The 139,044-nt window shown below is 48.2% G+C and overlaps 6 protein-coding genes and 1 long non-coding RNA gene across 9 annotated transcripts in view; 4 read left to right on the forward strand and 3 right to left on the reverse strand.

Moving 5' to 3' along the window:
- The window catches only part of LOC119708923 (ficolin-1-like), a 12,544-nt gene extending 6,101 nt beyond the window's left edge, over window positions 1-6,443 (forward strand). Inside the window, exons 5-9 of the mRNA XM_038155922.1 lie at window positions 369-404; window positions 2,192-2,319; window positions 2,719-2,848; window positions 3,411-3,545; window positions 4,408-6,443. Coding sequence (XP_038011850.1) covers window positions 369-404; window positions 2,192-2,319; window positions 2,719-2,848; window positions 3,411-3,545; window positions 4,408-4,655 — 677 coding nt within the window. The 3' untranslated portion in view covers window positions 4,656-6,443. The remainder of the gene's footprint in view (window positions 1-368; window positions 405-2,191; window positions 2,320-2,718; window positions 2,849-3,410; window positions 3,546-4,407) is intronic.
- A 3,049-nt stretch (window positions 6,444-9,492) lies between these two features.
- Window positions 9,493-41,480, forward strand: DPP7 (dipeptidyl peptidase 7). 2 transcript variants are annotated; one of them, XM_038155920.1, is made up of 13 exons: window positions 9,493-9,651; window positions 9,956-10,069; window positions 14,095-14,234; window positions 14,930-15,093; window positions 27,679-27,814; window positions 31,148-31,229; window positions 34,738-34,904; window positions 36,037-36,097; window positions 37,911-38,029; window positions 38,113-38,269; window positions 38,586-38,650; window positions 39,465-39,535; window positions 40,666-41,480. In XM_038155920.1, the coding sequence occupies exons 1-13, from the start codon at window positions 9,570-9,572 to the stop codon at window positions 40,805-40,807; spliced, it is 1,500 nt and encodes a 499-aa protein (XP_038011848.1). In that variant the 5' UTR covers window positions 9,493-9,569; the 3' UTR covers window positions 40,808-41,480. The 2 variants fall into 2 exon arrangements, with proteins under 2 accessions (XP_038011848.1, XP_038011849.1); XM_038155921.1 differs by having other exon boundaries at window positions 38,522-38,650; window positions 40,666-40,803.
- Window positions 41,481-44,207: 2,727 nt separating this feature from the next.
- On the reverse strand, window positions 44,208-64,819 carry MAN1B1 (mannosidase alpha class 1B member 1). Of its 2 annotated transcripts, XM_038155917.1 has the most exons (13): window positions 63,862-64,817; window positions 61,581-61,689; window positions 60,329-60,468; window positions 59,196-59,356; window positions 57,100-57,209; window positions 55,632-55,817; window positions 53,481-53,629; window positions 52,677-52,865; window positions 51,643-51,833; window positions 49,922-50,042; window positions 48,066-48,263; window positions 47,631-47,762; window positions 44,208-46,812 (listed from the first exon to the last, which is right to left on the reverse strand). In XM_038155917.1, the coding sequence occupies exons 1-13, from the start codon at window positions 63,997-63,999 to the stop codon at window positions 46,609-46,611; spliced, it is 2,028 nt and encodes a 675-aa protein (XP_038011845.1). In that variant the 5' UTR covers window positions 64,000-64,817; the 3' UTR covers window positions 44,208-46,608. The 2 variants fall into 2 exon arrangements, with proteins under 2 accessions (XP_038011845.1, XP_038011846.1); XM_038155918.1 differs by lacking the exon at window positions 55,632-55,817 and having other exon boundaries at window positions 63,862-64,819.
- A 1,301-nt stretch (window positions 64,820-66,120) lies between these two features.
- UAP1L1 (UDP-N-acetylglucosamine pyrophosphorylase 1 like 1) lies at window positions 66,121-84,555 on the reverse strand. The gene is made up of 9 exons (XM_038155919.1): window positions 84,198-84,555; window positions 77,157-77,361; window positions 75,335-75,510; window positions 74,120-74,292; window positions 73,105-73,298; window positions 72,133-72,273; window positions 70,401-70,586; window positions 69,128-69,194; window positions 66,121-68,239 (listed from the first exon to the last, which is right to left on the reverse strand). Exons 1-9 carry the CDS (start codon window positions 84,472-84,474, stop codon window positions 68,153-68,155), a joined length of 1,506 nt encoding a protein of 501 aa, XP_038011847.1. The 5' UTR covers window positions 84,475-84,555; the 3' UTR covers window positions 66,121-68,152.
- A 10,461-nt stretch (window positions 84,556-95,016) lies between these two features.
- Window positions 95,017-107,135, forward strand: SAPCD2 (suppressor APC domain containing 2). Its single transcript, XM_038156015.1, has 6 exons — window positions 95,017-95,555; window positions 100,028-100,161; window positions 103,453-103,599; window positions 103,717-103,815; window positions 104,324-104,437; window positions 105,328-107,135. The coding sequence occupies exons 1-6, from the start codon at window positions 95,150-95,152 to the stop codon at window positions 105,454-105,456; spliced, it is 1,029 nt and encodes a 342-aa protein (XP_038011943.1). The 5' UTR covers window positions 95,017-95,149; the 3' UTR covers window positions 105,457-107,135.
- Window positions 107,136-107,280: 145 nt separating this feature from the next.
- LOC119708956 lies at window positions 107,281-126,489 on the reverse strand. Its single transcript, XR_005259252.1, has 3 exons — window positions 124,340-126,489; window positions 117,027-117,252; window positions 107,281-114,122 (listed from the first exon to the last, which is right to left on the reverse strand). It is a non-coding gene; the product is annotated as an uncharacterized LOC119708956 (long non-coding RNA).
- Window positions 126,490-127,168: 679 nt separating this feature from the next.
- On the forward strand, window positions 127,169-138,654 carry ENTPD2 (ectonucleoside triphosphate diphosphohydrolase 2). The gene is made up of 9 exons (XM_038156010.1): window positions 127,169-127,726; window positions 133,433-133,550; window positions 134,042-134,192; window positions 134,816-134,975; window positions 135,068-135,295; window positions 135,612-135,878; window positions 136,068-136,187; window positions 136,465-136,599; window positions 137,603-138,654. The coding sequence occupies exons 1-9, from the start codon at window positions 127,616-127,618 to the stop codon at window positions 137,801-137,803; spliced, it is 1,491 nt and encodes a 496-aa protein (XP_038011938.1). The 5' UTR covers window positions 127,169-127,615; the 3' UTR covers window positions 137,804-138,654.
- Window positions 138,655-139,044: the final 390 nt, after the last annotated feature.

Genomic DNA, 139,044 nt, shown 5'->3' on the forward strand with positions numbered 1-139,044 from the left:
ATGTACCTCCTGGTCAACCTGGAGAGCTCTTCCCAGTGTCTGAAGCAGCTGGGTGTCATTGCTGTAGTTACAGGGGTTTGTGACCTGGCTTCCCACCTGCCTCTCTGTGCTTTCCTAGGTCTGTGCAATAGGCTGGTAGGTCTCCTCTGGTGGGCCTGGTAGTAGCCAGGACAGCTTATATTGAGCAACTCTTCCCGCCTGGTTTCTCTATGCCTTTCATCTGCTTGGTGCGGATGAGCCAAGCACTTCCTCTAACATAATAGCTCTCCAGTGCAGCAGGATTTGTCTTGGCAAATCTTAAGTACTGGGGAAGGGGAGTGCTGGGTGTGGAAGGTGGAGAGCAATTAATGGTGTTGTTTGTCCAACAGGAACAAAAGGGGAGCCTGGATTTCCAGAAATATGGGGTAAGTTTCATGTCCTCACAACACTGGTCAGCTTTGCAGAGTGGATGGTGGTGGACTAGCTGCAGCAGAAGTCAGGACAGGAGAGGAATAGAAACAAGTTCAGAGTGACACTGAAGAATGGAATAAAGAAGTATCACTGTTGTCTTTGCTTCTCACAGACACATGCAGCTTCTGTGGGTCTACTCTGTACTCCCGCCATGCTGGGAAAGTCAAGTCCTCTGAGCACTACTTAAATGTCCTGTCCTCTTGTGTGTCCTGGAGGAGGTTGACCTGAATTTTTTAGAGACTTGGTGTCCTGCTTTCTAAGATGAAACCACTACAAATACCTGTATGGACATGTGGCTACTTCAAAGGCAGTTATACTCCTTCACTTGCAGTGACACCTTTAGTACTTGCAGAGTTCATGTGTGTGATAGTGCTCAGACTAACTTATTCACTGGAAGAAGAGAAGTAAAATAAAATAAACAAATTTCAGTTGCCCCATCTGTCTCTATGAGCTAAAGTTTGAGGAGAGCTACAACCTGCTCTGGCTACAACTGGGTGCTGTAGGGCCACAGTAAAGGCTCAGACAGATCAAAGCAGCTGTAACACCTGACAGATTGGGATGCCATTGAACTGGTTCCTTGCTGCCCCAGACACTTCTCTGGGCATGTAAAAGATTTGACTAATAGGAAGGAAAAGGAAAAGGCCAAGTCCATGACCATCTCCCTGCTAGGGAGGTCACAAGACAGCCTGGCACAACTGTGTTTCACACACAGCACACTGGGACACATGCACCACTAGCACCACCATCTCTGATCATCCCCCCAGGCCTTCCCTAAAACAGCTACTGATGCAGCTGCAGGTTGGGATGTCTGATAGGGACAATTCAGTCTCCTGTGAATCTGAACTTCTGTCAGCAGGTATGCTTTTGGAGAGGGAAAAAAGTATACACAAGATGCATACATATGTATACATATGTGTATATATAAAGATGCATATTCAAAAGCATTTTGTTTCTTGGGGAGACCTCAGTGTGGCCTTCCAGTACTTACGGGGTGCTTATAAAAAAGCTGGAGAGTGATTTTTTTGCATGAGCAGTGACAGGACAGTGTCACTGTGTGATTAACAAAATGATTTACAGCTAAAAGAGGAGAAATTTAGATTAGCTATTAGGAGATGATTCATTACTCAGAAGGTGGTAAGACCCTGACACAGGTTGGCCAGAGAAGCTGCGGCTGCCCATCCCTGGAAGTGTCCAAGGCCAGGTTTGGATGAGACTTGGTGCAACGTGGTTTAGTGGAAGGTGTCCCTGCCCATGCCAGGGGGTGCAATGAGATGAGCTTTAACATTCCTTCCAACCCAAACTGTGGGTGATTCTATGATTCAATCCATAAAGGATGAGCTGAACACTGTTCCTGCATCACAGGGAGCTGTCCTGTGTCACTAACTCCCTTGCTGTCAACTACCCACCCACTCTCTGTGCCCTGCATACATTCTGGAGCTGGGACAAATTTCTGGATCACGAGTTTGTCATCTTTTTCAGAGCAGCTCCATCATCCAGATCCCCAAAAGTCATTGCAGATGAGAGGAGTCTCAGCACCTTAGACCATCTTTCTTAGAAGGTGCCTGCAACATATGGGCCTAGAAGCCATGGCAGAGTTTGGCTCCCAGCAGCTCTACATTAGGATCCCGCAGTACAAAGAGCCAGTTGGGTGCTGAAGGGCTCAAAGGCTCAAGGCTGATGTGCTCCCGTGATCAGTAAACACATTATAACTCTTTCCACTTGATCTCTTTGATTTGCACAGAACCAGGGAACTGCCAAGAACTGTTGGCCAAAGGGAAGATTTTGAGTGGCTGGTACACAATCTACCCCCAAGACTGCAATGCCACCACCGTCTTCTGTGACATGGACACGGATGGTGGGGGATGGATTGTGAGTAGGATGAGGAGAGGGAGGTTTACATGTTCCTACAGAGATTCTTGTTAAGGCTGAAAAGGATGGCTTAAAAATAGAAACACACAGCTGAAGTTCACGTCTGCAAGCCAGAGTGAATCCCTCTGGACACAAGGGATTCCTCCTAGACTTGTCTCTGGAAGCAGGCTGAGTGCCACAGACTCACTCCCTGCTTAAATCAGCAAATCACTTCCTCTTCATTTCCAAGGGCATATGGAAGAGATCATTGAACAAGGGATTCTAGTGGGGTTTGCTTCCCAGACACCCACAAGAGTGTCCTGATGCAGGGAAAGCATTTACCATGGTGGGTGTGTCCCCCAGGCGCTGTGGATGCTTTTGAGTGAGGGATGGGCTAGTGGGGCTGAGGGTCTCTTTCAGGTTTTTCAGAGGCGCTGGGATGGATCAGTGAACTTCTTGCGAGATTGGGATTCATACAAACGAGGCTTTGGCAACCAGCTGACGGAGTTCTGGATGGGGAATGACAACATCCACTTCCTCACCTCTCTGGGTAAGGTCTGCCTCTGTCCTGGGTTGGGGCCATGAGAATCCAACCCCTATACCACATTGGGTCATTGCAGACCTCTGAGTTTTTCATATTCATCTGAGGCCCCCACTATTAATCCCAAACAGGATGCAGGCTCTTGTAGCCTACTGCATACTGGAATCTGCACTCTAAAAAAAAAAGCAAAACTAGAAGTCAGGGAAGAGGATGAGCTAGCTGCATTATCTACCCTGGAGACAGGCCAACACATCTTCCTACTTGGACTGTTTGTGATGGCATTATCTGATCCACACACAGCCTTGGAGTTACAGCTGTGTGCAGGACTCCTGACCATGACCACCCAATATCACATCTGAAAAGGTGCTTTCCTAGAAAACCATCAAAGGTATAGGAGGCTCTGCAGGAATTTTAAGGAAATCAAAATCTCTTAAGTAGTAGCAGCTCCTCTCAAGTTAGCTCACAGCACCTTAAACCCTCCACTCTGAAATCCAGTGGCATACCCACCATCTGCCCTGCCCCTGCTGTACCTGCCCTGCCCTGCACCATTGCTGTCCATCTTCTCTTCTAGGACCCTGTGAACTCCGCATTGACCTGAGAGACTTTGAGAACAACTACTATTTTGCCAAGTATGCTTCATTCAGAGTTTTAGGAGAGTCAGAGAAATACAGACTGGTTCTAGGAGACTTCCTTGGTGGAAACGCTGGTAAGTTTGAGGCAGCTCACTGGGAAAGTCTGTTTCTTAGAGCATTTCAGAAGTGTTCAGCTTCTATGCAGAGATGTATCATGCAAACTCCTTGTATCAGCTACATTTTGGGTCAATTTTTTAAAACTGACCATGGTACCTCAGGTACTGAGTGACCTCTGGGTACAGGGATGAAGGGGGACCATGCATCACCCGAAGAAATGTGACTCAGAACATTACCTTCAAGCCCAGCCATATGGTTTAACAGCAAATGAGCCTGATCCTGAGCAGCACCCAATCCAATTGACCTTCCCAACAGCTCTGCATCAGCCAGGTCAAGGTCTGCTTTTGGCTACGTTGGCTGGAGACATTTGCCCAGGAGGTCTGGCATTTCCAGGGCTAGGGTGCTGTTCAATGCCTGCAGCACCAGCACTCCATCATCTTAATACCTGATTTTTTTTTTTTTTTTTAAGTAAACAATCTTCTTCAAAATTCAGTATCCATCATTCAGGAATGAGTGAAACCAACACCTGAGACAGCAGTGCTTTATGTGGCTTTGCACACCACAACCCTGTCTGCTAATTCAGACCTCAGTGTATCTGCAGAGAACCTGAGCATTGCAAGAGAAGTGACACCTGTGTACCTGTGAAAAGAATCTGGCCCACTTGATTCACAGGCATAGATAAATTCTCCATGTGTTTCAGGAGAGCTCAGGATACTTTTGTCCAAGACAAGGAGGAAACCTGGGCATGAGAGCAGCAGGATTGATACAACCTGCCTTGCACCTGGCAAGGGCCACTGGTGCCCAGTAGAGGTGCACAGACACAGCACTGTCCTGTTTGTGATCCCTACTGCAGTAACTGTGAATGTGTGCTCTCTGCAGGGGACTCTTTATCGTACCACAAGGACATGCCATTTTCAACAACAGATCACGACAATGACATGAGTTCCTTTAACTGTGCCACAGAATATAAGGGAGCGTGGTGGTACAATGACTGCCATTACTCCAACCTGAATGGGATGTACTGGATGGGTGCACATGGGAGCTACGCTGATGGCATCAACTGGAAGACAGGCAAAGAATACCACTACTCCTATAAGCAAACGGAAATGAAGTTCAGGCCAGTTTAACATAGTGTCAGGGTGCCTGACTAGATCCAAGAGGTGCCACTCACGCACCAACAGAAGACACAAAACAATGTTGCTTGGGACAAAAATGGACCAGAAAGGATATTACAGATTGTGCCTTCTGCCTAGAGCAGGATTTTTGAAGCCAGAAGATATCGGTACTGGTTTGAGCTCCTGTAAGCACCAGACCCTGACCCTCTCTTACCCTGACTACCTTCAGCAGCCCCACTGATGCAGACTGAGCCCAAGCACCTTCTGAAAAGTGTGTTACCTTGATTTAAAGACCAGGTGATGATTTGGGCCAGTGCACCTCAGTAAAGCTCTCTGACATTACTACCCTAAATGGTAATTACTGCTAATCTCCAGTATAATCCATGTATATGAAGACTCCAATATGCATGCAGCCTCTTTCGAATGGACCCAAGAGCCATCTGAAAGGCACTGAATTCCTGACCTGTCCCACTCTCCCTGTAGGCTGTGATAGAGCCACAACATAGAACATCATGGAAAAGACTGAGCATCCAGCACAGCGCTGTCAGCACTACCAGTTTCCCCTTTCTTTCCCCACACGTTCCAGGACCCCAGGTGGGACCCTAGCTCCTGGAACCACAGCAGAGTTGCTCAGCACTTCCCACCAGGACACAGCTGCAGCTGGGCCCAGAGCCAGCTTTAGCCATTCTTCCAGGGCATGTTTCTAGATCTCATTAGCTGCTGTGGACCAAGAGCTGTATGCAAAACAGTCTGTTCAGCAGCAAGTGTGGTACCAAGACACTACAGCAGCTCCAAGTCAAGCCTTGCACATGTGGTCATCATGTACAGTGCCAGTACCTTGCACTTATCTTGTTTCCAGTAGTGTTTGAGGGTGGCCTATCTGCTGGTGGGTGGACGCAGTTCACCTGGTTCTTGTATTGTATTTGACTGTTAGCAGAACTGGGTCTCTTCTTCCTGCGCTCGTGCTGCTGGACTCCTCGCCACAGCTGACAGAGGAGAGCCAAGTGCTAACTCTTCACTGCAGAGATAAGACAGACACAGTGGAAATAAAGTGTTTCTTTGTGTTATGTTTGTAATGGTCCTAGGTTTATTTCACTGTATATTGCACAGATATGTAGGAAGGACGGCTCCAGCCCTGCAAGACAGAATCTAAATCTTGTGGGTGAGAAAAGTGAGGAGGTCACTCAGCCCACCACAGCAGGTCAACAGTGAGCTAAGAAATAAACCTGAGGGTTTCCATCTCCCCACTCACTAGGTCCTGTCTCAGTTTGCTTCTTTTCAGTTACAAAAGAAAGAGTGTGTCTGAGCAGAGAAGTGCACACTGAAAGCCCCATAGTTACTTTTCCCTCTCCCGGAGCTCAGTCTTGTTTTTCTGCTACTCCCAATAAGATTCACATGCCCTCATCAGTACCAAGGTCCCAGAGCATTCCACTGAATTTCGCCCATCTGCTGCTGATGCTGTCTTCCAGGAGTAGCTTCTAAGAGGTCCAAGGTACTACCAGAGACTTCTCTGAAGTGATGTATAAGCAAGTGCTGATATACTCTGCTATAAACTAGCTAAAAGTGCTAAATCCCCTTTCTCTGCTCACCTCTAGCTTCTCCTCTTACTACACAGAAACCTTCAATGTTTAAATTTTGCTTGTAAAGGACACTGATGAGACTTTAAACAGACTACTTACTACACAGAAATAAAAGAATACTAGTAGATAAAATACCACAATAGTGCACGATAAATGTACCTATATTACATCTAGTGAAGAAATAGTATAGATTAAGATTCAATGTCATTTACCACTAAATGGATGATGGAGTGTTGAGGGTTTCTTGCAGGACAAAGGACATATATGCACAATCCAGTCTTCACAGAAACTGAGTAAGGTCACAATGCCCTTGAAGAACATGAAAAAAGAAGAACACGCTCAGCAGCAGATGGTTCAGGATGAGACAGGCAGACAAGAAAACTGCAGCGAGATGCATGAAGAGGAAAAACTAACTAAAAGTAACTGAAAGCTTAAAATGCATGCACAGAAGGATTTAACCAATCGTGTATTAGCTTGAGGCGTGAACAGTAGAACACAGTAAAAATATAGCTTGCTTTTTGCAATAAATCCGCTTCACTTGATCACATTGATCATGGCGTGATGTCTCGTTCCTGATCCTCCACAATAATGGAGTGCACATCAAATTCTTCCTCTCAATTCCCAGCAAAGTAACCATGGAATTTGTGTCCAAACTCCAGAGAGAAGTCCCTGCACATTTCCAGGGAGCATGTAGGAGGTTTCTACCTCCACAAAAAATTGTGTAGCTTTTATAGTTGTAAAAGTAGTGTCTTTCAGTCAGGAATTTCTAGCTTATCTCCCCACATCTGTTCTCATGCCCAGTTGTTTATTGGGAGTTCTACTCTTGGTGCCAGAGAGAGAACTAACTCACTAGCTTGTGAGCTGGCCTGGGTTATCTCATCACGTAATGTGGAGGAAAGAGTATCCAGAGCTGACACACTAGCTACAGATAAGATCTTCTGTGGTTAGGGGGGATGTCCTGCCACACTCTTGTAGGGGTAGCATGTGCAGGAAGATTCTGGCCTTACTTCCGCCTGCATAATATGGTGCTTACTGGCTGCTCTGCCCAAAGAGCCACTCCTGGCAGGCACCGCCCCTCTGTCAACACCAGCCCACTCACTCCTGCCCACAGGCAAGTTCCCATTTTCCCATTAGAAAAATTACTCCTAGCTTTTGGTATCTCAGAATCTTACTCAGAGATGGATCTGCCATTCTCCTGCAAAACACAACAGCAAAGTTGAACTGAATCTCTCATGTATGGCCCAACCATATCCTACTCCCAAACAACACGACGAGGCATTATTTTCAGAGTAAATTCGAAGCAATGGACACTTGCCAAAAGTGCATTAAGATAAGCCAACAGTGAAAGTTTAATTTTGGAGGGGCAGAGCCCCTCACCAGCACTCACTGACACCCTCCTCAGGCTACACAGCTGCCAGGTGGTCCCTTTAATGTGTGCCTACTCCTGCCTAAAGCATAGTGCTGCAGGTCCTGGCAACAGTCTGCAACCAAGTGCCACTGTCAGATTTGGTGCACCACGGAGCACAGACCATGGCACTTCTGAGGATGCAGGGTCCACAGTCCACTACCTCTGAACAGTGTTGGTCCAGAGAGCAGGGGTGGCAAACAGAGCAAGTCTCATGCTGGACAGGCTCTGTGCAGCATAGGCCCAGCTTCCTGCAGCAGCTTGCCCTACTGAGCAGTGCAGTCACATCACTCCTTAGTGAACTGCCATGTCATTGTTACAATGCCTTCAAACCTGACCTCCTGAAGAATCTTTTCGGGAGGCTGGTGCTGTAACACCACTTTGTGCAGTTTTTGACAAGCCTGTGCATGGATTTATGTTACCGCTTGGTCACCTGGCTGGCACAAACCTGCATGATGCCTCCCAAACACAAGGCTCAGCGCTATGCCACTCCCAGCTCCCAGCACTCCACAGGAACATGGCTTCTCTGTCCCTCCAGTGCCATCAGTCTGAGCTCTGGCTCAAGGCAGCAGCTAGCACAGCCCTGGAAACATTCACCCAGCACTTTACAGGGACAGCAACAGCAAAAGACAAGGTCAAACCTTTCTCCTGATGACCACCATGCCAAACCAAAGTTTCTCTCAGTCAGATATTGCAGCCTTTCTCATCATAATCTCACTCAAAGTGAAAGAAGTTGATCAATAGTTAACTCATGTAAGCATGAGTTAACTATTAAGAGTCAGCAAATATTAATCACAAGCCTAAGAAGCAGGTTGCACCTTAGCATTGTCAAGATAAGAGACACAGAATGCACTTTGTCAAGGTAAGAGGAACAAAACCTATTATCAGCAGAAAATGCTGAACCAGCCAGCAGAGGACTGCACGTGCTTCAGAAAGAAAGCTTTAAAGTGCAAAGTGAGGAAGACTACCAGCCTTCATTAGAACAACCACTGAGGAAGACTCAGAGCCCTCCTCAGTGAGACCACCAGAGTACACTGTGCTTGCGCATCACATATGCTAATGATATTAATGATTTCTAAGAAGAAATTTGTACCACCACTCCAATCCCAAGGAATGTAATGAATGTGCATTAAATTTAGCCATATATTGTGCTGTATAAAAGTGCTGAGTGTGTTAGGAGGAGCACTTCCCCACGTACCCGGCACCAAATAAAGCAAATACCCACCTCAACGAGTCCGTCTCTGAGGGGGCTCTTAGCTCAGCGTTAGAGTGAATCAAAACAAGAGACCTGTCCCATAGTGTTCTCTTGGGCTACACAAATTCCACAACCCTGAAGAAATCCAGCTGTTGCTTGAAGGCACGGCCTCACCTTCCGCTGCTTCAGCTGCCCCTGCCTTCCCTCTTGGGCTGGCACGGGGCTCTGGACGGACTCTTGTGAGCCAGACCCGAAGACCAATCCCTCAGAAAATTAATTCAACAGAAGAAAAGCATATCTCCTTCTCAGCTGGCTCAGCTCCCTGGTCTTGCTTTTTATGCAACGGCACGAACCTGTGCTTGGGAGAGACCACAACAAACACCTGATCGGGGAGGAGATGTTCTCTTCTCCTAGCTCTGACCTGAGTGTACACAGGATGGAGTAGCCAGGTAACCTTTACCAGAGGTGCAAATTACAGAAGTAGCTTCCCACATCTCCTGCCTTTTTAGCCTCCGCAGTACACGGCGGCGCGGCCCCCTCCACCCCCAGGGGAGTAAGGAGGCGAGGCGCGGCGCGGCCCGGCCCGGCCCGTTGAGTAGTGAAGCCGCCGGGTCGAGCCGCCGGCTGTGGCGCTCGCGTGGTCATGTGAAGGGACGCTGGGTCACCACATGATCCCGGAGCAGTGGGTCACGTGACCGGTGCCTGCGCGGCAGCGCTCGCTGCGCGGTGCAGGCGGAGCGGCTGCTATGGAGTCGGTGCTGCTGCTCTCAGCACTGCTGCTGCTGCTCCTCCCGCCGCCGCCGTTGCCGTCCGCCCGCGCCGCTCCCGGTGGGTGTTTCGGGCTGGACCCTTCTGCCTGTGCCCCCTGCTCCTCGGGCCGGACTCCTCTGCCTGACCTCCTCCTTCCTCGGCCAGAGCCCCGGCCCTCCTATGGACGGGATCCTCTACTAGCTTTTCCAGGCCCTGGGCAGGACTCCGAACTAGCCTTGCTGGACCGGAGCCCTCAGCCAGCCTGGGGAGCACCGGGAGGACGCTCCGAGCTCCCCGGGTCCCAGTTCCCAGGCTGGGTTGTGCTGTACCGGGTGACAGCGCCTGTTGTCGGTTTCCCCTGTGCTGATGATGCCCCCTCCAGCTGCCCGGGTCGTGTGGCCCGGCCTGGAGGAGCGGTTCTTTCCGCAGGTGCGGGACCACTTCAGCTTCGAGACCTGCGGCAACGAGACCTTCCCGCAGCGGTACCTGGTGTCGGGTAGGTCCCGTGGGTGCTGTGGCTTCGGGCTGGATTCCTTTCTGCTTAAGCTTTAACTGCCTCTGTTCCGATGTAAAGTAGGAGCTAGAGCTCTCGGCAGCCACGAATCAGTGTTAGCCACGGGCCAACCCTGTATTAGCCAAGCATTCCCCAGCTTTGTCTATATCCTCCTCTCCTTTTCCTTTTCATCCACTTTTTACAAAGGCATGTACCTATACAACAAGGGGGCCTGGCTTTAAATTGAGAATAGGTTTAGACTGCATATTAGGAAGAAATTCTTCCCTGTGAGGGTGGGGAGGCCCTGGCACAGGTTATGCAGAGGAGCTGTGGCTACCCCATCCCTAGAAGTGTCCAAGGCCAGGTTGGGCAGGGTTTGGAGCGCCCTGGGGTAGTGGAAGGTGTCCCTGCCCGTGGCAGAGGGGTGGAAGTGGACGAGCTTTAAGGTCCTTTCCAGAACAAACCAGTCTGGAATTCACTCCTTGCCTTCTGTTCTGGCTGTGTGGTGCAGAGGTGATTGTGGGGACTGACCTCTCTGGAGCAAGAGTAGACTAGAAGCAGGAGCTGTGTTAGGCTTGCACTAGAGCTGGCTCTGTGTGTATGTCTTCAGTTGATGCCAGCATCTCTTACAAGTGTATTTAGTTGAGTGTTCTGAATGCATCAGGAAAAACAAATAGTGACTGAAATGTTGCACTCTGTACCGATCATTTTTAGGAGTAAAGGTAATTCCTCTTGGGTCAGAGGTTTGCATTATTTAAAATCCTGCAACTGTAGATAGCTTAATCCATGTGAAACAATGAGCATTGCCAGCAAGAAGCCAGCTGTGTCTTACTTTTGGGTCACTGACAGTAAAAGAGAAAAGGCCTTTTTAAACAACAGGTGACTAAAAATACAGCAGTTTCCGTAACCAGTGTCAGATGTTTTTCAGCCCTGCCTATGCAGAGGAATTGGGGAGCAAATTGCAGGAAGAGAGGAAAGGTAGCCTTGGGAATAGCAACAGACGTGAGCACTGCCCAGCTTCATGCCCACCTGCTGCTGTCTCCCAGCTGCATTGGGGTCTTCAGATGCTCCAGCTCATCTTCACATCGCCTGTTGCTCTGCAGCTTGTTCAGCACCTGTGCCAAATTGTGTATTTCACCAGACATAAATTCATGTGTCACTTCAACCCAAATAGAAGGACACAGCAGTGAATTTTGAGAGCATACCGAAGGCTGCGATTTCACTAATTAGGTGGCCCTTTTTGAGCAGTATGTTGGAATTACATGGTTTAAAGCATTGTGCAACTTCTATTTGTTTTCTTTTAAAGCGTTATGTTTTATCTGTGAGTCCTGGGCAGAGCTGAATAAGATTTGTGAGGAGTAAAATATTATCAGTGCAGTTCTGCTGGTTTATAGAGAGTTTCTTACTCAAAATTCCTGTAATTCCATTTCCCTCTACTGTTTGTTTTTGGTTGTTTTTGTACAATGTGAGACTTTTCAGATTATCAGCAAGAAAACAAAAACTAATTTCACAACACAGAATCTGATACTCTGGAGTTTAGCTAGCAATTCCCCAGGATTTCAATCAAAAAATAGATACCTTTCTAAGGAGCCCATCTGGTTTGGTTTTTTACCAAACCTGTGATGGTTGTTTACTCCAGGGGCCATGAAGTACATGAGGAGAAGAGCCAGAGGAAAGCACTGAGCACTCCAGTTACCTACCCAATATCCAAAGCAAATGCATCATAGTCAAGTGGCCTCTTTGGTAATGAAGAGGAACAGTTTCTCTAATAAAAGGTTTCAAATCCCATTTCAAGCTAAATCTGGCTTTGTCAATTCTATGCTGAGAATGCCAAGAATTAAACTTGGGCCTCTCTGTTCATGGAAACAGCCTCATGTGACAGCAACATCCATGGGACAACTGCTGTGCAGAGTCTCTTTGGATGATGTGTTGAAATCAACACTTAACTGACGGTCTGAGGTTTGTCATTGAAGAAAACTATTTATTATCCCTCTTAATTCCTGTGCAGTTTATCACTAAGCTAAAATCAAATGTTTGTTAAAGTTGGCAAGCATTAGAGTGACTGTTTGTGAGATAAGCCAGTGTTAGCATCACAGCTCAGCTTGTCCTGCCAGACTCGATTTGCCTTCAGTTATAAAGTGATCTGAGGATGAAGCACATCATCTTCATATATCATCATATATATACACACACACACATATGCATGTGTGTTACATATATAACATATATCAGCATATCCTGGGCTCCTCCCCACAGTGTGGGGGGATTCTGTCCCTCTGCTCAGGTAGAGGGAGGCAATTCTACCGGGACTCCACCAGTAGAACTGCCTCCAGGCCCAGGGACCTCAACACAAGAAGGGTGTGGAGCTGCTGGAGTGAGTCCAGAGGAAGCCCCAGCGATGATCTGAGAGCTGGTGTAGCAGAGCATCTCGCCCTCTCCCAAGAGCTTATCTGTTGTTTGTTAGCCAGTCAGGTAACTCAAACAGGACAAGTTGTGTTATTGTGAGTTTTTTGGGCCCATAGGTTAACACTGGTCTGGTATTTCCCAACTGCCAATTGATACCTTACTGTTGACATGAGATCTGACCAGATAAGCTGGATTTTGACTGACTGATAGCCATTCACTTTGTAACTATAAAAGCCACCCCAAACTTTCACAAAAGCAGAATCTTCTATAGATTCTGCTTCACAAAGCAGAAATCTGCTAATATATATATATTTTCTGGAAATGTGTAGAGTTTCTCCTGTGAGCAGGGACATCTGCTTCACGGTTACTCCCCAGGGGTTGAGTGAAGTTATTGCCATTTTGGTGGTAAATTACATTTCACTCCTAATCAATACTATTTCTTTTGCCAGTTTTAATACAGATACCTTCTATGGTTTACTGTTATTGACTAGTAGTTCTTTAGTTTTATACTGTGTAGTGAGTAGTTCTGGTTAATATCTTTTGTCTGTTATCTCTTGTCTATTTAATAAGTAATTCATTTTTATTAGTAGATCTGATTTGCTGTCATTAGAACTGTGAGCCAGAGTGATTCCTTAAATTTAAAATGTTGCCAAAATTTGAGGCTAAGGCAGGGCTTGTCTGAAGCTTTCCCTTGTCTCGTGACAGCTGGAGCCCCTCTGCTCTGGAGACAGGTTGGGAAAGTGGGTTTGTTCAGCCTGGAGAAGAAAAGGCTCTGGGCAAACCTTATTGTGGCCTTCCAGTACTTAAAGAACATTTGTGAATAAACAGGGGGCATAGCTTTTTACCAAAGCCAGTAGTGATAGGACATGGGGCAATGGTTTGCAGTTGACAAATGGTGAATTTGGATTGGACATAAGGAAGACATTCTGTGGGAGTGGTGAGGCCCTGGCCCAGACTGCCGAGAGAAGCTGTGGCTGCCCCATCCCTGGAAGTGTTCAAGGCCAGGTTGCACAGGGCTTGGAGCAGCCTGGTCTAGTTGGAGGTGTCTCAGCCCCTGGCAGGGGGTTTGAACTGGATGGTCTTTGAGGGTCCCCCCCAACTCAAACCATCCTATGATATGTAATTTACAACTTTATACCTCACAGCAGGAGTATCAGAAAGATGCAGGCAATTCCCTAATGTCAGTTTTGTGTGAAAATTTAGCTGTGCAAATGTTTTGGAGTGATTTGGGCTAAAAAGGGTATATAAATGGGAAATCACTCTTTTGGGGGGCAACTGTCTGCAAAGGACTTGCAGAACTTGAGATTTTAGGTATTTTCAGGCAGAAGTGAAATTTTCAGGCCATGTAGTGATCTTATGGAAGCTCTTATTTACCCCCACCCAAATGAGAGATTTCTGGAGCCTGGCCTTTCTAACACTTTGTGTCCCAGATCAGGTCTCAGGAATCAGCCTGCTCACAGAGTTCTTCCTTGTTAACCTCCTGCCCAAAACCAAAAATTGACTCATTTCATGCACATATTCTTTGTTGTGTTTTGGGGAGTATTAAGTGGTTTTTTGTGGGTTTTGTTGTTTTTTTTTTTTTTTAATTTTAATTTTTAATTTATTTCTTTCAATTGCCTCAGCAAAGTTCTGGAAGAAAGGATTTGGACCCATCTTTTTCTATACTGGCAATGAAGGTGACATCTGGACTTTTGCTCAGAACTCTGACTTCATATTTGAATTAGCAGAGGAACAGCAAGCACTTGTCATTTTTGCTGAACATGTGAGTATTTTAGTCATTATGCATCCTTTAGAGTCCTGTTCTCTTCAGTGTTACCAAATTCAGCTTTCTGCAGGTCTGGAATAGTGGTACCAGTTATTCCTGTGGAGCTGAGTCAGACCTGTTATAAGCTTTCTCCCCATAACAGCAGATCTTCTTTTTGTAATCATGGCTTTTGAGTAATTTTTTACTATGCCTCCCAGCACTCCAGGATACAGATTGCTGTTTCAGTACAGCCTATGCCATGAATGATTTGCTTTTGTAAGCAGTTTCTACAAGCCTTAAACTCCGTATTGGAGTAAAGAGATACTTTGTTTGGATAATATTTAATCTCTCTACCTTGCAAAGTCCCAAGCCAACCTTTCCTACACTATTAAATCTACTATCTGTCATTTTAGGCATGAAGAGATTATCCTGTTCCCTTTTGTAGCTGGAACTTCGGGAGAGATACACACGCTGAGAACTCACTTGGCACCCACTGAAGCAGCTGTAATGTCCTGGCCATCCACTCCGTGATCTGTCCTGAAAGTGTCTGTGTATCAGGTGCAGGAGACAAAGCACTTCCTCAGTTATGGACAAGTTAGAGGACGTCTCATACTCTGTTATCTCTTCAAATTAGTGCACACTTAGCCCAGCTCTGTGGTGAAAGTAGAGAAGACCCATAGGAGCATTGCCATAGTGTATCTCTTTCGTTTCAGAGGTACTATGGGAAGTCTCTTCCCTTTGGACTTGAGTCGACACAGTTGAAGAAGACTGCTCTGCTCACCGTGGAACAAGCCCTTGCTGACTATGCCGTGCTCATTACTGAGCTTAAGCAGCAGTTTGGTGCTGCAGACTGCCCTGTCATCGCTTTTGGAGGCAGGTAAGTGTTGTGTGGACTCCTTCCCTTCTCTGCATCCTTTTCCAGCAAAAGTTATGCTGCTGTAGATCTCTTTTGCTCTCAAGAAAGTTCTCAATGCAGAGCTTTAAGCTATCCTATTGAGAGCAGATGTGCCTGTGCCTCAGCTCCCATGAGCTCATCACCAGGTCCCACTCTTCTTTCCCATCAGGAATTAGTCTCCATTTGTGGTTGCTTTGGAGAAGCACCCCTGACTGGATGTTTCTAAGCTTCTTCAATGTCTGAATCATCCAAAGCTGCAGAAAAAAAATAGCTTGGAAAGGGTAAAGGGAAAAGAGCAGCATTGCCAGTCATAAGCAATGGGATGGTGTGCCAAAACCTGAGGAAACAAGCACTAATGGGGTCCCTCAATCTGCTTTCACGAGGTGTTGGCTACAATGAACCTCACCTGAAATGTTTCTACACTAATGCGTACAGCATAAGGAACAAACAAGAGGAGCTCAAAGCTTAGGCCCAAGCCCAGAAATTTGGCACCAATAGCAAAAGTGAAGTCTGGTAGGACAAGTCCTGTGACTAGAGTGCCCTGTTGAATGGTTACAGGCTCTTCAGGAGGGATAGGGCAGAAGAGGTGAGGCAATGGCATTGTATGTAGTGGAAGGGATAGAATGTCTGGAGCTCCCAGTTGGCAATGGCACAGTTGAAAGCCCCTGGGTAAGAATCAAAGGACAAATAAATAATGCAGATGTCACTGTGGGAATCTACTTTGGATCTCCCAGACAGGATGATGGCGCAAACAAATTATTCTTTAAGGAACTAAGGATGCTATCAAGTCAACTTCCCTTGTCCTTATGGGGGACTTTGGCTTGCCAGAAATCAACTGGGAGAATCACGCAGTACAATCTAGGCCAGAAGATTCCCTGAAAAACCCAGATGACAACTTTATGGCACTGTTTTAAAAAGAGCAGAATTGGAAAGATACCCTTCTTGATCTACTGCTTGTCAACAGAGAGTATTTTGTGAGCAAAGTGGGGGTTGGTGGCTGTTCTGGCCACTGCAACCATGAAGCCATCGAGTTTAAAATGTCTTTTGACAGGAGGAAAAGTTCCAGCAAAATCTCAACTCTGGCCGTGAAGAGAGACTTCAGCAGGCTTCAGGCTGCTCAGGGAATTATTGAGTAAAATCCCCTGGGAAAATGTTTTTGTAGGTGATGGGGTCCATCTGTGTTGGTTACTTTTTAAATATCACCTGTTAAGGGCAAAGGAGTAGCAATTCCCAAATGTTGAAAGTCAGGCAGGTAAGGCAGAAGGCTAGGTTGGCTGAACAGGGATCTTCTCTTGGAAAAGATGAAAAAGGAGGTTGTATGCCCAGTGGAAGCAAGGTCAAGTGACATGAGAAGAATACAGAGACACTGCTCCCCACTATAGGGAGAAAATTCATGTGATTAAAGCTTAATTGGAGTTGAAACTGCCAAAACTGGAGAATGATAGAAAGAGTTTTTTTAAGTACATTAATTATTAAAGGCAATGTAGGAATAACATTGGCCTGTTGCAGGATGAGGATGGTCACCTCACAAACAGGCACATTCCTTCGAAGTCTTCGCAGCCGTGTCCGTGGGCCAGCAGCAGGAAGTCAATCGCTGCTCGATTTTGGAGTGATGCATGTCTTGTGGCTTCTTCTTCCTTTAAGAGATTGCTCAGGGCTGCAGATGTAGCATTGGCCTGCTTACTGAGCCAGCACCCGAGGTGATTTATTTCACCGAGGGCCTTGGCTGCAGCTACCCATGGTAGGAATAGGGAGACAGCAATCTTTTTTGGTTTGTTCCAGTTGTATAATCTGGGATCGCAATTTTCATCAAATTCTGTGTAGGACCTTTTGTGGCATTTTGATTCACTTTCTTTTTTCCAATTGTGTAACAAGGTGATATTTGGAGCGAGAGTAGAAAGTCTCCCGAGGGTACAGGGACCTCCCTGGAGTCAAGAGGGAATCCCAGCCCACACTCTTGTCACCACAGATGAGAAACGTTCCCCTGGGCAATACTTTGGGATTGAGAGAGGACACAGAGATCACACGAGCAGTGTAATTACACCAATCGGGAGGGTTATAAGCTTTGTTAATGGATGATATGTCTTTTTGATATGTGTTTTTGGTCTGATCAATTTCTGGCCAATTATTTTTCGGGCGTCCAAAGTAAAATTTGACGCAGTATGTTGCCTTGGAGGACCCCAGCAGGTCCAATTCTTAGGGTTCCTCTAGAGCATTGGGCAGCATTTTTGTCCACTTGTCCCAAGTATCTACCAGGTTGGGTCTCTTACCTGTGGTGCGGAGGAGCTCTGTGTTATAGACGGGCCAGTCATCGGCTGCGAAGCGAATTCCTACTGTGTCGCTATACAGGGCGACACGGCGCAAGTACCACGACTCCATCAGAAGGGTTCATAAAGGGCGTTTATTAGAGTAACCGGTTACTTTTATAGTTCTCCAAGATATTTACATTTACTTAACACATACATACATTGCCCATTGGTAGTAGAAAAGAAACGAAGTTCTTAATAGGCGGACAAGGAGCAACGTCATTCTGTGAGCTAGCTAGAGTCTGTATCTCTTAACTTTCTCTCCTTCATCATGTTCCCATGGTGACAACCTTGGTGCCTTCTTCAGGAGAGATATGGGGCTTTCCTTATCTTTAGGAAGCCTTCACTGGCTCACAAGAACAGCACAGATTGTCTTTCCTACACTACTAGACTTGTGGAAAGTGAGTTATCAACTCTTCCCATGGATAAGCACATGTTATCCTGTTTTAATGTTTTTGCTAAGGTTACCCAAACATTATGGCTAGGCTGTGGGCTAATCCAACCGATGGCATACGGTACGGTGAAGAGCATCCAAGCAGCAGTAAGGACAGCACGAACGGAGATATTTTTCATCTTTGGACAGGAATGGGGCTTCTGATAGGGAATATAAGCAAAATTTGTTTTGTTATATTTGTTATGGTGAGAGGGTTAGGGTTTTCTCCCTTGTTCCTTCCCCCCCCCCTTTTTTCTTTTTTCTTTTTTCTTTTTTCCTCTAATAAGCTAAGGATGGGGTAGTGGGTATAGGTTTTTTGATAAGGGATGAGAAAAGGGAATAATAGGGTTTTTAGGGTATAGAGGGGTAGAAACATAAAATTCAGAGAACAATTTTGTGTTCAGGCTATATCTAACTTCTGGCTAAATGCAGCAGAATGTTATTCAGCTCTCTATTCTGTCTGCTATCGCGTGGTGGGACGGTCGTCCCCTATGCATGTGGAGATTCGGAGACGTCTTCGTCTCCAGGCAGAACTTGTTTGATTTTGAGGAGGACTTGTGTTTGACTCAGGAGGATTCTTGTCCGTGTTTGTAGAGGTAGTGTTCGCAGTGCCTAGGTATGGTTTGATGTTTTTTCCTGGGTACCATCTCAGACCTGATGGTAGTAGAACACACACATACCCTCTTCCCCAAGTAATCAGTTGGAAAGGGCCTGTGATTTGATGTGTTTCTGGGTCCTTCACCAGCACAGGTGGTTTCTCAGTGAGCTTTGCTTGGGTGGTATTTGCAAAGTGCCAAAGTATTGGTGGGTCAGGCTCTGATGTTGTACAGTTTAGGAAGTTGATGACATAGAGAGCTTTGCAAAGTCCTTCATCTGGAGATACGGCTCTTGTTTCTCCTTGCTACTGATTGAGGACTCTTTTGAGGGTTTGATGTGTCCTTTCTACGATGGATTGTCCTGTGGGGTTTGCAGGTATGCCTGTCTTGTGTTCTATTCCCCACTCACTGAAGAACTGTTTTAGCTTACGAGAGGTATAGGCAGGTCCGTTGTCTGTTTTGATCTCCTTTGGTACTCCCAGGGTAGCGAAGGCAAGGAGGAAGTGCTTTATGGTGTGCTGTGCAGTTTCTCCTGTATGTGATGATGCAAACACTGCTCCTGAAAATGTGTCGACCGATACATGCACGTATTTTGACCTTCCAAAGGGTGTGAAGTGAGTTACATCTGTCTGCCACAGCTGGCAGCTGTTCAGACCTCGGGGATTGACTCCCGTCCCCATGGATGGTATCTGGTAGTTTTGACAGCTCGGGCATGTGGCAACAATAGCTTTTGCCTGCTCTTTTGAAAGCTTGAACATTCTGATAGGGGCAGGTACGTTCTGATGAAAAAATGCATGTGACAACTTTGCCTGGGCAAAGATGTTAGGGACATTAGCAGTCTCTACTGCCATGGCTAATGCATCCGCTTTCCTGTTCCCTTCTGTGATGATACCTGGGAGGTCGGTATGTGACCTCACATGCATTATATGATAGGGTTGCTTTCTGTTGGAAATTAGGCGTGTTAATGCAGAAATCAATTGGTGTAACTTTGGATTGGAAAGGTCTTTGAGAAGAGCATGTTCTGCTCTCATAGCTATACCAGCAACATGAGCTGAATCTGTGACCAAATTAAAGGGTTTATCTTTGAATTTCTCAAAGGCTCTGACAACAGCTGCTAACTCTGCAATCTGTGGAGAACCCTCCACTATTTCAATATCAGATTCCCATTTTTGGGTGTTAGGGTCTTTCCATGTCATTACCGACTTGTGGGATGACCCTGAGCCATCTGTAAAGATGGTTAGAGTTTTGAGAGGAGTCCTGCTTTGGACTAATTTTGGGGTCAGATGAAAGGTCACATCCCAATTAAAAAGTTTGTGTTTTGGGATATGAACTGAAATTTGGCCTGTATAGCCATCTAAGGCAAACTGGAGACTTTCATTGGTCTGAAGCAAATGCTCCAGGTCCCCAGTGGTCAGTGCCAAGTATATGCATGTGAACTCACACCCTGCAAGAGAGTGGAGGCGAGATCTAGCCTTTTTTATTAGATGTGCCATGATTTCTTGGAAGGTGATAATTGTCTTTTTAGGTTGGTTATTTGTAAAGATCCACTCCAGGATCAGCAAAGGGTCTCGAAGTTGAGTGTCCCACTGGAAAATCAGTCCATAGAACCAAGGTGCTTTTCCCAAAATGACGAACTGGAAGGGCAGGCTGGGCTCAAAGCGATGGGCTTTGCGTGAAGACAGGGCTTCTTGGACCTTGGTGATGGCATCTCGGGCCTCTGTTGTGAGAGCGCATGGAGAGTCCAGATCCTCGTGGCCACGGAGAAGGTTGAACAGGGGAGCGAGGTCCTCTGTTGTGATTCCTAGCAGGGGACGCACCCAGTTAATGGATCCACACAGGCTGTGTAAGTCCCTCAGGGTTTTTAGGTTGTCTCGGATGGTGAGCTGCTGGGGTACGATGGTCCTTTCCCGGATCTGGAAGCCAAGGTAAGTCCATGGGTTGGTGTACTGTATTTTGTCCTCACGGATCTCGAATCCTGCCTTTTCTATGGTTTCTATAGTCTTTTTAACTGTTTTGTCCAGGTAAGCTTTTTCTGATGCACAAACCAGGATGTCATCCATATGGTGGTGGATGATTGCATCTGGGAATTGGTTACAAACAGGAGACACGATATGAGCAACATATCACTGGCATATAGTAGGACTGTTCTTAAATCCTTGAGGTAGGAAACGCCAATGATTATCTTTTAAGTGGAGCCTCTCTGTTAAGAGAGGGCATGGAGAAGGCAAACCGTGGAGCGTCCAGAGGATGCAGAGGTATGCTGAAGAAACGGTCTTTAATGTCTGTGATAGCAAGTGTCCAGTCTCTAGGCAGCATCAATGGGGAGGGCAGGCCAGGCTGTAAGGGACCCATGTCCTCAATGACTTCGTTGATTTTGCGAAGGTCGTGGAGGAGCCTCCACCTGTCCATTCCAGGCTTTTTCAGTACGAAGACTAGAGAGTTCCAAGGGCTAGTGGTCTCAACGATGTGGCCTTTGGTTAGCTGTTCTTCCACGAGAGCTTGTAGTGCACGCAGCTTTTCTTCAGAAAGGGGCCACTGCTTGATCCAGATCAGGTCATGGCATTTCCAGGTGAGCCGAGGAGTATCCGGCAGTGTACGCTCCTCAGTGGCCCCAGTTAGAAATCCTGACTGGGAATACATAGGGAAGCCCCCCATTGGGATAGAACGTCTCTTCCCCAGAGGGTGATGGGGGCCTTTACCACGAATGGGCGGATGGTTGCCAGCTTGCCTTCAGGCCCTTCGACGAGGACGTTGTTCTTGCTCCGCATGGACACTGTGGCTCCACCGATCCCTGAAATCATGCCTGGCACTGGCTGTAGATCCCAGGGTGCTGGCCACTCTGAGCGAGCAATGATGGGTCACGTCAGCACCGGTGTCCAGCATCCCTGGCAGGTGGAACTTTTCTCCTCTGCAGGTGAGACCACACTCGATGGTAGGCTTACTTGTTCCCACAACTTGTGCCCACATTGCTGTAGGGTTGAGAGGAAGCTGCTCCCTGTGATTCTTTGGGAGTAGAAAAGCCTGTGCAATTAGAGTTCCCTTTGAAAGAAAATATGGTAAGTCCGTGCAGTACACCTGGACAAAGATTTCTTGTCCTGAGTGCACTGTTTGCACCTCTGGAACAACAAAGATCTTCTTTGGGCTATGGAGAGTGTCACCTATAATTAAGATGTTAGAAGGACCGCCTTTTGGCCCACGTTTGCCTGTGGGAACACGATAAACATCTTTATTTTTAAAGTCAGTGGACAGAGCGGTTACCAGCTGGCGCCTTGTTCCCATTGGTATCGCTTCGTGTGTTGGACCCTCTTCAGGTGTTCTGGAATCTCCCAGGGTGGTGCGTGGATGGGTCTGGATGGCCTTTGATTTGTTGTCATAGCCCGGGGCTCCACTGGGCTCCGAGACCCGTTTCCCGAATACGGCTGGTAGCGTGGCTGGTTCTGGGGCCTTCGGTAGGTGTTGCCGGGGTATCGGGCAGGCGGCCTGTCTGGACAGTCCCTCATAAAATTTGTCAAATCTCCACAGTACAGGCAGCGAGCCTGGTCTTTAGAGGCCTTAACTGCATATGCACCAGAAACTCCTTCAGCAGTACCCTTAGTAACTTCTTCGGCCACTGTATTTTCACTGGACAACTGACGTGTGCAGCTTTCCAGCATTTGCTCTATGGTAGGTTCTGTGTCCAAGGGTAGAGCCCTCAGAATTGTTTTACATTTTTCATTAGCATTACTCATGACAAGTTTACACAACAGTTCTTTTCTTGCCTCTGTGCTCTCTATTTGTTTTTCTAGAGCATCTTTTACTCTATCCACAAATTTGATAAAGCTTTCATCAACTCCTTGTTTAATATTAGAAAAATGTTGGGAAGGAATGGAATCATCTGGGGTAAGAAGTAAGGAGGTTTTTGCTGCCATAGCCAAGTTTTGCAATGCTTCCTCAGGTAAGGTGTCAGCCTGATCATTAGGTTTCTGTAAACCCCCTTCCCCAGCTAGCTGTTGGACTGTAAAATCTGGCCTATCAGCATTTTTAGCATATGAATCTGATAATGTTTTCAATTGTTTTTTCCAATGCCTTTCCCATAACATATATTCTGCTGGGGAAAGGAGGCAGTGGGCTATATTCTTAATATTGTGGGGTACGAAGATATGTGCTGAGAACGTGGCTTCTAGGAAATTTCTAAATATATGTGAGCTTCAGCCATGTTCTTTAGCTATGTTTCTTAGCTGTATGAATTCCTTATTTGAGATAGGTTCCCAGGTCTTTCGAGTAGTAGCCTCTTTTTCCCTTTTTATAATCTACTGGGAAGGCAGGAATTCTCTGTGCAATTTCCCAATCCCCTGCCTTTGCAGCTTCCAGTTTAATCAGAGCCCATGCATCAATGTACTGTGTATCAGAATCAGAGTCACTGTCACTGCTGTCCGAGGAGGAGGAGGAGGAATGAGAGGGAGAGCGACCATGCTTTTTATGTCGTGTTGGAGCAGGCTTTGTCAGAGCTTTTTGGCACTGGGGGGGATTTGAAGAAGCACACGGTTGTGCTGGGATGGCAGCAACTCGGGTAGCACAGCACACACAGGATTGAGGCACATGGGGGAGTGGGGTGGTACTGTGGGGGGTTTCGGAGGTTCCGTGCAAGGGGCACTGAGGGTGGGTGGGCGGTTGGAAAACTGGGGTATGGGGGCAAGGGAGGTGCGGGGGGGCGTTGTGGTTGGGGGGGCTGCTGCGGATACAGCGTGGTTCGCTGAACTGCGGCGGCGGGCAGACAGGGAGACCTCCTGCTGCGGCACAGCTCGGGGCAGAGATAGCTGGGACTAAGGGACCGGGATCGGTAGGGGGAAGGATGCTGGCAGGGCTGGGGGCAGGGATGCAGGCAGGGGTTGGGGGGGGGGGGGGGGGGGGGGGGGTGGCAGCAGGGGTGGGAGCTGTGTTTGAGGGACCGGCAAGGAGGGCAGGGACAGCGGCAGGGGAGGAGGGAGCGATCGCAGAGGTAGAGGGGGCCACGGGGGGGGGGGGGGGGGGGGGGGTGCACACAAGATGCCGCGGGTTGCACAATCGACAGAACGGGATTCATGCCTGCCGCGTCCGGAGGGGAAGGTGGGGGGAGGGTGGACCGTGCGGACCCCGCAGGCGCGGTGGGAAGGGTAGGGGAAAGCGGCTCAAGGTTTGTATTTGCAGTTTCTGACAGAGGGGTTGGTTATGAGTTGGGAGCAGAAACAGCATTAGGACCCAGGGAAGGAGAGGCTGTAAGTGAGAGCTTATCAGCACAATTTGCATTTGAAGGGTCTGGTGAGGGAGATAAGGTTGTCTCTCTGTCTTTCCCTGAGGTGTTAGTAAGAGAGGGGTTTTTGTTAACTTTCTCTACGGCTTTTGTTATAATATGAAATATAGGTATGAAATGGGCTACAGATAAATTCTGTTTGGACTGTGAGAGAAAGAGTCTAAACCCAACCTGATCCCAAAAAGAGTCTAGAGTTATGGTGTCTTCAGTAACATCATGGAACTGGAGGATTATCCATGTTATAAACTTTTTCAGATTAGATTTTGAAAGATAACCTTTAGAAAAAGAAAAGTTGTTAGCGGATAGGATTTCTAGGATTAGTAAATATATTTCTCTCTTTTTATCCTGGGATCTTGTACTAAGTTTTGATCCCATTTTTCCCATTCCCTACCAGCAGAAAAAAGAGAAAAAAAAGAAAAAAAAACTAAAAAGGGACCCAAGAAAAATTTTTTGTGCACAAGAAAGGCTGTTTTTTAAAACTTACATTTTTTCAGCCAGATGTGGGTCTAGGGTCTGCTGGTAGGTGGTCTTGCCGTCTCAGTCTCCTCGGGCACTCGTCCAGCTGTCAAAGTGAGGGTCGACTGAGAGCCCCTCTGAAGCAGTCCTTCTAAAACGGAGGCCTTATGTCTTCAGGGGTTTTCGTCCCGGTTCGGTGTGCCAAATTTTAATGCTGCTGACTGGGCTACAGGGTGTACCCAGGAGCTGCATCAAAGCCGGATAGCTCAGCTTGGAGGAGAGCAGGCCCGCCCAAGCTCTAGCAGCGCCTCCAGCCTGCGCCTTAGCAAGCCTTTAGTGATATTCAGCTTTAGTGATTTTTAGCTCATCAGTGATTTCAGCTCTTGGGCTTGCTAGGCTCGGCTGGGGCATGCAGCAGGCATTCGGAAGACCAGGAAAAGACGACAGGAGAGAGGCTGTGTGAAATATTCTGCAGCGATATCCTTTATTTTCTTTCTGCAAAGGGGTTCAGTGACAGCTCTTCTCTAATGAGCCGGGCAGAAACAGGGGTTTATATAGGGCAAAGGAGGATCGAGAATTGTCCAGTGGTAAGGGTTAAAGGAAAGTGACCTACAGCCTTACAGAGAGATAAGCAAGGGTCTGAGAGCAGGAGAGAGGGGCTCCTATGGTCCAGTCATCATGACTCAGCATTTTGCCTGTCCTAGGCCTCTGAACGCCAAGGCAGGTTTGCAGGGCCTCCGCCTGCTACAATTTTGGACTTGATCAAACCTTTTGATGCTACCTGTTCCAAAGATATTTCTGGGCAAAATGTCCAGCATATGATGGGTGAGCAACTGGCTCACTGGTTGGCACAAAGAGTTAATGTCTGGGGTAACACCAGGCTGGTGTCCAGTCACTAGTGGGATTCTGTAGGGCTCCATCCTCAGCCCTCTTCTCTTCTACATCTTTATTAACGACCTAGATGCAGGACTTGAAGGAATACTAAGTCAGTTTGCCAACAACACTAAACTGGGAAGAGCCGTTGACTCCCTTGAAGGCAGGGAGGCTCTGCAGAGAGACCTCAGTAAGTCAGAGAGATGGACAGTCACCAACTGTATGAAGTTTCCCAACCGCAAGTGCTTGGTTTTTCACCTAGGATGGTGCAACAATGGCTGTGTGTATGGAGTGGGGAATGAGAGGCTGGAAAGCAGCTGTGGGAAGGGACCTGGGGGTCCAGTGGTGTATTGGATGTGAGTCAGTAGTGCCCTGGCAGCCAGGAGGGCCAACCATGTCCTAGGGGCCATGAGGCCCAGCATTGCTGGCTGAGTCAGGGTGGCAGTTATCCCACAGTGCTCTGCACTGAGGTGGCGTCACCATGTTTAGGGCACCACAATGTAAATGTGTAAATACATTAGGCTATTAGAGAGTGTCCAAAGGAAGGCCATGAAGATGGGGAAGGGTCTGAAGGGGAGGCCTTATGAGGAGTGACTAAAATCACTTGGTTTGTTCAGCCTGGATGAAACTGAGGAAAACCCTCACTGCCCTCTTCAATATCCTGTGGAGGGATAGCACTGATCTCTTCACTAGTGACCAGTGACAGGAGTCAGGAAAACAGCATGAATCTATGTCAAGGAAAGTTTAGATTGCATATCAAGAAAGTGTTTTTCACCCAGAGAGTGTTTGAACACTGAAACAGGCTCCCCAGGGAAGTGGTCATACACCAAGCCTGTTTGAGTTCGAGAAGAGTGTGGTCAACACTTCCAGGCACAGGGTGGGATACTTGGAGTGTCCTGCATAGGGCCAGGAGTTAGGCTTAGTGATCATGTTGGGTCTCTTTTAGCTCAGCATGTTCTATAACTCCATGAAAATGAGAAATTCCTCCTGCAAGATCAGAACATTTTACATTGGAAACACAGGAAACTAATAATTGATAAAATATTCTTTCAAGGGGCCACACAGCTTTTTATTTAACACAGCCTCTTTAGCAGCATCCAGCCATTTTCATTGTAGGCCTTTTCATAATTCTGCTCTGCTGCTCTTTGGTTCCTTGCAGCAGTCCTTTCTCAGAGTGCTCTCTGTGCTGCAGCTGGGTGGATGTGATGTCCTTGTTTCTTGATGGATCCCCTCTCTTGCAGTAGAGGGGTGCTTCCTTCGAAAAGTCTTCCAGAAGTGCAGGGCTTTGAATTCAATTGCAGTGAGCTAATAAGCATTTGGTATGATAGTTATCATTAAGCCTTCAGCTGGTTGCAGTGTGGTGACTGAACTGTTGATCTCGCGGAGGTTTATATTGTGATTATCAGGACAGTAGCTAGAGTAGGAAGGCCCAGAAGCTGTCCTGGGATAGGAAGATGGGAGAGGGATTCAGCAAAACCTCCTAGCTGGCTGCATGTTAGACCACAGCTCTCTGTGTGTAATTGAGTGCTCAGCCTGCAGCAGCCCTGAACACACTAAACCCAAATGAAGAACACTGAAATGTGGCAGTGCTGGAGAAGCACAGCATTTCCTGGGAGAGAAAAAACAGACCACTTCTGGTGCTTATAACTTTGCCAGATCAACCTGAAATTACTTGCAGCCGGTTTCAGGTAGTGCCTGTCTCCAGGGCTAGAGAAATGCAAATTGCTTTAAACATGGGTGTTGTGGGAACGGTATTTACTGAACCACTTGAGGTGGTGCAGAGGGAGATTGAATGCTTTTAAGCTTGGAGTTAGACCAGGTTTAATCTGTGCTTTGGGGATGTCATTTGCCACCCCAATGGCTTCAGAGGAACTCTGCAACCATCAGCAAATTAATGACTTCTGTAATCCTGGGTCTATCCAGCAGCTTTTGATCCATGTGTAGACTGTCACCCTGTCACTGAAGCTACCAAGGTAGTTTTGACTTTTCTTGTTGCATTTGTTAACTTTTCCCCTTCCCTGTATCTGTGCTGATCAACTATGCAGCTGTTATTTGGGGTGCCTAGGGAGGACAGCCTCCACTTTCCAGGAGTCGAGAGGGCTGCCTGTTCTGCCATGTTCATGGACACCCTTTGCCAAAACCCTGGCAAAGTTCTGACTAGTTCTAACTAGTTCTTGTCATTCTGCATGCAAAATGTACAGTGTGTCTTCTCTCTTTGAACAGTGAGTGCTTCACTCAAACCCTGCTTTGCTCTGCTGTGAAGCTATCGGGACATGCTCAGGATGGTGCAAAGTTAAATACTGAGGCAGGATTTACATTTGTCTACAGAAGCAAACTGAGCTGCTGTGTTCCCACCAGAGCTGGTGTGAGCATTTGGAGAAAGGCCAGTAAGAGCACTCTATGCTGCTCATTGGCCATAACTGGATCAACATGAGAATGAGGCACAAAGCATCATAGGTACCCATGAACATCATGCATACCACAGAGCATGTGTGAAAACATGAGGCATCACAGATATCCATGAGTTTATTGTTACCTTGGTTTAGGTGAGCCTGTAAATGTTGGCCTGAACTTCTGAGTTATTACAGTATAAGTTGTCTGTTAAAGGAAATAACTCTTGTCTCTCTTTGGTAGCTATGGTGGAATGCTGAGCGCCTACCTGAGGATGAAATACCCAAATGTCGTGGCGGGAGCATTAGCTGCCAGTGCTCCTCTGCTGTCTGTGGCTGGGCTTGGAGACCCCACCCAGTTCTTCAGGGATGTCACAGCAGTAAGTAGCATCTCTTTTCAGGAGCAGTATTTTCTTCCTTTAGGAATGCTGTTTCTTTTTTCTTTTCTAGATGTTTAAATAGATATCTGTCTTCATGACATCACTGCTAAGCAGGGAGTGCAATTAAATGGCAACCTGAAAGGAAAAGCAGTAGCTGCAGGAAGGCTGAGCACTGCCTCTGCTTGGGCAGCTCAGGGTTCAAAGGTGCTGCTCCAAGAAGCACAACTCCGTGCCAGTACCTTTAGTACCACTAAGAATTGACTTTCCCTTTTCTAGTGGCTTGACTATATTACAGCCTGAAATTTTTCCCTTGTGCCTGGCTGAACCCCTTTTGGATAATTTATTTTTCAAATCATCTCCCAAAATGCTGTATTGGTACCAACGATTCACAGCATCTCCTTAGCCCAAGGTGATTGCATTTCAGTGAAGAACTTGGAAATCTTCATAACTAAAAATGTGCAAGGTGTCTTGGGATCACTTTTAAACTAAAATTTAAATGTGGCTTTTGCAATTTAAGGCCATGAAAAGTTGGTGTTAGAACTGACTTTGATTTGTCTTATAAGGAAAAAAATGTACTAGCTGGTTGTACTGAAATCTTGTGATGGTGTCTGTTATGCCTCTTTTTTGACATTAATTTCTAGATCTGGATGACACAGATGGCTTAGTATGAACTCCATTTGTTGTCCCTCAGTTGGGACTGAGGTCTGTGCCTGGTGCAGGAGCCAATGAGCACACAGAGCTGAGGCCTTTCATGCTTTTCTGCCCAGAATTATTGCTAGGCTATAGTTCATTAAGCTGCCACCTCTTTTTGGGGTGTTTGCAGGCTTTTATACAAGTTACAACAAAGAAGTTGCACAGAACTTGTTCACTGGTCAACTTAACCAGTGCTTTTCTGCACATGCTCCAGTCAGTGTCAGTTCACTATACCAGGGTAGTCTGACATTAGCATGTGAGATGTCTCAGGGTGATTTTTACCTTGCTGCTTAGTCTTAGGTTACCTTTGGGCCACCTTAGCATTCTTCTTCCCATCCCTCTGGTCTGGAGGTAATTCATCTTTGTTGACACATTCTTGTCATTCTTGTGTTACTCTGCTGTTATTCTCCACTTCAAGGACCACACCTGCGTATGTAACTTGTGGTCTTTTTGTTCTTATTTATATACATAAACAAGTTGTTTCTGTGCAGAGATTTACACAACAGATAGCTTTACCAGTAAGTATAAAGAAGAGACTATTATATGAAAATAAACACATTTGAAACTCCTAAGTTTATAAAAGAATAATAGACATCTTGTCTTAGAGTTATACATTTTCAAACAAAAAATGTAATACCATTTTGTGTGGAAAAATTCATAGCACCAGAGGTTTATGTCCAAAAAGGAGACAGAGGAGTCCTGTAATTTTATTCGAATAAAGGGAGAGGCCATGAGGCATTTCCCATGGGCTCTTTCAAGTGGTTGGGGGACGCAGCCCCCTTTCTATCCTCATTTCCTGGACACATCACCCTCTTCCTTTCCCCATTGGCTGAGATACTTGGAAGGTTCAGTCTTCCCAAATCACCTACTCTATGTCCCCCTTTTCTGTGCACCCCTCCTTTTTTTTTTTTCTTTTATATAGCAAAACACTATTCATAATTCTATTAAGCCTTTGTTCTTTTTATCCAAGTTCAGGAATTTAACATGGCCTTGGCTGAGCAATGGTCCATGTCAATTAGTAACATTTTCTACAACTGGTAGTTTCTTCTGTTACTTCCCTATTTATAAGTCCTTGGCCCTATCTACAAGCAGATTCAGAGTCTGTTTGTAGGGACACATTCATCTTATTCCTTTCAATTTAGTCAGTTAACAGGCCGTGCAGTGAGAATTCTTCCCTGGTTGAAACTAATTTCTTTTCTGCATCCTCATCTTGCTTCAGCTGTGAATATGCTGGGAGTCATTACACACCCTCAAACTTAGGATGTGAAAAAAATCTTCCCAACTAATTTAAAAATCTATTTTTTCTGCAGTAGTAAACTAAGCTCTGGGCTGAGCTCTTAAGCAAGCACTATGTGGTTTCAAAGTACTCCCTTCCATCTTCAGTGTGGAGGTTGCTCTGATTTGCAATTTATGCATCTGAAATCTGATTGTTCTTCTTGCTAAGAACACACGTGAGAGCTGTTAATCCCAGTGAAGGCACATGGAATGGCTGCAATTCCTCCTGCCTCTGCTAAGCTGAACTGTTTCTGGTCTGTAAGGGTCCTTATGCCCGGCAGTGCTTGGCAGCAGCCCAGCAGTGCCTAGAGGAGAGCTCAGCCATCACAGCAGCCAGAGCAGACCTGCTCCTCTGTCCCAGGCCAAACCATCCACACACTCCAGTTAGAGCCATTAGCAGGTGAAGATCAATAAGCACATCCAGAAGGAAGGATTTTTGGAACTCCTAAAGGGATGCCCAGATAAACTGTGGAAAACTCCAATATTATTTATTTAAACATAAATCAGACAAAGGCAGAATTAAGAAGAAAAGAAAGGTGCCAAATCTATTTTTTAATTGAGGGTGGGTCTTTATAAGAAAAATGCCTAGCTAGTGATTTGTGGTTACTTACCTTGCTCTAGCAGGGTAAAGAAACCTGAGAAGAACCCTAAAAATTCTTCTTGTTACAAAACACTGGTTGCCAGCAGATCTAATCTGCCTTACAAATTGAGAGAGGAGAATGAGTTTTAGTTCCTAGGGCCTTCAATCACAGAAACAACTTGATCCACCATAACCAGCCACAGCTCTTCAAACCTAGCTTAAAGTGCTTTTTCAGGATCAGTAATGGTTTTCCCAAGAAAAAGAACATGGTCATTTGGCAGGCCACTAGCAGGCTTAAGAAGAAAAGCAGATCTTGGTCTTGTACTCCCAATGCATAACTGACTTCTCCCATGACTCCTTCTCACGGGCAAAGTGGAGTTTCAAGGACTCTGCTCTTTGTTTAAAAAAACCAAAACCCTTATGAACTTTGCAGCCTGCCCCTCTCTCTGAGGCATGCTTCATATTCTCTTGCTGCTTTACGTTCAGCCTGATGCTTCATGAAGGGCAGAGTGTTCTGTCTGACAGGTCATCCCAGCCAGACCTGGTGACACAGCTGCTGCTTGGCCTGAGCTGTCCAGTATGTTGGCTTCTGCAGAGACATGCTGACTCTCTGAAGGACAAGGCAAAAGCACCTGTGTCACTGCTCATGGAAATGCAAATGAGGTGCTGAGCAGCAGGCCAGTAACCCCTGTCATCTTCTGGCCTTTCTGGCAGTTCTTTCTGTTGCAGCCTCTTAAATATCTCCTGTCGGAAACTGTCATCTCATATCTTTTCTGTCCCTTCAGGATTTTCAGAAGTCCAGCCTAGGCTGTGTCAAAGCTGTCCGTAAAGCCTTCCAACAGATCAAGGACCTATGCCTGAGTGGAGGTAAGAAGAGAGCCCTGCAGATGGCTCCCAAGGGCTGCCAGCATTCCCAGCCATGGGGGGGAAAAAGTTGAAACAGCTTTACCTCAGCTAGTTGTTCAGATAAATCAGTGCAGATGCCCACATGGCTTCCTCTTTCTGCTTGTACAATTGATTTTTTTCTTTTATTAACAGTTTCAGTTAGCATTAAATTGGTAACCAATACTCAAACATAAGTGTGGTGTTACATTTTATTTAAATGGTATGCTCTGTCTCACCCCTCAAAAATGTACGGTTTATTCCAAGCCTGTGATCCTCCCCTGAAGTATCATGTATCTATAGTCCCATTGGCCAAAGTCTTATTCCACGCCCACCTTGAATCTCCCTGTTAAGCTATGCGAGGGAGACCAGGCTCTCTTTTGGCCCCTTTCTCCCTAGGCTCTCCCTTCCCTTTCCCTTCCTTCCCTTCCCTTCCCTTCCCTTCCCTTCCCTTCCCTTCCCTTCCCTTCCCTTCCCTTCCCTTCCCTTCCCTTCCCCCTTCCCTTCCCTTCCCTTCCCTTCCCTTCCCTTCCCTTCCCTTCCCGGAACCTTCCCGGAACCTTCCCTTCCCGGAACCTTCCCTTCCCGGAACCTTCCCTTCCCAGAACCTTCCCTTCCCTTCCCGGAACCTTCCCTTCCCGGAACCTTCCCTTCCCGGAACCTTCCCTTCCCTTCCCGGAACCTTCCCTTCCCGGAACCTTCCCTTCCCTTCCCGGAACCTTCCCTTCCCGGAACCTTCCCTTCCCGGAACCTTCCCTTCCCTTCCCGGAACCTTCCCTTCCCGGAACCTTCCCTTCCCGGAACCTTCCCTTCCCGGAACCTTCCCGGAACCTTCCCTTCCCGGAACCTTCCCTTCCCGGAACCTTCCCGGAACCTTTCCTTCCCAGAACCTTCCCTTCCCAGAACCTTCCCTTCCCGGAACCTTCCCTTCCCGGAACCTTTCCAGAACCTTCCTTTCCCGGAACCTTCCCTTCCCTTCCGGGAACATTCTCTTCCCTTCCCCTTCCCGGAACCTTCCCTTCCTGGAACCTTCCCGGAACCTTCCCAGAACCTTCCCTTCCTGGAACTTGCTTTCCCTATGCATGTGGTGCCCGTACCCTGAGCGTCCACTGGGCCTTCTTCCCCTGCCCCCCATCCCTCCCACCACCCCACTGCCCTCTGTCTCCCCTTGCAGTAGACCAGCTAACGCTCGCGCTGTTGTCCTTGTCCCTAGAGTGGATGTAGGTTGCTAAACATCACCCAGTACAACAGCAGCAGGGGGCAAGAGATCTTAAATCACTAAAAAATATATACTTGAAGTGCTTAGTCTCCCTGTAGTTAAAGTCCTGCCTTGATGTGTGTTGGAGTCAGTGTAGGAGGTTCCTGCTTGCTGTTGGAAGTCTCTTTCCTGGTGACTGTCCTCAGAGTGTGAAATGTCCCTTTCCTTGGCCCTGGTGTGGGGTTTTGGGGAAGGGGAAAGGCAATGTGTGGTGAATGGTTCTGCTGGACCCCTCCTTGCTCAAGGCAAGCTGCTACTCCCCCCTCCTGTAATGGTTACACGCCTCTCCAGACCCAATTGAAAGCAGATCCAGTCTTTCTCAGCTGGCTGTTTTGGGAATGGAGGCAGGAGAAGGGTGTTGGCCCCATGCACAGAGCTTCCCGTGCTCCCCTTGCAGCGTTGTCTCCTGTGTTAGTCATGTCCCCCCACCACCCCAGAGCCCCACCCTCACCCAACACTCTGATGGGCCCTGGGGTGGGAGAGCACAACTGTCCATCAATAAAGAGAAGCTGAAGCATTAAAAAAAAAAAAGAATAAATAAAAAGCCTAGGGAGAAAAGGGCCAAAAGAGAGCCTGGTTTCCCTCGCACAGCTTAACAGGGAGATTCAAGGTGGGCGTGGAATAAGACCTTGGCCAATGGGATTACAGATACATGATACTTCAGGGGAGGATTACAGGCTTGGAATAAACCGTACATTTTTGAGGGGTGAGACAGAGCACACCATTAAAATAAAATGTAACACCACACATAAGTAGCTCTGTGGAGCTTTGCACAGTGTTAATGGAACCATTTTTTCTGCACTGAAGTGCAAAACCCACTTGCAGGTGAAAACCACTTACATAGTATTTACAGTTAGTAAAGCCATATGTTTCACCAGATACTTGTCCTCAATATCTACACCATGAAGAGCTGTTCTGGTGGGTATGACAGCTGTGTGACTCAGCTCACTGGACAGATCTGAGAAATATGTGGAGGGCAGTCTAGGTCCTGAAGCAATCATCCAAGTCCCTTCCATCTCCAGTCTTGGACAGTTAAGACAGACTGGTGGAGACCTCTGCAATGGCTCCTAAGTAGGCTGGACCAGGTGCCATGGGCTGATGCAGCATCTCCTGGAAGCTGTGCGTGGTGTTGGGACAGATGTAGTGGCTTCTGGGTCTGTCTTGAGCCTTGGTCTGTCATGCTGTGTGTCAGGAGCTGTATGCCTCCCAGCTGCTGCTAGTCCTGGAACTGCCAGAAGAGCCCAAGGATCAAAACTCCATTTTAGCTTTGGGTCACAGCAGGAAGAATGTTACTGTTAACTAGTCAAGCTCTTCCAGCTTTGCCTGGGGCCATGCTTCCTGCAGCTGTGGGTAATGTGGTCATATTTAAGGCTTCAGCCCTCAAGTGTGTATCCCAAGTCAGGTCCCAGGCCGTGGGTTTACAAGCAAAAGCAGCCATGCTGTAGTGGTCAGCTGTAGAACAGGTTGGGGACAGGATCGGTGACTCCAAAATGTGGAGGATAAAAATGAAGGGAGCAGCTTTCCGCAGCAGAAAAGCAAAGCTGTGTGGGTACATCTTGAAGGAATGCCTTTAAAGATGTATTTCGTGACTCCAGCTGATCTCTGCATCCCACTGATGTTTGAAGGCATGTCTTGAGATCTTGAGAATCCTTTGTTAGGACTGTTCTCATCTGGCAGTTCTTACTGCAGATGCAACCTCCTCCCAGGAAGCTGCACTTTTTTTTCTTTTTTTTTTTTCCCCCGGGGGTGGTGGTGTTTGGTTTATTGGGGTTGGGTTTTTTGTTTTCTTTTTAAAACAAATTTTTTAGGTTTTTTTTTTCTTCCCTCTGCCAGTTTTTCCAGCTTTTGAAACTCATTGGCTCCTCTGTGTTGTACCTTGCTCTCCTGCACAAGACCTTGCCTGGGGAGCCGGCCTTGTGGGACACAGCAGCCCTGCCAGGGAAAGGGCCTGCAGGCATGAGCAGGAGCAGCCATCAAGGCATGATTCCTCCAGGCTCCCCAGGGTGCGCCATGAGGGGCAGAGCATGCGCTCTGGGCCACACAAGGTTGTGACGCTGCTCAGGGAAGCTATGCCTGAACGTTCTGTGTGTAAATTTAGATGCAATGTGTCCTTTCCACTAAAAACCTCATCTTATGTTACAGCATTCTTTTACTCCTGAGTGAAACAAGATGCTGAAGCTTGGTATTACTTTCCTCTGTTAAAATTTGTGTCTTCTATTTTCCTTTCTTTTGCAGCCTATGATGAGATCAGCAGCAAAATGGCCACATGCAATAAGATCTCTAACAAGGAGGATGTTTACCAGCTGTTTGGTTTTGCTAGAAATGCCTTCACCATGATGGCCATGATGGACTACCCATACAAAACCGACTTCATGGGTGACCTCCCTGCCAATCCAGTGAAGGTGAGGACATCAGTGTGAGTGGGTGACTGGAACTTAGGACACTGTCAGGCAGACACCATTGATATTGGTCACAGGGTGACCAGTAGTGGTGGATGTTGCAGCCCTTCCAGTCTAACAGTAAATAAACACAATTGAAACTTCTCTGTGATGGTGACTGCTGTGAGGTTTGCTGGAGTCACTCCTATTCTGCTCTGCCTTTACCTTAGACACAAACACCTGTGCAAAGCTGTTGACTTCAGCTTTTAAATACTAAAAACTTGTAGCTTTAAAAAAAGAAAAAAGTAGTTCTGTTGTAGCCCGTCGCCCGTCTCAACATGCTTTCAGAGATGTATTTTTCTTGCTGGTTAAGGATGGAGATGTGAAAATCAGGCTTTTTTCAAAGTATTGCTCAGGAAGCTGACATACCTCAGGTATAATGCAGAAAAAAAATTGCTGCTGTGGGGGCTGGGAAACAGGTGAACTTTCAAGAGAATCACAGATGGCAAAATGTGGGAAAAGGGCCAAGTTCTCAGGGGTTTACAAAGACCTCTAAGACACCAGCTGCTTTTGAAAGGTACCAGCTTTGATCCCAGATCACCAGAGGCTGTTGCAATTCTTGGTATCTTCTGGTGCATTGTCAAGCCCATGGGACTTGATTTGCCTCTGGCCTTGTGGCATTTAGGGTTCTTGTCCTACCTGGAGCACACTGTGCAAGAGGTCACACAGGCTCTGCTGCACTGGAACTCTGGACATGCTGCCTCTGGCTCCACCGGCCATCCAGTTTCCTTCTAGGGTCTGTTTAATGACCTCTAAAATGGAAATAATTATTCTGCACATTCCCCCCAATCCCTGAAAAGGGCATTAAAATATTCTGATTGTAGAAGGAACTGTTGTGTATCACTGTGGCTCCTCCACATCTCCCTAACTTGGTGAAGGAACTGTCTGCCTTTGTCCTGTCTCCTTGCTTCTATGTATTTTGTTGCTACAGGGGAGGAAGCTAAAAACTTCAAGACCTATTGCATTAGGCCTTTGGAAAGCTACCGAACCATAAAATATGTAAATAATAACTTTAATGAATCTTCCAGCTTAGCCCTTCCACAAAGCAACTGGTAACTGTTCTGTCTGCCATTTGCCTGTAATGTGTCTTACCCAGGTTGGCTGTGAACAAATTGTCGCCTATAAAGACCCAATTAAAGGCTTGGCTGCTCTTGTTGGTAAGTTACTATCAGCTGCATCTTTTATGTACCACCATGTGTTCTAGAAGCACCTATCAGTAGACCTGTCACATTGCTGTGTAAGGGGAGCTGGTACGACTCTGATCTCCCTCAGGGACATTTTGCCCCCCGTTAATTTTGTCTGTTGGGACATCTCACAGTGGCCCATAGGCTCATTCTCTCACCTTTCCCAACTTAATTCTTGTCATGTTTCTCAGGCGTTGAAGCCCCATAGCCTGTTGTCTATCCATGAGATGTGGACTTCTGAGATACTTAGTTCTTTTCTAGAAGTTTACCAGTACTCTGGCTCCAGCAGTCATGGGCTCAGTGCACATTCACTGAAGGAAGTTTTCTGGTCTCCTTGTTGAGAACAAGTCCTGTGGTCTTAATCCAGGGGCAAGGTAATCTTAAATACATCTTGTATACACACATATACATTTATCTGTGTGAGCACTTATTTTGTCAGCCAGCAGTGTTTGTAAGGAAATTATTAATAGAGATAGAATTCAAAGAACTTCTGAAGAGTTCTTCATAAAATCTCTCAAGTTGCTTATTAAAAACAAGTTCTACCTTGGTCATTACTCAGAAAAACAGGTTCTGAGTGGCACATAAAAAAAAAAAAAAAAAAAAAGGAATTCTTACAGATTTAATGCAATTTTAGTATGACTGGGAGCTAATTTTTTTTTCCAAATGATCTTTGTGCCCCAAGTCAGAAATGTACCAATCCTTAATCACTGCTAAAGATATTAGGCTGGCAGCTAGAAGCTTTCTTAAAACACTAATGTCTTGACAAACACTGTCAGATCTACTGGATGTATTCACATGCTACTTCTTCTGTGAGGAAGAGTGGGAGTCTTGTTTCTTTGAGATGAATAGGCCAAGGGTGGATTTCTTTCTCCCAGTTCTAGGAGAGCACTTCTTGCCTTCCCTGTGTCTCCCCAGCTGCATTCACTTGGTGGAGTTTAATCATACAAGAGGAATGATCTGCCAGAACTTTAGGCGGGGGAGTGGCTTTCCTCCATACCTGACCCTCTGTGTCATACAGGAAAACACTTTTTTCTACATGTGCTTCATCAGCCCACCTACCGGCCAGGTAGAGTGTAGTGCCCTGGGCTGTGATGCTGAATGGGCAACAGGTGAATGGGGACAATGTGAATGGAGATACTGATTGCTTCCAGGGCAATAATACTCCGTCTCCTTAATGTGAATCCATTCCTCTACCTGCAGAGAACCAAACTAGCACTTACCCATCATATCATGTCTCAAGTGGTATTGCTGTCACATCAGGTTTGCTTGGTTCATGATAAAGGAAACTAGTGTCCCAACATCTGTTTGAACATCGTAGGGCTCAGGGTGCCAGAGTTTTGATTCACATTTAGCAACCAGAGCCTCAAAAGAAATTGAATAAAATACCAGAATGGCATGGCTTGGAAGGAGTTTTCTTCTTGGGAAATCAGAGGAGTAAGCTGAGCAAGATGCCACAGGGACCTGCTCTACCAGGCATAGCTGAAGCCCTGCCTGCTATCCAGACTTTTAACCCATTACAAAGAAAATTGTCTAAACAGGACAATATTGCATTGAACTGGGGGCAATAACCAAGTTTGTGTCGTCTGAAGGAATTTGTCAGCCCCATGTAAAAGCTTTGCCATAAAGCTGGATTGTAACCTTGCACATTTCCAGGCTCTGTGAGTTCTGTCCCATCCTTGCACACTCACGCAACCCTTGGCTTAGTTTTGGCCATGAAGTTCATGTGGGAGATGGTGGGTGAGACAGCAGTTACTGACTGGTTTTGTGCTGTGTTCCCACCTGGCAGGGGTGTTCTACAACTCCTCTGGCTTGACACAGTGTTATAACATATACCAGCTGTACCAGTCCTGTGCTGACCCCACGGGCTGTGGCATTGGCTCAGATGCAGAGGCTTGGGACTACCAGGTAAGAGGTTAGAGACCCCAGCAGGTTTGAGCTGCTGTCCTGTCTATGCCCCTGGCCCATGACAGCTCTTGTGCTTCTCTTAGGTTTGCACCGAGATCAACTTAACATTTAACAGTAACAACGTGACGGACATGTTCCCTGAGATGCCCTTCACAGAGGCTATGCGTGAGCAGTACTGTTGGAAGAAGTGGCATGTGAGGCCGCGAGCACACTGGCTGCGGACAAACTTTTGGGGGGAAGGTGAGTTGTGCTGATTGCTTGTCCCTTTGTTTTACCCTGTAGCTGTCTCCCTGTTACCCTCTGTCCAGCTGAGCCCCATGAGGACAGGCACAGCACACTAATGAGTCCTGGCAGAAAGTCACAGCCTTGTGCTGACTTGAACCAAACAGACCTTCCTGTTTCTCTTTGGAAGAGAAGAGGAAAACATAAAAACTACCAGTAATTTGTTCAATTATTTGATGTTTTCTCTTCTGGGCATGTTTGCTGCGGTAGCCAAACACATTTGGATAACTGGGCAGGAAGCAGACCTCTTAATGATGAACTCTCTGAATTTCAGACCTGAAAAGTGCAAGCAACATCATTTTTTCAAACGGAGACTTGGACCCATGGGCTGGAGGTGGGGTAAGCATGTGCACTCCTGTACCCTGAGCACAGAGCAGCCTTTGCAGGTGACATACTGCCCTCCCTCCCTTCCAGAGCAGCACTGGCAATTCAGTTTTAACCTGAATTCCTGTGAGCAGCTGTTTCATGGTGAACCACTGAGGACTCTCGGGACACTAATGATGGACACATTGAGTAGTGTCCATCAGCCAGGAATACCGATGGAACAAATGTGGCTTCACTAGTGCAGACACGGCAGGACCTTCCTTACCCCACACCCAGGGTCTGAACCACAACCTGGTGTGTTTCAGTGTTCATACGTGGTTTCAGTGCTGCCAGCCATGAGCCAGTGCTCCTGGCTCTCTCTAGTCCTAGCACACTTGGTGAGACCAGGCGGATGCTATGAGCAGTGACACAAACTAGGAGATGTTTTGTCTTAGATTCAACAAAACTTCAGAGTGCTGTCAGTGTCCAGTCTAAAATTTAAAAACCCAGGACTGGATTTTGTGTTAGTTGAGCTCCTGATTTGAAGCTCAGTGTTTTAGACGGGCTTGGAATCCCAGGAAGAACAGGCTGCTTAGGGTGCATGAATCCAAAGGAGACCTAACTTCCAACTACCTATACTGGAATCAGCTGAAAGTTCCCACTTTGTGGAAAACATTCCCTTCATTTGGGACAGGTGATCTAGTTCATACAGACTGTTAGCTGCAGATACCAGTCGTACTAAGGATGTCTTCCCATGCTTTTCCTCAGTCTTGCCCAGATCATGTTCCAGTTTTCAGAACTCATGTCCAGTAACTTTGTGATAATTGATCTTTGCTCCTTCTCCTCCCAGATAAACAGAAGTCTCAGCCCTTCACTGATTGCACTTACCATTAAAGGAGGTGCCCATCACCTTGATCTCCGGTAAGTACCAAACTTTGCTTCAGCTGGCAAAATCCTGATTCCCTGGGTATTTGATCTCAGCAAGTCACAACCCAACCAACCAGGAGATATTTTATATATCTAAAAGATATATAAAATGGATATCTATATATCTATATATCTATATATCTATTTTATATATCTTATTTAGATATTTTAGAATCACAGAATCATAGAGTTGTTGAGGTTGGAAAAGATCTCTAAGATGAACCCAACATCACCACCATGTTCACCACTAAACCATGTCCTCAAGTGTCACATCTGCAAGTTTTTTGAATGCTTCCAGGGTTGGTGAATTCAACACTTCCCTGGGCAGTCTGTTCCATTACTTTACAACCCTTTCCATGAAAAAATTCTCCCTCTTCTTCAGTCTAAAGATCTCCTGGTTCAACTTGAGGCTGCTTCCTCTCATCCTGTCCCTTGTTACCTGGGAGCAGAGCTTGACCCCCCACTGGGCTACAATCTCTTGTCAGGGAGTTGTAGAGAGTGAGATGGTCTCCCCTGAGCCTCCTTTTCTCCAGGCTGAGACCCCCAGCTCCCTCAGCTATTCCTAGTGCTCCAGACCTTTTCCCAGCTCCATTCCCTTCCCAGGACACACTCCATCCCTTCCATGTCTTATATGTCAAGAGGGACCTAAAACTGACCTCAGGATTTGAAGTGTGGCCTCACCAGCGCCTAGCACAGGGCAAGTACCTAAAGAGGATGGGTACAAGGCTATTGCAGCCCAATGTGGAAGAGTGATCATCTTCCCCAGCACAGGGCTCTTTCAGCCTGCAGGGATGCTGAGCTGTGCAGAACGTGGCACTCATCTCACCTACTGTCATTAGATCATGTTCTTGTGCAAGTGTGAGACATCCTGCAGCAATCAGTCACATGAAGTAGTCCAGTGCATCTGCCTTTAGGCCTGGAGCAGAGGGGGCGGCAGCCAGCAAGGGCAAGCTTGGGCCTGCTGCCCCTCTGTACTGGAGATCGGACACTGCAACTTGGTTTCCAGGGCATACATGTGAAACACAAACCAGTCTCTGTACTTAAAATTGCAGACTCTGCCTGTGCAGGAGGCAAATACCAACTGTCCAGTAACTGACACTGCTCTGCTTTCCTCTGCTTTTTAGGGGACACAACCCAGCTGACCCCCCATCTGTCACCGAGGTGCGCAAGCTTGAAGCCAGGATCATCAGCAGCTGGGTGAAATCTGGAGGCATGGAGCAGGTGCAGGAGCAGCGCACAGGAGCTGCAGCAGGCAGTCAGCCCTGAGCCCTTCCATCCCCGCAGCCCCTGTGTGCAGCTACCACAAGACACAGCAGCCGGCTGCACTGGTTCTACTTTGCTGGCTGGGACACTATTCTCTCCTCTGCCGTGATGGTGGGAACTCCCTTTTCCCAAGTGTCCCACTTACACGTCATTAAGCATGAAAAGAAATACAAAAGGCCAAATCACTGACAGAAGCCAAAACCACATTTTCTGGGCTCCATGCTTGCCTGTTCAGAATGAGCTGTTACAAAGAGCAGGAAAAAGCTTGCCTGGAAGGTCCAAGAACCATCACAGCCCTGAACAGGGTGGTTCAGGGTGCATGAGGCACCTTAAGGTTGAAAAGAAACTATTTTTAGAGAAAAAGGAAATACTAGAGGGTTAGTAGAAAAGCAGAGGTATAATTATGATTGACACAGGGTCATGGTGAGCTCCACTGGTGACCAGTTATCTAAAACAGACTATCAGTCTTAGCCAGAGCTGTGGGTTAGGACTGTTTTAGCTTGTCGAAGAGATTCCAGTTGCTGAGATGAAGATTTACACAAAGGAATCCTGGCATGCACTGCTGTCACTCAAGGGCTGTGTATTGGTGACCAGTAAAGCACACTTCCACTGAGACATCTTCAGAGCTTTTTAAAATCAATTACAAGTATATTAAAGTCTGTGATAGAAAAGTTTATTAAAGGGTATGATATAATTTCATGGCTTGGTAGTATAACCAAAGAAGATAAAAAAGGTTCCTTCTCATCTTCCCACCCAGGCGAGTCTTTGCCCATGAACAGGTGCTACTAGACTGACTAAGCACCAATAATTACTAGCATAACTGCCAAAATATTAATTCCTGGTAACTGGCTGCCCTCAGTTGATTTTACGAGTTAGTGGAGAGGTTTCCTGAGTCCCCACAGGTTTTCACTCTGCAGCAGTCACAGCAGTGCTTGGTGTCATTGTCTGCACTGCTGGGCCCTCCCTGGTCACAGCAGGACTGGTTCCCAGAGCCATTGCTGGTGTTTCACAGTATTTGGGTGCTGAGATCTGTTTCATCCACCTCTGCCCTGTTCTTAACGAAAGACCAAAGCTTCTGGTCCTTCTAGCCAGGGATGCTGAGGAGAGCAGGAACAGATGGATCCACTGATCAGCTATTTCAGATACGTGTAAATGAAGGACAACTTGGAAGACTGAATTAGTCAAACTCCATTCCCTACAAAAGCCACTCTAAGACTGCTACATCCTCAGCTCAACCTGAATTCTCTCTGTTCATGCTGATGAAAACCTCCATGGGTCCTGCTTAGAGCTGCCACTGTTCTTTTTGTTCCTGCTCAAGTCAGGCTTTGGCTTTGTTGCTGCTATATCAAGTATGCCTTACTGAAGTGATCATCCTCTTTTGGGCTCAGAGCCTGCAACTTTTCTGAATTCAAATTTGCTATACCCCAGCCATTATTCAGGATTAACACATGAGGGAAAAAAAGGAGAGAGCAAGGATTGCATCCTGCTTTTATTTTCCTTCAAACAGCACCCTTCACACCCTTAAGCAGGTACCCAGTGATCATCAGCCCAGCAATGTACGAACACAGCCAGGTTCAGGGTCAAGTGTTTCAGTAAGTCACTGCAAGTCATCCCAGTCACTAGGGCTGGGTTTGTGCTTTGAAGAGAAAGGAGGCCTGGCTGTCTGCTGACCTTCCAGAAGGACAAGTTTTTTAATCCTCTTCTCTTGAACTATACTGAGCTCTTATTTTCCTCTTACAAACAGTTCTTATTCCAAAGGAATACACATAGTTTGACTGATATGGAAAAATAAACTAAAGGCTTTCAGATACTATGGCAAAGAGATAATATACATGGACATTCAGGACAGATGAGCAGCGCCATAAAAGAAATCATGGCAGAAGTCTGAAGTCAGTGCCACCAACATCCATAATGTTTTGAATCCTTTGGCATGCAAGCATGGGAGGTAAAAAGAAAACCCTGTTGTGTGGTGCTGTCTGAGCTGAAGGGAAGAGCCCCAAAGCACCACTTTTCAGAATCATGGGAATGCTGCTCCTGGTTGAACTTCAGGGCCACGTAAGGAAAATGTCATATAAGCAGTGCGTGACCCAGACCAGACGATAGGTGCAGACCCTGTGCTTAAGAGCTGCACCAGTGATGCTGTTGAACAAAGGCCCAATTTCTTCTATCATCATTTTCTGAGACAGTGAGTGCAGCCAAGGTGGGAACATTGTACAGAACAGGAACTCAGGGTTGGGCTCCGGTGGACGCAGAGGCTTCCTGCTTTGGACAGCAATCTCCAACAGTATTTCAGAGAACAAAAAAACCCAAGTCTTTCTTCCCAAATCCAAAGTCAGAAAAATCTTAACCCCTTTTCTTGAAGCAACAAGCTTCATGGAGCTACCCCATCACGTCAGTTTTACTGATGCTGTTAAAATACTGAGTGTGACACTGGCACTCAGGAGCTGAACTCCCTTGCAGGGCTATTTCTAAGAGGCAAGAACTGAAGTGCAGGAAAAATTCACAAAACCGTAAATGTGTTATTACAAAAACCTTTCCTGTCTTCATCCGCCATTGTTGCCAACATCATGCTGGCATGGTACAGGAAACAAGGTGTATTTGGAGGAGTAAACAGAGCTGTACCTGAGCTTGGCATGGAATGCTGAAAATCCTGTTAAATGGAAGTCCTGAAAAACTGCCAGCTTCTAAAGACCTGTAATGAGAATTCAGCTTTCAAAAGTTCAGGGATTAGATGGTAACTGTGCCCTATCCATCTGCTGAATTTTTTGGAGCATACAGGTCAGTATTTCCTGAATCGTGGCTCAAAGCCCCAAGTGTGAGACTCCCAAGTCCACCGTCCTGCAGTTCTCTGTGGCTCTGCCCAAGCCCGGCTCTGTTTCTCAGTGAAAGCCCAAGGCATTCCATTGTGAAGGACAGAATCACTGGCTCAGTGGTGGCCTTCCCACAACACTGCGCTTAAGCCAAAAGTGTCCCAGCATGTAGAAACACCAAAGTGGATTACAGACCCAGCAGTTCAAGCTTTGGAACAAGGAACCACAAACTGAGCTTGAGTTGCGCTGGAGGAGCACACTATGAAACAGAAATGGGCATTTGGAGCTCAGAGACTGATCTGATCCAACAGTTCATTAAGGAAGTAAAAATAAACAAGCAATTAAAATTACCTCTGCAGAAGAACAGGAAGAATAGATGAGCTTTGTTGAGATTATTTCGTTTGTGCCATTTCACATGTTACATAGGGGTCTGAAACAAGCCTTTGTTCTCAAAGGGAGTGAGAGCTAACAACCTGAACCTCAGGTTTAAAGGCTGAGGACAGCAAAGCCACATTTTGAGGAGACTGCATGTCCCAAGAGGAACTAGATAGAAATCAGCTGGACCAACACGCTCAGCTAAAAGACAAGACATGTTTGGGGAAGTGACAGTTTATTCTTCTCTCCTTCAAATCATTAGGAAATTAATTACTACTCTCAAGCCAATCATAAGGCAAAAAAAGTATCACATAGACTCCCACAGTCCCATTTGTAGAATCGATTACATTAAGACTTGTGTACAACTTCAAAACCAGAAGATTTTTGGTAAGCATTTATATATATTCCATTTTCTAAGAAATCTCTCTTGCCTCAGTCAGGCAGCTCTCCAGTGAAACACCAAACCCTGAAAGTTTTACAATCCGTAACACACTCATAATTAAAGGTTCAAAATTCACTTTGTTCAAAGGCACAAGGCCAAAGCAACACAGGTCAGCAGGACCTGGGTAGTGTCACTGAACTTTTTTTTCTTTAGTCTCCAATTTTAAGCCTTTAGCTTTTAGCCCAAACTCAGCTCCTCAGCAGCACAAGCCTGCTTCATGAACAAAAAAACTGAAGGTGCTTCCTTCCACATTTCCACTGCACTATCCTTATTTATTGTTGTGCCAAAGAAAACAGAAGCCTTGGCAGCAAATCGGTTGTGTAGCCAAAGGCCATAGTGACTGGATTTCACTGCACTTGTAAGTGAGAAGCTTGTTCTCAGAGTTACTGCTGGCATGAGAACAGGAGGAACATTAACATTCTGCACTGACTAGTTATGTCCTGTCAATCCCAGGAGAGGGTCCCTCTGATGACAGAAGAATGTGCATTTAAATAATTCCTAAAATTTGTCCAGTTCCATTAGTACATAGAATGATCAATATTATATAAAAGACTTAAATAGTGGTCCCAAGAGTAACTTGTAACTCCACCAAACAGAATGGATCAGCATAAAACAAATAAAGATGCATCTTACTTTACAAATCAAAGGTTACAATTACTATAAAATACCTCCCTTAGCCACTGGAAAATGAACAATTAGAGTCAAATTCAGTCAGCTCCATTAACAGCGAGTGACCCCTGGATTTAGTGGGGACTGCAGCTCCTGGCCCTGCCCATGACACCCACTCCCATGGGGGAAAGAGACTTTCAGTGAGACCAACCTCTTCTGGAAATATGAACAATCATATTTCTGAGATCTTATCCATGAATACAGGACTGTCCAAGTCCAAATCCAAAAGGAAAAGCACTCTAAAAAGCTCATTTCCAAATTCATGGCTTAAAATCTGTACGTGTGCACATATTAAAATGAAAGATCCCAGGGCTCCTATAAGATTCTTAAAAAACCTGGTCTACTTTGTCTTCAAGTAACTGAAATTAATTTCTCCAATTCTACTGGGACCTAGAACTGCTGTAGACTGTCTGCTTTTAACACTACTGCTGAAAATACCCACTGTACTCCTAAGGAAAAAAATAACTGACAATTTCTCCATGGTCCAAGAAATTATGAATAACAAGAACTTTGCTGTACAGCTGTAAGCTTGTTTTGAGTCAACAAAAACCGTGATGTGATATCTGAACAGGAAGGGACAGAAGGAAGCTGATACCTAATATGCTTACAAGCTTTCCCAGTGTCCAATCTCTGAAAAGCTGAAAGCAGCTTTCAGTCAGAATACCTGAGTCTAACTGATGCAAATAAGATATAAAATACACGTGTAGTTTTACTTGCCTTTCACATTATCTCCTGCTTTCCTGCAGGGAAGTTAAAAAAGTTCAATACTTCTACAAAATTATATACCACTTTGAGCTAAACCAGCAGCAAATTCTCTTTCACCACTCCTTTCAGCCACAACTTGAATACTGTTCCAAGTGCTCTACAAAACTAAGACATTATACAACAGCTGCTCTGCTGCCTCTTTCTTCTCCTAACATGATGCAGCATATCTCGGGAGTTTGGAATGAGATCAGAGTACCAGCAGCAATACTGACAGCTTCTCCCTGGGACAGCACTACAGCTTTTTGTTTATTCCACTTTGCACCTGAACCACTGTCACAGTCTGACAAAGGAATGGCTCTGTAATCCAGTGTTTCAGTGAATCCAGAATAAACCAGAAAACTGGAGGCTTATTCCTGCTCTCTAGGAACAACACTGTGCCCTAAGCCAATTCGCTGCATTCTCAGTATTTAATGAGCATTTAGTAACACTGACATAAGTGAGTCATCAGTTAAGTGGGCCATCAGAGCCCCGAAAATGTCATGGTCCACACTACAATTACCTTCTGAACCTCATCACCAGCACCAGGGAAACCAGCTTCATGGGGCACATCTTTGCCCATCCCAGAACCAGAGATAAGATTTAAGACTGATGTGACTTCTTCAAACCAGAGATGCTTTTCCCAAGCTTTTGTCTGTTGTTTGAAGTCAAAAAAAGGTGCATTATAGCATCTCTCCTCAAACCCTGAAAAGTAAAGTGACTTGAAGATAAAGATGCCACCACTGGAAGATCCATTGTTGTAGAGTCTATGCTGGTACCCAGATAGGGAGTGGATGAGCCTCTGTGTTAAAGATGTATTTGTCAAGGTTGATTAAGTCTATGTCATCTGAGAATAGCAGAAACATGTATTTGAGTGTTTCCCCAAGGAAGAAGCTCTCCATTTTATCCCGTGGCTCTGGATTACTGGGATTCTGAACATTGTTAATAGAAGTATAACCACCTGTAGGAACCTGTGCAAAAAAAAAAAAAAAAAAAAAATTGTATCTCTGAATGACCTAAAATAATTTTTTACTTTCTAACATCCAGATGCACTTGGAGAAGATAAATGCTACGAAGAGATCATGTTTTCATGCTTTTCATTTCATACTTGGTTTTCATTTACATATAAAGCTTCAGTAATGAAAAAAAAAAAATTCTCATTGCATTTTAAAAGAAACCACCACAATAAATGAAGCAAAATACCCATTTGTGCTCAGGGTAGAGAGATATCATAAAGAACATCCCTTTGAAGTTTCTGGACAAATATACAGAAAGGAACCAGTGATTTCTACATTAGAGCTGACCCAAGACTTGTATTCATTTCTCTTAAGAACAGACCATTGATATTTGGTGCCACACTTTCACCGCATATCAGTGACATCTCCACAAGCACTGTAGTCAGAACAAACAGAAAAGCTTCTATTAAACCATTAATGCCATTTTGTGCTATTTCTTTTTTCTTTGGCAACTTTAACTGAAGAGTTCTTTCAAACCAGCCTTGCCCTCCTCAGCTTCCAAAGTCTAAAAACTACAGATTCTAACACTTTGGTAGTCTTGCCTACAGCTTCTGCACTTCACTTTTTCATCAATGTAATAACAACTTCTTTCACTATATAGACTAAGCAGGGTATCTCCACCTGTAAGAAAACAATTTTTCTGTATATACTTACAAATTCCCTCACAGTTATCTGATGAATCTTAAAACACAGTATGTTTTCAAAGTTGTTGTTAGAAAGCAAGTGAGCAAATACAGTCCTGACAGAACAAGGTTATTATAAACTGGCCTTACCCTGGTGTATCTGTTGAAATTCTGCAAGATTTCCCAGCCCCAGTCTTGGTATTTCTTATCACCAGTGAATCTGTACATATAAAAAAGGCTTTCCACAGTTTCTGGTCGCAATAAATTGTGCCTGTCTGCAGGCTGTGAGAGAAAAAATGGCAAGAGTATTTCAGACAGGGAATTTCCTCGAGGATGCATGCAGGGAGAAAAATAATGATTCACATCTCCATCTGCTCCCAAGAGTTTGCTATGCATAAGTCAGCTTCTAAATATACTGCTGGGGTAACTAAAACCAAAGCCTAGGGTACAGCTAGAAGGCAAGGCAGAGAAAGAATTAGCTGCTCCACAACAAACCCCATCACTAGTATCTGGCCAGGAGTCCAACAGCAGAATAGAGCTACAGAAAAATCATGGAATTGGAGTTCAGGCCAGCTATCTGCTCACCTTGATTTCTACATCCTTGTGGCCCTTCTGTGCATGGAGGTTGAAGTGTACAATCTCTGGACTCAGGCCTGTCTCTACTTGAGCATACATCTGGTAGCAGGTTTCTATAAGAGTTTCAGCCAATTTCATATGGTCAGCAGCCAGTCCATTGTGAGCTCCCAGTGCTAAAGTACCCGGCAAGAAGCAAACCAAGTGATCCTGCAAGACAAGACAACTCTTACTGAGAAGTTACACATCAAACAGCAAGGGAAAGTAAGGGGGCACCATCTTTTTAATTTTTTATTCTTTCTCTTCTTCAAAACACATTTCCGGTACCAACAACTTCAGGATAACCTTTTAACAATCTCATGTACTGTAACATGAGGCAGGCAGCATTATTACAGAAGTCGTTAATTTCAAAAATATAAAAAAATGTGTTTTTATGACAAGTTTCTGAAAAACAGGTCTCAGGTCATGTTGAGGGGAAGGAGAGTGTCTTTTGGTTTACCAGAAGCATACATTTCATATCAGCTCATGCAGGGTATCAACAAAACCACCTAAAGGCTTGGTGTCCTCATTCTAACCTAATGGTACGTTAGGGGCTAACCTACCATTGATGTAAGAAAGTAAGCACTGCAGATTAATGTCACATATGGGATCTCAAATGATTTTCAACATTCAGAATCAAAGCTTAGCTCTCATCATACAAAAACGTAGTAAAACCACTCTGGTGTCCCTGTATGGACCTTTAAAAGCTTTGTCCAGTCCTTAAAGAAAGTGGAGGGTTGTAAAGGTCAGCATAGACACAGGAGCCAAACACCCCCCACTATTCCAGCTATTCCACTATTCCAGCTGGACAGGGAAAGAGATGTGTCCAGCCTTTCACCCAATAATAATGGATTAAAATGAAAATTCTGACTCCCTGAAACAGAAGGAAGTGTTCTGACATGTACAGACACCAAAGCCAAATCTGTCTCAATTCAACTCTGTCCTATCTTGGAATGGGGCAGCTCCCTCTACCCAAAACCCAGACTCTGGTCTTACTCACAGGTTTTTTGGAGAGCTTTTGGGAAATTCAGATCCAAGAAGCACATGCTGAAAACTAGAACTGAATATCTTAAAAATACTACATCAGGAAAGGCTATACATACATTAATAATACATCAGTCATCTTTCAGACAAGCCACGCACATATACAATACCTGCACTACATGGGATTTTTAACTGGAAGATCTAAAAATGCACAAATTGGGAACAGAGGGTTAAAATCAATCAATTTTCCCTACAGCAAACAGCATACTGTTATACCCAAGAATCTTCCAGGTAGGAAAAGAAAGATGTCATGAATGAACAGAAATCTCCAAAATTATTAGTTTCTCTTTTAACCCCATAATACAGTATTAGATGATGTGCTTCTTTTGAAGGCAAATCTGAAAACACAGGTGTGCAAGTGTCTACGTGTATTTTTGAATTATTGAAAACTAGTAATACATTATCTCAACAATTTAGGACACTGGAATTTTATGACTAAAACAGGAAAAAAAAAGAAAAAAGAAAGAAAATTTAATTCCAGCACCAAAATGTTCAGTCTTGAAGGAACAAAATAGGTTTACTAGAGTAACTCACAGAGAAGGCCCTCAGCTTACACTTGTGGTTAGTATCTACAAGGCAGTTACTCATTACTGTCATCACACTGGACAGATGTGTATGTATATATCATCTTGTGTTTTGGGTTTTTGTTGGGGTTCGTTTGTTTGTTTTTGTTGGAGTTTGGTTTTGTTTTTTGAGAGGGAAAAGCTTTGCATTTGCCTCTGTGTTGGGTTTTATTTAAATTTTGTAATGGTTTTTCTGTTCTCTTTTGCAATTATATTTCTTACCATCTTGGCACTGAAATGGCCATGAGCAAGCTCTCCTACAAAAGTAAGCTTCTTGGGTTCTGATCTCTGAAGAAGATGCTTTTTCACTCCTTCTATGGCTCTCACATAGTCTTCCAACAGCCTGTGAAAAAAATCATCCCCAGATGGCTCACATGCACACAATTAGAACATATTTGATCATAGCTGATGTTCAGCACAATCTTTTGGACGACTGTTACTTCAGTCTACAGAGTAATATTTAACTAAACGCGAAAATTTAAAAAACCTCCTCAGTAACCATCAACACAACATTAATCACTTGTCTCTACCATGTAGCAATACTGGGTTTACTTGAAAAGTAAATAATAATACTTTAATACTTATTCAAATATTAAAGAAAACACCTGCAACTGTTTCTAGGCAATAACCAGATTTTATTTCAAAAATCCTTGGAAGCAGAGTTATTGAAATCACAGAAAATCTAGGCTGGGAAGGACCTCTTGGAGGTCTCTATTTCAACCCTGTGCTCCAAGGCAGATTCAATTTCATGAGGTTGTCTGAGTGGTTATCCAAGTAATTTTTCAGTACCCCCATCCAAAAATGGAGATTCAAAGAGTTTAAGCAATCTTTTCCAATTGACCTTTCTCACTGTGAAACACTGTTTCCCAGTATTTAATTTCATTTTTCCTTGCTTTCGTGTACTTTCAATATGGAAAACAACCTGTTGATTGTGAGGATCACAAAATGCCATTGTGGTCCCAAAGACACCAGTTCTCCATTTACAGTAAGGTAAGCCTCGCAAAGAGCAGTGATGAAAGCTTTGTTTGCAGAAGGGCATCTGCTCTGACACACAGAAATGCCTCCAAGAGGCACATTTTTGCTCTGTCTGCATTAAACTCCTTGAAATTAACAAGGAGTCTAACAGTCTAACAGAATTAGCTTATATGCAGACTTGTCTTGAAGGAAATCTTCTTTTCCATCTTTAACATCTTTAACTCCTCCTTTGTAAACACTTTTCCACTAATGCAGTACAGATAAAAAAAACATTTGAGACTTGAAGAGGGACTTTTTACAAGGGCATACAGTGATAGAGCAAGGGTCTTTAAACTGAAAGTAAGTAGACTGATACTGGATATTAGGAAGAAATTCTTCTCTGTGAGAGTGGGGAGGCCCTGGCACAGGTGCCCAGAGAAGCTGTGGCTGCCCCATCCCTGGAAGTGTCCCAGGCCAGGCTGGATGGGGCTTGGAGCAACCTGGTCTAGTGGAAGGTGTCCCTCCCTGCCCATAGCACAGGATGAGCTTTAAGATCCCTTCCAACCCCAACCAGTCTGGGATTCTGGAATTAAAGAGAAGATAACACAAACATCAAATTTCTGTCTCCCTTCACCTTTCACTAACAAAACCAGAGCAAACACAGACATCACTGTCAAAAGGAAATGCCCACAGTATTTCAGAAGTGTAATTACTGTTCTCATCTCCGTTCTGTGACACTCCTCCTCACATCTGACGACCTGAGGAAGGTTTTTGTGGAGAGGGAGTTTTAAGACTAAGGCTACCTCTCCTCGTGTTCTTTCATCACATTACCACATGTCTCTCTTTCTTCCTAGCTTACTTTTAAAAACAGAACTAAGTTCAGCTGACTCTTGAGCACATGCATTTTTTTCTTTAAGCAGCAAACTACAACAGAGGGTTTTACAGCTCACCTGATCATCACACCAATATGAGAAGTGTAAAGAACTTACTCATTTTCTTTCTTTCCACCCTGAATCCACTGCTTGAGCAGATACTCATAGTAGCTGTCAGCTCTGGCTCCCAGAGTGTAGACCCCCAGGTGGGTGAACTGCCCGCTGTTGGTATTGATGAACATAGGCACGAGGCCATCGTTTTTCCCTGAGAGGATGTGAACATGCTTCATCACCTCATCTACAGCCTTCTACAAGAAAGAAAATGGAAAACATAAATTATAGGTATAAATGAGGTACAGAACTGTGTCTAGTCACTACAGGCCAGTAACAAACCTGTAACTATGCTGCCCCAAATTAGCATCAGGGACATCAAGTTCAGCTAGAGCAATATATTAAATTCAAGATTTCAGATTTTTGGACTCTCAAAATATGATGTTCTGGTAATGTTCAAGTATTCTGAAGCAATTATAACTGCCTCCTTTCCTTGAAGGCAAGCCCACTCAAAAGCCGGTGAGCTTTTACTCAGATTTACTCAGACTTGCAAAGTAGAAGTCCAGCAAAATAATCAACAACATGAATCTATTTAGTAATAGCTAAAGTTCTTTAAATGACTGCATTCTTCAACACTGAGCTGCGGATACAGTTCAAAATAATAACATAAGCAAACAAAAAGAAAAATGGAAAATATTATTTTCTCTGAAATTCTTTTTATTTCAACTAACTTTTCCCTATATGGTGACCTGCTCTCAGACTCTTAACTACCGAATGACATTTTAGTTCCTTGGATGGTAACATTTCAGTTTTGTTCTCTGCACATAGAAAACAGTATCAAGAAACCACACTCAGAAATTTTTCTTTTTCTAGTTAAAAGCTGTTTCTGAGGAAGAAAAACAATTTCTCATCTCCACTACTACTTTTGGTATTCAATAAAATAACAGAATATTTTGTTTCTTTTTCTTCCCTTGTCTAGAGTTTCACAACTTATTTATCATAACTTATAGATTCCTGAGACTGTGAGTACTGATGGAGAGTCAGTGGTAGAGCTGCAGAGAAATGGAAAAAGAGAGCGATAACAACTGATTCTTCCATACCCGGAATTTCTCATCTCCAGTCAGACGAGAGAGCTCCCTGAACTCCAACTGAATGCTGGTCACCTCTGCCACAGTGCTGTCAGATGTCCAGCGAGGGGGATGTGCAGTGCCCCGACCAATGTTGACATCAGAATAAGGTATCTTGGAGGGTGTCTTGAATGCTGGCATAAGCCTGTTTCCAATGTCTTTCTAAAGAAAACCCAGGAGCACAGGTCAAAACAACAGTCAAACCAAAAATACATATACATAAATGGACATCCCATTAGATTTTCTTCACAAAGCAGACGGAAAAATATAAGAACAGCAACTTAGTTTTAGATGATGCAAGCAATTAAAGAAATTTAAAAAGTCATTAACTTATTCATAGTAATGAGCAGAGTTTCCAACTTGTCCTTAGCACTGCAGGCCTCATGGGAGGCTGCAATCCCTATCATGCAGTCACGGGCTGATCTAGTTAATCTGCTGAAGTGGCTGATGCTGCTAAGACACACAGAAAGGGCAACAAAAAACAAAGATTACCCTTTGCCAATCATTTATTTCTTCTTTTGTTTCATGAATTTTATGATGGTCAGCCATTCATCAGCAGAAGACCAGACACCCAAGAAAAGGTGACAAACACAGCAAGGCTTTGAGGTTGTACAGAGAGCAGAAGTGCAGGCTTCAAAGCTTAATGGTAAATGCCTTTCCCACCACTTTATGAAACTGTTAAAAACCAGCAACATTTAACTTTCTGAGGAATCTTCCATCAATTTTGTCCAATATGGAATACATAACCCAGTTTCTTTTGTAAGGCCAGACACTCACAGCTTTTTCCAGGAAAAGGCTATCTCCAGAGAGGTGGTAGGTGCTCAGCAAGCCACCCAGGATACGGATAGTGCTCTCAAATAGGTTCACATCCACATTTTTATCAAATACTAAATCATTTGCTACCCATTTTCTTGCTTCTTCAAACTCTGCAAAGCATAAAAGGTAGTTCAGTTATGAACTTCTGGCATGTTCCAATAACTAAAGACATGAGTACTCCATATATCCATGACAGTTACTTGTATTTGTCTACAGAGATAAAAATTTTAGGTGGAAACTTAAAATTAAGAGCACATGCTGGAGGAAGTTTCATTACCATTGGCTTAATTCTTATTCAGCACACACCACAGAAGAATACAGACAGAAACATCCACAAAAACAGAAAATCCTTAATAGTTTAAGAAGAAATAGAAGAATTTTTTATTAAATAGTCCCAAAATGAAAATCTTTCAAATCTCTCCATTTGACTTGTCATATAATTAGTTACACTTCCACAAAGCCTTCTAGTTTTAATTAAATCTTTTTCAACCAAAGCCATTATCCAGCGAGATAACAGGTAGCATTTTCAGTTAATAGCTTTAGCCTAGCAATGTCCTCAGGAGCCTGCTTCCTGAAAGACAGTGCAATCTTTTTCTCTAGAAACAAAAATGGTTGTTTATCACACTACTAATTCAAAAGAAAGGCTAAAATAAAAGCCATATTAGGTTCATCAATCAGCTTAGCAGCAGCATCACTCAATGACTGCTTTGGCACAGGGTCTCTATGGTGCATGTGAGTCAACTTAGCCCTCACAATTGGAGGCTGAGCTATTTCAGTGATCTCAAAGCTTCTGGAAACTCCTGCTTGTGAGAAGCAGAACAACCAGTTTGCCAGAAATGGAAGATCAGCTCTGGAGCAAATGGATGCCTCTGTGCCCTCCAGTCCTGGATGCTGGGCAAACACAGGATGTTGGGCACATTGAGAAGAATTACTAAAATTCTTCAGTCAGTGTTGTCAGCAGTACAACAGCAAAAGCAGAGTTCTCTGCCACAGAAGCTTTTGCATTCATCAGCTGATAAGAAAGACTAGCAGCCTCAAACAGAACCTGCATTTACATAGCATTTGTTATGCAGAAGAAACCCCAGGAGCTCTCTAAGGCAGCTAGCAGAACTGATAAAAAATAGAAACAAGTCCTCACCAAGAACCCATTTTCAACACATTTCTAATACTAATAATTTATTTTAAAAACTCTACTCAGTTCAAAATTAATTTTTAGGAAAAAAAAAGAGCAACATACTGACAACTTGATTAAAGGTCAAGATAGCTTGCGTAGGCCTAGAGCTGCACACACACGACATATTATTTTACAAAAACTTCAAAGGTAGAAGAAACAGAACCATGAAACACTTTGAGTATTTATTGTACCCTCACTGGCAGCTCTGTTCTTCCTATCGTGACAGAAAAATCTGTAAGTTTAATAAAAGTTTACAAAGGTGGCTATTGACCATGGTTAAATAGAAAAGTTCCAGAAATTTTTAAATACCATTAAAAAAACCTCTGCACCACAAAAAAAAAAAAAAGTCCCAACCAACCCAAACAACCAACAACAAAAAAATGGTCATAAATACTAATTAAGCATTTAAGTTTTTTTGCAACAGAATTGCAAAATTTTGGCTTAGTTTTTAAAATCTGTTTGAGAGTTTTCTAGCATAGTCATTTCCAGAATAACTCTCAAAAATACGGACAACAAAACAATTCAGGAAAACGGTACTGAGCACTCCCTTTCTCCACCCATGGATTCCTTACAGAAACAGCTTTCTTAAATCCATATATGAAATATTGGTATTAGGCGTGGTAAAACACAAGCAAGGAACGTAGAGACAAACTACTCAAGAGTGATGGGCAGAAAGCCTCCAGTGGCTGTATAATGGCACAGAAGTTTTAGTACAGAAACAAAGACCAGGAAGTTTATTAAAACATCCCTCAAATTCTACCAGATACATACATTGTGTATACATACATATGTATGTATGTATTTACCCTCACAGGGAAGCTAAATTTATAGGCCATGTGTAATAAATATTCCCCTCAAAGAACTCTGAACAGGCAGTGCCTGAAGAGAAATTAAGGAATTATTTTAGGGGAAAAAAATGGAAGAGGAAAAAAAACTACCTTCTTTTAAGCCTAAAATCCACATGGTATCCAAGGCGTCAATTAAGGTAAGCCCAAGTCCAAACCACTCGCTGTAGGACTTGGACAAAGGCTTCAGCTCATCATGGCCCCAGGCAAAATCCTTGTACCCTTTCCAGGCATGGCGGAAGGCTTCAATCACAGCCAGCTGGCGCTCATTGATGGGCACTGCATAGGAGAAACAGCACCTTACTCAGGACTTCTACAGGGCACTGATGGAACTCTACTACGCACCACTTTACTGCATTCCACAGAAAATAAAATTTCTTCCAAACTAACTGATCAGTGCAATGGAAAAACCACCCTCACATTATTAGTTTCAGAACAGCCTTTCCTCTGCAGAATAACCAGTCACTGTTTCCAGTCAGCAATTCAGCCAAATTCTCTGAAAGAGAGAAATCTCTCTGGAAGCAGAGGCTTCTCCCTGGCAATAAAACTGTCACTTCTGCAAATAAAACATTAAAATAATCACATGCACAGCTGTAGATGACTATCACTAAAGCTCAAAGAGGTGAAAGTCAGGAAATAGCAGATTAAGATCCATGTTAATCCAGGTGCTGAATACGTATGCTTAACAATAAAATCCTCAGCTAATTCAACACATAACATCTTTTCTTCATCTTCCCTCTCTTACTAACTGCTTTCTGTTAAATTTAAAATCACTTCTTCAAAATTATTTCTATTGAACTTTCTATTTAATATCAAAATAGAAAGAAAATTTACATTTTCTATCTTGGCAAAATGATGTCTTTTTCCATAGCTGTACAGATGTTTTTGCTTGCAATCTGCCATGAGCTTATGTTACACATTGAACATGAAAAATTTCAAGCCATTAGCTGAAATTTTGAAAAATTATGAACAAAGACTTCTAGAGTGGGAAACACCAAGCAGCACAACTAACCCCAGAAATATTAAGCTTGCAGAAGTGCAAATACATCACACTGAAATATGCCACGTTTATCACACCAGAACTTCCCAGTTTCTTTTCTGAGCCCAGGAAAAGGAAGAACAGATTCTTAGCTCCACAAGTGCAGCAACTTGAAAAACAACTTCTGCAGCTTTCTGGTGAGCCTTAAAAATAGTTCCACTTAGTTCAGGGAGGAAGTCACTTTCTCTGTATTTGCAGAACAAAAGGAAAGGCACAGCTGAAAAGAAAGCTGTCTCTTTCATGCCCTCCTTCTATAGGTTATCCTGCCTCTTCCCAGAGGCTGTATTTCAAAGATTTGTCTCTAAAATTTATTTTCAAATTCTGAAGGCTAACAAGCATGAAGGCTGGCATAGTGAAATAAGAACACTGAAAAACTAGGATGTTCTAGGTAAGCAATCTCTCCTATACTTTTTGTTTCCTTTAATCTACATAAACAAATAAAATAATGTGTATGGGGAGAAATTGCACAACTGAAACCATAAAAGCAAACAAAAGAAAGGAATCATTAGCTGTCCTATTTACCTGGTTCTTTCTGGTCTTCAGCTGCCACAGATGAAGGTTTTTCTAGTTCCGTTATTTTACTGGATGGAGGTTCAGTGCTTTGGTCAGGTTCTATCACTGCTCCTCTCCAGCTGCAAATACAAGGGATTTATTTTGGTCACAGAAAATCATGCAAACGAATATGACTTATCTCTGTGTTTCCTTTATCACACAATACTTTGATAAAACAGAAGTTAGATTTTGTATCAAGGATCAAAATTATTATGTGGCCCACTAAGTAAGTTTTCTGTTCAAAGAAATTTTCTTTGCAGAGAAATTTTATTTGATTAAGAAATGTGTGTCACAAGCTCTTGGAATTTCATTAAATATCTTGGCAATGGAATTTAATAAAAAACTTCTTAAAATAAACACCTGAAAATGCTGTATTACAAGCAATTTATTATCTACCAGTTCTGAAATGACCACAGTAGCTACTAATGCTAAATAGTATCACGTTGAATCCTCTCACTCCTTCCACCTGAGGGAAATCCCCAGGGCCTTGTCTTGGAAGAATATATCATAGAGTTTCCCCACCTAGGCTGATAGAGAGGACTCAGCCCATGGTGCTCTGCAGCACTATTGCCAATCTACATTAGACTGCTCCCCCCATTGGCTAGTTGACACTGCCCACCCCAACTATTCATCCCTCACTGCCCCTACAGGTTGCTGCGCTTTGTCCTGTTCTCGTAGTCTTACTCTGAGCGGCTTCTGAAAGAGACACTTTGAAGAAGGTTGCAGCATTTCTACCACCCCGCCATGCTGCAACAGTAACACATAAGCGATGATCACCAAAACTCATTATTAATAAGTACAAAGGATGCAATGCTCAAAGTACTAACTCTGCTATCAAGGGATCACAAGCCTTCTCTTTTACCACAGATGCGTAAATCAGTTTTTACAGGTTTTCATGAAGAATCTCCTGAGGGAGAAGTCTTTTAGAGCGGACTTCAAGTCAGGCCAAGTTCATATCAAGGTCAAACAATCTCAACCATACCATTTAATATATATATAGGTATGGTGCCCTTGAGCCCATTATATGCTTCCTAAGGGAACCAGGCTTACAGCACCTTTAAAGTCTATATTGTTTAACAGTCTATAGTACTTTTACAGTCTGACTGTTTCCAGTCAGCATATCTTCTGACTTAGATAAATACCATATTTCATTTCTTACTTTCATTCTTTAAATTTGTAGCTAGTCTTCACTATGTTTTCATTGCTCTTGTAAGTTCACTTGTTACCACCTGTTTAAGTCTGTGAGTTACAGCACAAGCAAAAGCAAAACAATAAAACATTTTCAGACAATACTGACAGCCAAAATCCTGAGCCAGGCACAGTTGTGACAGTATGATCAGCTCATCTGAGCCAGTGCTAAAGAGAACATAAAACACATAAAACCCCCAAGCCTTGTGTTCCAAGTCTGAAGAACCTCTGCTGAACTTTTGGTAGTCTTTTCTATATCCACGTTACTTTCCTTCACTTATTCCCAAATCAAAACACTTCCATAACCATAGAAGCACAGACCTTCTGTTAAAGATACCACTAGATCTGTACAAGGGATGAAATATCTTGTAAGAAAGAAGTAAGCACATCGTGTTACACTCACACAACTACGTACACATCCACTGGTTCTGCCTGGTTGCCCTGGGCCCAATGTCTTTAGTGGCACCAACCCACAAGAAGCACTGACACTGCTATCACTTTCCAAACCTGCCCCAGGACAAAAACACTTGTAGCAGCACTATTACATTGATAGTGTTAGATTAACATTTATTACAACAAACAGCAGAAACCTCTGGACACCGAGAATCTTGCTGAACATTAAGAGTGTCTAGGTGCATTAAAATACAGCCAGCCTCACAAGGCTTCAAACCCTCTGCAGCTGTGTGATGCAAACAGTAAAATCAGAGAAACTGCACAGTCACCAAAATTAAATCTATCGGCCTAGTAATATCAGCAGCTATCAGGCCAGGCCTGAGAACAAACCCATGCAAAGAAAATAACCTCGGACACATACAACAAAAAGCTCTTAAAATTTTCACTCCAACACTCAATGGATCTTGGCAGAGGCACGTTTCTACCTGATAATGGATTTCTCTGTTTTCTCTATTTTATCTGCTTTGACCAGCTCTTCTACAGCCCTCATGGTATCGTGTCGGGTCTTCAGCCTCGTGTCTCTCCGTGGTGCCTTGATCTGAAGATTGGAAGGACCACGATGAACATGAGGTGGTTTTGGTGGCTTCTGGGAATAGGAAAAAAATGTGCTTGGTAAGTTGCAGAGATGGTAAAATTTCAAACCATAAATGAATATCATTCCCATATTAAACATAAATTCAGATAAATCTTATTTTGTCTGTTTTGCAGCAGGCAAATTCTGACCTGAATGGAATGTATGCCAAAGATCTTGTGGGTTTGTTTGCTTTAAACTTTTGGTAAAATCATCCCGTTCTTAAGTTTACACTGATAAATTACTTCTAAACTACCTCTACTGCTCCCAAGTATTCATTTAACACAAGGCAGTGACAAAGGACTGTAAAGATATTTCATTCCATTTTACTAGGCACAGTAAATTTATGAGAATTAGCAAAAAGAATGCAAAAACAAGTTTTCACAATGCCAGTGTAAAAATCAAGAATTACTATAAAGTAACACATGTACATTTTTGCATGATGAAGAAAAGATTTCATACAAAATCTTATACTCATTAACTGAAAATCCCTGAATTCATGAGACAAATTCATGACAAACAACACAGTAACAAGTATTCCTTTGCTCCACTAATTCACACAGTCAGTTGATGTTCCTTTCCCACTGCATTCCCCACAAACATAACCCTTCAAAACCTCCTATCATCTGCTCTTTCTGACACTATTTCTCAAGCTCCCAGATAAAGCATGACTCCAGGCTCCTCACAAGAGTGGAGACTGATTCACACAGCACGAGTGAAGCCTCAAGTAAGAAGTCAGTGTGACATAAAGTCCTGGCACTACTGGACAGAGCAGTGAGTAAAAAACAGCATACAGAACATGTAAATAAAAAAGATAAAGCCAAGAAATACTACATCAAAACCCTCCCTGAGAGGACAGCATTCCACCAAGAGCACATGTTTATTGCAAGTTCTAACTCCTTCCTCCACAACAACTGTTGGAACAAAGCACTATTTGCCTTCACAATCTCTTTGTGGCATAAGAAAATTAATTTCTTCTCACATTACCTGCAGTGAAAGTTCAGGGTAGTCTCCATGGTTGGCATCTGCTTTCTGGGGTGCTGGTAGAACAGCTGGATTTGCCAGCTTCAATCTAGGCATTTCTTGTTCTGTTGTTCTCTGATCATCCAATGATTTGTTTGTCATACCTAGACACACAAAACTACTCAGCACAAGGAATCAACATTTAAGGCTGCAATTAGAAATTTATAACAGTTTGCTGTATACAAGTAATAGATGCACCTCCAAAAACTGTTTGCATTCACAAAGCATTGATAAACACACACTAATTATTACATACAAAGCATATTTTGGTATTAATTATCTCCCTAATATAAAAGGAAGCTGCTAAATGGCACATGGGGATTTTTAAAATTGCTACTATTTCAGTTTTTCAATACAATTAATAAGATAATAGCAGAGGTAAATGTGCATTAGTATTACCCAAATGCTTAGAATTTCTAAACTGATTAGGTTTGAGCTACCCGTATCTACATACAAACACAATTTAAAAAAACCCACATTCAAAACCTTCAGATCTTAATCAACTGTCATAGTTTAGGAATCGTAGTTCCCCATTCAGCGCTCCTTGAAACCACAAAAACCACACTGCCATTCTCTTTCCCTTTTCTGTTTTGCCCTTCCCCTTCCCTCTGGGGTGGATGAGTTGAAAATCAGAGGCACAGAAGGCAAAGATCACAGGTTGAGATAAGAACAATTTAGGGGAAACAGCAATGAAATAAGAAAACAAAAAGTAAGGACAACAGTATTAATAACAAAAGGTATAGGAAAAAGAAACAATTTACACGAAGGCATGAATAAAGACAGCTATCCTTTCTATGTTTTCTCTACCAGGAGGAGCCCCTTCACCCCAGCACAGAGACTCCCTTTCTCCCCTCTCCCATGGCCAGCATTGACTGAGGGGGTACAGAATAACATCCAGACCTTAGCCATACCCCCTCCCAGCTACTTCAACAAACTAACTATCCTAGCTGAAACCAGGACATCAACTAAAACAAAACGTTGCTCTAGTCAACATAAAGAAAGAAATGGAATACAAAAAATATTTTTTGAGCAAGCATTACACCATTCAAACACCACATAAAATCATCTCGGAACTGCATTTTAATGAATGCACCCAGACATTACCAATGGAAATTAAAACTGGTTATAAGACCCACAATCACCTCCTAATCTCTCATTGCCAGAATGAGGTGTTAACACTTCATTCTGGCAATTGAGAGCTGTACAGAACACATACTTTTCCATGTTTCCCCCATGCTTGTGTACGAAATTACTCCACACACTGCCAAGAATGCAAACAGGAAGAGAATGACACTCCGCTGGAGTCGGGACAGCTGCTTCCATTTCTTTAGGAGAGAAAAGAAGTGAAAGAAAGAATATTTAGCATGACATTAAGAACCTACTTGGTTAAAAATAAACTCTTATTGATTCATTCAGATTAAACCGCACAGAACTGACTAGGTTTAATTTTACCCTGTTTCCAACTTCATATATCCATTGCTTATTTTCTTTGATGACAGAGAAAACAAAAATCCAACCAGCTGGCACAAGAAGCTCACAAAAACATAAGAGCCACTTGCTGCAAGAACCGCAGAACCTGCCAAATGCCAAGACTCCCAGAAAGCTTCAACTACTGCTGACTTCAATCACAACCTCCATTGGTTGACCTGAGCACCTGCTAAGCTATCAACCGGGAAATCAGGCAAAAGCCTCTTTCCTCCTGACTGCAGAGTGCACATGCAAAATTAGAAACAGAAGAAAATAGCGAGGAAACTAAAAATGTTACTGCAGCAAAGAAGAAAAGCTCAAAATAAGCTGAGCACCAGTCACTGGCAGGTTGTGGGTTCAATCCTTTTACGAGCCGTTTGGTTAAAGAGTGGGTCCTTTCCAACTCAGAATATTCTGTCAATCTGTGAAAGAGCAGTCAGGTATCCTGGCTCTGTCAAGCATGGGAACTGTCACACAGAACAAATTCTGCACCACAAAAAAAGAGGCACCAACCTGCAGCAATGTGAAAATTAAGTAAAACACCACAACAACAAACAAGAAAAACCCACAATCTTTTCAAGTTTAGTCCTGGGCAAAAATGTATTGTTAACACTAGATTATATGCAATAATCACTGAAAAACTGACAGCAAGTTACATTAACCTGAAAGAGGCCAAGGTACATTAGCCTCCATTTACAGAGAGAGAAGCTGGAGTTAAATATCAAGGGCTAAACTGCCACCATTACTTTTTCCAACAGTCCTCCTGAAATTTCACTAATTCTGGTTTGGACATACAGAGGAAATTTCATCGCCAATGCTACACTTGGAAATGACCTTTGCCACAAACCACACAGTACCTCCCACAGTCCTCATCCTCTCAGCAACAGCCGGGAGGCCAGGAATGTCTCAGTACAGAACTGTCAATGTGCTCACACTGTGAGTCCCACAGCATAGTTTCCTGCCTTCCACCTGCACTGCTGACTGTACAAAATGCTGGTCCCACTGTGTCATCTTCAGTTCCACCTGCTTAGCAAACTCTATGACCCTCTCCCCATTTTAAAAAGATGCTTGAAATCCAGCAGCCCCGTGGCTCATCAGGGTAGGATGGGAAAAGGAGCTTTAATTGTGGTGTCTTGCAACAGGTAGGAGTAAGGCACAAGAACATGTGAGGGCATTCACCACCATCTTACTGGTTTTTTGCTCACGAAGAGTAAGTGTAAAATGAAGGGTGATGACTCGGGCCCATATCTCTCTAGCTGGTATTAAAAAGAGAACTGTGGGACTGTGTGCCTAAACAAGCTCTTCACACACTTTATCTGATGACCTATAAAGTCTCTATAGGTGACTTTACATCATCTCCTACCTGTAACAAGGGTTATCTTGGCCCTCTGACTCAGTCTCTCCCACACAAGGCTCTCCAGCCCAAGATTCCCATCCCACATGAAGCTGTCTGCCAATTCTACCGACAAGCAGACATGATCACTTCCCAGAGCTCTGCCAGAGGACCCCTCTTCTCACACTCAGCTTTCACACTATTCCCTTTACTCTCCATGGGCAGAAGACAGGACCTCGCCTCAAGCCTTAACACAGGGAACAAAGGCACAGAGACCAAATCTCACTCGCCTCATTCCTGTCTAGAGAGCACAGCGTGCCCCTCAAATGCCCACGAGCAGAGGGCAGGATTTTACCGTATACCCCCGGTCCCAGCTTTATTCATAAAAATTAAGACATGACGTGGAGACACCTCAGCCAGCCCGCGCCTTACACACCCCTACCCCGCGGAGGGCAGCCCTGCGCGCACTCCGAAAGCAGAGCCCCAGAGCGGGGCCGCCCCAGCGCCCAGGGCCCACAGCCGTGGCCTCTGCCCGACTTGGAACTGGGGGACGACGCCAGGTCCCCCATGACACTCCAGCTGCACCTAAGCCTAGGGACATTCCTGACCGCCCAACAGCCCTCCCCCATCACCAGGTGCCCCTCGCACCCAGCCCGGGGATACCCCGGTACCGCACAGCTCCCCGCGTGGCCCTCACCCGCCAGCAGGAGCGCCGCCGCCAAGCCTTGCTGTTGTTGTAGCCACCGACCCCGACCACCTCCTCTGGGCCGAGAGTGACGAAGATGAAGTCCCGGCGCGGCGATCCCGCGGCGGCGGCGGCGGCACCCGAGTACATGGCGGCGCCTCAGGGGCCGCCTGCCGCCATGGCCCCGCGGGACGGAGAGGCCGCTTCCGGCAGCCGCTTCCGGTGCCGCTGTGGCGCCAGCGCGTCCGCGCTCGATGGCACCGGGGCGAGGCGGGACCCAGCGCGTCCGGCGGCGGCGCGGAGACACCGGCCCTGAGAAAGCTCAGTCGGGACAGGTCCTCTCCGCGGGTGGGCAGGAGGCGGTCTCAGCCCGCGCTGCCCACCCGCCGAGCCGCCCCGAGGCCGCAGCCCTCGGCGTGGGTACGGCCCGAGCCCCGCACCTACTTCACGGGTTCGGGCTTCAGGCCTGGGCAGGGGTGCTCGGGACTGCTTTGATTTTGCCCTTGCCTCTCGCTGTCCCGGCGCACCTCACCGAACCGCGCCCTGCCCACCGAGGACAGCCGCTGCCAGGGTGGGCAGTGAGGCAAAGGAGAGGCTGGGAATCCTCGATGTTCTTCAGTGTCGTGAGACTACAACATAGAAACCGGTCACGGAGTCATTGGCATGGAAGAACTGTAAATGAAGACGTGCATGTGGCAGATAATAAGGAAAATCAACTCCGTAAATGACCTGCAAGTCCCCGTGGAACTGGGAGTAGGCCGCTGTGGTGAGGTGCAGCCCCGGCACACAGCACCCTGCCCGGACCCGTGGAGGGGGTACGGCCACTGTAGCTCCTCCCGCCCACCTGCAGAGTGAGCATGGCCGGGGAAAACTCCGAACTGCTGCTGCCTCCGAGAGGACAGGGAAATGCTGTCTGATGGTATTATGACCTGCCACCTAAACACCGAGAAACAACAGTTCTCCAGCAGGCAGTGGTGGGAACACGGGCCTGAGAGCAGACAACTGGAATCTGTGAGAGGATGTGAGCAACTTAAGTAGTTATGTAAATAGACCCTTCCATAAGACCTGGCACTCAATTTTGATATGCAGCAGGAAGCACTCATCCCACACAATTCCGTCCTTCAGCTGCTCCTCCACAGCCCCCCAGCCCTGTGTCGCTCCCTCTGCAATTAAAGATTTCCTTGTGGAGAAGGAGGGACATACTCAGCTGGCGTAGGGAAGAGCATTTAGTGATGTGCACATTCAGAGCCATAGCATAGCAAACACTAATTTCTAGCGCAGGTTCATAATCCAACAGGCAGAGGGCAGCATTGAAGCAGCTGCTTTAAGACTGCTGCTCTAAGTGCTGGCAGTGAATTCATCTCCAGCCGTGCCTAAGTGGCAGGTTAGTGTCCATCATTTCAGCCTTTACTTTTGGAATCCACCTCACAGTAAATTTCAAGATGAATTTTGAAAATTTGGTGTTTTCTGAGCATTTAATGATTAAGAAAACTAATCAATCAAAAATCCTGGTAGATACGAAGAGCACATAAACAAGCAGAATTCATTTTTAATATTCATTTTCCTATCACAGGAAACTACTGGTTTGTGTAAACATATTAACATATTTAAAAACATATTTAAATCCCCAGCAGCCTGCACATGGCTGTCAAGAGAGAAACGGGGGGGGGGGGGGGGGGGGGGGGAAGAGGTAAGAAAGGAAAGAAAGGAACATTTGCTTCTGACATTTGCTGGGTTCAGCCCTAAAGCCCCAAATGACGGCAGTCTGCCATTTGTGAGGTATTTCTGCCTTTCCCTACTGATTGTGCTATAAATAGAGCCGTGTTTAAGAAGTGCCTCTCATTGGAAAGCAAATTAAAGTTGCATTGCAGTGAGTGCTCATTACCTACACACCAGCTGTGAGACTGACTCAGAACCGTATTACTCAAATCAACTTGAAATAAGACAACCACCACCTGCAATTAAACTCCCTTCCCTCAATAAACTGAATAAGCTGAAAAGCTTGGAAAAAATATATAGCATTGGAGACAAGAACACAATATTCTGCTTTCTGATGAAAAAATAGATCCCACAATGTCAACTCCCTTCAGGAGTCACCCTCTGCTCAGTTCCATATGGCCCTGTAATCTGAAGAGTGGGCACTGCAGTCTCCAGATGTACCACCAGTGACTGCAGCTGTACACCATCCTGCAGCTGTAGTGACAACATTCACAAGGACAGAGACAAGAAGCGTGTCTTTTCTCACATACAAGAAACACAGACAAACACATATAAATCACAGTAACATCTTTATTATTAAAAATGCTTAGATGTTCAGAAGTTTCTGGAGTAGTACAGGTCTTCCCTTTGTTTCAGGTACTTTTTTTCATTTTATAATGTGTACAAAGACAGTTACATACAGGACAGATTTTTTTTTTTTTTTTTGTTAAAGTTCTCTCAAAATTGTTTCTATGTTCCAGTTTAAAATGTGAAGAGTCATAGAAAATAAAAAACCCAAGAGACAAGACATTTAGCATTCTAATTTAACTTCTTGAAAACAATGTCAGCAGCTCTGTTCTGTGTGCATGGAAACTGAAGCTTCAAAACAGAAAGAACTTTAGAAAAAGCAAAAGAAATATTTCTTTATAGCACAGCACAGTATAAAAGAAGCACATGTTTGAACTTCTGAGCAATACTCACAAAAATGTGAATTACTAGCTGCACATGCCAAATGAGGTAATCAGAACCAGTCATTAGCTGGTCTGCATGTGTGAAAGGATCATTACTCAAGTTCATGCAGAAACACTTTACAACCAAAAACTCTGAAAATGACATTTAGATGCTTTCTTTGGAAAACTTGAGCATACTTACAAACTGTATTTACTCTCAAAGTAATTTTTATACTTCCCCATTCCCTTCTCTATAATTCTGAATAGCGCTTCACATCAGAAGTTGCAGAAAGCCATGGAACTTAATTATGCTTAATGAAATAGCATAAGCAATTCCTCAGTAGAAGCTGATGCATGAAATAACAATTCAGATGAAATGTCTTTCTCGCTACCTTCCCTAACACCAGGTTTAGGGGAAGAGTATGGAACATTTCTGGTGCCAAAGCCAGCCACCGGAGAGTGCAGCTGACGCATCCTCACGAAGACTGAAACATACTGAGTCAGGTATGCTCAGCACAGGTTCTGCATCAGATGGACACGAGCTTTCTGGGGCAGTATCCAAAAACTGAACATGAAGAATCACTGATGGGTACCCTGAGACCCCTTAGCCAGGGCTGAGTTCACATCCTACATATGTTCTGACAATTAGTGTCCTTCATTAGCTGACACTTTACATTGTGGTCAGTAACATATCTAAAAGAAAGGCATCTATGGAATTACTTCCTAAGTGAAAGACTGCTGGAAAATCACCTGGAGAAAAACTGTAGAAGTGGAGGCTGGTGTTTTACTGTGTACCCTGTTGATGTTGAGAGTAGTTTGTTTTGTTTTGTTTTGGTGTACCCTGTTGATGTTGAGAGTAGTTTGTTTTGTTTTGTTTTGGTTAGGCATTAAATTCTACCAATGGGATTTATTTCTTTTACTACTTTCAGGTACCCCAAGAGAGCCTTGTCTGAGGGATATGGTATATATTAAACAGGAAATTGAAAGCAAAACTGTTATAGTCAGGAAGGGCAGAGGGTTGTGAAAATATTCTTTTTTTTTTTTAATTAAAAAACCCCAAGTCACTACAACTGTAAAGAGCAATCAGTCTAAGCATGGCACCAGTGAGTCCAGATACAAAACTAGTCTGTTCTACTTTGGACTCCAAGCCTCAAGCAATGCTTAGGCACAGCAACATCCCTACATACAGCAGACTCTGTATGATCTGCTTAGAGGATGCAGTTGCTGAATTGGATATTCTAATCAGCACATGATTAGGGAAAAAACTGATCGCTGGAGGGAAAACCTCAGTATCCAAAGTCCTTCCATACTTTTCAGGATGGGACCTCAGTCTCACTGCAGCTGTGCACGTGATTTAGAAACAAAACCAGACCAAAAAAACAATCACACCAACACAAACAAGACACCTAACAAGGCACTGAAGAAACTGAATCTTCTTGCAGGCAAAGCTGATTTATCAGGCCTTGACTGGCTCTTTTCTGTATTCATATGCAACAGTAAATAAGAAATGTAGGATCTGTTTAGCACCCAGAAAGTGTTAATCCACAAAAGCAATTTTTTTATAATGCACTTCATAGCTGACATTTTAGTACTGTCAGTTCTTATAATGGATCTAACAAACATGAATCTGATTTGCAAAGGAAAGGCTTCCCACTTCAAGAATTTTCCAGCATTTCCACTTTGTTTTCGTCGAGTACAAAGGGAGAAGGGAACTCTTTGTTCTTCATGTACACCTCCAGACCCTGAGAAGGTGTGAGAACAGTATTGTTAGGCTGTAAATGCACTATTTTAAGTCCTCAAGTGACTGAAAAAGGTCAGGGACAAGGCAAGAGTTACAGTTTCCCCAGTGACCGAAAGTGTTTCTGGGGTTCAAGAAGAAGAGGCGCTAAGGAACCATAAAGCCTGATGTCAGAAACAAGCTTCTTGGGAGAGCAGCATGGGAAGGTGGGTCCTTAACTGACATTAGAATAATCCTGGCAAAGAAAAGTCAAATTGCCTTGTTTTCATTTTGTTCTGACAACCTATTGATTGCAATGAGTTTGCCACCTGCACATGGTGAGCTACTGCAGGTAGCTGGCTTGCAAGTTAACACATGTGGAAACCTAGCAAACAGTGCCCACACATTCTCCTGCAATCTACTATTTCTCATCCTGTCCTTCCAGTGAAGCTCCTATTCTCATTATTAAATGGAAGCAGGTTTCTCAGGATCTGTTATTTTCAGAGGGACAAACCTGAGAAATGGCTTCCCTAAAGCCAACACACATATCATATTTCTTAGTCAGGATTCAGTTACTGTGGGATATGAGCACAAATAAGCACAGAACCCATGGTTTTCCAAATTTGAATATTCTGCACTTCTTATTAAGATCTCAAAGTGCTTGTGAATCTTAATGAAACTGCAGCCTTGTTGCAAATATCATTTTACAGATGGCTAAAACTGAGACTGAACAAACTGCTGAAGAGTAAATCATAATGGAACCACATAATGATAACACAGAGCCCAAGTCCCTGTTTCCTTGATCTTACCTTTTCTCATCAAGCCCAGGCTAAAGAAACCACCTGTGTTTGGAAGGATGTCAGATGCATACCTGCACACTCTTAAAAATGCCTCCATAGATAGTTATTCTCACCTCTCCAAAGTAAGACACTAATGGAGAAATCTCACACACAGCCGGAGGATCTTCAGTTCCTGAGAGACTAAACAAGAGAACACAGGATTAACTTCCTGCCATGGTTAAAAAACAGTACATCTTCTTCAAAAGATTATCCAGAATAGGATATCCAGAAGGATAAGACATTTGTTAAAGCCACGTGCACCAGACATTATGTGAAAACAAAGTGTGAAAATAAAAAGGAATTAACAGGTCCCAAATGTTACTCAGCAAAACCAAAACTCCCCTTTTACAGAGATGCTTTTCAAGTCAAATGAATAACTTGTGGGTCTATTGAACTATGAGTTGATGAAGTAATGGCCCCATGGAGTAAAAGCAGCTTTCCATTACAAATTATGCAGGAAGGTATCCGAACTGGTAATCAGAGACTCTAACAACCAACCTTTAAGACCACCTGAGAATCCTGTTGGGGACACAGTCAGAAAAGCTGTCAGGGCCTACAAATTAAAATTCCTTGCATTGCTAAATCCAGAGTGATGGAAAAGACTGCCTATAATGTTTTTGCCTGGGGTTTTGAGCTGATCTGATAAGCTCCTAACACCCAAACGTTATACCCCAGAACAGCTCAGCATTCATTGGGAGGCATAAAAGGAGCAGGAGGCTTATGTGACAGCGTCAGGAACAAAAAAGGTTTAATAAAAGGCAAAATAGGAAACACAAAACCGAGCCAGGTGCAACAGGTTTGTGCTCCTGGTAAAACACCTCACAAAAGCGATTTGGCTTCTTTGTTCTGTCTTTTTCTACTAAATGGCCCAGGCAGGACCTTTTGGCTTATGGCAAATTAGCTGTCCCCAAACTTGAGGTGAAGTCCCCAAGGTCCTATCAGTGACTCTTCTACCTGATCACTGGGAGAAAATTCTGGGCTCTTTCCTTTTTGGGGGGACAAAGGAAAGTTCTGTCACTCTGTCCATAGGGGGCACATTCCTACAACTGCCCCTGTCTAACAAGGTGCTATAGGAAGGGCCAACTCATTACCCCAAGAGCAGGGATCTGCCAGAGAGAATGCCCAGAGCCCCAAGCGCTATCTGGAGCACCCACAGTCATAAGAGGAGCAGGAAGTGTAGACATCAACCTGCATATCCAGAGAGGACCAGCTGAACAAAAATCACACTGAGCCACCCTGTGACTACACTAATGCCTGGGTTTGGAGAGCCCAGCACGTGCCATTGGCCAGCTAGCATGGTTGAGCACTTCCATAAGAGAAGCTACAGAGGAAGTCACAGATTTATACCTGAGTTTTTCTGGTATCCTGCAACCATTTTCATCCACAAATCTGGCTCCAGCCTTGAGAGCCCAGCGGTAATGCTGGGCCAGGAGGGCTTGCCGAGCAGTGGTAGGAGTATCTTTGTCAGCTGTGTCTGCATTTTTTAGGGGTGAGAATTCCTCTTCTCTCAGAACTTCAAATGCCACAAAATTCCTACCAGCAAAGGGAAGAAAACAATGATCATGAAAAACAGAGGTAGTCATCAGCCCCGCTAATGCAACAACAACATTCATGGGGAAAAGCTCATATATATTTTTTTTGGGAGAAGCACTGTATGCAGCCTGAGGCAGTCAAGCCAAAGGGAAGCCCACTGCCCTTCTGAAGACCCAAGAAGTACCAGGGCTGTAGAATGGAAAAACACAAGAAGCCTTCTCTCTTTGGGAACTTAACAGCAGCCTCCCAACCTACCAGAGCTCTGCTCAGGGGAGAGAAAAAGCAACAGTTCAGCAGAGATACCATGGAAACTTTTTTAGGCAGTGGGAGGTTCTTGGACAAGACAGTTCAGAACACAGCAGGACAGAAAGCACAGCACTGTCCAGAGGTTGGGCACAGCACGCGCAGTACACTCACTGCAGAGCACCCCACCATGCCCCAAGAAATGCCCCCTGCTTGGGAGTCTGTAGGTAAGGACCAACTAAGGACACCAGCTCCCAGGGACAAACAAGTAACAAGGGAGCCCTCACAGGTGATTGTGAAGTACAGCTGTTTACCAGAAATGGGAGTGTAAATTAAAAAGCACCACCACAACATATGTGCATTTCTGCACTTCATGCATGAAGCACAGCTACCAAGGTGGTTTTCAGCTGTTAAAAAACCACAAGGAACCACTGCTTGCAAATGAGTTCTGTCACGGCTCAGAACTCAGCAGTGTTCCCATCACCCTGGGATTTTGGTTTTGTCTTTAGTTTGATACTACTTTATTTAACACATGTCAGGAAACGGAGACTGGTTCAAACCTTGAGCTCTCTATTCTAAGGGAAATAATATAAAAAGAGAAATAGTATCCACAAACAAAGATAATTCAGTTTGCCTAAGGTCTCTCTTTGGCATTTATTAAAGCCTAAAACAGAATCTTCACTGCTGAATTTGAGACCTTGGAAAAATAGATTTTATAACAACATTTATGCTTAATTACTAAAATCCTATGTTCTCTAGACACAAGTACTCCTGACTAGGTATGTCAGCACTCCCAGCTGTGTTGCAGAATTTGGAAAGCAAACACTTGACAGTTCCACTTGGCCCCACGGTGCTTAAGTAAATGGTTTTCCAAACACAAAGGGTACGAGCTGAGCCCTGGCTTAAGAGCACGAAAAATGTAACCAGAGCTGCAGTTTTCATGGAAGCCACAATGCTGAAAGACCCAATTTTTGCAAGTCTGAATACTCCGATATGGGCTTCTTTGGCTTTACACTCAATTTCCTTTTATTTTTCCCAAGCTGGCAGAGGCCAGGCTAGCCAACACATCCTCAGGAAGATGACCAGTCTGGGAGCAGGGTTGGCGCAAGCACTGAGTGCCTTGTGAGCTCTTCTTAGAGCCTGCTGCATTATGGTTGAATTGGAGTTGGGTGTAGATCCAACAACCTTCCTAATACACCACCCACAAACCATGTGCTCCCTGGGATGACTTGTTTCAACCTACAGTCATTCAAACAAACACTGAGAAGAGGAGGAGAAAAGTAAAATTATGTCTGTCACTAACTTAGAGAACTGGAACACATCAAACACAAACTTCTCCAGCTTTATCCCGTTCGGTTTTAGTGGTTTTACCAGATTTCCCTCCTTGTCAATGTAGGGCACCTTCTTTATGGCTACATGATGCTTCAGCTGTGACTCCCATTTCCTGCAAAAGGAGAAGAAACCAAATATTTTATTTAGTTCAAGCCCACTTTAAAAAAAAGCAATACACTTGAGGGAAGCAAACGGCTCATTACTCCTCTGGGTCAACTCTCAACTGTTTGTGGGTGTTGCCCCCTCCCAAGTGATCCAAGTCACATCCAAGAAACACTTCCCCAAGCAGAGCAGCCTGCCCATGGGTTCTCTCTGTATTACTGGGACATGACAGTCAGAGGAGAGGGAGAAGTATGCATCAAGCTGAAATTGCAGGCAGAGGTTACAAAAAAAAGAGGCAACCCAAATTGTTACCTGACTGGGGTGAAAACGGAGCAGAGCAGATCCCTCACCCAAGGGTGGTTCAAGCTCTTCAGGAAGGTTGTACAGCTGCTCACTGAATGCCAAACATCACATCCCCATTCCCCAACACCAAGGTGCAGAGTCCGCCCACAACTTCACCCTCTCCCACAAACTCTGTTGTCCCAAGCGTTGGCATGGCTGACATTCCCCATAGAAATCCATGGTATGAGGCTGCATCACTGACCACACTGCAGCCTGCACAGCTGTTCACCCTTGAAGGCCCAGGAAGATCGTGCACTGGTATATCTCAATTGATTTAGTTACAGTGAACCTGGGAACCTCTTCCTTGGGTAGGGCCTGCAGAGTATGCTGGGGCTGTCAGAAAGGGGACTCAGGTGTTTGGAACTGTTTGGAAGAGAGAGGAGGTGAAAGGCAACATAGGGAATAACCATAACTAAATTCCAGAGTGCGAAACAGGAACACCCAGTCTTGGAGGTATTTCTGGGCTGCACAGCTACCTAGAAGGTCCGCTGAGACTTACTGGGTCACTATTTCCAGGAACTCAACAGTGAAGAAGTGGTTACAGATGTTGCCAGCACTGAACACCAGTCCCCCGTCAGGGCGCTGCTGCTGTGCAGTCTCCGGGCTGATCTCGCTGTACTCCACCACCTGGTACACCCCATCCACACAGCACACCACCCCAACAGGCTCCGTGGGGTAGGCCTTCTCCACTACCTGCAGCCACAGGACACAGATTTATGATAAAGAGGAAGAAAATCTCACAACTATTCCAACTCCCAAGTACAAACAATCCCACGGGACTGTTGCCTGCTGATCCTCCAGCACCTCAGGGCTGTGTAAGGGGCACAGAGCAGTCTAGATGCACATTTTGCTCAACAATTCAACATAAACCCCAGTACTCAACCACTTAATTTGACAGTTTCTCAGAAGACAGTTAAAAGCAATCTGCATAGTGGAGGGCACTTTTCTTATCAAGGACTAGGATCTGGCATTAAAAGAAAGCTGTTTGCAGCTATTAGCCTTCAATTTCCCATTTGCCCGAACAGAGCTAATGACTCAGGTAACATAAATTTCTCTCCAGACACGTGCTGTTTTAGGTTAACAAAATCCAGGCTGTTAAGGCTTTCCCCATCTTCCACAGCAGAGCGTAAGAAATGCCTCCATTAGACTTAAAGGCACACTTATAAAACACAACCCAGTCCAATATGGCTTCTAGACAGCGCAAGTGCCTTTGTAGCTAGGACTGGGCATAGGTGCAAAGCAATTCCAGTGTGCAGTTTCCTGTGCAGCTATACTTCCTGCTCTAACTGAAGTTTATTTTCCACAGTACTCTGGGAAGAACAGAGAACACCCACGGGTAGTATGTGAAATGCAGTGCAGGCAGCAATGAACTCTAAACCTGCTCAGAGTGAGCTGCTGATGGGCAAAGGGTTGAACACCACAGGTCATGTAAGCTCCCCACAACCAGTGGCTTCCAAGTGTCATCAGACCAAAACTCCCTGTGGGAAACCATCCAAGTGCTAGCACCGCTTCACCTTTGCACCGCAGTCTGCCCCTTTGGAAATACAGAAACCTATGAAGACTGGATCTGCCATTTTCACGAGGATATTGTCCACACAATATACATGGACATACTGGATTCCACGCTGCTTCATATCATCCAAGATCTTATTATCCATCAAAGCACGGTATAAGCCACCATTGCCATCTATAATGCAAGAGAAAAGAGAAATTCTTGGCTCATTTGTGACTTTGGAGTGGGTTTTTTCTAGCTAAATGAGCAGAAGCAGAAGGTGCAGAACAAACTTTCTTGAATGGAAAAGTATGGAATGCTTTCTAGCCAGGAGCCAGTGCTAACAGGTTTTATTTTCAGTTATCACACAGTTCAGGAGAGCATGTTCTTCTTTTCACCCCAATTCTCTCACTTGAAGAGTCGGACCATGGGGACCAGCCTCACTGAGCAGCATTATGAGACTTTATGAAGGTTACTAAGATCCTCAGAGGGAGAATACTAAAGGGCAAATCTATGCAGAGGGTGGGAAAAGTCTTTTACACTTCTCCTCTAGTACGGGGCAAAAGCATATTTATTCTCTTTCTTGGAGAAAGACTAAAATAAATCTTATTCTCTGTTTATCTTCCTTCCCCCAACTTCTCAATGCCCTTTCAAAGGCTTGAACTGCAGCTGTACAAAAGACACCTGCACATTTATCACAGATCACCCATTTACAGTTCTTCCTGGGATGCCCCTGTCGGCTCGGCTCGGGAGAACCACTCTGCAGCTGCAACACAGTCCCAACTGGGCTGCCCTCAACCAAGTCTCTTACCATGTCTCAGTTAAAAGAACATTACAAGGTGAGACATTGCTGTCATTTTGAAAAGACTTCATCTTTTTGCTGCTTTTTTACCCATTTCCAGCTATCAGCCTTGAGCTCCTGACCTTCACCACAGACCTCATAGAGGGCTCTGCTAATCCACCTTTCTCCTACCCCGCAGCCACAGCACTTCTAATCCTGCCAACGCTCCCAGACTTGGATAAAAAACATGTGCTGTGGTCAAATGTTCAGCCAGAACTAAACAGATGTATGCTCCTGATTACCAGCCTGAAACATTAGAGAACCTTTCCACATTAACTGGTAGCATGAACCCTGACCCTCATAGCCTGCTCTGTGTACCCAGGCAGGCTGATGGCCCATTAGCAACTACCAACACATATGACAGTACTGCAGTATGGAAGAGCAAACAGCAGGTACCTGGAGCCATGGCAATTTTCCCCTTCTCCTCCAAGATAGCCTTCCCATCAAAGGTGACAGCAGGCAGCATCCTCTGTTCAAACATGACAACGTTGCATCTGTCCAAGTTGAAGTAGCTGTGTCGTACAAAAAACTCTTCTGTTGGCCCCAGGGTGAACTCACTTGTCATGATGTACCTGGGCAGGAATGGGGACTTGGCAATGAGAAAGAACAACACAAGTGAAAGGCAAAACTACAAACTGAAGAGAAAAGAGAGGAATCCCAGGAGTGTGAAATGAGAGACACGGCAGCATCCTATGCTGAGCAACTGCACACGAGAGCTCTCCTCCAGAACTCATCCTGCAGTAAGGCTGCATGGGGTCCTATGACCATATCAGGGCATGATCCTACCCTGGCCTAGCTCCAGCCAGGGCAGAAGAGCCTTGCCCTAAATGTGAACAACATCTGGATACCTGGATGAGCTGGAAAACAAGACAAAGGGCAGAAAACGACCTCATTCACTCTAGATTCAAACTGATGTTAAATGTCTATAGAAACCCTGGCCAATTCACTCTGCCAGCACCTCTTCAGTGCCAAGGCAAACAGCAGTATTTCCATATGTTAGCTGCATGGTTTGTTTTTGTCATAAGTAGTTCTATTTCCTCCTTTCCTTTCAGCTCCACATTGCTTCTGTCTCTTCCTCCACTACTGTCTAAAAGCCACCTTCATCATCTACCTGTCAAACTCTTCAACAACTATTAGCATAGGAATACAGGGTCCTCTGTCAGCAGGAGAAAACAACACAGAAGAGCCTGGACCTCAATTCCCCATCCCCAATTTACATCTCTGTAGCACACCATAGCCTGGGCCAGGTATACTGGAGCAGCAAAATGCTTCAACTGCCTCCTCGCCCCCCAGAAGGGAACTGGAAACAGATGTGTCATCTTGCAAATAATCCATCCTGGCTTCCAGCAGCACCAGGGATAATGCATTTGCAATTCAGGTCCTGTATACAAGGCTTCAGGAAGAAGCACAATATGGACTCACCTTCCATGAGGAAACAATGTATGAATCAAATTTGACCTCCAATTTGTAAAACAATGTGGCACCCTGAAGACCTCAGACACTTGCTCTTTCACTGCCAAAACCCTGCCTCAGACCAGACACTGATTCCAAAAGGGTATTTCTATATAGTCCTCATGGTCTAACAGAGAACATTTAGCAGAAAACATTTCTAGACACATCTGCAGTGCCTTCCTCTCACCCACCACACCCCATAGAGAATTCACATTTTGCACTCTGCCCGGAGCTCATCTCTTTTGAAAGCCAGGAGCAGCCAGCAGAATAGGCAAATGTAAACAGTGACAACAGGAGGTGGCCTGAACACAAAGCAAGAGGTTTTTTGCATAGATTATGGACAAGGGCAGGAAGAAGGGCTTGGAAGGCAAGCTCTAGGTTGTCCTCCATGCAGGAACCTGGGAAAGCAGAAATTGATGAAATTTCTTGTACAGCATCTCAGCATCTGCAACAATCACTGAAAAGTGCTATTTACAGTGTTGTCAGTAGCTGCTTGCAAAGCCAGCAAGGTACAGCAGTTAGTGTTGTGGTGTTGTGGTCAGTGATACAAAGGCAGTACTCAATTCCTCAGGTCTTCAGACATGGACCTGCCACCGCACATCCCTCTGCACCCTCCTCCAGCCTCTGCCATTACAAATCCTGCCAACAAAAGGCTCCTCTAGACCTGGCTCTGCACAGCACCCAGCTCAGTGCTTCTTGAAGACAACATGGGTAAGACTGGAATGCAAAGAGCCCTGCACAGCAGGTCTGGCTTTAGGTCACCTACCAGGGAATAACACACTTGCAGTTGTGTCTCTTGCCAGCAAGCTGCTCCACTTTGCGGATTCTTTCTGCTTGGATCTGATACAAGTTCTTGCCACTGGGCAGCCCCACGTTATACATGCCCTTGGGATAGCTGACTCCCAGGCGGGTTCCTTGTCCTCCAGCCAGGAGTAGCACTGCCACCTTGTTCTGTGAAATCTGATGTAAACCTGTAGAAAAAGAAGCCCAAGGGAATATAAGAACCTCCAAAGCAATCAACACCCTATGTTCTTCTCCTGAAGGTTTCTGCAGAGCTCAGGCAACAGCCAGAAACTGCCAGTTCAATGTCGGCAGCTCAGAGAGAAATATGCCACTGCATACACAGGAGAAAATTCCTTTCAGCTCCTGGATGCAGCAGTTTCCTTACCTAAAGCAACAACTGGTGCAAAAACAGACAATAGCCATGAACTGCAGGTTAGGAGATTCAAATAGGATACAAAATCTTTACTAGGGAGGTAGTGCAGCACTAGAAAGACATCCAGAGAGGAAGGAATGTCCCCTAAGGTTTTCAAGGCTTACTTTAGTAAAGCTGTAGCTGACCTGCCCTGAGGCTGTTTACAGTTTTGTTCCAAATGGGGGTTGGACTAGAGACTTCCAGAGCTCCCTTATCATTCCTATATCCCAAAGAAGCCAAGTCTCATCATCTTGAGTAAAGCAGGAGGATTTCTGGAATCTGCCTTAATCAATTATCTGTATCTGTGCTCCAGCTTCACTAGAAGCTGAACACAGCTGCAGTCAGAGCTGGTAATACAGCCAGGCCTGCAGGAGCTACAACTTCCACAATCTAGTTGAAACCAGTGTCAGTGCTCCTGATAAATCAGGGAAGTCCAGAACCTAAGAAAGAACCAGAGCACATAATAAATACTCAGATCACTCTCAGACTCTGGTCCCTGCCTACTCCCAAGCCAACATCACAATAATGACTGACGACTGTGAGAAAGATTTTTCATTAAGGAACACTTTGAGTTTCTCTGGGGATGCAAGGAACATTAGGCTTGCCATGTCAGAAGCCACAGCTCTGCTGCAGGTAGCTATCAGGGCCTTCTGCCATCACACAGCACTGAACTGCCACTGCTCCTGCAGCCAAGGACAGCCTGTGGAGCACCCCAGACTCCAGGAAACACCTCACATTAACCACAGCTGAGGCTAAAATATTCCTGATTTGGACTGAAAGATATAGGGACCAAAGAAATTGAATTAGAAAAAAATAGGATTTGTTTTATGCTTATCTTTAAATAATTGGCTGTTTAAATGCACAATAGAGCGAAAATACCAAATGCTGTTTTAACAACCTGGCTCTATTTTAATTCTGTTCCAAACTGCAGCTTCCAGCAATTTTCTCAGCAAAGACTTAAGTTGTCCATGACATTGCAGTAACACCATTCCTCTTCCCATGCTTACAAGTTTCAGTCTTACCACAGCAGTAACACAAGACTTTCTCCCTAAACACACCCCTTCCAAAAAGACTGGTGGTGTCCTGGCACACAGGGTGCCAGTTCCACAGCCATGGTTCTGCTGTAGAGCAGCCTCTGGGGTCACAGGGCCACAGGAGTGAGAGCTGGAAGCCACCTCTGGAGATCTTCAATCCTCCAAGTGGGATTAGGAGAGCTCCCTAAGAGCTGTGTGGAAATCTTGGGATTTTATGTGTGGAAATCTTGGGATTTTTAAGTTTCAGGAGGTCCTTGGACAGCAGAGGAAGCTTAAATAGGTTTAAATTGGTAATGTAAAAGACATGGGAGGATCTGGGTCAGCTGCATGGTGATGCAAATAAGACATCCAGCATTTTACAACAAACCACAAGCAATAAATTACTCCTTTGTGCCTCCACTGAGCTGCCTATGACACTCAAAGTACAGAGCAGAGGGTCTCAGCTATTACTTACAACAAGTACTTGCCCCAGTCCCATCACATGGTTTTCCTGCATGCTCAGCTGTTTGCCAGTGCAGGGCATCACTGCAGAAGAAGGGAAGGAGCTGAATGGAGAGGCACCAGAGCATGGCTCCATACCTTCTCATGCCCTGGCTTGGGTGGTGGCTGTTTCCCTACTGGGACCCAGCACAGAAAGATTTATGGAGGGGAAAAAAATTCCTAAAAAAGGTGCCCTGTGGGACACTTCCAAACGGCTCTGCCTCATCCCTGGAAATACTCAACACCTGGTTGGACAAGGCCCTGAGCAATCTCATATAGTGGGTGGCATCCACACCCATGGCAGGAGAATTAGAACAAGATAATCTTGTCCTTAACATCCCTTCCAACCCAAACCATTCTGTGATTCTGTGAAATGGCAATTAAAATATTTTTTAAGAATTCTTTTCCTTTAAAATAATCTAGAACTAAAACTTGAGCTAAAGTATTTCACAGCAATTTAAACCAAAGCTGCTTGAGGTCTGAGCTCAGCATTTGCTGTTCTCACTTGCTGCAGGATGGGGGATGCTGCTTTGGAATGCAACTGAGATTCACTCACCAGTGGAACAAGTTGGGCACTTGCCCTGCTGCGTGTCCCCCCCACCCGCACTAACACACTAACACACACACATTCACATTCTGATGCAACAGACCACATCCCACAGATCCCAAATCAGACATTTCTGCAGAGAAACAGACTGTGACCAAGAGCACTATTTACATGAATGACACTCTGAAGTCGACACTGTATTGGGAAAGTCAAGGAGGTCCCCACTGTGCTCCACAGCATCAAGGAGCTACCATTCTCAGCCACAGCTCACAGGTGCCACAGGTGGTGTCACCCCACTGAAATGCAGATGCCCCACAGGAGATAGCAGTTCTCTGAAGTTTTCCACGCAGTGAGAAGGGGATGGGATCTGCCCAAGGAGGAGTTGCCATCTCACACCCATCTCCTGGAGGGGCCTCTCACTGCAGGGACTGAAACCTCAACCTCAGTGGAATAAACTCAAGCCCAAAGCAATATCACTGATAACATCAATGATGTCACTTTTTTTAGAGTCCCAAAGACTGACAGGGCCATATTGCAGGAGGGCTCACCATGGTGTACAAGAACAACCCGGACAGGGGAGTGCATCCCATCATTTATGGCATTCTCAGTGTTTATGACACAACCCTACAACCCAGACAGTTTTTCCAAGTTCTGATCTTAGGTCACCATGAAAACACATAACACCAAAAATTTGAGTAAGTAGCTCTGCTCCGACTTCCCAACTGTAAAACTACCAGCATTCACAACTAAAGTTCATAAGAACTGACTCATCTGGCTGCAATGGAAAGATCTATCCCCTTTAAAAAATCCACCTTATTTTCTGCAGCATATGAAACACAAACAGCTCAACTAAAGAGAAAATGCTGAGATACCCACCAATGCTGCAGTTAGTCCTACTCTGCATAAAAAGTAGAAAAACAAAAATAGATTTTGTAGGAGGAACAGACTGGTCTTGCAAGAACAGACTGAATTTTCTTACTGAACAGGCACATCAGTCCCATTACAACAGCAGTCAGTAAGAGGAAAAGACTCCAAACTTTTCAATTCTGCAGAGCAGTACCAGAATGGCTCATCAAACTCTCTGATGAGATGGGGTACACCCCAGCTCATGGCCATGACTTAGATTTCAGTAATAAAACATTGACAGAATGGAAAAGTGCTTGTGTCTATGCTTGATTTATACCATCATTCCTAGGGCTGCCCAGAAAATGTGATTGTTAAATGTCAGTGTTTAAGATCTGAAAGCAAATCTGACCAGGTAGTTTTGTTGACTGAGACACAGTAACAATAGTATTAGTTTTTTAACTATTAAAAATATCTCAGGTATTCCCAAAGCAAGTTTTCAATTGTCTGGTTCTTATCCATAATATTTTATCATAGAAAAAGGGGGAGGAGGAAGGAGGAAATATCATTTCAGCTGTTCAGTCTTTGGAGATGCAATGCCAGTGGCAGCTGTGGGGAGCTCAGACACCCACAGACAGAACACAGAGCATCTCAGCACAGTGTGATGATGACCCCACAGCCACAGGCTGCACCAGCCATGCAGTCTCAGGGACACTGGACAGCAGGTTGGGATGGCTCATCTGCTCCCAGCCTGCTCAAGGCACCACAAACAAAGGCTTTTCAGAGCTGCATCCCCTCAGAGACCCAAGATCCTGCAAAGCCTGTACCCATGGTGCTGGTTCCACTGGGAAATGCCATGCAGGAATGCTGCCACATCTGCAGGGACACACAGCAATGCCCGGGTTAGCAGAACAAAGTCTTTGGTCTCTTGATTGCCCTGTTCCAGGAAATAAAATCCCTCTTCAGCCTTAAACCAGATCATAAAAACAAACCAAATGTAGCAGAACATCTGTGTGTACCCCTTCTGGTAAAAATTCAGGCTGCCTGCAGGGCTGAGGTGGCCTAGAGCCATCAGACTTTAGGGCCAGATGATTTGGGCACAACAGCAGGATCCCAAACATACTAGACCTGGGCTGCTGCAGGCAGTACTGGCAACCAGCAAGGCCAGCCCACACAGGTAGTCTGGCCTTCCTTTCCTTTCCATGCTGCGGCCAGTGGAACAAGGCAGACACACCAGCTCCTCACTTCCCTAGATGGCCGGGGGACAAGTAACTGAGTTTGATAAAGCTGTTAGTTTAACTGTAGGGCCCTGACCCAGCCCCATCTGCCTCTAGGGCTCAAAGAGTCCTTTCCTCCTCACTGTGACACCCTCAAATAGCCTTGCCAAGATGGACTTGGGGGTATGGCTGGATGAAAAGCTCAACATACCCTGACCAAGCACACTGACACCCAGAAAGTCCCTGTGCCCTGGGCTGATACCACAAGGGGCAGCAAGTGAGAAGGGGAAATTCTCTGCCCTGTTCAGGTGAGACTGCACCTGCAGTGCTGCCTTCAGCTCTGAAGTTGTCAGCATGAGAAGAACATAAAGTTACTGGAGCAAGTCCAGAGGAGGCCATGGAGCTGCTCCAAGGGCTGGAGCCCCTCTGCTCTGGAGCCAGGCTTGGAGAACTGGGGGCATTCATCTGGAGACGAGAAAGATCCAGGGAGACCTCAGAGCCCCTTCCAGGGCCTAAAGGGGCTCCAGGAGAGCAGGAGAGGGAGTGGGGACAAGGGATGGAGGCACAGGATACAGGGAATGGCTTCCCACTGCCAGAGGGCAGGGATAGATGGGATATTGGGAAGAAATTGTTCCCTGTGGGGGTGGGGAAGCCCTGGCACAGGTTATCCAGAGAAGCTGTGGCTGACCCAGGATCCCTGGAAGTTTCCAAGGCCAGGTTGGACAGGGCTTGGAGCAATGGGGGACAGTGGAAGGTGTCCCTGTCCATGGTAGGGGGTGGAATGAGATGGTCTTTAAGGTGCCTTCCAACCTAAACCTTTCTGGGATTCTGATTCACTGTACCAGCTTATGTTCCCTCCATCACCACTCAGCCCCATGAGTGGAGTCTGACACAGCAGAAAAGCTCCTCTGTCCTGTGACCCTGATGCTTCTATTTCTGTTTCTGCTTGGAAAATTTGACTCTCCTGCCCACATATCCTCACCTCTTTACTGGCAACGTTGGGCCAAGGCTGTGCAACCATTTGTCAAAATTTAGGCAAGTATCTCTACAACCCAGGTGGGTCTTCCTGGCTTTCTTTTTTTTAGTAAAATTATTTTTTAATAGTGCTGTTATATTTTATAAAGAAAGACCCAAGACAAATATGAGCCCTTATAAATAAATAAAGAGTGTGCACTTAGAAAAAAGCACAGGACATCCATGTAAGATTTACATGCTGTCCTATGTGTGCAACATCCAGCCACCATCTCCCCCATTACCCCTAGTTTTCACACATCCACATCTACCAGGCTCCAAAACCCATGGATTATGGACTTTCCTGGGCTTCTCCTAGATCTCACCAGCCTCCTGCTGCACATAACACAGCAAAGATGGGGATCAGCACCTGAGACCAGCCTTTGCATCTGTTGGTGGGCTGGAAGCTCATCCTCCAGGCAGCTACCCAGCTCAGCAGCAATGAAACCCCCCACGCTCCCACCCTCTCCAGGGACTCATAGTCATAGAATGGTTTGGGTTGCAAGGGACTTTAAAGACCATCTCATTCCACCCCCTGCCATGGGCAGAACACCTCCCACTGTCCCAGGTTGCTCCAAGCCCTGTCCAGCCTGGCCTGAACACTTCCAGGGATCCAGGGGCAGCTACAGCTTCTCTGGGCAACCTGTGCCAAGGCCTCACCACTCACAGGGAACAATTTCTTCCTAGTATCTAATCTAACCCTGCCCTCTGTCAGTGTGAAGCCATTCCCCCTTGTTCTGTCACTCCAAGTCCTTGTCCAAAGTTCCTCTCAAGCTCTCTTGGAGCCCCTTTAAATCCTTTAGTATTACATTTTTTTCGTGACAGATACTGTAAAATACCCCCATGCCCTCTAAACAGTATTGTGTCATGTCCACTTGCCTTTTGAACACTTCCAGGGATGGTGACTCCACAACTGCCCTGGGCAGCCTGTGCCAATGCCCGACCAGCCTTCCAGTGAAGAAATTTTCCTCAATATTCAACCTGAATCTCCTTTGACACAACTTGAGGCTCTTTCCTTTTATCCCATCGGCTGTTTTGTGGAAGGAGAGCCTGAGCCCCAGCTGGCTATCACTGTCTGTCACGGAGTTGTAGAAATCTCCTGATCCGGCCGGGCACGGCCGCGGGGACTCGGCCGCTGCATTTCATAACGCAGAGTGAAAACTCGGCGTCTCAACCAAAGTTCCCCGGGCCCAGGACACCGGCTGCGGGCGCTAAGGGCCGGGGTGTAGCCGTGACCCTGCTCTCTTCCTCCTTGCCCGACCCGCCGTCCCTGCGGCTTCCCACCCGCGGTGCCGGGGGTGGACTGCCCAGCGCCCCGCGGTGCCACCGCAAGAGGCGGTTCCTGCCCCGGGGCCCCGCCGGGAGCAGCCCTTGTCCCGCACCGCCTGGGGCTCGGCGGAACGCGCCTAGTCCCGAATGCCCGCGCCGGACCCCGGCAGCCCCGGAACGGAAGGGACAGGCGGCCTCGCGCCCCTCTCACCTTCCGCCTCCCAACGCTGCAGCGCGGCGAGGCCGCTGCGGCGGGCGCTGCCCAGCAGCTCGGGGGGGAGCGGCTCCATCCGGCCGTCCAGGCGCTCCTGCGGGCCGCGCTGGCGGGCCCCGGCCGCCGCCGCTAGCCGGCAGTGCTCGCCCAGCCCCGGCGGCAGTGCCGCCAGCAGCGCTCCGCGCTGCGCCGTGTCGAGCTCGGCCCAGAACTGCAGCAGATGGCCCTGTCCACACCGCTCCAACCGCGCCCGCACCTCCTCGGGAGGGTCCATGGCATGGAGAGCCCTATCTGAGCGGCGCGGGACGCGGCGGGACCGGGCGGGGCTGCACCGGGCCGGGGTGGGGCCAGTGGTGCCGTCCCGCCCCCCGGAACCCCTCCCCGCCGCTCGCGGGTCACGCGGTCCCGGTGTTGGGGCGCCTTTTCGCTGCCAAGGGTGGGGAGGCGCTTCTCGTCTCGCCCCACTCACGGTCCTGCAGAAACTGCGCGCAGCGCAGCACTTCCCCCATGGAACCACAGAACAGTCTGAGTTGGAAGGGACCCTCAAGGATAATCGAGTCCAACTCCTGGCCCTGCACAGCACCATCCCCAAGGTCTCACCATGTGCCTAGGGATGTTGTTCAGACACTCCTTGAGCTCTGTCAGCTTGGTGCTGTGACCAGTTCCCTGGGGAGCCTGTTCTGGTGCACTACACTGTCTAGGGAAGAACCTTTTTCCAATATCCAAGCTGAACCTCCCCTGACACAACTTCCTGCCGTTCCCTCCAGTCCTGTCCCTGGTCACCACAGAGAAGTGATCAGTGTCTGTCACTTCTCTTCCCCTCAGGAGGAGGTTGTAGACTGTCAGTGTGACCCTCAGCCTCTTCCAGGCTAACAGACCAAGTCTCAGCCACTTCTCATACAGCTTCCCCTCAAGGTCCTTCACCATCTTTGTTGGCCTCCTTTGGACACTCTCTAATGGCATAATGTCTTTCTTATTTTGTAGTGCCCAAAACTGCCATCAGGGCTCAAGGTGAGGCCACCCCAGCCCAGAGCAGAGTGGGGCAATCTCCTTGCTTGACCAGCCCGTGATGCTGGGCCTGATGCCCCCAGGACACAAATGTCCTGCCTCTAGGGCACTGCTGACTCCAACTTTCTCTCAACCAGGACCCCCAGGTCCCCTCCTGTGACACAGCTCTCCAGCATCTCATTCCCCAGTCCGTTTGTATATCCAGGGTTGCCCCATCCCAAGTGTAGAATGTGGCATTTTCCCTTGTTGAACTTCATATGGTTGGTAATTGCCAAGTTCTCTAAATTGTCCAGGTCTCCCTGCAGAGCCTCCCTCCCTTCGAGGGAATCAACAGCTCCTCCCAGTTGTGTATTATCTGCAAAGTTGCTCAGTTTCCCTTCCAGTCCTCTGTCGAAGTCATTAACAAACATGTTGAAGAGCACAGGGCCAATGATGGAGCCCTGCAGAACCACACTAGTGACTAGTGCCGGCCTAAAGTCACCCCAATCACTGTCACCCTTTGTGCCCAACCCATGAGCCAGTTACTTACCCATCACATGCCATGTTTGCCCAGCTGAATGCTGAACATTTTATCTGGAAGGATACTATGAGAGACAATACCAAAAGATTTACTGAAATCCAGAAGGATTAAATCAACTTGCTTTCCTTGATCAACCAGGTGGGCTATCTTGCCGTAAAAGGAAATCAGGTTGGATAAGCAATTTCATGAAGCTGTGCTGGCTGTGACCAGTGACTGTGTTGTCTATCAGGTGTTTTTTAATAACTCTCAGAATAATCTTCTCCATAACTTTACCAGGCACTGAAGTGACACTGTCAGGCCTGTAGCTGCTGGGGTACTCCTTGCCCTTCTTGAAAATTGGGCCCTGTGGCCAAACCTCTGCTCTACAGTGGCCATTGAGAGGAATAGCGGATTTGTCTTTACAAACAAGTTGTGGGTCTGCTAGTAGATAAAACTAGCACTGAGAGATAAAAGAAACAATGGGAAGGATTCCACTGATTGATGAATGGAAAAAGATATTTGCTTTTACAAATAAACTTTAGGTTTGCTGATAAATGAAATTAGACATTGAAAGATGAAAGAAACAATGGGGAAGAAAAACTCCTAAATTCCATAAGAATTAAAAATTAAAAGGGAGGGTTATACTTTAGAGGGAAATCTTCGGTATCAAGTGTATCAGGAAGTCTGCACCTCTCAAGTACCTCAGCCAATGGGGAAAGAGAGAAGGGAAATGCAGCCAGGAAATTAGGATAAAAAGGAGGCTGTGTCCTCCAAAAATTTGGGAGATCCCAGGGGAATGCCCCATGTCCTCTCCCATTACTCGAAAAAAGTAAAATGACTCCTCTGTCTCCTTTTTGGACATAAAACTCTGATGGTTGTGGATTAATTTTCCTAATACCATGGTCTTGTGGCTGGCATGAGGTGTGTCTGATGGGATCCCCGGGTTCTGGTGCAACTTGTGTCAGGAGGTCCCAATGTCCTGTCTTACATGCACACTTGGAAACATTGCAAGGTCTCAGGGTTCCCTCAACACAGCAGGAGTTGGATAGGCCCAGCTGTACCCCAGACATGGTGCAGACTCAGGCCACCTGCTCACAAATCCAGTTCCCCATTTTTGAAATAAAGTACCACTGAGAAGGATAAGAGTTAAAAATGCACGGAATCACTGAAGTAGTTCAGGACAAATTCAAGGACAAATAAAAAAAAATATAAAAGATGAAGGAATTATTAAGGAATAACCAAATCTGCAGGAACCAAGTGCCACGAACTGAGAAGGAAAGAGACCCCAATCTAAAATGCTAAAGAACAACTTTGTTTGAACTTTGTGCTCATGAGCATAGAAAAATACTCACCCATAGGCTGTGATTGCCCCTTACTCACAGTAGTCATCCTGCCTGCCGTTAGAGCCCAGCTGGGTAGAAGAACATGAGGAGACAGACAGCAGCTCAGACACAGCCACCTTCCTGCATGTAATTGGAGTCAGGGAAGCTAGACCTCCTCCGGATATGATCATCAGGTCAGGAAGAATCCCTGAGAGTTGTCAAAGCCTCTGTTTCACATTGTTATGAATGAAGTCAGAATTCATAAGGAAATGAAATAATATGATGAATATAATATAGTTATAGATGTGAGAAATAATAAAACAAGTTAGGAGTAGTTATAAAAATTAAGGGGTTATTTTTTATCACAAGAGACTTGCCCAGGCAAGTTCCCAAAAAGCTAGGAAAAACGGCTTGCAGGGGTTGGGAAACCTGTTGTAATGCACATACCACACATAACACGGCCACATTTACATGTGGCAGCACAGAGTTTCGGAAATCTTAACTAAGTAAAGAATTACGCCATCAGCGGCACACCTGGCTGCTGACAACCGGGGGAGGACAAGACATCTGACGATAATCCATTCAGGCCTGTAGTCTGTTTCTGGGAAATCCCTTAACATGTAAGAGATTTCCAGTAAGGACTGTTTGACTTGTATATCTCCCCAGACACGGGGTTTGTGTATTGCAAAGGCGGCTTTTCAAGTTCTGTCTAGCACAAGACAAGGAATGGATGAATTATTCCTGAGACATCGAGAGCTGGACCATCTTTCATCTTGTTATGTATGAAATTGCCAATCAAATCGAATCAATAATTTGCAAGAGCCAAATTATGATAAAATAACAAAGTATAAAATGTATTTCGGGATCAAATGACAAAATCTGGGTCAGCCATGAATCGGACAGAGTCTAGCCCGGGACATAGGCTCTGGGTGACACGCTACGCAGCTCTGTTAAAAATAAGAAGCTTGACTAGGCCAATATTCAAGCAGCAGTCAATTTATTAATTAAGGTGGTAAAGTATGAGCAAAACAGCGCTGGGTACAGTGGGGGAAGTTTTCCCTCCAACTGCACACCGATGGTTGGGGCGTACAGATATTTATAGGGGCATACATAAGCTTTTCTCAGCAGTTTCTATTCCTAATTTTTACGTCACAATTCTATACACTATTGTGAGTTAGTTTTCTCAGGATGTACCCCAGAAAGGAGTATTCCCAGATGGTGGGGTCCGACTTCCGAAAGAAGAAAGAGGTCTGCCAGCTGGTGCGGTCCAGACTCCAGATGTGGGCCCACCTTTTAATTGCAAAGACTATAAATCTCATAGCAGTGATGTCCAGCTTCCCTTGGTCGAAGCTATCAATCCTTGGGTTGATGTTCATCTTCCTTTCTCAATCTGCTTTTTACTGTTTTGCTAAGGTGTTGAGATAAGCATATTTCCTTTACATATATTCTAAACTTATATTTTCAAAGTTCCTTACTACAAGCAATATTCTAAAATTATACTTCAAAAGGTTATTATTGCAAAGCTGTTTAATCCTTAGCTACGTGCAAAAAGTTCCTGTCCAGTAGCAACATCCTTAAAGCTTTATTTTAGATGCTATAAAAGTTAATTGCAAACAAAGGATAAGTTCAAAGGCCTTCTTCCATGCTTTACTCCCTCAGTTATTTTTTTTTTTTGGAATTCATCCTTTAATTGTCCTATGATCAGTTTCCATACATATCACAATCATTAGCACACATGCTGCCTGTGTGTACCTGACACGAAACACAGCTTTGTATCTCACAGCTCTGAGCCCTGGTTGCCTCAGAGTGGAGCGGCACACCATTGTGAGCTCAAGTTCAGTTCTTATACACTTTTTCTTGCCTCAGGCCAGGATGTCCTTTGTCCTTTTCTTAATCAAGCGCGTTCCAAAAGCTTCTCCGGTCCAGGATAATGCTATCAGATCGATGTCTTGGGAATAATTCATCGATTCCTTGTCTTGTGCACAAGACAGAACCTGAAAAGCCACTCGTGCAATACACAAACCCCTTGTCTGGGGAGATATACAAGTCAAACAGTCCTTACTGGAAATCTCTTACATGTTAAAGGATTTCCCAGAAATGGACTACAGGCCTGAATGGATTATCGTCAGATGTCTTGTCCTCCCCCGGTTGTCAGCAGCCAGGTGTGCCGCTGATGGCGTAATTCTTTACTTAGTTAAGATTTCCGAAACTCTGTGCTGCCTTTCCCTTCACATGTAAATGTGGTCGTACTATGTGGTATGTGCATTACAACAGGTTTCCCAATCCTGTGAGCCGCTTTTCTTAGCTCCTGGAAACTTGCCTGGGCAAATTTTCTTGTGCTAAAAAATAATCTCCTTAATTCTTATAACTACCCCTAACTTATTTTTATTATTCCCCACATTTATGTCTATATTATATTCACCATATCATTTTATTTCCTTATGAATTTTGGATTCATTCATATCAATCTGATAGCATTATCTTGGACGGGAGAAGCTTTTGGTACTCACTTGATTAAGAAAAGGACAAAGGACATCCTGGCCTCTGGCAAGAAAAAGAGTATAAAAACTGGACTTGGACACGGCTATGGTGTGCCGCTCCACTCTGACGCGACAGGGGCTCAGAGCAGTGTAAGCGTGTCACCCAGAGCCTATGTGCCAGGCTAGACTCTGTCTGAATCGTGGCTGACCCAGATTTTGTCATTTGATGGCAAAATAAATTTTATACTTTGTTATTTTATCGTAATTTGGCTCTTGCAAATTATTGATTCGATTTGATTGGCAATTTCATACATAACAACATTCTGTTTCTTATTTTATGTGACTTGACACAGCTCCTGCTCAGAAGAGCTTTGGGATTTTGAAACCTCCTTGCTCTCCTCCTCTTTACGTGACATCTCTCCCCGATGTGGTTGCATGCCCTGCCCGCCCAGTGTGCAAATGAGTGCAGGTCCTTCCATACACGTGATGCCTACATAACCACCAACCCTTATCCATCAGCAAAGGCTCTGTCAGATCCAAGTTGTAAATCAAGCCCTGCCTTTTCCTGCAGAACTTGCTGCCTTACCTTGAGGGAATCCCACCCTAGAGCTGTGAGATCTCATGTCCATAGGATTCTAGAAGAACCAAAGCAAATCATGCTGCTGCTGGCAAGTGTGCTTCCACTCCCAAAATCCAGCCATCCACCAGAACAGGTTAGTCTGGCTGCACAGTATCCCCTCAGCTGGTTCTACAGCTCATGGCACTCTGTGCGTAGGTATTTTCTTCTGCAAAGCAATAAAAATGGTGAAGGGTTGGATAAGTTACACCAGGCAGAACAACCCCAGTGAACAGGAGGGAGGGATGCTTGGGCCAAACAAAACACAAACATGCAGGTAGAATAGGAAATTCAGCAAGAAAAAAGTTCCAGTTCACTGACAATCAGGGTGAGGTATCCCTCGAGGAGAGAGGCAGAGGTTGTTGTGTTTAGGACCTTGCTCCAGGCTTCAACATGTAAGTACCCACTGATAGCAAAGAGGTGTGCTAATGTCTTTTCAAATGAGTCGATTGGTGAGAGTCTTTAAGAGAAATGGATGTTAATATCTCTGAAATGGGTCTTAATCTACAAACATCAAGTCACACAAATTTGTTACAGAACCCAAACAGTTTGATCAGACAGTCTGAACTTCTGCATTTCAGGATAATAGGAGAAATGGGTCCCCACAAAGTCTATTGCAGAACCCAGACACTCTGAACTTCTGGTGGATCTGCAGAACAAAGCCTGAACTTTTTAACTTTGGGGGAAAATGTCAATACATGTTCAAGTGTGGAATATGTGGTAGGCAGTTCCAGAAGACTGTACCTTCCTAGTAACTCAGCCAATGGGAAAAGAAAGAGGACAAAACGCGGCTGGGAGTTTAAGGAGAAAAGGAAGCTGTGTCCTGTGAAACTTCGAGAGAGATCCCACAGGGGTATGACCCAGTGGACTCTCTCCCTTTATTTCAATAAAGTTGAAGGACTCCTCTATCTACTATGTGGACATTGACTTTTCCACAGACCAGCAATATGTTCCCCAAAGAAATATGGTTTTACAGTCATTCCCTGAAAAAGGTGACAGGCTGATGAATTTCTGGCTGTGGCACAACTGTGACTGCTGTTGCCCTTGGCCACTCCTTACCTTGTTGGCAGCAGGAGAGTGGAGCTTGTGATAGGACAGAGTGATTGCTAGATGGATTCTGACTGGAAGCCTTGCAGCATCTATTGGATTTCCATTTAAACCCCAGGTGATTCCCTCTATTTAAACTTTCTGTGCTAAGACTGCAGGAGAGGTGGCATGGTGAGACAGGATAGAGTGACTGTCATTTCCTGCTAATACCAGTTCTTGCTCTGTGGACTGAGGTGAACAAACAACTCACCACCCTCTGGAGAGCTTATTTCAATGGCTCACTAGCTTTCCTTCTCCCAGCCCTTGTGACAGCCTCTGAGCCACTGGGTATCTACCAGACTTCCTGCTTGTTAACCTTCCGGGGGAAAAAGAGTAGGGAAGAGAGAAAAGTCACATTATGGCAGGTGCCTGGCCCTCACCCAGAGCAGAAAGATGGAAAACACAATGGCATTGCAGAGCTGGGAAGATCAAACAAGATATCTCTTCCCAAAGGGAAAACTCTCCCACCATGCTCTCCTCACTATTTTTAGCCTCTGCTGAGAGGTCTCCTTGGAGACAGATGCATTTCTGGATTGACACTTTGGTATCCCAGTGGAAGTAATTCTCTGATAGCTTTGAGGATGAAAGAAGAATTAACACCGATTGTGCTTAATTGTTCAGTGACAGGAAGTACCAGGACTTGGCACCTGGACTGTTGTTGGCACAGCTCCTGGTCTAGTTTTAACCAAGCCGCAACCAACTGTGCCAGGTGGTGACCTGCACTGGCCAGGAACAAATCCATTCTGGATGCAGCACTGCATGAGCCAGTGGCAGTTCAGCTGTTCCATGTTCCAGGCAGCAGCATGCACACATTGAGTCCACAGACCTGTGGCTGGTTCCCCACCAGACCTTGCTCTCCCCTGGCAAGACACAGCAACAGAGGTTCATAGCATCTGCTTGGACATGGTCATCAGGAGACAACTTTGAGGCTGTAAGTCACCATGTGTCCTCTGCAGCATCAAGATTTACATGTGAACACCTACCTGCTGCCAAAGCCAGCACAGGGCTCAATCAACTGCTGCAATCACCGACTAGCACCATTAAATGGTCAGTGTCATGTAGGAAGGTGCCCCAGTCTCCAACACCAGCATTTCTTTACCCCAGTGCTCTGCTGCGGTTTGGTGCAGCTGCTCTGGCCTCTCCTCACAGAGCTAGCAATGCTGGTTGGTGGGACACACTGGGCTGCCACCAGCCCCCAGCAGATGCCCTGTGCCCTCCCCAGAGAGGGGCAGTGATATGTTGGGTGTCACCACACCAGAGCTGAATGTTTCATTGCCAGTACCTGCAGGCCAGCAGAGAGGGAGGGCTGGGCCAGGTCTGAATGGCAGCTGGTGCTTCCCAGTAGCTTGAAGAAAGGACAGCTGAATAACCACATTGTTTATATTTTAGAAAACCAAAGACATCTCTGTTTGTCAGAACAGTCTGAACTGGCCCCAAGACAAACTATATAGTGAGAGAAAATAAACCCTCCCCTAAAAAAAAAAAAAAACAAACCAAAAACAAAACAAAACAAAAAAAAAAAAAAAAAAAAAAAAAAAAAAAAAAAAAAAAAAAAAAAAAACCACACACAACACGCAAAGAACCAAACCCCCAAGAAGTCTTTTCCAAGAATATCCAAAATCTCCCTAACCTCATCCCCCAGACCACCCTGAGGATGGAGATATCAATCTGTCTCAAAGCAGCTTTCTTAAAGGCACTTTGGTACAGAAAATGCAGGAAGAGCAGAGCTGCCCTTGGCAGTTGTGTCCCAGCTCCCTGTGCTGGAACAGGAAGCTCCACGTGGACAGCAGTGAGAGTATTTCAGCTGAACTTGCAGACACAGTAAACACCAGGAATTGTATCTGGTATCTCTGGTTCACTTTCCTAGTGGGATAGACTGGCTAGGCACAAGACCTTAAGGTCGTTCTGATTTCTCCCTGTTGTTCCTGGTTGTTCCTGTAAAGTCAGAGATGGGGGAGGAACCTAGAGGAAATCCCCTTTTTTTGCAGATCAAGCCTTTGCTTAGCAAAACAGCCCATGTGCTGATGCTGCCAGAGCTGAGCACTATAGTGACTGCCTTGTTTTTGGAGTAGGAAGCAAAGGGAAGCACTGGTTTCTTCTCCCCGTATCCTGAGCAGGTGTGAACCTGTTCAGTCAAACCACAGCTAAGCCAAGTAGACATCTCAAACAGGTAGGATGGGTCTGGGAAATTTATGAAAAGAAATGAGTTAAAGAAAAGCAGGCTGTAAACAGCTCAGCTGCAGCACAGAGAGTAGCTGGAGCAGGACCTTGGTAGAGAAAAGCCCTCTGAGGATCTCCAGAGGCTGCTGTGATTTACCTGGCAGCCTGGGGCTGGCAAGGCTGAGTCTCCATGGAGAAGGGAGAAGAGAAATGGCAAGAATGGAATGAGAACCCAGAAGTAGGATCATGGTGCTAAAGGCACTTGGATGAAGTCTGACCTGGACAGGGAATCTGATGACAAGGGAAGCACAGCAAGGGCCAGGTGGGTGGGAGGGCTTGAGCCCCAAGTAACTTCCACCCTCTTCCTTTGAAGCCAACTCAGAGCTAAAGGGAATCACCTCTGGCATGCACATGGCACAAGGAGGTGTCTGTGGAACAGGAAGATGTCCATGACACAGGCAGTATCACAACCTGAGCTCCTGGGCAGTGGTTCATCACCTTTTCTGGCCATCACCCTTCTCCAGCAGGCTTGCTCCCTGATGCTCCTCTCAGCATCATGAGCATCAAACCAGGGTGGGGGGTCTGGAGGTGCTGGTGCATGGCTGCCCAGAGCCCCTTGAGCAAACTGAAGTGTCTGCGATATGGGAATCACGACACCAGGGCTTTGCAGTCTGCTGTCTTGCAATGGACTCTGATCGAGGGGGTTTGCAGAGGAGGCAGCACCTTGCACGAGGATTAGCATGTTGCTGTGTCTAACAGACACAGCAAATTTCCCTGTAAAGTAGAGAAACTCATTCTTGTACCAATGCCAGTGCATATTAAGTTTGTAAAAGATAGTAGCCAAATCCTGTTTATCTCACTTTTGTCAACACTGGTGGGTTTTCCCCTCCTTTTTTATGTCTGAGGTTCAATAGGGCCCCTACTCCATCTCCTGCTGGCTGCTGGCCCCTGGTGCCTTACCAGCCACGGCACTGGGAGGATGGGATTCTATTCCCTCTCTCAGCATTTATTTCCACCATGGCACCAGACAAATACACCACACAGGACTCCTCAGTGCTGGTGCACTACATCCTCCTCCTGTAGGGATGCTGCATTGACTGATGCTTCTTGGATGTGTTGGCAAAGGTGGCAGTAAGATGGAATACCATCGTTGGGATTTTCCTTGTCCCTGCTCACTAATTACATTGTCTCTGAAGTCTTTAGAAATTGTGCTTCTTTTGGCTGGGTTAGCATTAATTATCTTCACAGTAGCTGTTATGGGGATAGGTTTTGAATTTATGTTGAAAATATGGAGACCAAAATACAGTGTTGATAATATGGAGATATTTTTCTTATTGCTAAGTGGTGCTTGTACAGACCCACGGTCTTTTTTGCTTCTCACCCTACCCCACCAGGGCGGGAGCTAGGGGTGCATAAGGTATTGGAGGGGATTCACAGCCAGGACAGCTGACCCCACCGGACCCAAGAGATATTCTGGACTATAAGACATCATGCTTAGTATATAAAGCGGGGGGAAGAAGGAGCAAGGATTTGGCATTTGTCGAGGTACCTCGTCCACAGGGGAGGGTCGGGCTCCCCCCGCCAAAGGAGCGGGACCCCCGCGACCCGCGGGCCCAGGGCGGGGCGGGCGCCGCGTGCAACTCAAATTGCCTTGCGACCCCTCAGCCAATGGCCGGAGCACCTTCCCGCTGCCAGCCAATAGGAGCGCGGCACTCTCCGCCGCCAGCCAATAGGCGCGGCGGGCGGGGGAGCATGGAGTAACGCTCGGAGCGGTGGCGATGGCCCCGGAACGCCGTGACCGCTCGCTCCCCGCCGGTACCGAGGGTCTTCCCCGGGTTTTCCTGCAGAGCCTGCGGACTCTTTTCGATATCCTGGATGACCGGCGGCGGGGCTACGTGCACCTACGGGAGATCGAGTCGCGCTGGCGGGGAGCGGAAGCCCAGGAGATGCCCGCCGGGGTGATGGAGGGGTTGCGGCAGGCGGCGCCGGCCAGCGGGTACCTCACCTTCGAGAGGTTCGTACTGGGGCTGCGGGCGGCCCTGCCTGAGACTGAGCCGCCGGTGGAGGGTGGCAGCGGCGGACGGCGGAGCGTGGAGAAGCCGCCAAGCCCTCGCTGTTCCGAGGAGCGGCGGGGGAAGAGCGCCGGACAGCGGGAACCGGGGCACGGCCAGCCCCGAGGCCGCAGTGAGTGGCGGGACTGGGCTGGGGGCTTCGGACTCGCGGGGGTGATGGCAGCGCCAGGGCTAGAGACTGGCGCTCGGAGGTCGGGATGGGATCCCGCGACTCGCCCCGCTCCCCTGTGCCCTCCTCTGGGCTCAGAGCCAGCGGTTCCCGCAGGGCCGGTGTAAAACTCCCCCAAAGTTACTGTTAGTATTGACTGGTTTGGCTTCGCTGAACTCCGATTCCGGTGTGAATATCCCAGCGCCGCCGCTCGCGCAGGGCTGTGCTTCCCTCGAGATGCGCTGGGCTATTTATAGCGCTGACAGGAGGAATTAAGGGCTTTGCCGTAATGTGTCCGTGGTTGTCCCCTGGCGTAGAGTCTGTCCTGACCTTCTCTGGGGGTGGATGGCACAGCTGGGCGTCTCGGAGAATGGTTGGGTCCTGGAGACCCCCAAAGCTGAGCAGCTTCGCTGGGGTGAAGCTGTGGTCACGGAGCATCCGTCTGCTCGGTGGGCTCTGCGCTAGGCTGGCTCTCAGGAATGATTCCTTCACAATGTCATGCATGGTTTAGACAAAAAATGCAAAACGTGATCCAGCTTTTTGGTTTGGATCATTTTCCAGCACTATTCCCAATAACAAATGATTAATCAATGAATAAATGGGAGAGGAGGACCAGGGCAACGTGCTCTGCTGTCCTAGGCTCTGTCCACAGAGCTCGCCTGTACATCCCTGTGGACTCTGCCCTTTCCACGGGTTCTGGGCTCCCTATGCTGGCTCTGCCAGAGCCATCCAGGGTGGTACACTGACCCTAGCATGAGGGAGACTGTTTCACTGGCATCTTGATTTGTTGCTAGTCAGTAGAAGATATTACAAGGAAACCAGGCTTCTGGGCTTATCTGGGTAGGTAATAATTCTTTATCTAGGTTTGTGAAGTGCTTTGAGATCAGAGGAGACCAAAGTCTATGTGCAGAGCTGGTACATGTTATTGCACCACCTGAGTGCAACGACTTCCTTCACCTTGGGAAGGTCAGGCTGGTTTGCCTTCCCTTCCCAACCCAGTCCCTTCTGCTGGGTGGAGAAGAAGCTTTTAGCTGTGACTGAGGTTCTCTGCTTTCCATTTTTGCCTCCAGACTAACCCCTGGAGCTACATCTAAGGGAATATTATTAAGCAGACCAACTTGTCTATCATCAGGAGTGTAAATCTGGAAAAACCTGAAAAAATCCTGCTTGGTGAATAGACAGCAGGTTGAAAGCTCTGCCCTGGGAAGGAGCAAGCAGATGACTGCAGCAGCTTTCTACTTGCTGAGGATCTTTCCATTACAGGGTGATGTTCCATAACTGTCCAGAGCCTGCGGGCAGGGTTAGTGCCTCAGCCCTTGCTGCCAGCATCCCACACTGCAGGGCTGTATTTTGGCAAGAGGCCTGAGTTTCAGGTTCATTCAGCAGCTTAGAAAATGGTACAACTCAGTTACTCCATCTCTTTTAGCTCTAGATCCTTCCCAACTGCCCAGTGCACCCCTCCACAGGTGGTTTCCCAGGGTGCAGTTGAACAGGTGGATGTTCTCAGCTGGCTGCAAGGGAGTTGGGCAGTGCTGTGGCAGGATATGGCTCCATCCCTGCTGTGGAGATGTGTGGTGGGTGCTGGGAGCTGCCTGTGGCTCCAGGAAGACCTGTCTCCACTAAGATTATATCATTTGGGTGTGATGCTACTCTGAGCCTCCTGCTGCACGTGGTGGCTTCTGTAAGACTCCAACCAAGTAGAGTGAGATGATGTATCAGTGCTTGTAAGCTGCAGTGAGTGGGAGGAAATGGAGGAAATGCTCCCTGCCTGTGTTTTGGGGGAAGAGGGTGCTCACAGAGTGCCTCCCCAGCTCTGCTTTAGGTCTGAGGAGCATTTACACATGTCAGAGGTGATTTGGATGTGACTCATGGCAAAATGGCAGAGGTTGGGGTCAGGTGGTTCTCCTGGCATGTCCAGGGGTGCAGTGAGCCAGTGGGACAACAATTCTGTTCCCTCTCCCACACTAACCTCTGCTAGCGTGTGGGCAGAAGTGCTTCTGAGGTCCCTGCTTAAGTCAGCTTCCAGCTTCTCCTCAGCCCAGCCGTGCTGGTGCAGTCTGCGAGCTGCTGCTTAGCACCCCATGGTCCCTGGGGAGCCAAGAGCACCCACTGGATGCAAGGATACTGAGGTGGATATTGGAGAAGTCACAGGGCAGGGAAGTCACCATAATGATGTCCCTATGTTATGGTGCTGGGTGTCTTTGTCACAGCAGTGTCTGAACACATCGCTCTTGGGGGTCTTTACCCCAGTAGTTCCCCTGTGAGCTGGGACCTGGAGAGGTCAAGGCACAGAGCTGAAAGAGCCCAGGCCCTGGGCACTGGCTCCTCCCCAGCACAGTGCTTTCCCTTGCTCCAGGGGTGGCTTGGCTCTAGCAGCTGGAGAGCTATTGTTGGCCCTAGCTGGAGGGAGGAGATGGTTTGTAGGGGCTTCTCTGAGCCATTGCCAAGGATACTTGTGGAGAAGTGTAAAACAACCATGAAGTGTCTGCTTGCCCTGGGCAGAGTGGGTCCCAGAGGGAGGAAGGAGCCTGTTCATTATGACATGGCAGGATGTCTTCCACCTCTGGTGATCTGATCCTGTTCTTTCCCTAAGAACAACTATCACAGCTCATTAGCAGGAGTCCTGTTTTAACCACTAGCTTGTCAGCTCGGATGTGCAGAGCTCAGTTGGTTGACCAGGAGCTCCTGCTTATCATGAGTGCAGCTCAGCTCAACACAGCACTTCTAGGTAACTGCAGCAAAAAGTGTTTTAACATGTGTTTGTCCTGCAGCTCCTACCAGAAGTGCTCCTGGCTTTGCCTTGGGATTCTGACTGTTGACAGTATCCTAGGCTTTGGGGCTGTTCCTCAGCTTTTTGAGCAGGACATACTACAGGTCTGCTAGGACAATGTGTGTGGTCACACTAGTCTTGCTGGGTTCCTCCCTCCTTTGAAACCAAAGGGAGCTGGCAAAGCAGATGGATGGGTGATATCAAAGACTTGTGTTCACTGAAGTGCCAGAGTACTTGCTGGGAGATGGAGTGAAATACTGTGATGGACCAGAAGAAGGACTTTGCCCATGACATGGTGACTTCTTTCCCCAATGACACAAAGTGACAAACTGAGGTGTCACATTGCCTGCACTCCCGAGCCCATCTCCTGTCCCTGAACCAGTGTGACTGTGGCAGCAGAGGCAGCCCTGGTGCAGGGCTCCCACACCTTGTACCTTCAAGATGAAGTGTGGCTCCTGTGGCCATGGCTGCCCTCTCCTGCCTGATATCCTTCCTCTCTCATGTCCATGTGCTCAGCTGAGGAAGCTTGTGGAGCAGAGGGAAGAAATGTGCCAGCCCATATGGTGCTGCACACCCTGTCCTGGCATTCACAGCCCTTCATGTGCCTGCGGGTGCCTGGCAGACATGTGGGGAGCTGTCTTGGGAAGAGGGCGTTTCCCCATCTACCGGCTGCTCCCTGCTGCTCTTCTTGAAAAGCCGCATTTCGAAAGGAACTCTTGAGGAAACCTGTGTGCAGGGAGCAGGCAAGCTGTGGGACTGAGGGGATGGCATGAGAGAGGGTGTGCTGGGTACTTGGCTGGGGACTAGGGCAGGAAGGGAGGAGCACCAGGCTGCTCCAGACTTGCCTGGGGATGTGCTGCCTGCACCCCTGGCTGCCCTGATGCTGTGGTTTGGGATGGTGGGGGTCAGGGTTCTGCTCTACCAGCTCACCTAGCAGTGGATGTGAGCTAGCTTGGCTGTGACTGCAGGGCTGGGTTTCTGGTGAGGGTGGGCAGTGTGGGGCTTGTATGGCCTTCACTGCAGGTGCCCAGGGAATTCCTGCCCTGGCTGACGGGCAGGACGTGCCTGATCCAGCCTGGAACCTGCCAGTATGAACTTAATCTTCAAAAACAGGTTATGCATGGATTTGCATCAGCACCATGTGTTTTTAGTAGATTGGTCTTTTGCAGGATAGGATGTTGGGGATTTAATAAAATTTTGGAAAATCTACATCTGATTTACTTTATGGTTACATCATAGACATAGTGTCTGGGCTGAATATCCACATGGCCAAGTCCATCACCAAGCAAGGACTGCCTTCAGGAGAAGTTGGTTTCCTGGCAGAGCTGATGCCACCTGAGTGGAAGCAAGGTGTCCCATGAGGACATGTGAGAGCAGGCAATATCACTAATGGTTTAGTTGCCCCAGCTGGGACTGGACCAGTTTTGCCTGGAAACTGCTTGCTTTCTATAGAAGATGACTGAGATCTGTTGCTGCCTGGCGCAACTGAGTCAGTCATTCCTGACATCTGTTCTGCCTGGACAAAAACAGGAGCAGGCACTCAGGCTGGTGGTTTGCTCAGTCTCTCCCTGTTTGCAAGAGCACCCTGCAGATCATCTCACAGAAGTGGCTCTGGGGAGGATTTTGTTGAAAGTAGCTTGTGGCCTCATGCCTTCCTCTGTTCCAGGTGGTGATGCTAAGTCTGCTGGGCAACCCCAGGGAGACAGTGACCACCCAGGGGCTAGGGACACTCGGAGGCATCAGAGAGGCCGTGCAGAACACCGGAGACACACCATCACCAATGGCGTGGACTTCAGCATGGTAAGGGAGTGTTGTGGGCTCCCATGAAGAGGAAGGTGGGTTGCAGGGGTCCCTCATTGCTGATGCCATCTCTGGGCTTTGGCTTCCTCTCTGCCCACCCTGCACAAGTGAGTTGTGGGATGTCAGGCAAATCCTTATTATTTGGATATGAAGGTCTGTTGATGTATGTGAATGTGTATTATTTCCAAGGTGCTTTCTTGAATCGTGCCAAACAGGGAGGAGGTGGATCCTTCCCCCAGAATGGGGTCAGCCCACGAAGCCCATGTGCTGGCTGCTTTCCCCATGGGCAAGGTCTTGGGAAGAGGAAGATAAAGGTGGAGGTGTGGGAACAGATGGCTCTCTGGGCCTTAAGAGCACCCCAGCAAGGGTCAGTTATGCTTTGTGCTGGCAAGCAGTGGGGCCAAGCTATGCCCCCTCGCAGATGTTCCATGTAGATCAGGGTTCAAACATGCAGGTCCTCTTGGCTTCTGACAGACTTTTTGCAGCAAAGCAGAGAAATCCACACTGAATTTATCAAGGTAGCCCGGGATGGAGGAGTCTGCTCCCCTCTCTCCACCACTGAGTGGAGACATTTGGATCAAATTGCCTGGGTGAAGGGATCTCATTTGCTCCCACGTGGAATGGAGTTGCTGCCTGGGCATGTTGTCCACAGGCTCAAGCTATATTGTCCTGGGCAGAGAGCCAGGACCAAGCTTGCAGCATGAGTACTTGGTGGCACTGTCACCACTGTACTTTCACTCCTTGCACCCTGGTGTCACCCTGCAGGCCTCACCAGCGGTGCCCAGCCTGTCGCTGGCCTTGGGGGACACAACGTGCCCCAATGCCAGCCTGGGAAGGGGATGTTTGTGCAGGTATTTTGCTGGGCTTGCAGCCATGAGAGGGACCTCTGCTGGGAGGTGCTGATAAGAAGTGATAAATGTTGCTCTGTGTGTCTGGGTTTGAGGGCTCTGCTTCTTGGGTTTTTGGGGGCTGGGGAGAGAGGAAGGTCTCTGCTTCCCTTCCCTGTGTGTGCAACTCTCAGCTGGAGTACATCTCAAGGTCCCAAGCTCAAGGTGCTCTGTGAGGGGAGTGGTGGCCACCATGTCTGTCCCCAGTTCTGCCATAAGCACTCTTGCTCAGGGCTTGTGTTGCCCTGGTCTCTATTCCCCCAAGTTGTCATGTGGGCAGTGGGAGGGATGTTCCCTCCTTCCCTCTCTCCCTATATGTCACCAAGTGCTGCACTGCCTTTCTGTGCTTTTGATCCCAGAGAAAGGGTGTCTCAGCCTTCCCTGACACCCTGAGCACAGCCTTTAGGAACTGGTGCCATTTCCAAGCCTACAGAGACAGCTGGAACAGGTTTGGGTCCAGCAAGAACTGAATCTTTGTACTGTCACCTCCCTTACCCCTCTCTGCCCCATTGTTGGGCTCCCAAGGGACAAGGAACTCTGTCATTAGACTACTTTGCCTAAAGCCCTTGAGGAATGGGAGTACTGGTGTCCATCCTGCATCCCAAAGTGCACCAGGCCTGGTTCCTCCTGAGCAGGGAGCAGAGCTGTGGAGGCTGTGCTGCAGCCCCAGGACCCTTTGCACCCTCTCATCTAGTGCTCACTTGCTCAGCTGCTGTTTTTCCAGCCAGTCCCTCATCTGTCAGCCTTATTTTCCCATGGTCACAAGGGTGGCTGGGATGAGACCTTCCCTGAGAGGTGGAGCACTGTCATTTGTAAGCAGCCCAGGGCACAGCTCTTTCCCCTCCCCTTTACCAGCCACCAAGCACCAGCCAAGTCCAGTGCTTTGTCTTTCTCCTGTACCAAGTGTCTTGTCCTGGCGAGATGCTGCCTGTCCCACACTGGGCAGGGCTGGCAGTGTCGCTCTGCTCTGTGGGATGCTCCCTCTTCCTCTGGTCTCTGTGCTGGCCAGCAAACTCTGTGGGAGGAGGGCAGGACAGGCAGCAGTGGGCTGCACCCCAAGCTGGATGGGGGTCCTTGCCACATACAGCACCTTCTTCATGCCCCTCAGCAACAGCACCAAGGCTGTGCACTTCTTCCTCTGGGTATGTCCCTTTGGGCCATTGGAGAAGGGTGCGGAGGGAGTTGTTGTGTTGCAAAATACATTTCCAGGAGCAGCAGGAGCAAGAGCAGCCCCAGTGTAATGGGTGGCAGGTATGGGATGCAGAGAGGCTTTGGGGCTGGCAGTGGGGACGTGGAAATGCTGATGGCCTGAAGAAGGTCTTGGTATGGTGCCACTTGTCCGCAGGGTTCTGTTCAGGGTCACTTCTGAGCTGCACCACTCCTGATGCTCTCCAATGGAGGAGGTTCTGGTGCATCCAGCATTTTCTGGGTGACCAAAGTCTCTGGTGCCTGTGTATCCCAGGCTGTGCTGTGGGTGAAGGCCAGGCTGTGTTGTGGCAAAGAAGGCAGAGGCAGCAAGGCAGGAAGTTCCCCATGCCCTTGGGATCCGGGGGAGTAGCTTTGTATTGAAAGGAAAAGGGCTGTGGAGTCACAGGGTGAGGGTGATGAATGGGTCACTGCATCAGTTGCTCTGTTTCCCAGGGATGTCCCCTCATCCCTCTCCACCTCTCTGATTGCCACTGCTAGTGTGGTGCCAAGGGGCAGCAGAGCAGAAGGTGACAGTGGAATGAGGACCGTGAATCCCCTGTGGATGTGGGTGAAGCCCCCTGCTCTGAAGCAGCCTTGGGTCCTGCTTGGCCTATTCCAAGGGGTTGCTCTGGAGACCAAAGCCCCAGGCACCCTCATAGCAGCTCTCTGGGCACAGCAAGGCCCCCACTGCTCTCCAGGTGATGCTGCTGCTGGAACCTGAGCAACTGGCAGAGATCTTCTGCAGAGAAGTGTGGTGTGCTATGCTCTGCTCAGTTTCATGTGCCTCCAGGGATGAGGCAAACTGGGAAACAGGGCTGCAGTTTTCCCCTGACTTCCAGCCTGCGCACTGAGCTAGACTCTTCAGTGCTAACCAAAATCCAAGTGTGTCTGTTCTGGGGCTGACACTCACACCCCAAAGGGAGCTGGGGGCAGCTGTAGGCACTGTTCCAGGGCTGCTCCCTGGTGAAGAAATCCATACCTGCAATGGTGAGCAGGAGGGTAGAGGTGACCCAAGTGCCCTTTTCTTCCAAAAATCTTCCTCCAAAGCAGCATCAGGCAGCAGTCATTATCCTGCTTCTCTTCAGCTTTTCTTGGGGAAAGGGGCTGAGACCCTTACCTTTATCCACATCCCTCACACCTCATGATGAAACCAACTCCTGGGACTTGACAAAGCTTTGGTGGGGAGTGGGTGACATCTGTGTGCTCTGTCCTGCAGCTGAAGTACATGAAGGAGCTGGAACAGGAGAAGGATTTCCTGTTGCAGGGCCTGGAGCTTATAGACCAGGCTCGAGAGTGGTACCACCAGCACATCCAGCTCATGCAGGAGCACCAGCGGCTCCTGGGGAAGAGGAGAACCAGTGCTGTGAGTCTGGGGCTTCTTCTGGCTACGTGTGGGTTTGGAGAACAGGGCTGGGAGGTGGCTGGACCTGGAGCTGACCGTGTGGTAACCTCCAGCCTCTTCTTCCTCCCCATGCTGCAGGATTTCCCTGAAGGTGGCCAGAGCCACCTGGGGCGCCTGGTCCCCAAGCTGCAGGAGTTGAACCGCTGCCTGGGTGACCTTCTTTCCACTGCCAGCAAGGTGAGAACAGCACATCAGCAGCTTGAGGTTGTTTGTGTGATCTTAGGATTCATCCTGTCCTTCCCATGTTGGTGGCTGGGCTGACATTGGAGCTGCCAGAGTTTCCCCCAGCTCTGGGAAGGTGATGGAGGACAGCCCAAGAGTACAGCACAGCTGGTCCTGAAGTGGGCTGGAGGATGTTTTGGGAGGCCTAAAGGAGATCCCTAAAAAGGTACAGCCATTGTCAAGGTGCTGAGTTAGCCAATTTAGAGCAGACTGTCCTGCTGGGCAGAAGCTGGGGGTGCAGCCCACTGCTACCTGTCCTGCCAGGCACGCTGACAGGAATGCTTCTCCATTCTGCCCCATTCACAGGGCTGGAGACCCTGTGATGGCCTGTGCTGGGATTTTAATCCTCTGCTGGGCTTCTCTCAGTTCTTTGTGTGCCATAGAAACATCTCACCTTGAAGAAAACCTGGGAAGGGCCACAGGGTAGAAGGCTCAGTGTCTTATGCCTTCATCTTCTCTACAGACAGCAAACCCCTCCTCAGCACTGAGCAGACTGGTCCCTGTGACACCCCTAGCCTCCACAGGCTCCCAGCAAGCCATCAACATGCTGAAGGAGCAGAATCGTCTCCTCACCAAGGTGAGTGGGGGTAGGGGTGGAGGAGATGCCCTTGAGAGTGCTGGGAAAGGAAGGGGATGGGATGGGACTGGGGAAGGCATGACAAGCAGTGTTCAGGAACAGGGAAGTGTTCCTTCAGCTTGGCCAGACTTGGTCATCCCAGAGAAGGGGGTGTGGGCTGCATGTGGAGGCCCTCTGGCACACAGCTGTGCCCAGCTGTCTCAAACTGTTTGCTGGGTGAGTCAGTGGCAGGGATGGGGCATTCCTGCCAGAGGGAAAAGACTATGACAAATGGAGGTCACAAGAGAGTGCAGCGGCTGCAGCTGGGGGCTGTCAGGGAAGAGATAGTCTGCCATCTCAGGCCAGGCCAGGCTCAGTGCTGTTTTCTGTCCCAGCATGTGGCCACAAAAATGCTCTGGGGGCTGGAGTCCCTCTGCTCTGGAGCCAGGCTGGGACAGCTGGGGGTGTTCACCAGGAGAAGAAAAGAGCAGGGAGACCTCAGATTCCCTTCCAGGGCCTAAAGTGCCTCTATGAGAGCTGGAGAGGTACTTTGAATAAGGCCCTGGAGGGACAGGGCAAGGGGGAATGGCTTCCTACTGCCAGAGGGCAGGGTTAGATGGGATAGTGGGAAGAAATTGTTCCCTGTGAGAGTGGTGAGGCCCTGGCACAGGGTGCCCAGAGAAGCTGCCCCATCCCTGGAAGTGTTCAAGAACAGGTTGGACAGGTCTTGGAGCGACTGGCTCTAGTGGAAGGTGTTTCTGCCCCTGGTTAGGGGCTGGGATGAGATGGGCTTTAATGTCCTCCTACCTAAAGCCTGTGATTCTGTGGTTCTATGAAATTTTACCAGCCACACAACCAGTTGCCAGCAGTTTCCTCCCCTAACAAGCATTTTCCTCCCCTGTCTTGTGCAGGAGGTGACTGACAAGAGCGAGCGCATCACCCAGTTGGAGCAGGAGAAATCTGCCCTGATCAAGCAGCTCTTTGAGGCTCGTGCCCACAACAACCATGAGATGAGCCAGCTGGATTCCACCTTCATCTAGCATATGCCTTCCCTGCCCCATCCCCAAACTTACCTGGGGGTTTCAAGGGACTCTTGCCCCAAACTCATCACACCTGCTGCTCCAGGTGATGTGTCTCAAGGTCTGGGGCTGCTGGTGGCATCTCTGTGTGAGGAAGCCAGGACCCCTCTTGGGGAGCATCCCTGCCCTGCTGATGGCTTATCAGCCAGGCTGCTCTCAAGCTGCTCCTTTCCTGTCTCTAAGTGGGCTGCAGGGATGCTGTCCTCAGCCCTGTGACCCCCAGCAGGCAGGAGACAAGGCTGCTGTCTGTGCTGCCTGTGTGGGGTGAGCTATTGTGCCCCTGCTGACTTAAGCTGGATTTTGGGTGCTCTTGGGAAAAAGTGATGTATCTTCAACACTCTAGCCAGCTTCTCTAGACAAGCCTGGCTCTTAGAACGTGCTGGCTCCTGCTTGTCTTGCTGTTGGAAGACAAGATTGGAAATCCAAGGAGGCATGCCTGGCCCCTCTTTGCTGCCCATGTTCTGCCTGCCAGAGGCACTGTCCTGGCCCTGTAGTGCCCAAACTGGTGGTCCTCATGGCAACCACTCTGTCGTGTTTGTGGTAGTGATACCATAGTTGCTGTTTACATGTCTGTAGGCTCCTATAGGGAATGAGCCATAGACCCAACCAGAGATACATCTCTGAGCTGCTATTTTGGGCTGTTGACAAGTTGAGACAGACACCTCACTCTTTACTTGGCTTGACCTGGCAAATACTTCCTGATGTCTGCCAGGATTAGATTATTTTCATCATGATTGTGAAAGGAGAAGTGATGTTCCATAGCCTGAGGATGCTCACGTCAGCCTGACCTCACAGAGGGTCTTTAGAACTTGGTTTTGTATTTAACTGAGTGTGATACAGAGGAGAAGCTGACAGGCTCTTCTCTGTGCACATCTCCACATGGAGAAATGGCAGCTCTGCCTCACGTGTTTGTGGAGGCTGCTGTCAGGATGACATTCTGACTGTGAGCTGCACTCCTCTGCAGGTGTCTTGAGGGGTGGTGGTGGTTCAAGACGGGTCCTATTAGATGGCACATCTCAGGACTCCTTCTGCTTCCCACCCAGCTCAGTGATGGTGCTTGAGCTGAATGACATTTGACTGTGGCTTGGTACTTGGTATCCATGGTACTTTCACTGGAGATCCCATTTAGCACAGCCCGGCCCTCTGTATCCCCAAGGCTAGGACCTTTCTCTCTGATGTTGTTTCATGGTCTGACTCTCCAGGCATGATGCTGTGGCACTGAGCTGAGCTGGGCAGTGCTGGTTTTGCCCTGAGCTGACACATGCAGGCCAATTCTGTTCTCACTTCTGTTCTCATCTGTCAGGACTTTCTGTCCCATGCAGCTGTTTTCTTTGAGACTGATCCTGAGCTAAAGCTCTCTGCAAGTCATGAATCCCTGCTCTGCCCTGTGCCTGCAGCTGGAGTGGGGATCAGCAGAATACCAGGGAGATGGTGGAGGAGGAGCAGCAAGGCCATGGCTAGTCATGTCCCCTGTCTGCAGAAGTTGGTTGTTAGTTGTCCCCTAGGCATCAGTGCCTGCCATCCTTTTTGTGATGCCCCCTCTAGTGTCCAGTGCCTGTTTGCCTAAGGTTAATTAGAGCTGACCCTTTTTATGAGGGTGACCTGTCTGCAGGGATAATAAAGTGGGATGACTTATTTAATTTATCCTTCTGTCTCTCCCTAAATGACCCCATCTACTGCTGCCAGCCCTGAAGTCCCTGACTGTCCTGTCTCTCAGAATGCAGGGGGAGCTGAAGCTGTAATCTGGTGAGCAAACAAAGAGCCCGGGGGTCTCTGCATCTGGACATGTGTCCATGTCCTTTCCCATCACCTCTGGGCTTCTCAGGGACTGGGGATGCCCTGTCCCCTGCTGTGGGGCAGGGTCTTAAAGCCACCTGCTCCCCTTCCAAGTGCTGTAGCCTCATCTGTCTACTCCTCCAGAAGCTGTGCTTGGGGCTCACACTGCTCAGGCAGTGCTGGTGCGATTCACAACCTCTTATTTGTTTTTAAGTACCCTTTTTCAGAGCTGCCCCACAGTGGTGGCAACAGTGGCTGGTCCTCTGCAGTAACTCCTTCCCACAGCATCAGCCACAGGGGACCTCAGTGGCATGGCATGTGTGGCACGTGTCCCTCTGCCCTGTGCTGAGATGGCAACTCACATAGGGTGAACCTGAGGCTCTGCACTGATTGGGGTACCCTCCTTTCCCAGGCTGTGGGGTGAACCCTGCACCCTACAGAGGCTGAGTCTCCCCTGCAGGGAGAAGAGCCAAGAGGGAGACCCCAGTCCACTTACTGGCAGCTGGCAAAGGAATGTTTGCCATGGCCTCTTCCAGGTGCTGCTTAGGGCAGCCACTAGTTCCAGCTGGGGCAGGAAGAGGGTTGGTAATTGCCCTTGGTTCCCATTTCATGCCTTTGCGTGGGTGTGGAGCCTATGAGGGCTTGCAAAGAAAAAGACAGTTGCGGTTCCCTTTCCAGACTGTTTCAGGGCAGCTCTCTCTGCCGCAGCCCAGGGGGGTTGTCCCAGTCCTGGCCAGCAGCACTGGCCCCCCACCCCAATTTCTGTGAGACTGTGGCAGGTTGTGGGGTAGCCCTGGCAGTGCCACAGCCCACTGGTACCAGGTTTCCCCTGGGAACTGCAGAGTTCACCTCAAGCTGTCACTCTGGCCTGGCCACACTCTTTTTAGGTGCCTGATGGGCTTGACCCTCCTCTGTGGGTCTGGGCTGTGTCCACTTTGGCACCCTTAACTGTGGAGGCTGGCTCAGGAGCCATGAGACCTGCATTTGGGGCCAGGTCTGTAAGTGATGTGTATGCTGGGACATGTGGGTGAGCATGTTCCATTCTCTTCAGGCTTTTTCCTGCTGGAACTGGGTTTTAATAGATCTGTGACACCTCCAGGCCTCTGATAACCGTTGAATCCCACTGAGTGAAGCTGTGGTTACACTGGGAACAGCTGGAGCCGGGCTTTGCTGTCCCCAGCCAGGACAGCTCCTGCCAACCCACCTCACCTCCCCACAGCCCTCCATGCTGGAGGTTGTCACACACAGGTGCAACACCATGGGTTCAACATGCCTGTCGCTGGGCATTTATGGTGGCTGCCAGAGTGACATTGCGTGGGGGGTCCCCACCACCAGAACCTGGAACTACTGTCGGAGCAGAGTGAGCCCTCTCCTGAGCTCAGTCTGGAGGTGTACCTGGCCCCTGGGCTGCCCAGGGATGCAGCATGTCATCCTCTGTGTCCTCAGCTGTGCAGTTTGGGAAGGATCCAGTCACCCAGGTTTATCTATTCCTACTTTCTCTCCTTTCCTGCCCAGCTACATGCACTTTACATGTCCTCTGAGCCTGGGCTCCATGCCCCGCTGCCCCTTCAGAGAAGGCCTGCTGTCCCAGCAAAGCGATTATCCTACATGTCAGCAGGAACAGATGCGTCTTGGACCCCTGACCTGAACATTCTATCTTTTTTGCTTTTCTTCCCTGCCATATGGTCAGCACTGCTGGGCCACCAATCTCTGCTGCCCTGGCCCTGCAGCCCTCCCGCTCTGCACCTCGTGGCCTTGCTGTTGGCAGTGCAACTCACTGGGAAGCAAACTGAGGATGTGATGACCGGAAGAAGACCCTGGGTCGTAGGGCTGGTTCTCATTGGGATGGGGGAACTGGGCCATGGAGGACTGACTGGACTAAGGAGGTGCCTGTTGCATCTCAGGCCTGCAAGCGGGTGCTGATCATCCCTGTGATCCCTCAGTTAGAATGTTCTATCCTGGGCTCTTGCTTGTATCCCAGGTTCCAGAATGCCAACTCTATTCTCCTCTTGGTATAAACTCTTGGTGTAAACTGTCTTCTGCTTTAGGAGCGTCACCTGGTGCTACCCAGTGCTTCCCGTTCCTCCTCCCTGCCTGTGGCTGACATTTGCAGCACTGTGAGCTAAGGCTCACTCCCAGGTGGAATGGAGAGGGTCTGCCTTCCCCACTGCAGGGTATGGTGGAGGCTGAGCCTCTGTTCACCAGCATGGTTAATTTCTGGGGGGTTCATTTCCCATCCTGAGGGGATCAAGTACAGCATCCAGGCTCTGCTTCAGTGTCCCATCAGATCTCTGCCAGAGCCAATGACTCACTGTGGCTGTGATCCCACCCTGCTGTGGGTGTTCACCTCTGCCTGCACAACCACCTCGCTCTGTTCCAAGGTACAGCTGATTGAAGGCAGATGCTCCCTCCAGGAGACCCATGTGATGGAGAAGAGTGAGGCTCCCAGAATCCCTTCTTTGCTCTGCAGCTGCGTACCACAGGGACCGTGACTTAGACTCCCCCACATTAACAAGGAGACAGCAGCACATGGCAGATACCCAGCCCTGGAAAAGCAGCTGTCAGGGAGCAGAGCAGGGGCTGAGGTCTTGGCTAACACCCTGGAAGACCACATGTGTGGGTTCCCTTAGACCCAAAGCATCCCTTTGTGGGACATCCTTGTGGCAGTGGGTGCAGACAGTGGGTAGAGGTGACCCCATCCTCCTGCTGTGCCATTGGGACACCTCTGGTTGCTCCTCCCGGATCATGTTCTGGATGGGAATGGGCAATTGGAGGGACAGAGCCTGCACTAGGTCTAGGCTGCAATCACATCCTAGGGAGCCATCAAAACCCACTCATGTAAAAAGACCCTTTGACTGCCCTTCCTCAGCTGTAGACGAGGGCTGGGCACATGAACCATTGAATCAGAGAATCAGAATCCCAGCTGGTTTTGAGTTGGAAGGGATGTTTAAAGACCTTTTTGTTCCACACCTTCCAATGGGCAGGGACACCTTCCACTATCCCAGGTAGCTCCAAGACCTGTCCAGCCTGGCCTTGAACAATACCAGCATGGGGCAGCCATAACTGCTCTGGGCAACTTGCGCCAGGGCCTCACCACCCTCAGAGGGAAGAATTTCTCCCTATTACAGTAACCCTTGAGGCCATTCACCCTTGTGCTATGACTCCAGGCCTTTGTCCAAAGCCCCTGTCCTGCTCTCTTGGGGTCTCCTTAGGCACTGGAAGAGGGTCTAAGGTTTCCCTGGAGCCTTCTCCAGACTGAGAAAGCCTAACTTATGCAACCTTTCCTCAGGAGAAGTGCTTCATCCCTCCTAATCATCTTGATGGCTCTCCTCCATGGACCAGCACATCCCCAAGGCACAAACAGCCCAGCACTTCACTCCCCTGTCTTGCTGCTGTCTGGCCCCCTCGACACGGGGCAGGGGAGACATGACTCCCACTTTGCCCTGTGGCTGGATCCAGGGGACAGCAAGTCCTTTTGCCTTGGAGCATCACCTGGGCACCCTCCTTTTACCCCCAAATTTTCCCTGCTTTGGGTCTAGGAGAGCCCACAAATCGGTCATGGGCAGCCAGGGACAACCCATCCTCAGGCAGGTCCAGGCAGGCAGGTTTGGTTTATTTTGGCTACTGAAAAAAAATCCAGCCCATGAAGGATATCTCTGAGCGTCTACAAGCCCAAAAAGACAGTAGACATGTCCTCTGGCCCTTTTCCTTGGGGGTAAAAAAAAATTCCTATTTTTGTTATCTAAATTATGACATCTTCCTGTCAAGAACCTGAGGGCAGGCAGGGCCACCTGCACTGCTAGCAGGCAAAGGCATCCTGCAGCTGCCGTGGGCAAAGGTCACAACCACATCCATGTTTTTATGCCCACAGATGGGTCCCACAGGGCAGAGTGACAGAGCGATGACAGCCCAGTGCAAGCAGGATGTCCTAGCTCCAGGTCCTCCAGGTATGGCCTCTTTGCTGACGATCAATGCTCCCATGTGGTGCTGCTCAAACTGGGAAAGAAAATCTTTTGTCCTATTTGTTAAATCAAGGAACCCAAAAGACATTGCCTTGGCCCCTAAAGCTTTGTTTAGCCCTAGATGAAAATGCTTTGCACTGAGTTTGGTGCAGGTGTTTTAAACACTTCCATTTTTTCTTTCTGGAAGCATGAGTTCTCCTGGGCAGAAAGTGTGCAGTTCTTTGGGACCCTTCCAAAATCTCCATTAGCTCTTCAAATCTTCCAAGACCTTCATCAGTCCTCAGGCTGAACCACTTTTTGGGCAAGGCCTTGTCCCACAGATGGATCAACCAACTCACTGTGCCAGGCTGGGAGCCACCCCAGACTCTTGAGTCCAGTGTCCCATCCCCTGTGACAGTTGTGCCCTGGCCAGTTTGGATAGGCCTCAGCTGGTTCAACCAGGAAGGTAATAACCAAATAATCTAAAAATTCAACCATTAAATATGTAGTATTGATGGCTTAGAAGGAAATAATTTGGGTTTGTAAGAGACGTGGTCCTGATGCTCCTGCACCATTGCCAACGCCTTCTCACTGTTGGCTGGTGAGTGCCTGCAGCTACTTCTCCATGCCAGGCTGCCAGGGTTTCCCACTGGGTTAGAGGGACCCAGCACCCCAGCAGCATCCCTGGCACCCCTGCATCCATGACAGCTGGAGGCACGTGGCTGATTCTGGGGAGGTTCTTGGTGAGGTCTGTAGGAGCAGCTTCACCCCTGCAGTGTCCCGCACTATGCATAGCCTGGACATCTGCACTTTTCAGCTCCTGTTTTACTTCTCTGTCCCACATCCTAAGGGGCTTTTCCAAACCCAGCCATTTTTCACATTTTCCTTAGATGAGTAGACTGTTGCATTGCTGCCAACTCCCAAAAAGTCATAAATCTCCTTAGACTTCCTAAAATCAAGGAATTAGGAGTAAAAAAAAAACACCCAAAACCAAACCAAACCGAAACAACAGCAACCAAAAAGGCAGGTTTTATAAGCAACACTTTTAGGAGAGGATGTTTATTTCTCTCCAGGGTCCTCAGCCTTCTTCGCTCCCTTTGCTCAGTTTCTCGTGCAGCACCCGCCTCCAGAGGGAGCCCGGAATTATGAAACTAAAGGGGCTACTAAGTATTGCAAAACTTAATTGGGTTGCTGGGGCTGCGAGGCTTGGAGCAGTTCATCCCACAAGATCTAACACCCCCAGGAATGACCCAATTGCTTTGCATCCCGCAGGACAACTGTGCCAGGGAGTTCTGAGGAGGGGCAGAGCTCTCACTGTGACTGCACCATGTCCTGGGAACAATGGGAGCTGGAGCCCTTCTCCAGTTCCTGTGCTATTCTAGGGATTTCCACCATTTTAGTGAGGGCATGAGCTGCTTTTCCTCCTCCTGCCTCTCAGTGGGATTGGCAGCTCTCTCTGCTCACAGGATGCTGGTGTGGTAGCCTCAGGATGGGATGTGGGTCTGCAGAGCAGGATTCCTTCTTCAAGGTCCCCAGCCCCCTGGGCCCCTCCTGCCCTCTTGCTGCTGGCTTCAGGCACCAGGGTGATGCCTTCAGGGCCAGGGAATTTTTGCCCATGCTTCCAGCTGCCAGACCAGCTGCAGGGTTGAGAAATGGCTGGTGTGTGCCAATGTCAGGCTGTGACAGCCACCTTGGCTGACCACTGCCACAGCTCAACAGCTGCTGGGTGCTTCAGCACTGCCTGTGAGCATACTAATGACACCCTCCAATGACAGATGGATGGAGGAACACTGCCACAGACACCACTGCACCAGTATGCATGGTAGTGCTCGGGAGATGCTCAGCAATTCAGGCCCTGGTAGAGAAATCCACTGCCCCAGGCACACATAAGGGCATAAGCACAGTAGCACAGCTGTGGCTGTAGATGTACATGCTGTGCCAGGCTGTCCTGTGGACATGCACACAGTGTCTGTGCACACACTGGGACTGTGGTCATTCCATGTACATGCTCATCCTGTATCTGTGCCCACATCATGCTTATGGGTTGCACTGTCCATGGCCACATGCGTCCATGCTCACACTGTTACCATGGTCACACTGTGGCTTTGCTTGCACTGTGTGCTCCCACCACACCAAACTGTTCCCCTCTCATTCCTAGCTCTCCAGCAAGGCAAAGATGAAAGAGGCCTTCCATGGGCAACTAGCCAACTGTTGGGGTCGATGTCCTCCTCTCCGATGCCTCCAGACACCCTGGATGCATGAGCACTGTTGGTGCTGCACAGTGAACCCCCCAGACAAGGCTGGGGGAGGTACCTCATCCTGCAGCAGCCTGGAAAAACAGGCTGGGGATAAAATTAGCTGGAGTTTTTATTACTGGGATTTTATTTTTTAAAGCAATGGAAAGTACATCACTGGTGGGAAAACCCCGAAGGTCTGGGCCAGTCTGTGGGATAGTAGTATGCCTCTGCTCTGTGGTGGATATCCTTGTTCACCCCAGGAGGGATGTGACGTGGAAGCTGGCTGTAGGAACAATTAGCATGGCAGCAAGGACCATGAGGGGACTGATCCTGCCCCCTGGAATGCAGCAGGGTGGTGCAGTGGCAAATGGGGCAGCAGGGACAGCTGGGCCCTGCCAGGAGGCATCACATGGCCATAGGATTCCTGGGAAACTCTGTTGGCAAGGACCTTTCCTGTCTAAGCAGTACTGGTCCCTCCAGCCAGAGAAGATACAGGGTGTCTGCAAACTCAGGACAGTCCTGGAGAGATTGGAGAGGGATGGAGCCACCAGCTCTTCCAATGTATGAAGTGAAGGTAGAAGCCAGATCCAACCCATCCTAAAGCAGGCAGCTCCCAGTGCTGGGGTTCAGCAGCTCCCTGATGAGGGATGGTGCTTCTGGAGGTTTGCCTGCACTGCAATAGAGGGATTTTGACAAGTACAGAGAGGAGGAATCTACTGAAGGGTGAAAATCAGAAAATCATGGCTGGCTCAGGTCACCCCCCAGCTGAAGACAGCTGGAGACAGGGAGAGGGCTCAAGGAAAGTGTCCCATATGCTTGCTGTCACCTTCCTCATTCATGGACACCACTGGGTGGCAGGAGGGCACAGTGGGAATATCACAGCTGTGTTACTGCTGGCTGCTCCCAGGCTTATCTGCTGAGACTGATGTGTGCCAGCCAGGAATGTGGCTGGCACAGGCTCCAGCTGGATTCTGACTTTTTTTTTTTTTTTTTTTTTTTTTTTTTTTTTTTTTTTTTTTTAAGCAAATGGAACTTGAATCTGCAAAGATCTCACCTGAAAGCTTAAAGCTACTTCTAGGAGCCTAAGCAAGTGCCTGGTCTCCTGGTGAGTGGTCCAGTGACTCCCAGGAGACCTGAGTTATTCCAAACACTGGAAACATTTCTCCTCGTGCAGCAACCCACTGCTGATCCACAGAACCAGGTGTCTATCCTGTCCCTGCCTCTCAGGAGTGATGGTCCTGGCAGATTATTGAGAGGAGCCTGAGCCGCACCTGCAGCCTGGCACAGGGCTCAGGCACTCCATGCCTTGGGCTGGAAGTGGCTGGGATGTGGCAGCTGCCTGGCAGCTCTTCTTGACCCTGGGTTAGGGAAGTCCTGCTTTGACTGTGCACCCCCCCCAAACCACAGAAGAACTGACATTGCTGATCTTGGGGCTCACTTCCAAAGAGAGACGTGTGGGGTGTTGGAAAGGGAAGCTGAATCCTTTAGCAAGACACATAAAGTCTTCCTGCATGACAAGGTGAGGGTAGGAGACACTGGCAGCCAAGCAGGCTCCCCGCACCAGTTTGGTGCTCAAACCAGCCCTCAGAGGCTGAGCAGGCTCGTGCCATGGGAAGGCAGAGGTGTGGGATCTTCTGCAGGCTGCAGGTCAGTATCTGCTCCACCATGGACCTCCATAGGTTTCAGGAGCACAGCTGCCTCTTCATGGTCATCCCCACGGGCTGCAGGTAGTCTCTGTTCTGGCCCCTGGAGCAGCTCCTCCCCTCCCTCTCCACTGAACTAGGATCTGCCGGGCTGTGCAGTGGTTTTTACTCTTTCTTAAAAACATTATCCCAGAGGACCCCTCATTCACCTCTGGCAGGCTCAGCTTTGGGTGGTAGTGGGTTCAACACAAGGACAGTTTCTGGTGCCTTCTCAGTAAGGCACTCTACAGACCCCCACTGCCCAAACCTTGCCAATGCGGTCCCAAGGACACAATGTCCCCCTGGCAGGATGGGGACCAGGCTAGAGGAGAAGGGGGATGCACTGGAAGTGGGATGTGGACGCTCAGCTCCTGTCTGATTGATACACACCAGGCAGGACCATGTCTGTCCTGACAGAAGCTTCACACACCTAGGTTGATGTTAGCTCTCCTGAGGACACACCAACCTGGGCAGCTGCTCCAGCATCTGGTGCAAGGGAGTTTGAGATCTGAACCTCACCGTCTGCTCCTCAGAAAGGAGACGAGTGGCTGCTGAGCACCTCTGGCAAGCTGCCTGCACCCCTAGGTGCTGCCAAATTTCACACTCATGCACTGTTTCTCTGCTGAGGGTTTAACTTCAGCCCTGCCCAGGGACTTTGAGCAGAAAGAAATTACTCCAGGAAAGAAAGTTTTTGCCCACAACAGGGTAGTGTTTCCTGGCAGCACCTGTCATTAGCCCATGAAACCATGATTGTTCTTCCACCTCACAAAAACTAAAATCCACATGAAACTGGAAAATTTGCACTCAGTAGTTTCCTCCAAGTCACCTGTTGAAACCTGAGAGCAGGAGGTGGGACAAGCATCCTTTCCATGCTCTCCCTGGGCATAGCCCTATCTCTGCAGGCACAGAGGAGCACCTGGAGGTCACTGCCAGTTTCCTTTGATGAACCTGGGTAGGTTTTTCTTTTCCTTTTGTCCTAGGAGCAAAGCACATATGTATCCTAAAAGGGCAGGGCAGTGGCCTTGAGTGAAACATTAGCAGCCCTGAAGGCCTGAGATCATCCCAGAACACAGCTGTTCTCTATTTCTTTTCCCCTCGTGGTGACTCAATCACCTCCGCAATCTACTTCAGCCTCAGAGTTGCATTTAACTGGTGCCATCCCAGGTGAGGGTCCTGATTGCTCTCTTGTCCTGCAGCAGAGAACATTTGTCATGGGACCTTTTCTTCAAATATTTTTCAGATCAGAACCATAGAATCGTTTGAGTTGCAAGGGACCTTAAAGTCCATCTTGTTCCATCCCTGGCCATGGCCTGGGACACCTTCCACTGTCCCAGGTAGTTCCAAGACCTGTCCAACCTGGCCTTGGACACTTCCAGGAGGGGGCAGCCACAGCTGCTCTGGGCACCCTTTGCCAGGACCTCACCATCCTAACAGGGAAGGATTTCTTCCCAATATCCCATCTAACCACTGAGGCCATTCCCCCTTGTCACTTTCAAGCCCTTGTCCCCAGTCCCTCTCCAGCTCTCCTGGAGCCCCTTTAGACAGTGGAAGGGGCTCTGAGGTCTCCATGGAGCCTTCTCTTCTACAGGTGAACACCCCCAGTTGTCCCAGTCTGGCTCCAGAGCAGAGGGGCTGCTCCAGCCCTCAGAGCATCTCTGTGGCATCCTCTGGACCAATGTTAGTGAAGGAGGGAGCTGGACTCCAGAATGGACAGGAACCCTGCCCAGCACTGAGTGTGATGCTGCGCCATGGGGGCTGTGAAGCTGTCTCAGACTTGCTTCATGCTGAAGCAACATTCTTCATGTTTCAGAGGTTTGCACAAAGCCAGCTGACCTGCCTGAAGTGGCCTTAAGAGACCCAAAGACATGTGTCTGTTTTGGGATAGGAATAGGTACCTGCAGCCCTGGGGTGTGTCTGAGGGTGTCCCTCTGCAGCAGGAGAGATCTCTATGCATCCTTGGGAGCATCCAGCTGCACGTCAGTCACATTGGCTGGTAGCACATGAAGGAGGAGGAGGAAATGAATGAGGCTTCCCAGGGCTTTTTAAGATCTTCACAACACATGATTTTCTCACATTCAAGCTGGTGGCATCCCACAATCAGCTCAGAAGCTCGAGTTTCTCCTGAAAGACAAATAAAAGTCCAGTTCTGCAGATATGTCAAAAACCTGAAAAGTACAACTGTAAAAATCTCTGCCAGTCATAAATGTTAGAGGTTTTTCATTGTCAGGATTTTGGATTATCTGATTCCCATCTTTGAGTTCTGAGTTATTTGAGAAAAAGCTCTTAAGATAGTTGGGGGGCCCTGGGGTGCACCAGGAATTCAGGAGGAGAGTTCATCCAAAAGGCTCAGGGTTGGGCGATGGTGGTGAAGCAGGAGGGTTAAATCTGGAGAAAAAGTGGGATTAATAAATTGATTAAATCTTAATAATTTCCTGGCCAGGGTATGATTTAGCTCAACAGTAACAGTGATTTCACTGCAGCTGTACAAAGTTCATCCCTGTTTCTGGGCAGCCAGAGAGCCTCCGTTTTGCTGGAAGGAGAAAAGTCTGGCTGCTGAAGGACTTGCCGGGAGGTGGATGCTAAGGGATTGTCTCCGGGAAAGCAAGGTCCCAGTGGTGTTTGCCCAAAGTGGGAGCTCTCAGCAGCTGGGAAAGATCTTCTGCCATTTGCCCAGATGTCAGCAGGTTTGGGTGGGGATCCTGCTGGGTCTGGGCATCAGGAACAGGGAGGGATGCTGCCAGGAAGCACCCAGGACTGAGAGGCAATATGGGAGAGGAAGAGATCCCTTGGCTGAGCCTTTGGAAATGGTCACAGCACCCAATTTCCTGCCCTTATGTTGCAGCAGGTCCGTTGCTGCCAGCCCTGAAACAGGACTTCTGCAGCCAGTCAGGAGCATTCCAGGCTGCTTTGGGCACCTCACACTGCTCTCCCTGCCACAGTGGTGGGAAATGAATCTGTGCTCTGAGTGCCACTGTCTGCCCATGCCATCAACTGCCTGTGCCATCATTCGCTTGATGTGCCATCACCTGCCCTGCCTATGCATCGTGCTGGCATTGCTCTGCTGGACACAAGGGGTTTGTTCCAGTACCAGGAGCAGTGACAGCTGAAGGCAGGAATAACAACAGCCTGCGACATCCTCAGTGCTCCTTTCAGAAGGGCTTCTGTACTCCTCTGCCCCCACCAATGACTGGGAGGCCTGGGAGCATGTGAGCACTGACTTCCTGAGGGCAGTGGGAGCTGAGTCCTAGAGCCCCTGGGCAGTGCATTTGGTTTTTGGCTGTCACCAGGATGGCACTTGGAAGTCTTGTCCAGGAACAAAGGATGCTCTTCCAGTCTGGGTCCAGCATGGGTGGCTTCGAGTCATCTCCTGACCTCCAGCAGTCAGCTGGCTGAGTCTGCAAAGTGGAATCCCAATAGGCAGGGAAGGATCTGGCTGCGCAGTTGGTGGGGAGAGGGTGTGAAAATGCCATTTGGACTAAGGCTGGGAAGACAGTGCTCATTGTGTCAGCCATGGCTGGAGCCCTCAAGTCTAGCGAAGGAAATGGCTCTCCTGAGATTTCTTGCTGCATTTTGGGATGTGTAAAGGACTGGAAATGAGCCTGCTGGCTGGAGGGATGTCCTTAGGGCTGTGTACCTTTGCATGGAGGCAGTGACCATCTGTCATAAGAAAAATCCATTATCGGGGCCACAAATTTAACTTCAGCATTGTTAAGGCAGTCAATGTATTGACAAAGGGCTGCTCCAGGCCTGTGGGGAGATATGAGCCAGTGTGCTGGGGCTGCTCTCGTGGTTCCTGATGGAAAACACTGGGAAAAGAGACCGGCAAAACCAAGGAGTCCAGACAAGACAGACAGTTTCTGTGATGCAGAACTTTCCCCAGAAGGACTGTAGGGTGGGGAGGAGAGGGAGTGCTGCAGGACAGCTCTTCTTGGTGTTCCCCACCTCCTGGTGGGGGGGCACACCAGGAAGCCCCAGATGTGCTGGGAGCCTGTTTTTTTATTGAAGTCCTGCCAAAGAAGAGAAGAGACCTTTCCATTCCCACAGGCTGAGTTTCCAGTATGAGGTCTTGGATCAAACAAGTACAGTTTGATGCCAGAGATTTGCAGGAGCCCTAGGACAGGACGGGATAACTTCTCCGTTAATTAACTTCTCCACAGCTGCAGTGTTGTGTTGCAGCATGGAGGGACAGAACGTTGCCACTGGCAAATCAAATCCTCCGTGGGATAACTGGTCCTCAAGCCAACTATCAGCATCAGAGGGAAGAAAGATGATTTTACTCAGTGCAAAATGGAACCCCTTCCTGTATCCTTTCCCAGAGCTCAAGAAAGGGGTGCTGGAGCAGCGTCAGCTCGTTGGCTTGTGACTTGCTGCTGGAGACCTACAGTACAGCAATAGGAAGGTGGCTTATGCCCTAACAGAGATGCTCCTGCCTCCTGAATTTGCTGCTATGGCACAGTACAAGGTGGGAGATGCTCAGAGCCCTCCTAAAATGTTTGCTTTTCCCTAACAACTCTATGGATTTGAGGGAACCTCTGGGCAGAGAATTTCTCCATGCATCAGCAATGGGAAAAGACCAAATTCACTGCACAGAAAAGCTGATGCAGAGATGCCTATACAAAGCACATCTTTTCAGATTACTTGAATTCTCCTTGCAGATCAGTACAACAGCTGAGCATGGAGTAATAGGCTCTCTTTGGAACTTCAAGGGACACAAATCCCTCATATAGCCAGGTTAAATGTAGATAACTGGGGAATAAGAAACCACTTCATTTCAGAAAGGATGTGGGTTTTGGGGGACAGTGGACAATAGTGCTTGTACCCACCCCAGGAAGAGAAGACACTCCCATGTGGCCTACCTCCCCACACCCTGCTGCCTGTCGTCACTTATGGGGACCTTTGCAGCATCCCAAGGCCCTGTTCACTTCAGGCTTCTGGGTGATGAGTAGCAGGGTTAGCAGAAGGGCCCCTCAGCTGCCGCCAACAGCACCCTGTTCAGTCAGAGCCCCCTGATGCTTTGGTGGGGCTCAACGGGGACAGCCTGTGTGTCTCAGTCTACCCCAGGGAGTTCATTCTTGCTGTGGGTCTCCATGGGGCTGTGGTGAGGGCCATAGGCTGCTTCAGTGAGTCTGTTGCCCTGAAAACCAGGCAAGGTCTCAGCCTCTGCATGGCCCAGCTGCTCACCATGGCCATCACCTGGTGCATTGTAGCAGGCACAGGGCCTGCAAGGCCTCCCTGGCGGTCAGTTGCCTAAGATAAGAAATGCCTAGTCATGATGACTGGACCTAAGAAACCCTTCTTCCACCCTCAGACCCATGTTATCTCTCTGTAAAACAATAGGTCATTTTTGCTTTGATCCTTACTATTGGACTGTTTCCCAAAACTCCCGTACCCTATATAACCCCCTATTTCTGCCCAGTTTGGCAGAAGAGCTGTCACTGGGACCCTTTGCAGAAGATACCAATAAAGACATCTCTGTGGAACCTCATACAGCACTTCTCCCTCTCTCTCCTTGCGTCTGTCAAAGGCACTTAGCAAGCAAAGAGCTGAAATCACTAAAGAGCTGAAAATCACCAAAGAGCTGATCTCTTAAGAGCTGATCTCTTAAGATCACTTAAGAGCTGAGCTTGGTGGCTAGGAGCTTGCCTGAGAGGCCCGGACAGGTTGTGCTTAACTGGACTTCACTGTCTGGGACACCCATGGCAGTTGGGGTTGGGGAGACCCCGAAAACCCCGGAGCTGCATTAGTGCTTGTGGGGATGAGCTGAGATTGTTCAAAACATGGTTTCTCACTTGGAATTGGAGCCTGTGGGTAGTGTTTGCCAGTTTAAGAAAAGTGACAAGCAGTTGCCTGCTTTATTCCAAGCAGAAGATAATTTCCCCCTCCATCCTGCCAGCTCTGTCCCTACCCCACCACTATCCCTTCCCTCACACTGAGGATGAGGATCAGCCCCTTGGCACAAGGCTGTACAGGAGGATCCGCGTGTGGTGCTCCCTTCATGTCATATGCTTCGTTCGTGTTCAGCCACCTTGTCCCAACAGGCTTAGGGACAGGTGAGCCTGCAGTGGCTGCAGGGAGCCAACAGGATGTGACCATAACCCTGGCCCTCTATGTGCCAAGGGCACCTCTGCCTTGGGACCACAGCATAGGGGACAGATGTTCTGCTGGCAGGTGTGCTGTCCTGTGCCAGCATCCACAGGCTCATGTCACAAGCTTGGGGAGAGAGCTTGTCAGTTGTCGTGCCAGGGCTGTGGGAACTTGGCTGTCAGCCTGCGGGGCTGCCCTGTGCCTCAATACTTCCCGACCCTCTGTCCTGGCAGGAGAGAGCTCTGGGCAAAACAACCAGGAGAAACAAATGGAGCTTTTCTGGAAAGGCTATTTCCTGGCTGGTTCAATGCCAGGACAACAGGGATGTCTGCCCATGGACCCCCTCAGGGCTTGCATCACACAGACACTGTCGTGGAAAACAGGAGACAAAAAAGGGTTTAGAAAGTGAGGCAAGAATAGAGATTTGTACTTGGCTTTGATTTTCCTTCCAGGCACAGATCCTTGCCAGGAGGGGGATTATAGCCTTGGATACACCAAGGTCCTTCCAGACCTTCAATGTCTCTAAGAGAACAAGATCTGGGCTTGGAGCTGAGGCTGGAATACATCAATAGGCTCCCACTCATAGGGTGCAGAGGCTCAGGCAGGAGCTGCACTCAGTCAGGAGCTCACTCCTGACTGAGGGAGGTTGTTGCATCCCTTATTTTTTTACTCTACCAGTGTAAACACTGATTGGATTTGCAACTTCACTGGCCACAGACTCAAAAACACCCCAAAATGCGTGTGTGCTGTGGCCTTACTCAGTGCTGGGACTGGTGTGGGCATCCCCAGAAATTCCTGACAGATCCTTGTTTCCATTTCAGTCCTGTATGACTCCAACTTCTTGCAGGTGGAGATGTGGGTAAATGTACCCTGAGCAAAAGCATCTTTCTTGGTCCAGGTTCACACATCCCTGCTGGAATGCAGGATAGACCCAACAGCAGGACAGGCAGCTGGGAGGTTTCCTGATACCCCACACAGTATTATGATTCCTCCATGCAAGGCAATGAGATACTGGGGAGTCAGCCCCAGCAGCTGGGGAAGCCTAGACGTCCAAGTCCTTTGGTTGGTGCAGTACTCACCCTGCCTGGAGGTCCCTGAGGAAGAGGCACCTCTGGGCTAGCACAGTGGTCTGCATTGGCCTGCACTAGCTGAAAAATACGCCTGATGCCTCAGCTGAGTCCCAGGGCATATCAGTCCAGGTCCTGACTGGAGTCACAGAGTCCTGAGGACTGGGAGCAGGTTCCCACTCCTCCCTCTGGCTGTGCCTCCAGTGCAGCTCCCAGGCAGAGCTGAGATTGGGAATGGGAGTGGGATTGGGGTCTGGATTGAGAACAGGGCTGGGGGATTTCTCCCATGGACCACAGCCTGTGGATGTGTGAGCAGCCTCAGCCCAACCTGAGACCAAAGGAACAAGTCCCTGCCCTTATTCCTTGGTCTGTGCTTCAGAGGCAGATGGGGGCTGTGCTCCTTCTGGGAACACCTTTGCAGCCTCATGCTGTCCCAAATGTCCTTCTGGCTGCTACAGGCTTCCCTCCAGCCAGCCTCTCTCTGTCCCTGATGGTTCTTGGTCTGAGTGCCTGTCCTAGAGTGACTTCATGATGCTTGTATCCCCAGTCGTCTGCTCTGTTAGTGCTGGATATTATGTCTGTGCTTTCAAGACCGGTTCTGAGAGTGAAGGCGGGGAGAAGAAGAAGCATGAAGTTTGTTATCAGAGACTGCACTCACTCCTCTAAAAGCAACACTCCTCCACATTCTCCGCTGGACTGTGTTGTCTGGGCACGGACAGAGCAGAACAGTGGGCAGACTTTGCTTTTTAGTTAGTTTAGCTAGCTGAGGCAGAGTTTTCTCTGGACTGGATTTTTTTCTTTCCCTTTTCTTGGAACTGTTGGAACCTGCTCTGTACTGGGGCCTGGGGAGCACTGAGAGCTTGCACTTTGTGGCCTACTGGGGTCTACTCCGGGCAGCAGCCTTTCCCAGCGCCGGAGGGACTGTAAACAGAGCAACCACCCACAGGAGAGACTTTCTGAATTTGTCGTCTCTTCAGAGCGGCGAATGAGTTTTGTCATCTGGTATTGCTCATTTTTTGTGCTGGGGAGTGCTTTGCCTGTTAAATAAACAGGTTTTTTCCACTTCTCTCCAAGGAAATTTTTCCCGAACCGGTTGGGAGGAGGAGCCGTGTGGGTTTGCTTTCTTGGGGGGGCCCTTTTTGGAGGTTTTCTCCCAAATTTGCCCTAAACCAGGACAGTGTCTCTGCAGAGGAACCACACTGGCTTCCAGTGCTCCCTCAGGAGCAGGTCAGGACTCCCGGGGCTTCTGCCAGGGCTGAGACCAATGTTGTGCTGGAGCAGCTCTGGAGTATCTTGTGGGATTGTTTGTGCATTGCTCAGGGCTGGCCTGCACTGGGCCAATCCCAAAACTGTTGAATGTTTCTGGATTGAATGGCCCCCTGCACTTGCTGTTGGCTGAAGAGCTCGCAGATGGGAGCAGACCACCCTGTCCCTAACCCCTCCCTTTGGACCGCAGCCTGTTACAGTGTCTACAGGCTCATTGTGTTCTTCCAGTTATTACCCAACCACATATGGAGCTGCAGGCCCGCCCACCAGAGCTCCCAGATGTGCTCATGTTTTACAAAGCCATTGAGAAGCCCTGTCCCCCACAACCAGCAAACTCCACCTCTCAGAGCTGCCAGCGAGTTACTTCTCCTACTCCAGCGTCTCCTCTGATCCCTCATTCAACCCTGCAACCTTCACCCAGGTGGCCCCACCTCCAAGCCTTTTGTTGTAAGAGACAGATTAGAAAACCTCTCTCCTTTGTCTGGGGACATCCCCTGCACTGCTGGGTGACGAATGCACTCTCCACATCCTCTTTGTACTCACATTCCACTCTGCCCCCAGGGATTGTTTCCCCTGCTCCATGGTGGGGACAAGGTTTTCTGCCCAGCTGGGATAGGTGCCAGCATGCCCTGTCTTTCCTGGGAGTCTGTGCCTCTCCTTGGAGGAAGGCTGTGTCTCCCCGAGTCACTGAGCTGAAAACCATGTCCACACCAGCTGCAGGGGATGTAGAAATACAGACAAGAGTCTTCAGGTGCCTCAGGCATACTGGTGACATCCTCATCCAGCTTTACCTGGGATTAAGCTCTCTGTGTTTATCCAGGTATGGGGTGATCCAAAGACATCAGCACAGCAGGGAGTTTGGGCTCCTGAGAGATCTCTCCTGTGAGATCAGGCAGGTTAACCTGGTCCCTTGCTGCTGTGGCCCCATACGGTGGTGACACAGGCTGTAATAATAATGAAAAATTTGCATTAAATTGTGGGGAACTTATTGCTGCCCCACAGCAAACCCTGCTCCTGCACCTGGTGGATTGTCTGGTTATTTCAGGTTTCAATGCCATTTCATATCTGGTTATGCTGAGGGGATCTGTCCCTTCCACTATCAAAGGAGTTCCCTAAAAATTCACAGTGTGCCTCTGTTCCTGGGAATGGTCAAGGCAGGACGAATGTATGGAGAGCAGTGCTGTGGAGATCAACAGAGGTGACAGAGGTAAGATGCTGGCAGGCAGACAGATGGCAAGCAGGGTGGCAGGCAGACAGGCGACAGTGTGGCAGGTAGAAAGTCAGCAGAGTGGTAGTGTGGCAGGGCAACCCAGCTGTGCCTGGCTGGCTCCCCGCACAGCTGCTTGTTCACGGAACCTGTTCATTTGGGCAGATTGTATGCTTCACAACCCAAGTCCTGCAGAGTTGACATCTGTTCTTGCTTTTCTTTGATGGTGCCCAAAATCCACATCCCTGTTTCCTCAGAAAACAAGGCTGCTCTCACCTCCTGCCATTGGAGCAAGTTGCCTGCTTCATCTTCCATGGCAAAGAAAGCTTATCCTGCCCCTCGCTTGCTTTTTCACACTGAACTTCCTTGTGCTTGGAGCTCAGGCACTGCTCACCTGGCAGCCACCTCAGTGTATGCAGCCACCTCAGTGCAGACACCTGCTCCTCCCCAGGGACATGGCTGGGTTCCCTGTCAGTGGCTGGGGCTGCCCACACACCATGGCCAGAGGCACTGCCACCCTCGGTGCCCTGCTCTCCAGCCTATGGTGCCTTGACAGGGCTACATGGGAAAGGAAAACTGACATGAGCCCTCCTCCCCACCCCTCCCACCCCCCTTATTGGGGCAGCAGCTGGCAGTGCCTGACCCTGGCTGGGCTGAGCTCAGACAGCCATGTTGGGGTGCTCCCCACCTGAATGTACTGTCACAGGGTATTTGCGTATTTCTCTGGCTATACATTTGTTTGTCTGGCTAATATTTCCCTGGGAATAGGAGTATTTCCACCCCAGCATGTCCAAGCTTTTGGTGCCTTCCTGTTTGCACTGGAGGTTGAGTCTCCTGGGACACCAGTGATTGTCCAGGGCTTGGCACAGGCTCCCTCAGACCTCAGACCTCAGCTCCTACCCCCTTGGGGCTGGAAAGAGGGTAGCAAAAGTGACCCCATGAAGAGGAGGAGCAGCCCACCCTGGGGAGGGAAGGGATGTCAGCCCCCCTTTCAAAGCCACCCATGGACAGCCCAGGAATAGGATGGCCAAGTCTGCGCAAGACCAAGGTATGGAGGACACTCACATCTCCCAGGATGGGTCCCACCACAACAAGGACCACCTGACAGATAGGAACTTGCTCCAAAGTCCCCAAAACCAAAGGAAGGATGAGGAGCAAGGGGACCATCCCTACTCCCACAGGGCTCCTCCAACCCTGTTTCTGCTCCCCACCATCCAGAAAAGAGATTTTTTGTTCCATTATAGTCTTTGAAGACCTCATTGCCTGTCCATCTAAAGGTGAAGCAGGAGGTTTGAGAAAGGGATTAAGTGCAATCCAGAAAAGAGTTCTCTATGATAATCCCTGGTGCAGTTGCACTGTACAGGATCGCAGACGACTGCCTCAGAAGGTGAGATGGGCAGCATGAAGAGTCAATAATAGGCAGGTATTTTTCCTATAGAAACTTGAGAAGAGTCAGCCTGCGAAGGCAGAAAGGCAGCGGAAATGATGCTGTGCTGAGCCTCAGGGACTGGACTGTGGTTTCCTGTGGCATAATCGGCAGCAAAAGCAAATAATTTTTTTTCACATAAATTAATATGTTAATGTCTTGGCATAGATTAACGTGGAATTTCCAGGGTTAAGTGCTTAATGAATTGAAGTGAGGAGGTAAACCCCTGCAAACAGACTCACAGCAGTCCTGCAGAGAAGCCCTGCTCCACAGTGATGAGCACTGCCAGGGTGAAGGTGGGGACAGCACTGGAGGTCATCCTCTGTGGGACCTCCAGCTGCAGAACCTGTGCAATGGAGTGGTGCATCAGGGCTGGAGGCTCCTGCACCACAAGCCCTGGGCAAAGGCTTAGCCCCATGAGCACCTCTGCACCCCAGTACCACAGTGATGGGCAGGGAGCTCTGCAGAAGGTACAATGGTGCAATATGTGCTGTGCATGGGTCAGCTGAGAGCGGCAGAAAAGCTCCTTGCTTCAAGAAAGTATTGAGGAGTGAGGCAGGCATGAGGAGCCTCAGCTCACACCCTCAGTGTGAGGTTGTGACCCGCAGCCTGCAACCCAGCTGCTCTAGGAGCTGTGACCTCCAGCCTTCTCTTCTTGTTTATTATTTTGTTCACTGTTATATCCCACTGTGTAAGCAAGCTGCAAATGTCCTTCTCAGAGGAAGGAACCAAACCTCCTTTGGCTCGCTGCTCCCTATGCAAATGAATCACATTATTCACTTGTGACCATATTGAAAACAGCCTCAATATACATCTGGGTTCCTCAGGGCTGTCACAAAGTTCTTGTGATGATTAAAAGCAGGATCACAGCCACAGCTGTTAATCATTGTAGATGAGAGGTTCTTGAAGCTTTTCTGTATCTCAGGATGTTCCCACATCCCACTGAACTCATCTAAGGGCTAAGCCCCAGGGAGGGGAGCAGGATGAGGTTGAGCCTGGGGTCAAGGACCATGCCCGGAGGGGTAGATGGTGCTGATCCCAAGGACACAGGCTGTGCCCAGGGAGGAGGGACAGGATTGGGCTGAGCCCTCCCGGTAACGGTGATGCTCGAGGGACAAAGCTGATTCTGGGACCGGGGCGGTACCTGAGGGGCCGGGCTGGGACTGATCCTGGGCAAAAGAACCGTGCATGGGGGAGGTAGATCGGTCTGGCCCCGGGGCGGAAGGGGCAGGAAGATGTGAGTGCGGGCCCGGGCAGCTGCAGGACTCGCAGCCGAGGCTGCTCCGCGCAGCGCCACGGAGCCCGGCGTCCCGCCCGGGTGGGCCGGGGAGGCGGTGACTCAGCCGGGAGAGGCGGGCGAGGAGCAGGCGGGGGAGGAGGAGCGGCAGGAGCCGCCGCCGCCGCTGCCGAGCCGCTCACCTGCCCGGCTCCGCCATGGCCCGCCGCCTGGCCGCCCTGCTCCTGCTCCTGGCCCTCGGCTGCCTGCTAGGCATCCTCCTCCTCCTCCTCGGCTCTGGGGACACACGGGGCCCGCCGGGCTTCAAGGTGAGCGGGGCAGCGCGGGGGAACTGCGCGCGGAGTGGCGGCGGGCACCGGGAGGTCCTGGGCTGCCGGGGGCTGGGGGAGCCGCCGGGGGCACGTCGGTGTGTGGCATTGTCGGTGTGCAGGGATACTGGTGGGAAGAGACGCCGGCATCAGAGGATCCCCAGCATCACGGGAGGCGCCGGGGCTGAGGGGTCCCTCATCTGCGGGGAGGGTCGCAGGGAGCAGCCCCCGCCGGGTGCTCAGGGAGGGAGTTGCCCCAGTAGCGAGACCCGTTGCGTGGCATCTCCGCTGCGGCACCCCCCGGCTACGGGACCTCGGCCGTCCATCCGTTGTGCCTTAGGACGTGCGCTTTGGGAGGGGAATCTGTTGGACCCACTGAAAGATAGCGGCCCTCCAGGTCAGAGCAGCCGAATCAGCATCTGCTGCTGCTCTGCCTGGGCCAGGGCTTCCCTGTGCACCCCAGCATCTCCCCGGGCTCCACTGCATTGCCTGAGCCAGTGCTGCTGGGAGGCAAATGCACTTTCCTTTGAATACAAGCTGGTTTTTTGGGTTTTTTTTTCCTTTTTCATCGTAAATTTGGATGATGAAAGAGGTTCCTGAACAATTTCTTGCTGGCCAAGTACTCCCTTTGCAGGACAAGTCTTTTGTTTTAAAATAGTCCCAGGCTCTTGTCCTGAAAAATATTTCATCTAAAATCCCCTTTTTCTCATCCCAAGCAATTTACTTGAAAACTTTCTGAGCCAGCCTGCATGCCAGATGTGCTGCTGCCTTCTCTCTGGGTTTGTCAGATGTAGTGAAGACAAGCTAGCTTAGCCAAGATGACCCTTTTTGCTCTTAGTATAACTACCAATTTTTAACTTCCTCTCTGTGACACATTTCTTGGCCCCCTGTTACCACATGCTGGGGCATCTTGGACAGTGCCCTGAGCTGGTTTCAAAGTGGATTTTATCTTTTGGAACATGGAGGAATTAGATCAGTACCAAAACCCCCATATGTAGCACTTGGATCAGCCAGGAAAGCCTTTCTTCTTCCTGGTTCCAAGATGGACCTTCGGTTTTAAACCAAATGAATTCCCAGCAACTTATTTTCTTGTGCCTTTTTTGGTGCTTTTTCTCCCTCTGAGTGCTAGCACCTTCTAGTCTGCAGGCACTGCTGCAGTTTGGGGCCAAGCATCCCTGAATACCCACCTGGGTCCTGACCCTGCTCTGCACAAGGCCTGGCCCAGGGACTCAGAGTTCCTGGATATGCTATGAGGTCCAGCATGGTGTGTGCTCCAGTGTCCAGCAGTGCCTGTTCCCATGAGGCTGGCACCAGGAAGGTGCTGAGGAGTTGCTTTCACACAAAGCCCAGTGCTGTTTTGAGAATGCAGAACTTTGTGTTATTTTAACTCAGCCCAAAAGATGCCCACATGGTTTAGAGGTTGGTCCTGCTATGGGAGACCCTGGGCACATCTTCTGATGGCCTGGACAAGATGTGGTCCTTGCTGACTCAGTCCACGTTAGCTGCTGGATAGTGCTGTTCACTGCTGAGCTACAGCTCTACATTTTCCTTTTCCAGCTCCTTTGCATGGAATATAGCCCTAAAAACACCCTGGATTAGTTATTTTGCTGCTGAGGGATTGATCCTTCCCTCATGGGTCTGCAGTGGAGCTCACAGCCTGACTGCCCTGAGCCGCTGCCTGCTCTTGACAGCCCTTTTCTTTCTTCTTTTGGCAAATGTATCTCCGGCAATTTCTATGTCCTGTGGCTGCTGTGGCTACTGCAGCAGGAAGGAAACCTGTCACAACTCACTGCAAACCTGAGTGCTGCATGACCTCACCTCCCTTCAGAGAGGCAGAATGGTGGGAGGCCAGGGATGGGCCCCTCATGCGACATGGGACAGCCTGGAGGGCCTGTAGGATGGGGGCTGGAGTCCCAGGCATGGATGGCCATGGGGCACAGTGCCAGGCAGCAGCACATGGGGGATTCTCAATGTCCCCATCTGCCTCCTCCCCTGGGCAGAGCCATACACTGCTCAGGAGCCCCAAGCACTACTCATGGCCTTTGGGAACATGACTGTCTTCTGTGTCCCCTATGCGGGGGCTTCAGGACTGAGCAGCCCTGACTGGGGCTGGCCTGAGTGATGTTGCACTGGAGCAGAGCCCTTGGGGCCATGGGTGACGTAGGAGGCAGCAGAGATAGGGCTGGCATCGGAAAACTGTCCCAGTGTGGAGACCCCTCTGTGTCCCCTCTGCCTGCAGCACCACCAGGGTCTGGTCAGAGGGTTTTATTAGAAAAATCCCTGTGCCACCAGGAGATGCTGGTGTTGGGGACTGTACCACATGCAGGAGGCCCTGCCAAAGGCCTGGGTGCCAGTAGGCAAACATGCCGAGGCAGATGAGCGGGGTGATGGGAGCCAGGTGCTGGTGTGGGAGTGCGCCAGGGCATCCCTGTGTCTCCCCAGCCCTCATTTGCAGTGTACTTGTTAGCAGGCACAGGGCAGCTCAGCTGGCAGAGCTGAGGGCAGCACTTACACTGCAAATCACTATCAGGGTGGGCTTTTATCCTCCCTCCTGGGGCTTCCCCCCTATAGGGCCCCTGGAGCCCGCCTGCCCATGCCCATGGCTCAGCCGTGACTCAGACCCACACAGCAGCACACTCTGCTCTGGGGAATGCAGTGGCTCTGATGCCCAAGCCCAGGTTCTAGGCAGGGACAGAAGCTAAGACAGGGACAGGATCTGGGGCCAGGGGCTGGCACCATTGCACACCACTGTAGGTGATGCCATTCATGATTTCTGTATGGATGCTGGAGGTATGAGGTACCCTTGGGACTGGAGGAGATGACATTTCTTCATCACTGGGAACATACTAGCCTGCCCATGTCTGCCTTGGTGCCTTCATGCACCATGCACACAATTCTCACCCCTGCTTACCACTCCCAGGCAAGGATGTCTTCTCCACAGGGACAAGCTGGGGTGCCAAACTCCATGCCCTCAGGAGGGGCTGGCATGAGGCTGTGGTGATTCGTCTCCTGCTGGGGTGGCTGTGGGGTGAGCTGTGGCAGCAGTTGGCTAGGCACTCTCTGCAGAGGCAGCACCATCGTGTTGCAGCACCTTACCTCAGCCAGGCCAAGCGCTGCTGCTACTGCCCCTGCCAAGGTTGGGGGACCCACAGTATGCCCCTCACCCACCACTCCACACCTGGTGGCGATGGGCTGGGGGTCCAAGATGAGATACCCCCCACCCCGACCCACAGGTGTTGGCAGCAAAGGGCACTAGGATGTGCCTACATGCACAGGCAGTTCTGCATCCTGCTCCAGGTGTCACCCCAACATGTCACCTCTGCATGGGGCTTGCTCTGGGTGCAGGCTCTGTGCTGCCTCTCATTGCCTGCACTTCCCTGGGCACGCAACATGGTATGTGTGCCCATCCACACCTATGCACACACCCCTCCTAAATGCACGTATGCCCAGACATGTGCACCCATGTGCACACACACTGGCACACCTCAGCCATGCATACCCACGTGTAAGCACCGCCACATAGCTGCATCCATACCTAAAGTTGCACACATCTTTGTATGCCCATGCACACACATGCAAACATGCGCACTCCTGCAGCATGTAGACCACATGCACACATATATGCATGCACATGTGCACACACATTTGTGCGCCTCTTTACATGTGCAACTCCACCCCAGGTATGTACCCCCATGAATACATCCTGGTACCAGCTCTCCATGGGGTGGGAAGTCGGGCACAGCCAAGTCAGCCCTGCTGAATGCAGGAAGAAACCCTGGGAATCAGCCTTCCCCCTGTCAAAGGTGGTGGGTCTCCTCCTGCTCACCCTAGAGCCAGCCATGTGGCCATGTCCCTTCCTGCCATGGGGTTAGTCTAGTGTCCCCTCCCAGGCTGACCCCACTCATGGTGGGCAGCACCAGGTATCCCTGGCACTGCAGGTCATCCTTATTGTTTCATACTACAGCATCTCTCAGCCCTTGCCACCATGTAGATATATCCCTGTCTCCAACCTTGTCCCTCTCTGTGGACTTCAGCCCCTCCATGGCATCTCTGGGCTGGAGACTACTCCTAGGGTCTTGGCTGTGCTCAGCCCCGAGTTTAAGGATGACCTACTGATGCTTTCCCTTTGGGGACAGCCTTGCCACCCTGCTCCTGCTAGTGTCACTCCAGGTGATATTTGGGGTAATGCAGTGCCTTGTGACCAAACCGGAGACATCTGCATGGTGACTACAGGGTGTGTGGGCACATGTGCCACTGAAGTGGACAGAGGGGGTCCCCTAGGGCTGGACCTTCCTCAGACTCTCCTGTGCTTGGTCGGTGACTGCTCATTTGGGGACACAGGGGTGACCACAGGACCCCAGGGAGGCAAGGCAAGGCAGAGGTTGCTCTGGCGAGAACGGACTGGGGTGGCACGTGCTCGGCAAAGAGGGTGTTGAGAGCCCTCTAAGCCTGCCCAGAGCACTCAACCCAGCACCCAGCCCAGGAGGCTGGCGAGAGGTGTTGGGGGGAGTTGTCAGCCTCTTCCCTCCTCTCTGCGGTGTTTGTCAGGAGCTGAAGCTACTCCACTGCTGCAGCCTGGCCACAGAGGGGGATTCTCTGCTAACTTGTAGCTTTTGGCCCAGGGCATGAGCAAATCACTGGGTGAGTCTGGGAGGGTCATCCATATGAGATGGTCCTCTGAGGGAGCAGAAGGTACCACTGGTGCAGGGCCATGGGTTCATGGTGTAATTGAGGCTACCTATAAGTGGGGACCTCAGGTGTCCCTGACACTTCTGTTGCCTGAGCTGGTGAAAACCATGTGATAGGGAAAGGGGTAGCATGGGGCACCCATGGCAGGCAGGGCTGAGGTGGCTTCCAGAGCCGGGCAGGGAGAGGAGCTGCCTACTCCAGCCCTTGGCTCTATTGAGTCTGGGTAGGGCAGGAGCAGACAGAGACCTCATAGGAGGTTTAAGCCTTAGATGGCTTCATCCCAGAGATGCTCAGTTGGGGTGGTTGTGGGTTCTGCCTTGCTTTTCCCCCATACTCACAGCCCTGAGGGGGCCAGCATGGGCAATCCCAAGACCATGGGCAGCAGGGGTCAGGCAGAGGGGTACACCCAGGGGTGCTGCAGGCAGCATGTATGGTGTCCCCTCCCTGGGAGCTGGGTAACCTTGTTTGGCAGGAGGAGCAGGGTTATTTATAGCCAGAGAATAGCCAAGCCATACAAGGGCAGGAGGGATGAAGGGCCTGGCTGCCCTTCTTTGGCCAAGAGCATCCCAAGGAGCCATTTCAGGTGTCTCTCCCCACCACCAGTCCCAGGGACTGGCTAGCATGGCTCAGCAGACAGCCAGGAGTGATGGTAACCTGCAGTGGGGGAAGAGCCCCCTGAGCTGCACTCAAGGGGGTCCCCTTACCAAAAAGCTAGAGCCCCTGGACTGTTCCAAGTAGCATTCCAGAATGGCCAGTATCCCACTCCCAGTCACATGCCAGGCAGTGCCCTCTTTGGGCAGGTGTGGGCCCAGCAGTGCCAGGCTGGGCTGAGCAAAGCCTGCCTCTGCCAGATGATACTCCGGAGCTGCTGGGCACTGACAGGGTAGGAGTGTGGACTGAGGGTCGGAGTGTGGACCCGCAGTGTGGCACTGAGCCCCAGTGCCTTCCCTTGCTAAAGGCTGGAGCATCCAGAGGGCCTTCAGCCTCCAGGCCTGACCCACTGCCTTCCCCCTGCAGTACGGCATCGTGCTGGACGCTGGGTCCTCCCACACCACCATGTTCATCTACAAGTGGCCTGCAGACAAGGAGAATGACACCGGGGTGGTCAGCGAGCACAGCATGTGTGATGTGGAGGGTAAGGGCTGGCCCTGGTCCAGGGCTGGTGGCGGTATCTGTTGCATCCCTGTGGCAGGGCAGCATGGTGTGAGTGGCCCTGTCATGCCCAGCTGCCTCCCTCTGTATTCACCAGTGCAGTGACATGTTCTAAAGGGTTCAGCTCTATTCCTAAAATGTCTCCCAACTCCCCCCAAGGCTTGCAGCTGTGCATGCTTGTGGTTTATCTTTTCCTGGCAGGTACTGAACCACCAGGGAACAATCCAGCTCCCTGCCGAGCCCAGTGAGGAGCCAGGGTCGGTTTTTCACTCTCCATTTATCAACCTTTCCCCCACTGTCAGCCAGCAGAGGATGCAGTGTGGGCAGATAGATGTGGCTGGACCCTGGATGGCTCCGTGCCCACAGAAAACTGCCTTTTGGACAGCCTGGAAGGGGCAAAGCTGCTCACCAGATATTTTCCCACTGAGCATCATCCCCTCACCAGCAGGGAGCAATGCTTTCTCCTCTTCACAGGTCCCGGCATCTCCAGCTACAGCTCGAACCCTCTGGCAGCTGGGACAAGCCTGGAGCACTGCCTGAACCAGGCCCTGAGAGATGTGCCCAAGGAGAAGCATGCGGGCACTCCGCTTTACCTGGGCGCCACAGCTGGCATGCGTCTGCTCAAGTGAGTGCTCAGGGGGGCCCTGTTGTGCCACTCTGACATGCGAGCTTGCCACACACAGCAGGGGCGGAGGTGGTGAAGGATGGCTAAAGTGTTGCCCTTTTGCTGGCAAAGCTCTTGACCACCCACTTGCCCAGTGCTGTGTCGCCTGCAGAAGTGGTCCTGCCTTTCAGAGCAGGTTATACTCTGCAGGGCACAGCCAGCACAGTGCTGGCGGGGGCTGGTGGAGCTGTCAACACCAGGATAACCCACCCAGACTTACTGGATGCTAGGAGGAAAATCCCTTGCACCCACTGCCAGCCTGATGGGACACAGTGAGAATAATCACCCCTCAAAAAGCACACATGGGGAGGAGTCATGCTCCCCTCACTCAGCCCAGGCAGGATGGATTCCATTGTCCTAGCAGGGAGGAGCACACTCATTCCTGCTACCTGCCTCCTCCAGCAGAGACAAGGGGAATTAGCTAGTGGTTTTTTTGGGACATGCCTATGAGTACCCAGGCAAGGGCTCATCTCTCCCCTGGGCCCTGCTATGGCAGTGCTGGCCCTCAAGGGCCGTTGGGACAGGGAGGGCTCTGCAGCACTGTGGCACAGGTCTGTCACTCCACCCTCTCACTTGGCCCACAGCATTGCGGACCCACAGGCATCGGATGCTGTCCTCAGAGCTGTAGCAGCCACACTGAAAACATACCCCTTTGATTTCCGGGAAGCAAAGATCCTGTCAGGGGAAGAGGAAGGGGTCTTTGGATGGGTTACTGCAAACTATCTCCTGGAGAACTTCATCAAGGTGAGCAGAGGATAGTGACATCCAGTGGGATGGCTGTAGTGGCTGGGCAGCTTATCATACACTTATGCCTGCTTTTCTCCTCCTTGGCTCAGCGTGGATGGCTTGGAGAATGGATCCAGCCTCAGAAGAAGACCCTGGGGGCCATGGACTTTGGAGGTGCTTCCACACAGATCACCTTTGAAACAAGGGACACAATTGAAAACCCCAGAAACGAGGTGATGCTGAAGCTGTATGGCCAGGCATACAAAGTGTACACGCACAGCTTCCTCTGCTATGGGAGGGACCAGGTCCTCAAGAGGCTGCTCTCCAAGTTCCTCCAGGTAGTGTGTGCTTGATGTGGATGCTGGCGGTCACGACCCCACAGCTGCCCCCTCACCTCAGTGTTTTCGCTGTCCCTCAGCCCTGGACCAGCTGCACACCTTTACCAGCCAACTTGGGTTTTGCCCCCAACCCTTTCCTGTGTTCCTAGGGCTTTCTCCCACTATCTCCATTAGATGATGCAGCCCTTGGCTAGAGCAAAGACAGCCCAAGCCATTTTGAGACACTTTTGTCAACTGCTCTCTGGCTGGCTGCTCAAGCTCTGGGGAAGCTGTGCTATGCATAGCTCATGCACTCCATGTGTCTCTCCTCTGGCAGGCTGAGAGCTACCAAGAAACTGTCTCACATCCCTGCTGGCCTATGGGCTACAACAAGAGCCTGTTGCTGAGCAGCATCTATGACAGCCCCTGCACGGAGAAGGAGAGGCCAAGCCTTGCCCTCAACACCACTGTTACCTTGGTCGGCACTGGGAATGGGAACCTCTGCACTCTGCATGTCAGCAAGCTCTTTGACTTCACCAACTGCTCCTTTTCTCACTGCTCCTTTGATGGTGTTTTCCAGCCAAAGGTTTCAGGAAACTTCATTGTAAGTCCCATATGAGGAGGGTGGTGACTTGGCTGCTGGCTGGGCAGCTCCCCAGCATCACGTGGCAGCAAAATCAGACCCCCAGCTCTGCAACAGCAGTTGTTGGTGCCCACCACATTGGCCAGTTCTGCTCATGGTCAGAGAGTTTACTCCGAGCCCGTCTCACAGCTGCTCCTTTCCCTCCATCAGGCTTTCTCTGCCTTCTTCTACACGGTGGATTTCATACAGACCGTGATGGGAAGACTCGTGCATCTGCCTAGCGACCTGAAGGATGCTGCAGAGACCACCTGTGCCACCAGCTGGAGTGAGGTGGGCTCCCTGGGCATCATGGGAAGGAGGGTGCTGCTTCATGTGGGGTATCACCCAGGCTTTGAGAGAAGCCCTTGGAGGTCACTGGGTTTCTTGGCACCAGTGGAGTAGGGGGAAGGTAATTGATGGCTCCTACATGGGACTGGGAGGGGGCTCAGGTGGGTAGCGGTAGCCTCGGCCTCACAGATGTAACCACCCTGAGCTTCAGGCCACAGACACAAGCCTGGCCATTGCTGGCTTGACCTCTCTTCTCTTTCCCTCTGTGCATCCCACCCAGCTGCTCCTCAAAGCCCCAAAGCTGGAGAAGAGGCTGCCAGATTACTGCGCTGTCAGCACATTTGTGTATTTGCTCACCACCAAAGGCTATAGCTTCAACAACCACTCCTTCCCCAACATTGCCTTCCAGAAGAAGGTGGGTAGCACCAAAATACATCCCCATCCCATGTGATCTCTCTCTCTAACCCTTTTTGGAGTTAAGCCAAAGAACCCTACAGGAGAGATGATCCCACATGGAAAAAGAGACAAGCAGAATCAAGGAAGACCTCAGTCAACAGGGACAGGATGGAACTCTCGGTTTTTGGAGGGATTTCCTAGGGGATGGAAACAAATGAGCTGAGCTGGCTGTTGGGGTGGTCATGGGATCAGGTCCTTCAGCCCTTCCTTGGCCCTCAAGACACCAGCCATCCCAAACAATGCTTTGCTGAGGCTTTTTGGGAAGTTACCTCAGGGCAGGAGGTACTTTTGTCTGTACATGCTATGGGATATGCAAGAAGATCAGGAGTGGCCTGAGCGTACAAGGTTTTCCTCCCAGGGGATGAGCCCACTTCAGCACAAGATGGTCACTGCTCTGTCCCTGGGCTGGCTGGACCTGTGGGCAAGCAGAAGCTCAAGGGGGCTGTGGATTCCCCCACACACTTCTCCCTTGGGCTGACACTGAAGCTGTCCCAGAGGGGAGGAGCAGCTGAGAGAGCTGGGGGAGCGCAGCCTGGAGAAAAGGAAGCTCAAGGGGGACCTTCTCACTCTCTACAACACCCTGACAGGAGGTTGTACTCAGGTGGGGGTTGGTCTCTTCTCACAGGTAACATGTCACAGGACAAGGAAATGGCTTCAAATTGTGCCAGGGGAAGTTTCGGTTATATTTTAGGAAAAATTACTTCATGGAAGGTGTGGTCGAGCATTGGAACAGGCTGCCCACAGATAGGGTAGTTACCATCTCTGGAGGGATTTAGAACATGTGTGGATGTGGCACTTGGGGGACATGGTTTAGTGGTGGCCTTGGCAGAGCTGGCATTACTGGTTAGACTCCATGACCTTAGTTGCCTTTTCCAACTTCAGTGAGTCCATGATTCTATGGTCTCCCGAGGCCCATGCAGCTGGGCTGGCTGGATGGTGACCGTGCCATGCTGTTTCCATAGGCAGGAGAAACGTCCATTGGCTGGGCCCTGGGCTACATGCTGAACCTCACCAACATGATCCCAGGAGAGAAGCCCTCCTCCCACAAAAGCATGCTGTACAATTACTGGGTCATCCTCATCCTGCTCTTCGTGGTCACCACCCTGACATCCCTGGTGACTGCCATCTGCCTGCTCCGGCACAGCAAGTCCAGCATAATCTGATGGCAGGGACAGGGTGGGTCCTATCTGCAGGACCAGCACCATCCTACCTGCTGGAGGCTCCATGGTGTGAATGCTTGGGATGTGGCAAGTGCTCAATGTCCTCCTCCAAAACCTGACACCGTCCCAGAAGAATAGCTGCATCCTTTTGCCCTCCCTTTGCCCTCAAGCTGCAGGAAAGGAAGGACAGAAGAGGATCACTGGCCCTGTGGGAGAAGGGCTTAAATGTTTCCCTGCACTACTCAGGGATGGACCCTGAAGCAGGCTTGGAAATGGGACATTCAGAGCCAGGGCATCTTTCTGCCACCAGAGCTGAGCTGAACTGAGCCAATGAGCCCAAGCAACAACAGGATTAATTTTCATGTGTATGGGTATGAATGGGGAATATTACTTACACTAGTCCTTATAGCCAACCTCGCTAGCCTGTCCCTGGAGCATCAGTCCTGCCTCCTGGGGAGCTCTGGGCCATCACCTGAAGCTCATGTTGTCTTTCTGGCTGATGTACAAACCCCACTGACCTTCCTGAAAGCAAGGTCTTTTTCTTGGCCATTTGCCTCAGCTTTAGATAAGGACTTAGCAATGCCTTAGCTTTAGATAAGGACAAGCTGATGTGGGAAGATGGCAGCTTCCAGGTCCCACTTCACCAACCAGACATGATGCCTTCACTACCCCCATGGTTCCTATGCCAGACTTGTCTTTGCCACAGACAGACACTCCTGCACACCCCGGTTCCTGCAGCTCTGTGGTGCATGGCCATGCTGTGGCAGAGAGCCGATGGGCTCCCGCACTGTGGGGCTTTGTTCTGCACTGGGATTTGAGCTTGGCATCACCCCACACCAGGCAGCTAGGAGGATGCATTTGAGTAAGAACAGGGACGTATAAACATGAAGAAGGTTTGGTTTTGCTTGATTTTTTAAAATAATCTGAAATAAACCTTTGTAACCCCTGCCATGGCTCAGTGGTTTGTGATCAGCAACAGGCAGTTCAGCCTGGCTGTTCCATGGGGGCAGAGCCCCTCAGCCACATCTGCAGGTCAGGCTCTGCCCGAAGGTCTCAGCCCTTGCAGCCTGTCCAGTGCTGAGACACTGTCACAGCTCTGTGTGCTCTACCAGCCTGGAGACAACCTCAAATAGACCAAGGTGGGCTGGAAACCTCACGCCAGACCCAGGCCCACCTGGAGGTGGAGGAGCTCCAGTCGGCCACAGTCACCAAGCTTGTGCTTCCCCAGTGCTGGAGGCACAGTC

This window comes from Motacilla alba, chromosome 17, assembly GCF_015832195.1.
Source record: "Motacilla alba alba isolate MOTALB_02 chromosome 17, Motacilla_alba_V1.0_pri, whole genome shotgun sequence".
Lineage (NCBI taxonomy): Eukaryota > Metazoa > Chordata > Aves > Passeriformes > Motacillidae > Motacilla > Motacilla alba.

Coding starts and splice junctions, on each gene's coding strand:
- ENTPD2 (XM_038156010.1), top strand. CDS start 127,616: ATGGCCCGCCGCCTGGCCGCCCTGCTCCTGCTCCTGGCCCTCGGCTGC. Junction 127,727..133,432: donor GGGGCCCGCCGGGCTTCAAG/GTGAGCGGGGCA, acceptor TTCCCCCTGCAG/TACGGCATCGTGCTGGACGC. Junction 135,296..135,611: donor TGCTCTCCAAGTTCCTCCAG/GTAGTGTGTGCT, acceptor CTCCTCTGGCAG/GCTGAGAGCTACCAAGAAAC.
- DPP7 (XM_038155920.1), top strand. CDS start 9,570: ATGGAGTCGGTGCTGCTGCTCTCAGCACTGCTGCTGCTGCTCCTCCCG. Junction 15,094..27,678: donor GTCATCGCTTTTGGAGGCAG/GTAAGTGTTGTG, acceptor TCTCTTTGGTAG/CTATGGTGGAATGCTGAGCG. Junction 38,030..38,112: donor CAGAGGCTTGGGACTACCAG/GTAAGAGGTTAG, acceptor TGCTTCTCTTAG/GTTTGCACCGAGATCAACTT.
- UAP1L1 (XM_038155919.1), bottom strand. CDS start 84,474: ATGGACCCTCCCGAGGAGGTGCGGGCGCGGTTGGAGCGGTGTGGACAG. Junction 77,362..84,197: donor GCAGCGTTGGGAGGCGGAAG/GTGAGAGGGGCG, acceptor CTTTTTCTACAG/GTTTACATCAGATTTCACAG. Junction 70,587..72,132: donor GATGTGTTCCAGTTCTCTAA/GTTAGTGACAGA, acceptor CTTTGCTGGTAG/GAATTTTGTGGCATTTGAAG.
- MAN1B1 (XM_038155917.1), bottom strand. CDS start 63,999: ATGTACTCGGGTGCCGCCGCCGCCGCCGCGGGATCGCCGCGCCGGGAC. Junction 51,834..52,676: donor CTGGAGATGAGAAATTCCGG/GTATGGAAGAAT, acceptor TCTTTCTTGTAG/AAGGCTGTAGATGAGGTGAT. Junction 50,043..51,642: donor GGTGGAAAGAAAGAAAATGA/GTAAGTTCTTTA, acceptor TTTTTTTCACAG/GCTGTTGGAAGACTATGTGA.
- SAPCD2 (XM_038156015.1), top strand. CDS start 95,150: ATGGCCCCGGAACGCCGTGACCGCTCGCTCCCCGCCGGTACCGAGGGT. Junction 95,556..100,027: donor CGGCCAGCCCCGAGGCCGCA/GTGAGTGGCGGG, acceptor CCTCTGTTCCAG/GTGGTGATGCTAAGTCTGCT. Junction 104,438..105,327: donor AGAATCGTCTCCTCACCAAG/GTGAGTGGGGGT, acceptor TGTCTTGTGCAG/GAGGTGACTGACAAGAGCGA.